The sequence below is a fragment of the Achroia grisella genome, unplaced genomic scaffold (assembly GCF_030625045.1).
Source record: "Achroia grisella isolate CSIRO2021 unplaced genomic scaffold, CSIRO_AGI_Agris_v1 utg719, whole genome shotgun sequence".
NCBI classification, from domain to species: Eukaryota; Metazoa; Arthropoda; class Insecta; order Lepidoptera; family Pyralidae; genus Achroia; species Achroia grisella.
In genome coordinates, this window is record NW_026713002.1 from 1415370 (window position 1) to 1559548 (window position 144179).

Genomic DNA, 144179 nt, shown 5'->3' on the forward strand with positions numbered 1-144179 from the left:
ATTTGAAAGTATACTCTATGAATTAAAAAAAAAGTTTTTATTCAAATAGTTTACAAAAGATGGAGTTATGAAAAAAGAAACGTTAAAAAATACGAATGTTTCTAGAACCTCCTCCTCCTTTTTTAATGTCGGTTAAAAACAATAAATAATTATATGTGTATTCGTCTCAAACGGGTTCATAATAAAGTGTAAAATGACATAAAGAAGAGGTATATATATATAAAACAATATATAAAATTACATAAAAATTTATAAAAGGAATGATGGCCTGACTGCCAACAACTTCAACTTCACGTCAAATTTCATTAAGATCCGTTCAGCGGTTTAGTTGTGAAGAGGTAACAGGTAAACAGACAAACTTATACATTTTCACATACATATATATAAATAATGAGTGCCCTGGAAACTTCACACCTCATTAAGTCCCACATTAAGCAGAGCTTGTGTTATGAGTACAATATTACTCATTATTATTAACTAGCTGTGACCGTGACTTCGCCCGTGTGAAATTTATAGGCAATGTGTTATTCTGATGTATAAGCTATATTATTGTAAAGTTTCATCAAAATCTGTTCAGTATTTAATGCGTGAAAGAGTAACAAACGTCCATACTCACAAACTTTCGCGTTTGTAATATTTTTAAGATTACAATATTTGACAACCACTGCATTTCATGTAATTTTCCAAATTCCTACTATGCATACATAAACTTATGCAAAACAAGCGATATTTCGTATCTCTATGAACAATAAAATATATTTATGCGATCTTTTGAGTTTCAGAGTTCTTTTTGGATAGATATTTCTGATCTATATTATTAATTTAAAGATTTAACAGAAGCTACTTTTTAAAAAATAAAAAACCACGTATTTTGACCTATTGAATAATGTATTAATAAATAATATTGAAGAATTTGTAAGTTTGTTTAAATGTGCTATTCTCTGAAATTAGTTTTTTTATAGATCGTTGGCGACAGGTCTCGTTTTATATTTTACATATTTTGAACTAGGTTTTTTTTTACAATTTTTAACATAATATATTCTATGTATTGTTTTTCTATTGCTGTATCAAATATTAATATTATAAACGCCAAAGTTTGTAAGTATGGATGTTTGTGTTACTTACTCATGCAGAAACTACTAAACGGATTTTGGTGAAACTTTACAGTAATATAGCTTATGCATCAGAATAATACATGGGCTATATTTTTTATTGAAATGTAACGCGGGATCAGCTAGTACTGAAATATATGGCTAAGGGTTGGTAAGTTATTTATTTATACTCTACTACACTATAGACATTCACTACCGTTGCCACATGTATTAATAGATAATAATAGAATGGTGGACCTTCCTGCGCTAACGGTATACGCTGTCGGGGCATCAGTGGAGGATGATAAGATAAGGTTTTTTTTTGTGGATGACAATGGAATGGTGCACCCGCCAGCGCTAATGGTTTACGCTGGCGGGGCACCAGTGGAGGATGATAAGATGAGCATGAGGTCAGATCAGTTAGCCCATCGTGACAAATTCACCAGTAATTTAACACGATGGTTTCCAGGGGGAACCGCGTGGAGGTCGACCTGACATGGTACATTGTTAGCAATGGGGTTATCAATCCACATTACTAACAATCCCCTTTCCCCCGATAAGATAAGGTTAGGTTAGAACAGTTAGCACATCGTGATAAATTCAGGAACTTATTAAGATGGTTTCTATGAGGTACCGCGTTGAGGTCTACCAGAAATGGTACATTGCTACGTTATTAGGCTACATTAATAATATTTCCCTTCCCCCATCTCTAAATCTAGTCACGAATTAGATTTAGTGCAATAAAAATGTACAATATTTAATCTATAGGTACTGATATTATAAAGTGAGAGTGCAAATTATGTTATGAGGAAAAGAAACTCCGAAACCACTGAATCGATTTGTGAGTTCTTTCATTGTTTTTTTTTTGTTTATTTTTTTATTGTATGATAATGGAATGGTGCACCCGCCTGCGCTAACGGTATTCGCTGGCGGGGTACTAATGGCGGACCATAGAATGATAGGTTCATTCCAGGTCAGGTCTGAAGGAAATATTCAGTGGATATACAGCAGTAAATATATTTTATTCGTGATTTCTCAATTATACTTTTTATTTCACAATCAATGTACCTAATAAAGATCGGTTAATATATACGAGGAATTAATCACAATGGTTTGATTCCAGGAGGCAGGAGGGTTCCTCCTGCCTCCTTGGCATGGAGGCCTGATTGCTAGTAATGTTACTTGTTGCTACTTCCAGGTCCAGCCAACCACTACCCCTCCATTCTTTCAAAGCTTTTTAGAAGGAACGTTCCGGAATAACACGAGCTATATGTATGTTAACATAAACAAATTCTCATACTCAGATATTTATGAGCACCCGAGTAAAGCCGGAGCGAGTGACTAGTCAAACATACATATAAAATTCATAAACTATGATTTATGAATTAACAAAAACCTCGCCAATTTTGACAGGCCAATCATAGGTTTTCCCCACACGTGGGCACGTGTATAAATTTTGAAATGTGACAATAAAATAAATGGTGAGTACGTTTTAAATGATGAATTAATTTTAATTCTACTTACTGAATACAGAATGGTTTGTGCTGGAATGAAACATAAACAGACAATCTATCAGCTTACTTTGTAACGTTTGTTACTGTAAATGAACTTAATTATATATCTATGTACATAGTTATTGTTTAGTTATTTATATCTTATGTATAAAATTATCGTGTCATAATGTTAGTTACCATACTCCTTCGACACTTCTTAACTGATTTGTATGAAATTTCATATGCATAATCAGTAGGTCTGAGAATCGGCTATCTGTTTTTCATTCACCTAAGTGGTAATGGTTGTCCACACCTAACATTTAGTTTTTATAATGTGGCATTAAAAAATACATACAACCTTAAATTTTCACCCTTCTATAATCAACCTCTATTCTTGTAACGTTCGCGAGGATAGCTAGTTATATACATAGAATTATTGCCACAGTTTTTCGCCATCACTACCCTACAACTCCTCCCAGTGCTACATACAGGTTCGCCTAGTACGGGGTCCAATGTATAATAAATTTTGTAATATTTGTACGTTATTTGAATAAAGAATAAAGAACTTTTACATAAAGGTTTTAATATTATGGCATTAAGCTCGCCTTTCGTACACTTTTTATTGTGCAATAAAGACCAAAAGGGTAGCGTGTGTATTTTTATTTGTATCACATTTTTTAGTACAGAGAATCGATCACGCAACCATCGGTAGTAAAGCGGCGTGCTAAACCGCTAGACCACTGAGGCCGTTAATAGAATAATAATGGGATTTTATATAAGTACAAGTATGTGACATGACAAACAGAAGGAAACGCAACTACACATCCGATGTGGTTGTAGCCCAATCGTGAATGAAATATCTCCTTTGGAAAGTATACACTCTATCCTGACGAGATAAAAACCATCGCTCCTAAGAATATCCTTCAATTCTTGTCCTTGACGGGTCTAGGTAGCAAACTTTTGCGAGCACAATTCTGGTCGAACTGTGACATGTTTTAGTACCTGATCATAGCCCAAATCCCCCAATAAAAGAAAATTGTCGCTAAAGACAAAAACATAGTAAGTATTACATTTCCGTACATAGTTAAAAAAATATTAGTGCAAAATTAAGTTTTATTAAGTATATAGAAGTAAATATATAGAAAAATGATTAGTAAACTTAAAATAAAATAGAAAATCTTAAAATAAAACGACCAAAATCAGTCCAATGTCCCTAGAACAGGCACTTAATATAATTTAGGCGAGTAGGTAGTAGTAGGTAGGAAGAAGATGGTGAGTATTTAAGAAAAAGGCCTAGGGAGTTGTAATCAAATTGAAAAAGTAATTTGAAACAGTTTTATTCAATCCATCCAACATCCATAGCTTACATTTTAGTTTTTTTATATATGTAATTGGAATGACAGATAGCCTGTTTGTCATTCCAGCTGATGATAAGCGGTGAGCGTCGCCTATATACATGAACAGCAGTACAGACATCACGTTATCATATACCTAACACCCGTCAAGACGCCTAAAATGCCTCTTATCCTGTAATTTCACTGTTTACTTACACCCAACAATCAAATGACAGCTTACAAAGCGCTAGGCGACTAAAATATTTATATGTATTCACGCAGACGACTTTTTACAGTCTAGCCGTGATAAAACAGTTGTGACTGTAGCGGGAACCCGAATATCTATACATATAAATAAAATTGGAGTGTCTGTTTGTAATATAACAGTTTTTTACTACTCGCATATGAATATAAATACCGTACATACACCAAAATATTTTTTGTCTGTCTGTTTGTTCCGACTAATCTCTGAAATGGTTGAACCGATTTTGTCGGGACTTTTTTTGACAGGTAGCTGATGTAATAAGGAGTAACTTAGGCTGCCTTTATTTAAATTCCACGCGGACGAAGTCGACGGTACAGCTAGTTATTAATAAAAATCTTTAATAATTGTAATGAATGTGTATATTTCCCAAAAGGGCTCACAGCGAAGAAGTAACTGTAGTCAAAAGGTGACATAAAAATAGAAATCAAAAATACAAACTTTATGAAAAGAATGGTGGACAAGTTGCCAGTAACATTGCAGAGAATAAATATATCATGTTAGACTCTTACCTGTAATTTCAGTGCTTCATTGCATCCTACAACCTAATAACAGCTTACGAGGAAAGCCGCTAGGCGACTAAAATGTATAGGTGAGATTGATGTATGAGGTATACGCAGACGAGTTTTTACAGTCTACCTGTGGTAAAACTGTTCACAACATTTAAGAAAAAGTCACCAGAAAGTTTACTATGTGTAAAAAGTAAAATGCCACCGCTTATAGTTTAGTTTTAAAAAATCTGAGAATATACACGTACCTACTTCAAATTAAAAAATCATTTATTCGTGTAGGACATGTACAATTTTTTATATTAGATATATTTCTTCCCTACCGTCCAGTTCAGTATCTAGATTCAAATGAGATAAACTGACAAGAAACCCAATTGAATTTCTTTTTTTTTGCTTTATTTACAATGTTTATTTATATAGGTGTCTAAATTTAAATGAAAATCCCGTGCATGAACAACTATTGCCATGGACACTCGTTATTCAAGTAATCGTTTAGTGAGTAATAGGCTATGCTCAGTAAATATTATTTAAATTTATTTAAGGGTAATTCCAATATAATCTTTGGTATTTTATTGTAAATTTTTATACCAGTCCCATAAAGGACCCATTGACTTTTTCTGAACGATATTTAGGAACAGCAAGACTGAGTTTATAGTAGGTACGCCAATATCAAATGACCATTTGAGTGAAGTTACGTTAAAGCGTCTAATCAAACAAAAAGGTACGGCCCTGAAATACGGAACGAGTAAAAAATACACTTTCGAATCGAAACAGTTGCGTCATCATAGTTTTTGTACGTCGACCTTTTTAGTTTTTTTCCGTACAGTGCGGCCGCAATGGAAAATTTTTGAACGGTTATATTATACCTACACCTGCGCTACTTGCGCGAACGAGAAGGGCTTACGTTTGTCTCATTTTTTATTCATTCGAGATAACGGAAAATATAATCTTTGTATACTTTATAATTTATATTTCCATTGATATTGTACAATTATCTATTTGGGAATATTAGGTGTCTATACCTACTTCTTACTACTAGTGATCGCTTCGATGATCACTTCGTGATCGCGGACTTGCTCGAAATTCGACCATAAATAATTTAATTAGTGAATTTATTATGTTCATGTTTGACATTCAGTAAGACTATAGACAAACAATATTAAAGAAAAAAAATATTAATAAATTCTCAATTTGACCACAGACTTTAACAATATATAAAAGTACATATCCATTTGTGTCAAATACATGGAATTTTGTGTAATATTTTTATTGATTCAATAAAATATAAATAATGTTAGTTCAAATAAACTTTATACAAACATTTTGTATAGTAATTTTTTTTTATTCTACCATTCTTCAGAACGCAGAGTCATCACAAGAAGAACGAGCACGAAATTACGTGTTGCTCTTTGAAATAAATATTGTTTTTTTTTCTTTTAATTTTTAAATTTATTAAGTCACCAACAAGGGTTACACCAAGACATTAGGTACATATATACCATGTTTAATATACCTACTAAGTGCAACCATAATTGTAGGTAACTACAACATTTATACCTATTAAAAAACTGTGCTTACAATTAATCAAACAATACATGATTGTTCTGAATTATATGCATTTTTAAGAATTTTGTATGCAAACCGCCAAATAGCAAAGTTGATTTATAACTGAACTTAATGTATGTTATATGCATAATTTAAAAATATTAACATTATGCACTCCTTCATATAAAGTATATCTAAGTGTGCGAAATTTCATATTCCTCCGTCCGCGTAATTTTCTTACAAAAGGGAACAAAGTTTTTGTTTCACATATTAATCTAATGATTATACTTAACGTTGTAGTAAATTTATAGGCAGTACGTACAGACTTTACTTAACTACTAGATAATGCCGTGACTTTGAACTCACTAACTTCTTTATTTGTAAGCCGATTGCAATGAAAGTCATACACTGAATTACAAGCATAGCTTACCACAGTACATTAGTGAAAATCGCTCCGCTGCCAAGCCGTAGATATTTTATGTATTTTTTTTACAATTCACACAGTTCCTTCTAGATCCAAGTTAAACTAGCTATAGCTTGTGTTATGGGTACTAGACAACTGATACAAATACATAGATACTTACATTCTTTTCTTTTCGTAAATACATACATAGAAAACGCCCAAACCGATACAAACAATAATACTCATGAATACAAATTGTTCCGGACCACCGCTTAAAGATTATATATAGTCATAGTTTGTAGAAATAAGTTCGATTAGATATAGCAAATTTATAAATAGTACAATTGTTACATAGTAACACCTTAAGATTAATAGATTTGATAGGGATAAGTTTATAGAAATTTAAGTTCTTTATGTTATTATTTACAAAAATGCTTGACAAATAAATGATTATAATGGTTGTGGTTTCAATCCCTAAAAAAATAAATAGGTCGGCAAATAGAAACAGAATAGAATATAGTATAAAAAATAGATCCCAAAATACATAGGGATCTTTTTATAGTATCATTTCATTTGTAGATATGTAATAATAATTGTAATGTGCGTTGCGCGGCAGCATTCGTTCGACTGACGCGCGACCTCGCTCTCCCGCGCTATATATATATGAGGGGGAAGGGGAGCGAGGTCATATAAAAGGCGCGATCCGCGAAATCGCGAATTATTCCTAAACCGCACGTCGCGCAGCGCACACATCATAATAGAAATGTAAATTAAAGATGGTATTGTCGTTTGATGCACAAATTGTAAACACAAAATGTAAGATTGATAAAATATAATTGTTCGCGACTATTGTACATATTTGATTATTGTTAGCTTAATAAAATTTATAATTGTAGTAGTTTCAATTCCCTACTAGATAGAATTAAATATAATTGTATTGTAAAGTTTAAATTAATAAATAAAGGAGCGAGTAGAGGTGGTCTTTTCGCGCTATCCGTCCCGCTCGCACCTATGTGCGTAACACAATCGTTACCTAGTACGTGACACGGTGCGAGCGGGCGGAGTATAAATATAGGTGCCGAACGCGGCACAATTCATTCCGCTTCCATCGCTAGTACAGACCACCGAACTCTGCTCGAGAGGATAATTACACTTGTCTTTCTTGTTTCCACCTGCACCCGCAACCTTACAAACAAGTACGGGGAATAGATACCCGTACATCTGGTCCTTCGAGCCGGATTGTTGGAAGAAGAAAGCAAGACCATCTGGTCCTTCGAGAAGCCGGATTGTTGGAAGAAGAAAGCAAGACCATCTGGTCCTTCGAGAAGCCGGATTGTTGGAAGAAGAAAGCAAGACCATCTGGTCCTTCGAGAAGCCGGATTGTTGGAAGAAGAAAGCAAGACCATCTGGTCCTTCGAGAAGCCGGATTGTTGGAAGAAGAAAGCAAGACCATCTGGTCCTTCGAGAAGCCGGATTGTTGGAGGAAGAAAGCAAGACTGCACAGAGATCAAGATCACAGATGCCAACAACAAGAAGCCAAAGAACAGCCATGGAAGCTCAATCAAACGAAGAAAACACCGCCGCCGTCACGTCGCCTGTCGCCGCTACGCCGACCGTCGCCGCCACTACGTCGCCTGCTGCCGCCACTACGTCGACCACCACGACGTACACGTCCTCGGAACCTACTGCTACCACGGAGACTTCCGCGGAGACTACCACAACAATTCCAAGGGCGCCGCGCACCACAGCTTCAAAAAAGAAGAAAGAATTGGCTAAAGCCAGAGAAGAATTGCTACGCAAGGAGGTAGAACTGGCCGCCGCACGCGTCGCAGCATTGGAAGCAGACACGGACGACGAAGAGGAGGACGAAAATGAAGAGGACGCCGCCACATTAAGAAGAGAGAGGACTACGGACTGGATTCGCCGGACGAGCACATTGGCACTCACGATGGAGCCGCACACAGAGAGGACGACCGCCGACTTGCATCAGGGGATTAATATCTCATCGATACCCGCCGGAGAGGGAACGAAAGCGCCGCAGCCGCAGCCGTGCAGCGACGCATTCCGACGGGACCATGCAAGCCACAACGGTCCGAGGGAAGACTCCATAGCACCAATGATGCCAACGAAGAAAGAAGAGGATTCACTGAAGGGGGGCATCGACTATAAGGAATTGGCGACTGCAATGACTATGGCAGCTCGCGCAATTCAGCCCTCCACAGTGCCGCGAGTCACAGAACTACCACCCTTCAACGGCGCGTCAAGCGAATGGCTGCCCTGGAAGATGGCCTACGAAGAGTCTGCGGGGCAGCTGACCGAGCAAGAAAACTTGGGTAGATTACGTCGGTGTTTAAAGGGTGCGGCCAAAGAGGCTGCACACTGTCTTTTCGTTGGGGATACGTCTGCAGCAGAAGTAATACAATTACTTGCTACGAGGTTCGGCCGTCCAGGAGCACTCGTGATGGCCGAGATGAATAAACTTCGTGCGCTGCCGCGGCTGTCAGACAACCCCAAGGACATCTGTCTATTCGCGTCCAGAATAGCCAATGTCACTGCAACAATTCAAGCCCTGAAGAAGAACCACTATTTGTACAACGAAGAAGTGACAAGATCCATCACGGAGAAAATGCCTTCTGCGCTACGATTCAAATACTACGACTTCGTAGCAGAACAGCCAGATGATCAACCGGACCTGATAACGCTCTTCAAGTTCCTGCAAATCACCGCAGCCAGGTGCGGTGACTTCGCACCCGCCGAAATAATAGTAAATGAAGACCGGCGGGAGCCAGCAACGAAGAGAAGCGTGAAAACATACATCACGCAGGAGAAACCGACTTCACCGCCGTGTCCGACGTGCAACAGGGAGGGACACGCACCACCCGATTGCATCACTGTGAAGAACGCCGAGCCACAAGCAAGATGGGAGATAGCAAAAAAACACAGGCTATGTTTCCGTTGCCTGAGGATAAAAAGATTTCGTCACAACTGCAAGACGAAGAGATGCAACGTTGGTGGGTGTACACACCTACATCACCCACTCCTGCACGTCGACACTATAGAGAAGAAGGACAGCGAGCCCTCCGATGATAAAGCAGCCGCAGTCGTCGCGTCTGCGAGAGAAGATAAGAAGATCGCATTCCTCAAGATAGTGCCGATACAAGTGATCGGTCCCAAAGGAACGTGCGATACATACGCACTCCTGGACGACGGCGCAACGTGCACCATCATCGAAGAAGCAACAGCGAAGCAAATCGGCGCCACTGGCCCTCCCGCACCCTTCTACATAGAGGCCGTGGCCGGGACACGTATAAACGCCGATGAATCGAAGCTTGTCCACTTCACAATACGGGGACGAAGATCGGAAGATCATGCCGTGTCTGCGCGAACCATGAAGAAACTACTGTTATCTCCACAAACAGTATCACGCAGCGCAATAGAAGACTGTCCACACTTGTACGATATAATAGATCAGCTGACATATGAAGAAGGTCAACCGACGGTTCTGCTGGGTCAAGACAACTGGCATTTGCTGCTCGCACATGAAGTCAGAAGAGGCAATAAGACACAACCGGTCGCATCACTCACCGACCTGGGTTGGGTGTTGCACGGCACGGGAGCGGCGAGAGCGAGACAGCAAGTGCACAGAATCAGTCACTTAGTCGACGGGCAAGAAAATGAAGAATCCATAGAGCGATTAATGAAAGAACACTTCGCTCTCGAATCACTGGGCGTCACACCGAAGCGCTCATACAATGAAGAGGAACAACGCGCGCTGAAAATATTGCAAGAAAAAACTCGCCCGTTACCGGCGGGAGGCTACGAGACCGCGTTGCTATGGAAACGCGACAACGCAACGCCGCCGGCTAACTACGACTCAGCAATGCGACGCCTCGAGTTAATTGAGAAAAAACTCGACAAGAATGAAGACATGAAGAACAGATATAAACAGCAAATTACCACGCTGTTAGAAAGGGGATATGCAGAAATCGCCCCACCGGTGAAGACTGAACGAGTATGGTACCTGCCACACTTCGCTGTCATCAACCCACAGAAACCGGACAAGCTGCGCATCGTGCACGACGCCGCCGCCAAGACAAGGGGCATTAGTCTCAACGACATGCTGCTGTCGGGACCCGACCTACTCCAATCACTACCTGGGGTCCTCATGAGGTTCCGACAGCGCCGTGTGGCGGTCACAGCGGACATCAAGGATATGTTCATGCGTGTCACAATACGAGAAGAAGACCGAGACATGCAACGGTTTCTATGGAGAGGAGATCGACGCCAGGGTCCAGCTGTCGAATATAGGATGAAGAGCGTCATCTTCGGGGCCACTTCGTCGCCATGCATGGCGATATACGTGAAGAACAAGAACGCCGAACTACATAAAGAAGAGTTCCCGGAGGCGGCTGCAGCGGTGGTTGTCAATCACTATGTTGACGACTACCTCGCTAGCTTCGACACTGAAGAGCAAGCCGTACGAGTCTCAAGCGAGGTCGCCTACATCCACAGCCGGGCGAACTACTATCTTCAGCGCTGGGCATCGAACTCGCGCCATGTACGAGAAGAGTTCTCACATAGAAATGAAGAGAACATGGTGCAACTCGACGCTGAGAAGATACTGGGAATGGTGTGGCGGCCTGAGGAAGACAGTCTCGGGTTCAACTTCAACGGGAACAAACTTCCGTTACATATCATACGAGGCGAACGCACTCCAACGAAGAGAGAAGCCCTCCGCGCCGTTATGTCGCTGTTCGACCCATTGGGCCTGGCCACACCCGTCACAATACAAGCCAAGAAGATATTACAAGAAACGTGGCGCACGGGTATCGGCTGGGACACCGAACTGCAAGAACGGGAAGCAGCAGCGTGGCGGAGCTGGATATCGCACGCACAGCAGTTACCCCACTTGGTAATACCACGGTGTTACCCCGGTGTGGCGACGGCACATACGACGGAGCTTCACACATTCGTCGACGCGAGCTCAGATGCATACGCCTGTGTCGTATACTGGCGGGCCGTATGCGTGACCGGCGAGGTGCGTGTGTCACTCATCGCAGCCAAGGGAAGAGTGGCCCCTTTGAACAAGGTCACCACTATACCACGTCTGGAGCTGCAAGCGGCCGTACTAGGGAGCCGCCTGTCACGCACGGCTGTCGAAGAACACGATCTGAAACCTGCCCGTCGTGTCTACTGGTCGGATTCGCGTACCGTACTGTCTTGGTTACGCACCGGGCCGCGTGCATTCAAGCCCTTCGTCGCTCACCGAGTCGCTGAAATTATGGAAGATACGAAAACGAACGAGTGGAGATGGGTGCCGACGGCCGACAACGTCGCGGATGATGCCACACGCGACGTACCACACCATTTCACTTCAACACACAGATGGTTCCGGGGGCCGCAGTTTCTATATCGACCAGAAGAAGAGTGGCCTCATGAAGGCGATTCCCACCATACGGAAAATACAAGCGAAGAGCGCGCCCACACAATACAAGATGCAACACGATTATCTCGAGCGTTGCCCGATCCCGCGCGATTCTCCGACTGGATGAAGATCGTCCGCAGTACGGCCCGCGTATTGCAATTTATAAATAAATTGCGACCACTCAAGCAACACTGCGCCGTCGCTACCCACAAGAGAAACAAAAAACATGAAGACGATCCCACGTGGCGAAGCAACAAGATAAGAAAACCAGAACCGTCGAAAAGAAAAAACGTACGTGCGCCTGTGTGTTATATACCCATAGATACACACTACTTAGAACGCGCCCGTCGACTATGGATCCGCTCAATACAAGAAGAGGCATTCAGCATCGATATAGCGGCGTTGCGACGCAATAAACAACTGTCGTCGAGTAGTCGACTTATACAGTTGTCCGTTTTCATCGACGAAGACAATGTGCTGCGACTCCGCTCAAGGGTGTCGGCTGCCGCCAATCTGTCCGCGGAGCAACGGGAACCACCCATAGTCGACGGTCAACATGTATGGGTACGCCTGTACATAGCATGGGTGCACAGAAAACTTCATCACGGAGGCTTCGAAACTACTGCGAACGAGGTGCGTCAACACATGTGGGTGTTGCGCCTACGACATGCCGTTCGTAGTGAATTGAAGAGATGCCAAACGTGCCGCATCAGGAAAGCAGCACCAGCACAACCATCAACGGGCAACCACCCACGCAGCAGGCTGGCACATCATCAGCGGCCGTTCACCTTCACCGGCCTAGACTACTTCGGGCCGATGACAGTGACGGTGGGTCGCACGCATCAGAAGCGGTACGGCGTGCTGTTCACATGTCTCACCACGAGGGCTGTGCACCTGGAGATCGCCGGCAGCCTCAGCACCGACTCCGCAGTAATGGCTCTGCGGCGCTTTATAAGCCGCCGCGGGTGCCCCACGGAGCTGTGGTCGGACCAAGGCACCAACCTCAAGGGTGCCGACCTCGAGATGAAGAAAGCAGCCGCTGAAGCCATGGAAGAAGAGTCGTCGGTGCGCTTTATACGCTGGCGCTACATACCACCGAGCGCTCCCTTCATGGGCGGCGCCTGGGAACGACTAGTGCGCAGCGTGAAAACCGCGCTGGCCGCAACGCTGCATGAACGAGCCCCGAAAGAAGAAGTCCTTCTCACCCTGCTGGTGGAAGTAGAACACACGCTCAACAGTCGACCTCTCACCCACGTGTCGACATCAGCAGACGACGAGGACGCACTCACCCCCAACCACTTCCTATTAGGAGGTCCGTCCCGCGTACCACTGCCGGGAGCTTTCGCTGAGGGCGATACGGCGGGCAGGAAGGAGTGGCGCGCCAGTCAGTGGCTCGCTGACTGCTTCTGGAGGCGCTGGGTAACCGAATATTTACCCCAGCTACAACACCGGCGGGAGCCCCGAGCTACACACGGAGTCATCAAGTTAGAAGACTTGGTGCTGGTGGCAGACGGCAACTTGCCTCGGAACTCCTGGCCGCGCGGCGTGGTGGTGGCTACGTATCCGGGACCGGATGGTGAAATACGGGCGGTCGACGTGCGCACTAACAAGGGGATACTTCGGCGACCTACGAAGAAATTAGTAATCCTGCCAATCGAGCAACGCGAACTCGAATTAAATACAGCTTAGCTGCGGCGGGAGATATGTTCGCGACTATTGTACATATTTGATTATTGTTAGCTTAATAAAATTTATAATTGTAGTAGTTTCAATTCCCTACTAGATAGAATTAAATATAATTGTATTGTAAAGTTTAAATTAATAAATAAAGGAGCGAGTAGAGGTGGTCTTTTCGCGCTATCCGTCCCGCTCGCACCTATGTGCGTAACACAATCGTTACCTAGTACGTGACACGTGCAAGCTGCGGCGGGCGACTGTACGGCAAATTTCAATAATAACCGCCTTTGCGTAATAGACAAACTGTGTTCCGGACCACCGCTTAAAGATTATATATAGTCATAGTTTGTAGAAATAAGTTCGATTAGATATAGCAAATTTATAAATAGTACAATTGTTACATAGTAACACCTTAAGATTAATAGATTTGATAGGGATAAGTTTATAGAAATTTAAGTTCTTTATGTTATTATTTACAAAAATGCTTGACAAATAAATGATTATAATGGTTGTGGTTTCAATCCCCTAAAAATAAATAGGTCGGCAAATAGAAACAGAATAGAATATAGTATAAAAAATAGATCCCAAAATACATAGGGATCTTTTTATAGTATCATTTCATTTATAGATATGTAATAATAATTGTAATGTGCGTTGCGCGGCAGCATTCGTTCGACTGACGCGCGACCTCGCTCTCCCGCGCTATATATATATGAGGGGGAAGGGGAGCGAGGTCATATAAAAGGCGCAATCCGCGAAATCGCGAATTATTCCTAAACCGCACGTCGCGCAGCGCACACATCATAATAAAAATGTAAATTAAAGATGGTATTGACGTTTGATGCACAAATTGTAAACACAAAATGTAAGATTGATAAAATATAATAAAAATTATATAAAGGGGTGAGGAGAATAGGGCGGCCAAGGGTCCGCTGGCTAGTAGCCAAAAATCGTATATAAGTAGCGTCCAAAAGCGCTACAAATCATAGCGAATTCAACCTCTGAATAGCGACATTGATCTTCGGATAGCGAAATCGACCTGAAAAGGAATCAACCACTGAAGAAATTCTCCTCGCCTCTGCATTCTGAACCACAAGAACCGTTTTCTCATTCACTGCCCGTCCATCATCGCCGTCGTTAAGTATAGTCATCACAATCCTCTTCACGCATCGTGTCATCGCATCGTGTCACCGTCGCATCAGCATCGTTTAAACGTCCTTCTCAGGACGAATCATCGTGGTGCCTATAAAAAGGCACCTGGTCCTTCACCCGCAACGCGCCGCGGCGTTGATTGAGGCCCTTCAGGTAGGGAGTGCTTTGAAAAGGGCACTCTCTCACCTCGAGGAGGATAGATTGACGTCCGGGCGTACCAGCGACTCGGTGCCTGCCGACGCGCCTTCCGACTCCCGGGGGCAGCGGCCAGCACATCTGCTGGTCCTTCGAGCCGGATCAAGAAGAATAGAAGATGCCCGTCACACGAAGCAGAACTGGCAAAATGCAAGAGGAGAAGACAGAAGAGCATCAAACAGATGCAGAACAGGTCCCAGACCCACCGCGGAGGGAAAACCCGTTCCCTATTCGACATAGCATACCGCCGAGGTCGCCACAAGGGACACAAGACGTCGAAGAAACCGTCGTTCTACAAACAACGGCGCGATCACAGCTCTCCGATAGAGAAAAGGAGAGACAGCAACAAATCGCTATCGCCCGAGAAGAGGTCATTCGCTATCGATTACAGTTGGCGGAGGCCAAGCTAGCCCGACTGGAAGCCTTCGGAGAAGAAGACGAAGAACCGTCGGAACCAGCATCGCAAGACGGCCACAATAGGGTCGTCGAATGGCTCGAGCAGCAGTCCGAGCCACCACCACCTCCACCAGAAGCACCACCGAATCCACCGAAGAGGCCCACACCGGCGAGAATAGAGGAGCCGCTTCGGGGTACCATAGAAACTCACCAACGATTGGCACCCACAGACACCATTCAAGTTGGTGATCTCGCAACTGCAGTGACCGAAATCGTCAGGGCGACTACATCGTCGCTAGCGGCCGTCGCGCCGCACCCACAAGCGTCAACGTCGGGTCCCCTAGCAGCACAGTATAGAGGGGAACTCACACCGTTCTACGGGGCGCATACAGATTGGCTGGCCTTCAAGGCAGCCTACGAAGAATCTGCGGGGTATCTAACGCCGTCGCAGAACATAGAAAGGCTCCGGAGAGCCTTACGAGGGGAGGCTAGGTCAGCAATGAAGAGCCTCCTAATAGCAAACACGCCGGCCGAAGAGATCATGCACGAGTTGGAGCTCACCTTCGGTCGACCGAACAACATAGCAGAAGTCGAAATAGCAAAGCTGCGGAGTCTTCCACCACCGAAGGACACACCGGGGGAGTTCTGCAGATTCGCCACAGCCGTCAAGAATAGCATCGTGTCATTGAAGACGTTGAAGAAGATCAACTTCCTATACAACCCGGAAGTGGCGAAGTTATTAATAGAAAAACTACCGCCGAACATTCGACATAGGTGGTATGTTTACTGCCAGCAGCAAGCCCACGAAGACGTACCGGATTTAGTACAGTACTACAACTTCGTGAAGATAGAAGCTGAAATTTATAGCGTAAGCGCCGAACCCATGAAGATAGCAAGCATGGACGACAAACCGAAGCCGTCGGAAAGTCGTCGTGTTCAAATCCGTCCGCAGCGAACACATACAGCGAGCAAGACGGACAGCCCACCCCGCCACAAGCCAACGTGTCCCGTGTGCAAATCAAATTCGCACACGGCGGCGCAACAGTGTGAAAAATTCAAGAAAGAAAATAGCTACGGGCGTTGGGAAATAGCGAAGGCGCAACGTCTGTGTTTCCGATGCCTACAATATCGAACACAGACACATAACTGCAAGACGAAGACTTGCGGAATAGATGACTGTCCACGTATGCATCACAAATTGTTGCACTACAGGGCAACGAGCGAGACACAGAAGACAGAGACAGCAACAGTATCGACAGGCGTCTCGCTCACACGTTCACCGCGCAGTTATCTCAAAATACTGCCGGTGAAAATAGTCGGACCGCGGGCCAGCATCGACACTTTCGCCCTCCTCGACGATGGATCTACCGTCACCCTCATAGATGAGGAAATAGCCACAAGAGTCGGCGCGGAGGGGCCGACAGAACCACTGAAAATAGAAGCACTGGCCGGCGCAACGGTTCGAACAAATAGCTCGAGACGCGTAACTCTAACGTTATGCGGTTCAGAAGAGGAGTATGAGATCTCCGCCAGGACAATGAAGGGACTCAAACTCGCCAAACAACAAATAGAAGAAAGGGATATCCGACGATGTCAACACCTGGCTGGCATCAAGAAGATACTGTGTTACCACGACGCCACACCAACGATCCTCATCGGCCAAGACAATTGGGAACTGTTACTGGCCATAGAAGTTCGCCGAGGATCTTCGTCACAACCAGTCGCATCGAAAACTCCGCTCGGATGGGTGCTGCATGGAGCGTCCACTCGCAGTCTCGGCCATCAAGTCCACCATGTATATCACATACGTGAGGGGGCCGAGGATAGAATAGAAGAAGAAACGAAAGCGAACGAATGGAAATGGGTACCTACGCGTCACAACGTGGCCGATGACGCAACTCGAGGAGTGCCCACGGATTTCGACACGGAACATCGATGGTTCACCGGACCCCAGTTCCTATACAAGCCGCAGGAAGAATGGCCCGGGCAAGATGAGTCTGGTGGCATAACAACAGACACCGGAGAAGAACGCACGCACATGGTATACACAGGCGATAGCAACACAACAGACAGCGGCGTACTCCCGGACATCACACGCTTCACGTCATGGCTGCGACTACTACGAGCCACAGCACGCGTGTTGCAGTTCATCGACCGGTTACGCGAAGCGGTCGAAAATAGAAAAAACACCGCCTCACAAAACGCTGTACATTATAGGCGCACAGCGCGCAATATAGAGAAGGACCCGGCGTGGAATAAGAAGACAGTTCGCAAAATAGTACGGACAGCGCCGAGGTTCGACAATAGTGAAGAAAGAAATTTCATCAAATTAACTGCGGAATATATACAGCGCGCGGAACAATTGTGGATACGGGCCGCGCAACAAGAATCGTTCAAGAACGAAATAGAAACACTCCGCGGTAAAGGGACAGTCGATAACAATAGCCGACTGAAACCACTAGCGGTGATCGAAGAAGACGGTTATATCAAGTTGAAATCAAGAATAGCAGCAGTCGTCGATGTTACAGACAGCATGAAGAAACCGATAGTCCTGGATGGGAATCATCGATATACCCAGTTGTACCTGGACTGGGTGCATAGAACGCATCACCACGCCGGAGTCGAGTTGGTGATGAACGAAGCTCGACAGCATTATTGGATACTTCGAGCGAGACCGACAATTCGCAGCATCGTCAAGCGATGTCAACTGTGCCGACTACGACGCGCAACAGCATCGATCCCGCCCACCGGAGACCATCCGGTCAGCCGACTCGCCCATCACCAGAGGCCGTTCACATACACAGGCGTGGACTTCTTCGGGCCTCTTAGTGTCACCGTGGGGCGACAACACCACAAACGCTACGTCGCGTTGTTCACATGCTTGACAACGCGAGCAGTACATTTAGAGTTAACCACCTCATTGTCTACAGACTCCGCAATATCCGCACTCAGGCGGATGATGGCCCGACGAGGGAAGCCAACCGAGATCTGGTCCGACAATGGGACCAACTTCCACGGCGCAGACGCAGAGCTACGTCGCGCCGCTATAGAAGCAAGTCGCGAAGACGCGGCTAATCATCGTATACGCTGGCGGTTCATCAGCCCCAGCGCACCATTCATGGGCGGAGCGTGGGAACGTCTCGTCCGCTCCGTGAAAACAGCATTAGCCGCCACACTGCATGAGCGGCACCCTTCGGAAGAAACATTAGTCACACTGCTGTGTGAGGCGGAATATACCGTGAATAGCCGTCCGCTCACACATGTGTCAACTGAACCGGACGACGAGGAAGCCCTCACGCCTAACCACTTTCTACTGGGAGGATCGGGCAAAGTGCAAACTCCGGGAAGCTTTGAAGACACCGATATCGATAGCCGGAGTCACTGGAAGAGAGCGCAGCGGCTAGCAGACCACTTCTGGAGCCGATGGCTCCGGGAGTACCTACCGGAACTTCAACACCGGCGGGAGCCCCGCGGCACGGGGCAACCTCTGCGCATCGGAGACTTAGTCCTGATCGTCGACTCCAATCTCCCGCGCAACACATGGCCGCGCGGGAGAGTAATAGCAGTGTTTCCCGGCCCAGACGGCGTCATCCGAGTGGCCGACATCCAGACCAAGAATGGCGTGCTGAGGAGGCCAACCAAACGACTCGTGGTCCTGCCAACGGGAGTTGCTGATAGTGAAGAGCGGGCTCCGGAACCAGACAAGGCTCCTGCAGCGCCCTCGACGACCGCTGCAGCGGCGGGAGAATAATGTTCCGGACCACCGCTTAAAGATTATATATAGTCATAGTTTGTAGAAATAAGTTCGATTAGATATAGCAAATTTATAAATAGTACAATTGTTACATAGTAACACCTTAAGATTAATAGATTTGATAGGGATAAGTTTATAGAAATTTAAGTTCTTTATGTTATTATTTACAAAAATGCTTGACAAATAAATGATTATAATGGTTGTGGTTTCAATCCCCTAAAAAAATAAATAGGTCGGCAAATAGAAACAGAATAGAATATAGTATAAAAAATAGATCCCAAAATACATAGGGATCTTTTTATAGTATCATTTCATTTGTAGATATGTAATAATAATTGTAATGTGCGTTGCGCGGCAGCATTCGTTCGACTGACGCGCGACCTCGTTTTTTTTTTTTTTTTTTTCGGACTACTCTAATGCTGTTGGCCGTAGCTGGCCTTTACAGCTTCACCGGACGTTATGGGGCGAGTGCAGATGGCACTCCAAACCCGCGGAAGGACTTATGGAGCGGCTGAAGGCCAACTCCTGCCCGACGGATACGACTTTAGTCTGAGGGCACCACTAGGGGTTCGAACCTCGGCTCAGGCCGTCGTAATTTCGATCCCCGTTTGAATTGGACGGGGGATCGATCGGAGGGGCGCCCGGGGGCGCCGGTGTGGAGCGCCCGGGCGCGCGCAGGCGCCCGGTTGAATGCGCGATATTGTGTGTTTGAGGTCGTCGTCTTCGCCGGCGAGGACGGTGTCGTGTGTGTGTGTAAAAGTGTGGTCGGGGTGGAACGGGTGGGCCCGTGGGGAGGTTACCTGCCGTTATGGGGTCGTCGGGGTCAATGAGAACGTGCCTCGGGCGACGTTGTCGCGTATGTCGGATATTACTCCTCGGTGCGTAGTCGACCGCACTGACTATAAGCGGATTAGGGTGGGATTGGGCAGAGTCGAAGTAGCGTCGAGACGCTTCCTTCATAAACTGCTTGATGGAGGGCAGATTAAGATCGCGGTGGAGATCTACGCTGCGAACGAACCACGGCGCACCGGTGGCTCGACGCAGAAACCTATTCTGAATGACCTGCAGTCTGTTGATTAAGCAGTAGGGTATGTGGGCGAATACGGGACTAGCGTAGGTCATGATGGGACGGATGCAAGCCTTGTATAATGTCAGCTTGTTGCGAAGCGACATTTTACTGTGCTTGTTAATAAAAGGATAGAGTCGCCCTAGTATAAAGGCGGCTCGGTCGCGGACACGCTTGATGTGAGGACGAAACGTTAGTTTCCTATCTAGGGTGACGCCGAGATATTTCGTTTTCGAAACCCACGGGATGTTTTGGCCGAATAGTTCGATCGGGTGATTCATAGAGTCGAATTCCCTGCTAAAGTACACTGCTGCACTTTTTTCGGGATTGACTTCTATGCGCCACCGGCGGAACCATTCGCCCAGTATCGTTACGGCTTTCTGAAGCCGTCTGGCTATTGTCGCACGGGACTTGGCGGATGTAAAGAGAGCCGTGTCATCGGCAAACAGCGATATTTCGACTTTTAAGTCGGAGAATTTGGGGATGTCGTTGGTGTACAACGAGTAGAGCATCGGAGAGAGGACGGCGCCCTGAGGGACGCCGGCTCGTATGGGGTGCGGGTCGGATAACGCTCCGTTTATACGGTAGCGATAAGAGCGATTCGACAGGAAATCTCGTACAATGAGTACTAGCCTGTCGGGGACACCTAACTGATGAAGCTTGTAAATCAAGCCGTTGTGCCAGACTTTATCGAAAGCCTTAGCCACATCGAAAAATAGGACGCCTGTACCGCCTTTGGGGGACTTGGTGGCGAAGTACAGAGTGTTTTTGTGAATGTGCTCCGTGATGCGGTGCACTTGATGGACGCATGAGTGTTTGGCTCGGAAGCCAAACTGCTCATTGATGAGCAGGCCTTTGGAGTATATAAACTCCTTTAGGCGGGCGAGGAGGATTCGCTCGTACAGCTTGCCTATAGCCTTGAGGAGGCTGATAGGACGATAACTGGACGGGTCGGATTTATTTTTACCGGGCTTGGGGATGCCAATGACCACGGCTTCTTTCCAGCTGTCTGGAAATATAGCGTTGGACAGCGCCGCGTTAAAAATAGCGACGAGTAATAACAAAAGTTGGGATGGCAGACTTTTGACTAATCTATTCGATATGCCGTCTGAGCCGGGTGATTTTTTGATAGGTAGTTGTTTAACTAGCGTTTTGACCTCATCAAGCGTGACTGGTGAGAGGGATTTGGTGGGCGGGGTGGACGCGATGCGTTCGACTTCGGTGTCTATCTTCTCGAGATGACCTGCCTCGACTGGGAGCGTGCTGGGGGAGCATTGGGCTTCTAAGTTGGACGCTAGACACTCAGCCTTGTCTTCGTCGAAGAAGGCTATAGTGTTGTCGAGTCGGACTAGCGGGGGCATGTCGTTTGTCTGTTGGTTGGTTTTGAGAGATTTCGCTATGCGCCAGTACGCGGTGTGGCATGGCGTTATCTCTTCTAGGAGCTTGCCCCACCGGCCGTCCCGGATCTGCGCGATGCGCTCCTTAACGCTACGCTGTAAGGCTCGCAGGCGCACCCGGTTCGGTTCGGAGGGGTAGCGATCGTACGCTCTAGTGGCTGCGTTCTTATCGCTTATTAACCTCCTTACGTCATCGGGGAGCTGCCAGCGACGGTCGTCCGTCGCCGGTACCTCCCTGGAGCAGTCCTTGACTGCCGACTGCAGGTGGTTAGTAAGCGAGTCGATCGCAATGAGAGTGTCCTCGGTGGACTCTATGACGTCGGGAATACGGTTTAGTATCGGTGTGTCGGTCGATTCGAGAGATTTCTCGAGTCGTTGCCAGTCTGTTATTGTTTTGGTTGGTAGTGGCGTGTCGGGCGGAGGGCCCAGAAGGAGGGTTACCGGTCGATGGTCCGAGTTAAGCTCGGCATGGACTTCTGGGGAGCTCACCCGTAGGGTTACGTTCCTCAGCAGTGCCATGTCCAGTATGTCGGGTCGGTGGTTCACGTTATGGGGATAATGAGTAGGGCGGAGCGGGGCGATTATCTCGAATTCGAGCGAGTCGGCTAGTCTGTCTAGTTTGTGGCCGTTTGTCGTGGACACGTGGCAGTTCCAGCGGGTGTGTTTACAATTCAAATCGCCAGCCAGAATGGTGGCGCTGTTGATATCTAGGAGGGCGCGTAGGTCGCTTTCCAGCAGTAGTTTGCCGGGAGGCTGATATACGGATGCCACGGCGAGCGGTCGGTGGCCGGTCATGCCGAGAAGACAGACGGAGGCCTCCATATGAGTGAGAGGCGGTGTTTGTAGCGGTATACAATGTAGGGACCGTTTATAGTATATGAGCGTACCGCCGCCTCTACAGGCGGTGCGGTCGTTTCTAACTAAGTTGTAATTGGCGATTCTAGGATCGCGGACTGAACGTTTCAGTAGGGTCTCCTGCACGAGGAGAATATCGACTTGGCGCGACCTCGCTCTCCCGCGCTATATATATATGAGGGGGAAGGGGAGCGAGGTCATATAAAAGGCGCGATCCGCGAAATCGCGAATTATTCCTAAACCGCACGTCGCGCAGCGCACACATCATAATAGAAATGTAAATTAAAGATGGTATTGTCGTTTGATGCACAAATTGTAAACACAAAATGTAAGATTGATAAAATATAATAAAAATTATATAAAGGGGTGAGGAGAATAGGGCGGCCAAGGGTCCGCTGGCTAGTAGCCAAAAATCGTATATAAGTAGCGTCCAAAAGCGCTACAAATCATAGCGAATTCAACCTCTGAATAGCGACATTGATCTTCGGATAGCGAAATCGACCTGAAAAGGAATCAACCACTGAAGAATTCTCCTCGCCTCTGCATTCTGAACCACAAGAACCGTTTTCTCATTCACTGCCCGTCCATCATCGCCGTCGTTAAGTATAGTCATCACAATCCTCTTCACGCATCGTGTCATCGCATCGTGTCACCGTCGCATCAGCATCGTTTAAACGTCCTTCTCAGGACGAATCATCGTGGTGCCTATAAAAAGGCACCTGGTCCTTCACCCGCAACGCGCCCGCGGCGTTGATTGAGGCCCTTCAGGTAGGGAGTGCTTTGAAAAGGGCACTCTCTCACCTCGAGGAGGATAGATTGACGTCCGGGCGTACCAGCGACTCGGTGCCTGCCGACGCGCCTTCCGACTCCCGGGGGCAGCGGCCAGCACACAAATATTCGTGCCGTACGAGGAATCAAACCCGCGACCATCGGAAGTAAGGCGGTGTGGTAAACTACTAGACCACCGAAGCCATCAAATTGTATTGACAAATAAGCTGACGGGGCTATCTAATGGTAAGTGGTAATCATCGTCTATACATATAAATACACAGCACTACATCATGTGATCATGATATCATACGTTGCCAATCCGGAGAACTAAGATGTCATGCCTCTTATCCTCTAAGTTCACTGACTAATCTGCACCCTACAATAGAAACACGGCTTTCTAATAAAGTTGCTTGACGCTTGAAATTGGTGAGACTGAGGTACCCACGTAGACAACTTTTTACAAATTCTACCTGCGAAAAATTAACCTCGTTTCTGAGATTCGCGCACAAACGCACACGACATAGAAACAAAAATTCTACGAATCATTGTCTTGGCTTCTTATACTTTAAATTTTACAGACTGTTAATACTCATAGTACACTGTTAATAACATCGCGCATACTGCCATGGCGCGCTCGTCATCCTACTGCGGCTGCGCGTCGTGCAATATTTGTGAATCTGTGGCGCGTTGCATTTGCGCGGAAAACTATCTACTTTAAAAGGACTTCTACAGACATTCTTCAACTATTGTACTTCTAATCACAAATTTTTGTAAACTGTTCTTCATTACTATATATAGCTGTACTATTACTATTATTAGAATAAACTTCTTATATACAACCAAAACTGGAAATAAAGCCCCTAATCATACCGCTAACACAGACTTACAGTCTACCTCAGAAAAAGTTGTATTAATTGTAGTTAATATACATATTTATTTTAATTTTGTTATTATATTATATTGTATTGGGCCTGTAATGATAGTTGTGCTAGCTGTTATAATAGCTGACCCGTGCAACTTCGTATGCATCACGCTTACTTAATATTTAGCCCAATTTACATATTTTTTTTTAAATTATGGCATATATGTTATTCTAATGTATAAGCTAGTTTCATCAAAATCCGTTCAGTGGTTTTTTCGTGAAAGTATAACATATAATCATAAAATCCGTCCGTACCTAATACTTTCACGTTTATATATTAGTTAGTTTTTTTTATTTTTATTAATTATACGTATATTTATTTCTAATAATCAAGCCGCAATCAAATATCTCAGCACGTCCCAATGGTATAGCATTAAGTCCACCTTTGTATCATATTTTATAGTGTTTTAAATGTGACGCGTTCATTATTTATATCTACATATAATTAGGAAAAATCACGGCATCTTACCGTACTTATTTATTTTTATTAATTAATAATATATATTTAAAACATTTTATTTACCATCTACTCGCTGCTCTTCAGAGTACCCGTGATCGTGGCGGTTCTAAACACTGGCAAAATATCTGGAACTGAATAAAAATAAATAATGCGTGGTAAGATCCCGGGATTTTACACAATCATGTTTTATTTAATAAAATAAATAAAAGTCCATTCGTTTCTGAGATTACCACGCACAAACACACATACATACAGACAAATATTCTAAGATTATTTATTTTGTTTTGTATGATGTTGATAAACCTAATAATAATAATAATATACCTTCAATGTACAAACGGCAAACCGTATCATATTTATTCTATGTAAAGATTATTGTCAATATAATTTTAAAAATTTGATGGCAATCGTAGATAACAAATCTTTACTAGAATTTGTTATCAGTCCCTGTTGATAAGGCTACTAACAATCAAGGTATAAAGTCGTCTGCGTCTCAGTCTCTATCTGTAGTGAAGCAGCTTTCGTAATAAGCTGTGCTTCGAATTCAAGTTGAGATATGATGGTGAAATTACAGTGTACCCACGGAGGCAAGACATCTTAGACCCTCGCAATTTAATACTACTTACTAAGTATTAGTGAATGATGGCAAACAAACATATGGGCCATTTGACGGTGAACGTTTACCGTAGTCTATGGATGTTGAAACATCGGAGTCAGACCACATGTGGTGCCGATCCTTAAGAAACCTTAATATACCCTTCTTGAAAATCCCTATGCTGTAATCTCGTGAGAAAACCTCGGGAAGTAGTTCATTCCACAATCTAAGTGTGCGCGGGAGGAAGCTCCTCTGAAACCGCTTAGGTTACAGCGTATGGAGTTGAATTTCCTATCGATGGCGAGCGGTGCGATGGTAAAAAGTAGCCGTAGGAATAAAAAATCACAAATACATAGATCTATTGTGCTCGCCCTTTATCAGAATTCGCTACTTAGACCCGTCAGGGTCAAGTAGACTGCATCATTACCTACTACCAAAACATTGTTTTGTTAAACCGTATTTTGTTTAAAATTACCTGTATAGATCCTGATTTCATTTCACAATCACCTCTATTTCCACCATCAAAGATCTTATTGCAATAAGTGTGGTCACATTCGCGTCGCATCGTAGTAAATTCATCACAGTTGTTAGTTAATCAAATAATATAGACCCACAAAAAAACTAATAACTGTATATTAGGGAAGTATATTGATATATAATATGTATGAAAAATATTCTATGGAATATGTGTTCAATGTGAGAACAGTAAAGATCAATGAAGGATGCGATTTTTTTTTTGGAAAGTCGAATCTTGTTTTAGTTGTAAATGGCCAGTCGTAATGGAAAGAGAGAAATATTTATATAAGGGAATTCATCCCCACACACTAGAACCTGTGTTCCCGGACAATGCGGTATCAGAGGAGCTTCCTTCCCGTACACTTAGATTATGGAATGAACTTCCAATGAAAGTTTTCTCACGAGACTACATCATGGGGTTTTTCAAGAAGGGTATATTAAGGTTTATTAAGGGTCAAAATAAAATTTAAACAGGCCGACTGCCTTTTTTGTATCAAAATTACTGAATATATTTTATAAATAATACAAACAAAAATCTTCCATTCCATTCGGAGTTGATGACAATTGTACTTTCACATTCCGTTTAATACGAGTGCATTATTAAATAAAGAGAATCACACCATTCAATCGATCTTTAAAGCTAAATAGTAAAAGTTTTCATTTCTTTGTCTTCGTGTCGAGATCAGATGTATCTTACTAGTCTGTGACAATTTACGTGAAATCGGTATTTTGTGAAGGTACCAAATAAGAAAACTCACATAAACTTTTAATGTCGATTATTTATTTATTGCACCAAACAAAAAAGTACAAAAGAAAAGATAATATTTAGAGATATGTACAAAAGGCGGTCCTATCGCTTAAGCGAACTATTCCCGACGACCTTTGGGTAGAGGAGAAAAGAAAGAAAGTAACGCTTAGTAGGGCTTTTTCGAGATAACTCGTTTAAAAATAAGTTTAATACAAACGTGTTACCTGGAAAAAGTATGGAAGTGAATAACAAGATGACTGAAACAGAGATGAATACAAAAGAAAACATTATGTTGACACCCAATAATGAAAACATTTAAAAATAAGTCCACACTAAATACATAGATAGGTACAGCATTGTCAGTTTTTATTTCCCTTTTTGACACTCCATCAAATAACTGCTACTACACCGACCACGGCAATGTACCTGTCCCGCCTACACTACGCCACTAAGGAGCAGGACATTGTCGACTACATACGGACTAAAAGTAACGTTACATTGAGGGTGATGCAGCTGGAATCGAGTCATAACGAGTTTCAAGGCGTTTGTGGCTCGAGTTCCTACCCGTCATGTTAAGCACCTTCATGAAGTAGGACTACTGGCCGTAAGGTGTGGTGTATCCGCGCTACCGTGGCAGATTGCAGTAATCAGTGCCATGACCACACAGACAATTTTATGTTAATCATGAATAATATCATATGTATGTTAGTCTGTGAGGTATTTATATGGATAATTAGTAGCATGAACAAAGTAAATAACTAAAAATTTAATCACCGTTTCGATTGCCTCTTATATTGTTATTTACCTACAAAAATACCAATAATTATGAGATTTGTTTGAAGGGGGTGTTTAGTAATGGGAATTAGTGTCCCTTGTGTACCATGTTGACTTCCGCGCGGTCCGTCTGTATACTTACTGGTGAATTCGTTACGATGGATTAACTTCTTTATTGGTAGCGTAAACCTACTGTTTGCCGAGACAGATGAAGAATAATCATACATTAGAAAAATAATATTTCAGCATCATCATCAGCACCACCTACAACGCTGCCAGCTTCTATCTCCCAGGTCGTCTGTACCTAAGTTATTTTTTTTAGAGATAATTTGTATATTTATTTTTTATTTATATTGATGTAAGAAAACGAAATAAATATATCTATTACATAGTTTTCTTTTTGTAAATATATTTCAGTACCCAATTATTTATTGTTCTTTAGATACAGGTACCTATAATAAAAATGTGGGCCAGAGAAAAATGGTCTGTGTAAGTTTCACTCACAAAGAATTAGATAATATACGATGACATTTTCACAGATAGTTGGTATGACAGCTTTAAGCTCACCTCCTGCCACGTTGTATTCAGATATAGGGATCTACTCGGAATACTGGGATCAGTCATGATAGTATCCTGTTAAGTGTGAAGTTCGATGCAAGCTAAAAAAAACTTATTAACTTCCAAAGAGGTTACTTAATTATCTTACTATTTTTAATTGCGCAGTCGACTCTTGTTAATAGATTTACAAGTTAATATAAAACTGTAACCACCGATAAAAAATAAAACAAAAGTATATTTTATCTACAGCATTTTATTGATAACTGCGTACAGTTCAGAGAGAGTCGTCTAATGTTAACATTGCGTGGTAATTATTCTAATCAGTAACATTCAACTAAAACCTTCTTTACCGACGTTTTTGTCCCAATAAAAGTAAATATAGTAGCGATATATAATTTTATAGTAGAAAATATCTGCGGCTCCAATTTTGTGGAAGTAAAAGAACATTATGAATGAATAGTATCTGTGTTGTAAATCCACATTGTAATTTTTTTCCCTCGAATTTATTTATAGACAATTCAGTCATTAGAAATATTTTCGAGCGATTTTATGTCCACAGCGAATACAGCCCTATACATTTCCATATTGAAAAAATTGCAGTGCTAATCTAGTGCCCTAACGAATGTTAGATGCTAACATTTAAGATTAGACTTTAAATTGATAATAATAGACTTAGATTGGACTGTCAGTCGGTCATCAAAGGATTAAAATATTCTTTAGCAAAAGATATATTTGTCTATACGTGATTTCTCTTTAGTTACTCGAATACACGTTGGGTGATAATTTCTCAAATTTACAATTTTACTAAAACTTATGACATGGATTTTTCTGTGACATGAATTTACAAGCATTTATATTAGATGCATACATGCGTGACAATATGTCACGTCACGGTGACAAATTGTCACGTATGTATGCATGTAATATAATTTAATGCTCGTCATACCTAGAGTTTAATGACATTGGTGCACAAGCAATGAAGATACAGATGACAACTTGTCATCATGACAATATTGTCTCAAGTTTGCAGGTATTATGGGATATAATTAAACATATATTCCCATAGAATTGAGAGTAACTTTGAAATTTGTCACGGTGACAAGTCCGTTACTCCAGCAGTAACATGTAAATTGGTTATTTAAATTGAAAAAAAATAACACGATTTGTTATATGCAATTAATTTTATAACATACAGAAAGTCCAATAACCAAACAAGACACAACGAACGTAAAAACATTGGAAGACGCATACCAAAAACGTTTAAGGCACATTGCGTTCAATTTTGTGACTTATTTGCAAATACATAAGGCTTAACAGATATCAGTTCCTTGGTTTGTCTAGGAATGCATGACCGTAGAAAAAAAATGCAAACCGAAGATATTGAAAATTAAACTTTACAATCATAAATATTGGATTCGAAATAAATAATTGCTACTTGTGAAGAGGTAAGTCGACAGAATACATATATATATATATATATATATATAGAGAATAAAGGTAACTGGAAATTTAATAAATTAAAAATAATAGACAAATATAGAAGTTTTCACCGTTGTAATATTTAAAAATATCACATAACGCACAATTGTCGACTTACCCATAAAATTGAAACAATAAATATGATAAAAAACGACCAATAGCGTGAAAACACATCGATTTGAGGGTTCCGTAGCAAATAGCAAGTAATAACATATTTTTAACACTTCAATAGAAAAGAAGTAACTATTTATAACTAGCTACCGGGTGTACATGTATTATACATATAAACGTTCCTCTTGAATTACTCTATCTATTAAATATGGATCATACATAAGGACGGACAGAGAGCGACAGCAAATTATTTTATACTATGTAATGATATCTTCCAAAAAGACAAAGATTTATGATAGATATATTTAAAATTCCATATCAATTAATACAGAAATATACGCAGATTGTCTTTTTTTTATACTACGATGGTGGCAAACAAGCATACGGCCCATCCGATGGTAAACGGTTACCGTAGCCTATGGACTACTACCGTACATAGACTGCGGTAGTCCACAGTATACTCAAGCAGGGGAGACACGAGCACGTTGCCGACTCTTAAGAAACTTTAATATAGCCTTCTTGAAAAAGATTGCTATGTTCTGTCTGTCGCATGTCTATAAGACATAAATTTAACATAAATTTTCTTATTCTTTTTTATCTGTGTACAATACAGAGTTAATACGTAAAATATTATAATTTTGTATAAAATTGAAGTATTTGCAATTCGCTACAGAACCCTGTAAATTGGCCGTTGCAACCTTTATAATTAAATTAATATAATCGTAAACTAAATACATAATAATTGTTTGCATAGTGTTAAGATATTAACATCGTATGGACCACATTGAAGACTGTGTCGCGTAACATTGAAGCTATAGTAACAAGTGCTTTATATTTAAACTAAGTGCAAACTTAATCTCTTTTCAGGATACATTAGTAACAATTGTGAATTCTGAAAAACATGTATCAATAATAATAATAATATTTTCATGTCTGTAAATCCCAGCTGACCAGCCTCAGGTAAGGGAATCGTTAGTAATTCTTCTAGCTTCTTGAAGGTTCTATTTACCTATTGAATAACCTATTGCAATAATCCAAGACATTGTAGGAACACGACATCGTCGTCTATATCCGGACCAAAAGTAACCTGGCCATAAGAGTGACGCGGAGGACTACTGGCCCAAAGGTGTGGTCTACCGTGGCAGATTTCCGTCGTCGGTGCTGTGACCATAGATCCAATTTGAATTAATATTTTATTATTATTTCCTATGCATATTAGTCTATAAGGTATTTATGATGGGCCATGTAGCCTGAATTAAATAAAATAAATTATTTATAATAACAAGAACGACAAACAGAAGAGGTTGTTTGTCTGAACGCACTAATATCAGAAACTATTGGTTCGAATTGAAAATTTCTTTGGGTTGGATAGTCCATTTATCGAGGAAGGCTTTAAGCTATATAACATTACGCTACGACCAATAGGAGCGGAGCTGCAATGAAAAGTATTGCAAAAGGTGGGGAAACGATACGCAGACGAAGTTGCGCGGGTCAACTAGTTATTTATAACGCACTTACAAGTCAGCTCCATTACCAAACATGTCTTATTCTAATCCATTCATAACAATACGACACAGAGATCAATGCAATCGTTGTGGCATTGTTTTATACCGTGACCGCTGGTGGCTGCCTTTAATATAACGCGTTCGATTTTGTATCTACACTTACAGAGGAATCCGTTCATTATGGCAAGGCGCGTATTGACAATGGAATACTTTTATTTTGGTACCCGAGTAGCAAACAATCAGGTGGACACTTGATGGTGACAACTATCACCTATCACAGATATCATGTCATCACGTCATCACCAGTTGTAATTATTGCCATGTCTGAGTAATTTACTCCCATATTTTACCATTTAACCTTGAATACAGGTTTTTTTAGGTACTTTTTTTCGGACTACTAATGCTGTTGTCGCAGCTGGCCGTCATAATTTCACTGGACGATAGGCGTATACCCTCCAATGCAGAAGACTGAGTAAAAAACACACAGCGCCATCTAGTCCCAATCTAAGCGGATCTTCTATTAAAGGTACCAGACAACTGATATTTATATTTTTTGTAAATATACACATAATATACTCGTATATAAAAAAACAACCAGACCAATACAAACACACATACAAATGATTATACCGTGCAAGGAATCGAACCCGCGACCATCGGATGTAGAGCGGTGTGCTAAACCGCTTGACCACCGATATTGAAACAAACATGTGAGCTTGTCACTTCTGAGCGATGTCATAACAAACGGATTCTCCTTAAATCCACCACATACAAATATTTAGAATTCATAAACACTCAACTTCTACAATTGAGCATATTTTTGTAACTTACGTTAACTATATACAATTTTATAATAACACGTGCAGGCGCCAACTAGACATTTATAATTTCACATTTGGAAATCGATACAAAACTATAACAATATTAATACAATTGACAACAGGATACGTCTGAAACACGTAATAGTTAGTACGATTAAACATCCTAATTGAGTTTCTTACAATATCCAATTTCTTCTAACTATTCTTAGTTTATTTTGTTATTATTCTATAAAATACATCGACTACGGATAATGTTGTACAGACACACAATCTGTTTTTTAAATTATCATACCATACAGCCAATAACCAAATATTATATAAAAAAACATTAGTTTTCTAATTTAACCTACATATCGGTTGACTACACACTGACAAATCCGCAGTCTAGTATTTCAAACAATTTTTTTTAAATTACTTAAATTTCGAGTATAGTATTAGTTTCCAAAGTTGTTTAATTAAGCAGTCTTACACGGTATAAAACGAGGCCCCTCCGACGAGCCTTAAGCTTCAACGAGGCTAGGGTCTCAATGAGGCTGAGGTCCCAACGAGGCTAGGGTCTTGATGAGGCTGAGATCCCAAAGAGGCTGGAGTCTCGACGAGGCTGTAGTCCCAGAGGTCAGAGCCCCGATGAGGCTGAGATCCCAACGAAGCCGTGGCCGCGATGAGGCTAGGGCCCCGACGGGGCTGGGGTCCCAACGAGGCCGTGGTCTCGATAAGGCTAAGGTCCCGACACGGTTGGAGTCCCAACGAGGCTCAGACGCTCAGATGGTGACGAGACTCGGCACCCGGTGAGACTCTGGACTCCGCGATCGTTTCGTCTAATAATCATCTACGTCGTATAGATTGTCGATTTCTTCATCGTCCAACTGCATCGATTGGAAGTCTACTTTGTAACGGAGAAGACCTGAAATGAAGTATAACATGTAAATTACAATTTGATCTATCAGAACTAACAGCAATCAAGTGGTCAAGATTAAAACTTGGTTAAATTTGAGTTTATTTTAATAAACATTATTTCTACAAACAAAAGAGAAATGAAACAATATTATACTCAAAACATACAATTAAACTAGTTTAGGCATGCAAATTTAGACAGAATATTTTGTCAATATGAACATATATTACACACACAATATTTTCCCAAAATGTCAATAGAATTTAAATATTTAAATATGAATATTACTGTTTATGTGAAAATTTATTTTGAAACAACTGAAATCACTCAACTAAATAACTAAACTAACACTCCCATGTGATAAAAATAAATACTACTGCCTCATGAAATAAAAAAATGTGTCGTATAAAATGCATAACCAAAACAACATAATTTAGCAAATAAAGATGTACGCTTTTTATTACTCTTCTCACAATAATGTAACATTTCGAATTCCAAAATCATAGTGGCCAGTTGGAGCACTTCCATTTTGGGATTCTGACTGTCCATACTGTTTTTCCGTTCCAATTGTATAAAAAAAAAACAAGTCTAATTAAAAAATTCTAAACACGTGCAAAATTCAATTCAAATTGTCTAACCTGTTACCTATAATTGAATTCACCGGCAATTTTATATATTCCTTTATCCACGTTAGAAGAGATTCTTTTACTATTTTATTTTCATATTTCACTTCCAGCAATGCGCACTGCTATATTAAATGTCTAAAACAGCATATCACTTTTTCTATCATTTATTATTTCGACCTCAGTGGTGTAGTGGTTTATTTAACACTTTACTTCCAATAGTCACAGGTTCGATTCCTCGCACGGTACAAACATTATTATTTATGAGAGTAATGTAAATTCTTGTTGTGGGTCTTTTCTATGTATATTAAGTATGTATTAAAAAAATGTATTTATATAGTACAGTAGTATAGTACTCATAACCAAGGTCTGCTTAGCTTGGGACTAGATGGCGTTGTGTGAATTGTTCAGGAATGTTATTATTATTGATTATGGGCCGCAATTGAGAAGTGAAGGGTACTGCCGTATGGCAGTACCCTTCACTTAATCTCCCTCAGATAATAAGTGTATACTTATTATCTGAGGGAGATTTTCAGTCAATTCACACAGACATTACTACTTAATATACTAAGTCAATCATAGTTAATAATAATAATTACCATAATCCAGAGCAAGCATAGGAAAACAACCGTATATAAAACATATTATTAGTAAGTATTCAAATAATAAAAAAATAACAAATACAAATGAGAATTTCATTATTTTGGTGGTAAATGAGAAAGTGTAGTTGTTTTATTTTTTGTTTTTATAGTTATAAATCACAGAGTAGATAACATAAAAATTGTAGTGTAGTTAGTGATGATTCTTCTAAGTTATGGAGCGACTGTAATCCACCAGCGGACTTTATTAACAAAAATCAAGAACCCGCTGTATTAGGTTGTGTTAATACATACAAAACAAAATACAAAAGATGTGTGTTGAATGTTTTATACTAGATACATAAATAATTACAATAAATTAAGTAGAATTCCAAATTGAAACTGTAACAAATATTTTGTCGAACTCAAACTACACCAGAAATCAAATAATTGGACAACTTTGAAAATGGAATTATGTTCCAAAAGTCAAATCGGTATTAAAGAATGGTATAATGTATTTTTCAACACACTTGCTCGTAAAGTGCATCCAATTTCACAGATATATAAAGCAGCTTAATAGTGAAGTTATATTCCATAATATGCTGTTTTTTTATCAAATTTTGAACTGACCGATGCGCGGGGCGGCCATTAGACAGCGCATTTTAAAAAACTAAAACGGCGGGAAAGCAGCTGCGTGCGTCACAGTTTTATGGTTGAGTTTATTTAAAATCAAATGTGTTGAAAAACGTCGTACGATAAACATGCGTATTTAACACATTCGGCTCTATTACGCCTTCGCCTTCCATACGGGCTGAAACTGAAAATCCGCCTCGTGTGTTATAACCATCATAAAGCACTTGTATCGTAATATACTTATTAAGTGTTAAAACACGTCAATGTTTTGCAGGATTTTTTATGTAATGTAAGTGTTCATGACGTTTGATATAAAACAACACACTTTCAAATGTACTCACTTGGATAAACCATCTGTCAAATATCGCAAGGCAAAAGAATCATCTGACGTAACCTTATTTCTCCGTCGAAGAATTTAATTGAATTTAATGCACAAATACAAAAAAAAAATAAAGGTGTAGATGGTGATTTGTAGATGCAGATTTAACACCATAAGGCATTTTCTCGTAGTCGACCATAGGGCAGACAGAGATTAGTGGGCGGTGATTAAGTAAATAACATGTCATATCCTCTGTCAATGTTAAGATCCGGTTAACCATATAAATAAAGTTAAAAAAAACTATTATGTTTATTGGGTCTGGAAGTTCTTTAAGTATATTATGTATGTATTTTAATGTCTCTAGCAGTGTAGTCAGTAGTGTAATCAGGGACTAGATGGCGCTTATTTGTCCAGAGTTATTTTATTAAATGTTATATTATCATAGTAAGTATAAAAGGTATATTATATTACACGGCCACATCAAAAAAGAAAATTTATGCCAAGGCGATATCAATAATATAATTAGTAAAATGACGGGTTCTCACCACGTTTTATTTTTATTGACTTCCCGATATATTTGCTAATGATTTTTACTAATTATACGTATAAATAATGACCGCGTCAAATTTAAAACGGTAGATATCAAATGACGTTTATGGTTATGATGTTGGTTTCATTTTCCAATTTTATGCAGCGATGTAATTTTAAATGATAACATTCGTTTATTTGCAAACTTTTTTTTTTCTTTTCATATAATATCAGAAAAGCATACATTTTCATTGCACCCTCATTACAAACCATTATATAACCTTAAAATTATTTCCTCTTCAAACATTGTAATTAGAATAATAATTGTTCCGTTAAAAATATCCTACCGTCTAAAAAAATTGCCCGTTTACGCACCGGCGGTGTTTACAAATAAATATTTTTTTTTTCTATTTCGTTAAAATATGTTCTAAACGTCACATCTGCGTGCAGATTAAAATATTCCAGTGACTCTCTAATAAATATAACTAAAAGTCTCTAATATCATATAATAATATCTATATGTTTTGCAAAGAATAAATATATATGAGATACGCGGCGACTCTGCATTTAAAATTATTTATAGAAACGTTGAAACGTTATTAAAAATAGGTCGTTGTCACAATGTGAAAGTCTAATTTGAGTCTAGCTCATTTCTAAAACCATATTTTTTTGTATTTCTTTTCAAAAGGAATATATTTGTCCGATGGTTACTCTCTATACAAGCCCTGATGGGTTTGAGACTAGATGGCAATCTGTGAAAAATTTTTAAAGGCATATTTGGCCCAATAATGTAACTAAATATACATGTAAATAGAAGTGGTAACGGTTTCTTCGATTGTAGAAGCATAGTTGTTTTTATCAACAAAGGAATATATAATTCATAAAGGATTCATATCAATATATACTTTCGCAAAACAATTTTAGTCACGAAAATAAAATCGACCTTAATACCTGAAACTTGACAATATATTTATATAATTTTAATAAATTTATATATATATATGCAATGCAGAGTCAAGCACTATCTCGCGCAATCTAAAACCAGAGGATTCCATTATATACAGAGTGGAAACTTTGCACCCAGTACCCATTTGGGTGTATAACCGTTGCATAGAAATATAATAAGTATGAACAAAACCTTGGCTACCTCGATGGTCTGACGGTTCTGGTAGTGCAGTTATATTTAAATATTTGTATACATATTTATTTTATTCTGTGTATATATATATTATTTTCTCTATATACTATATATTATTTATGTATAAAAAAAGTATTTATTTATGACTATTGCAGTCGTTTATATTCAGTTTTAGTAGTAACTTTTAGTTTAGTACACATTTTTAATTTTGTTTGTACATTTGTTTTTAGAAGCATAGGTCTAATGCTACTGGGGGGGGATAGAATTGTTAATAACGGGAGTTTCAGGCTCCTTTAATAACAATCCCCTATACCATGTCAGGACAAACTCCTTCAACCATCCTTCGACCGTCTGGTCTTAACCGTCATGAATAATTCTTGGTTAATCTTGACTATTTCATTTATTCAATCATTTAGCACCTACTATTAAAGCCCCGCCAGCGAATACCGTTAGGTCGGGCGTGAGCATCGTTCCTTTATCATTCATAAAAAATTCAAACTGTATCTAGTACTTTCATACTAGTTAGGTAACAACTATAATATTTTCTTGCTAAACGGCTGGACCGATTTGGTCAAATTTTGTAGGCAATTAGGCATCAGGTGCCTGGATGGTTCCAGAACATAATTGAACCCGATTGTGGCGTTGCTCTTCCGGGCATGACCATGTCTGCTAGTAATAGTATAACTATAATATAATTACTCAGTTCTCAACACAAACCATTACAATATTAACTCCGTTTACAGCTTCGTAATTAAGGACGTTAAATTACCCTCGACCATTAGTCGACACGTGGTAAATACTATATTTACCATTAAATTGTTCATGTTAAGACCCGACAAACTATATTAACAATATACTCATCAGTTGTCTAGTACCTATAGTACAAACTTCTCTCATTTTTGGACTAGATGGCGCTGTCACATGTTATTTATTTATTTGCGCAATTTACCTACTTTATATGATCAACGTTTTCATCTAATCTATTAAGTATATAAGAAAATATATATATTTTTTACTTTCTTCTAATTCTACGTTCTTTTCATTGTTTATTGCTATTGTATTAAATTTATCACTATCCACAACTACGTTTCCATTAATATAATATATATATATATAACTATAACTACTAACTATAGACGTACAGTTCCATATTACACAACAAGTACCCTTTAAATCTATGTTTTGACAAAGTTTACAATAATATTCATATATACCACGATTGTTTTTACAAATTCATAGAATCTTTTATAATATTTTTTTTTTTATATATGTTACTTTATATATTATATTTATTGTTTCTGTTACTGAAACTACTCATAATATCTTTTTTATTATAATGCTGTTCAATAACATTGGAAAAGAGTAAGAGCTGAATTTCATGTCAGTTCTTTTCGGCTCGTATATTCCGAACTGTAGGGAAATTTGAGTCATTATAGATTGCTTTATTTTTGTTTTATAGCATAGGAAGCAAGCAAGCTTGCGGCATATGCATGATAAATAATTACCCGAGTAAAGGGGACAACACCAGGGGAATTCTATGCGACTTACGTCAAAGTGTCTGTAATAGACATATATGAATAAAGATTTTGATTTGATATGCTAAAGAAATAACTCCCGTCAGACCTATTTTCTAAGCCAATGCACAAGTTTCCACTTCGTAAATAGTATTACTCTGAACTAACACAGGTCCAGCGTCATCAACCGTAATGTATGCTTCTCAAGTGTAAATATAATGGTATGACCGACCGTGTGTATATATGTCGCCGGTCCAGAAATATACATACAAATATTTAAGTACGTACTCGGGTCTTAGGAACTGTTTGCTGCCGTTAACGCCCCTTATTAAAAAGTCTAATAAACATTATCAATTAATGAAATATTTTATCTTCCTCATATGTTCTAATTTAAAAAAAATAGATTACCATAACAGTCGGGTTGCAGATGTTTTTAGTAGGAGCGTAATTTTTTTGTATTATTTTCACATTAAGCTGTTAAGCCTCTCTACTCCATGTGATCTTGCAAATATATTTCTCCTCCAATAAAGCTAGGAAGGTAAGTCCACAACCAAACGCACCACTCTCACATAAATTCTTGAATTGTTTAAATATACGCGTATACTAATAGCAAATACAAAGGTGGAATAAGATCTTTTCTTGAAGATTTCAATATCGTATCAGAGTAAGTAACTTTAGATTTGGTTTTGAGCGTACGACCGAATTTTCGGTTTCAATAATGATTCACTTCGGTGGAAAAGTTTCCGATACCAACCCTATTTTTTTCCGACTAGTTTAATGCTGCAGCTAGCCTTTACAACTTCACCGAACGATAGGGACCGAGTGTAGATAGCACTCCAAACCATTACAGAGGACTTATAGAGCGGCTGAATACCAATTCTTGGCTGACGGATACGACTTTAGTCTGAGAACACCGCTAAGGCTAAGACCCTCATGATTTCCACCCACTGATTGAATGGTACTCTCAATCAATTCCTGGCAAATTTGCCATGTTGGTTATTTGAATTCGCAGTTTGTAAGCGTTCATTAAATAAATTACATTGTCATCGGCATTATGTGATTACGAATTAGTATTTCATTCAACAGCCCGATCGTATATTTCTGGACCGGTCGTTATGTATAATGGTGTTTAGCGTGACTATTCAAACGTATCTATATGTTTATTCTAGTTACTTAAGGAGATGTCCTGAATTAAAATGTTAAAAATAATCTCTTTTTGATTAAAAAATATTAAAAATGAGGATTGCAGACGTAGTAGAAGGATCAGGACATGGATCGAGAATATATGATTAGCCAATTGTCTATACATGATATTTTTCTGCTTTATATTTTCGCAATTTTCCAAATTTGCGTGTACCCTAGAAGAAAAATGTGTAATTTGATATTTAATTTTTTATATCTAGGAATTGCGAGATCGATCGTTACCACAGATTAAAAACTGTAGCGACAAAACACACATGAAATAGACTTATAAAACTTTATAACTATTCCTTGAAGAAAAAAAAAACAAAAAATAAAACAGCTGTTTTGAACACTTTAATTCAGGACAGCCCCTTATTGTTGCTGAAGGCATTTACTGGTAGATTAGGGACACTGGCGACGTGGGCACTCAGCATGTCGCCCTATTAATAACAGAATGCAATAACTCATAAAATCTTCACGGTAAAATCAGCTTTAAAACGTAAAAAATTTAAAGTCGATTTTGCAATATTTAATTTCTGAGTTAATGCATTATTAATCGAGCGATGTGTCGAGTCACAGCGGCGTCGCACGAGCGACAAATTTTCACAGTCTTATATATATATATATTAAAATCATTTGTTTGCTTGTTATATTAAGCGCTACCATACCGTTCATGCCGTTTCTATAAAAGTTTCTCAACTTATTGCTCTCACTTGCCAGGTATTAGTCACAATATAACTTACAATAGTATTGAGTGCGGACTAACATTGACGTCACCTGTACATATATATTTATATTAAAAATGTATCTTATCGCTGTCTGTATATAGAAGATGTCCCTACATCGTCCATTAATTTGTATCATTGCAAAAAAACTACTGTGTGTTATCTCAAAAGAGAAGAGGGGAGGAAGGGCATTTCTAGTAATGTGGACTGTTTATCCCATTGCTAGCATGACAGTTCAACTTCTGAACGTGGCCCGTCCTGGAAACCATTGAGGTTAATTCAAGTTGAATTGGCCAAGATGGGTCAACTGACCATGCTCGACTGGTGTCCGCCAACAAAAACCGTTATCATTATCACGATTACAAATAAAGCTACCAGAAAGTGGACTAATCGTTTTGGACGCGTTTTTCATTTATGTATTATGATAGGATTTACTTAAAATTTAGGGTTTGATTTATTGTGTATGTTATATCAGAATTAAGAGATCAGAGATAAGAATATCGTGATATGTTGGGATTGTTAGATTGTTAGCATTGTGGCTTTCAGCCACAAATTTACACTAACAAACTTGCCTATGTCCCCTTCCTATCATTAATTGGCGGCTCCGCCTTTGATGGAGGCCGGACCATATGACGTCAATGTTTTCCCACTATTTCTTTTTATTGTAACTGAAATAGCAATCAACTGACGGCCCATCTGATAAGTGATAGCCGTCGCCTATATACACGAATGGCACGACGGATATCACGTTATCACGTGACACCCGTGGTGCCACTCATGCGTTACCATTCTGGAGTACTAAGGTATCACCGCACCTTTAATAATAACAAATGAACATGCTTTTGTTTGTCATATTTATGTGTAATTTGACAACTGGCAATATCTCTGACTCTATAAATGTATATAACTGTGAAACAAGACTATCTACTTCCGTTGTCATATTGTTTTGCTGTTTAAATGATGAGATATATCAGTGAAACTAAAAGGTAAAGGTATTATATATTATACCTTAGTCCTCGTGAATGGCTACACCTGGGATCACCAGGAGAATTGGAGATGTTGTACAGATCTATTTCCTTCATTTAACAATTTATAAAACTCTTTCCAACATATTACGTAAGTACGTACATTTCTATTATAATAAGCTTTATTGACCTTTAAGTATTACTTTAAATTGTAATATCATTCCTCAATTATAAGTTACTACACAAATAAAATCTAGCGTGCTTTTGTATCTTATATCCTTTCTTTTGTTGCTTTTTCTACCACACACGTTTACACGTAGGCAGAAATATAAAAAGGTTGCCATCTTAAAATAAAATACTACTCTAACAGAACGGTAAGGCACTAGTTGACTGATGTATGAGTGAAGGCTTCATTCATATACGAGTATGCGTAATGCCCACGTCATTTTAGTACCGTCGTCGAGGCGGCGTTTACAAAAGTATCAAGCAATCATAATAGGGGAGATAAGCGCTAAGGGATTTATCAAAAATAACTGGAAATCTAGATAACTACACAACTCCGAAATAATATAGGCAAGAAATTCATTACAGCAATGGGCTCGCGCAAACGGGGCGGGTACAACGCGGATTATTGTAAGTCTTCATTTCAACTTATAAACTATGTAATAACGACTAAAAGAATTCAGATATTTTTGTTAGAATGCCCCATTAATAGGAATGATGTTAATAATACATTTTCCATGTATATATTAGAATATCTTATATATTAGACGAGTAATTTTATTTTGAGTACATTTCATAATATATAAATTTTTCATAATAAACAAACATTTTTTTTGAAAATTAAAAATTCCTAGTTTGATAGTACATATTATGAAATATATTGTAAGTCCTTTAAATATTTATAATCATAAGTTATGTGTCTCTCGTGAATCTCAGAGAAGATAGGTGGAATATTATAGTTATTTAATAAAGAATATATTTAGAAAGCAGTTTAATATATTAAAATATTTAATTCATTATACATTATTATCTGAATATGATATGAATGAGATTAAACGTTAAATTTTACAGTAAACCATGTTAGTTTAGCATTCCAACTGCCGCGTTCAAAACGCCCGTGTGCCGCAACCGAACACAATTCAGTCTAAAAAACCATGCAAGCTCTCTTAACACTAACGAATCGTATTTTATGTTTATGTTTAATGGCGTGTTCTAAAATCTTTTAATTTCGTGTTTCGAGTTCCCTAAGTTCCATTTTTTTTTTTTTTGTTTTTTTTTTAATAGTCGTCGAGGTCCACGTCGTCGAGAGGTTCGTCGAGCTGTAGAGATTGGAAATCCACTTTGTACCGCAGTATGCCTAATTAATGTATAAAGTTACATCGTTTATTGTGCATCCAACGTTGTCCAAGCAGCAGGAAAAGAAGAGAATATACATATTAGTAAAGCACTTAGTAAAGCGACAAGTAAATATATTATTAATACATGAATAAAATAGAAAGTTCGCAATTAGTGTTGCCATCAACAAATAGGTATTATAACATCCAAGACAAGTGTTGAGGCAAGTAATTTAGTAGTGGAAGGTTTAGTTTTCATACAAACTACGTATTTACTGTACCAAGTCTACATATCAAACACAAACTTTATTATAATAATAATAATATAATAATATCTCAGAGCAATTCACACAACGTCATCTAGTCCCAAGCTAAGCAGAGCTTGTGGAATGGGTACTAGACAACTGATATAAATACATGGATACATTTTTAAAAATAAATACATATTATATATAGAAAACACCAGACCGATACAAACAATCATACTCGTGAATACAACTGTTTGTACCGTGCGAGGAATCGAACCCGCGACGATCGGATAGTAAAGCGACCACCGAGGCTGTCTATTAAAGAACTCGAAAGTTCTTGTTTGAAATGTGGATATTATTTTAAAATGTGACTAACACTTGTTATGTTTTCTTAAACCCCTTCCTAAACCTTAATGTGTTATATCATTTATTTTAATTAATGTGTTGTGTAACAATTGTTTAATTAATGCTATCATTGGCTTTCAGTTTGGTACACCATTAAAGACTAACCTGTTCTTAACAATTACACTAACAAAATAATCCTTAAAATTATTAGACCTACAATTAGACACACTGGCAGTCTTATATATTGGTTTATATATATATAAAGTAGAAGTTACATATATAACGTAACAATATATACATTTGTTTTATACACCTGTGTCATTGCACTGTGCTGTATTAAACGCCTACAAGTATACACAAGTTGTGTTTCACTAGAATTCTTGTCCCTGATAGGTCTAGATAGGGAACTCTGAAAAAGAGCGAACACAATAGATCTATGTAGGTCGGAGTGCTACAGGTTTAAGCACCTGACAAGAGCCCAAATAGCCTAATAAAAAAAAAAAAAAGAACACTTGTGTGTACTTACCGCCAATGCCACCAAACCCTCGCACGAACTGACTCCCCTCCTGGCTCTTGTCGGTGATGATCTCTAGGGTGGCGCCGAAGGACTTGTAGTTGTTTGCGAGCCACTCCAGCAGCGGCTGACATTCCACCAACTCCAGTTCTACCCCGCTCTGTAATATTTTTTTAGTTTTTAGAAGTAGCTGAGTGTCGGCCTACGACGAATTTATATAAATTAATAAAAAACTTAGAGAAGAAACACAGCGACTTCTAGTCCCACGGTAAGCAGAGCTCGTGTTATGGGTACTAGACAACTGATATAGACACTTAGATTTTTGCTGAATAGAAATACATAGAAAACACTGAATTATTTTTTTGGGCTATTGCCAGATGTTTGTAGCACCTGTAGCACTGCGACCTACATAGATCTATTGTGCTCGCCCTTTTTTCAAAGCTCGCTACCTAGACCCCTTAGGACACTTCAAACACTCAAACCGAAACAAATGATCACTCATAATACAAATGTTTGCACCATGCGAGTAATCGAACCAGCGACCGTCGGAAATAAAGCGGTCAAATATAACATGCATATTGAATGTAATTCTATGTAATTGATGTTGTTGTATGTATCATTATTAATATGTATATGTGTTTATATATATGTATGTGCATACACTACATTTAAGAGGATAATGGTATCTGAGATACACGATTGCCCTAGTTTAAACACTACTGCTTTGTGTTAAACAGTTTTTAAGAACTACTTGCATTGTATATACGTACTGGGTATAGAAGCTTAGTTAAGTGCATTTTTGCAACTGATGTTTGCACAATATACTTATTATTATTAATATACATACACATGTAAGTGTATACATTCTAAACATATAATAAATTCTTTCTGCTGCTGCATAAACAGTATAAGTATGATCATATAACATTGCGGTGCATAGCCCACCTACTGCATTTCACTGCCCCACACTTATGTAATTAATATAGTTCATGATAATGCTAACATATCTTGTAAATTGTCTATTACATTAAAGACCCCTCTATCTATAAGATCCAATGACCCCGGAGGATTTGGACGGTAAAAAAGACAATCCAATATTTGGTGCAACCATAGTGCCTACCTCTTTGTCAGTGAAGTGGGATTTGTCCTTCTCTTGCTCGGGGGTCAAATGCAAGATGGTCTCCTGGTTGGTGGCATGTGATTTCAGTACATATCTGTAATATTTAATAAAATCAGATTAAAAAAAATAACATCTCAACAGCTTTTACTGAAGATGGAATTTCTACAAGCTAGTCTGCGTGGGTACCTCCTCATCTACTTCTTCGTTATGCCATTCATTTATGGTCGTCGTAATATGATTTTTTCTTCCATTCATCCATTTCCAGTTAGTAACTCGTCCACTCAACACGGAGTCGTAACGTGGACTGACTGTACATTGAATTTAAATCTATATTGTGTGGAGACGTAAACAAATGGAAGGGCGCTGATTGCTGACAGAAATACTAGATACAAGTGTTAAAAATTAAATGGAAATTATTCTCCTCACAGAAAAAAAAACACACTATGTACAAATATATAAATATGCATAAATATACAACAATGGGCGACCTTTTTCTTCCACATGATGGTCTACATCGAGGTCGTCAAAAATAAATTAACGTAGCTGATTAAACAAAGTAATTCTAGTTCAGTAGCAATTGTATGAATGGTGATGTGCTGACAGGGGCGGTGGTGAGGGTAAACACACACAGTACGATGTAACTTGTATATTAACTGTTACATCTTGAATTTCTCTAGCTTACACTAATTACATAAACTATATTAACCGTGTTGATTTCCACGTACTATATCACAACAAGTTGCAGGACACCTGTTGTCAAGTTCCAACAGGTGTGCAGTGCAGTAGCCAATACATAGTTAGTCATATAATACAGAATGCTCATAATAACACGGTACTCTTATAAAGCATTTTCATATTACGCGGATTTCAATCCCCCATATAGCGCTAGGATTTCACACATTATCTTTCTATACAGTGAAATTTATAATTATTTGTTTTGTACAGTTCATAATTTGTTTTTTTAGTTCATGATTTATTTAGAATGTTCATAGTTCATTTTGTTAGTTATTTTAATAAAATGTACATATTTCGATCTTAATATAGTTTATTCTAAATATTAGATTTAAACCATCTTTACCCAGAAAAATAAATGTGATAATTTCGTAACGCGTTATATGAGGTCGTAAAAACGCGTTCTACGGGAATACTCCTACAACGCGTTTTCCTATAACGCGAAACCAATATATCGTGTTATAAAATAAATTCATTGTGGCGCCCATTATATCTATTGTCATGTTTAAAACTTGTTTTACGCAATATATGCACTCTTATAAGAGTGTAATTATTGTATATAAGATATTTCCATATACACAATCACAATATCTAATCTGGAGTCTAAACTCTCATCTGCCCTATCCCCTCCTAATAATAGTATTTATATGCCTTATACTTATTATGCATAAACATTAAACTCTTTTAAACCACGTTGTACCTAGATGGATCATGCCAGTTATTGGATTACATCAGAATTCTACTCTAGCATAAAATAAAGATAATAGCGTCACCTCTGAATGTCAAGGTTCTCCCAGCAGATCAGAGTCTCGACCGCGCCCAGCTCCAGCGCGCGGAGTGTGTCGTCCACGCCGAAACAATACTTGCCCGTGTCCTGTGTAAGGATTGAATTGCTTTTATTACTCTTAAACATATTTTTTATGTGACTGGAATCACTTATAAAGAGATGGTACCACTTCCTAAAGTGCTAGAGCAGAAAGCACTTCGCACCCACAAGATAACTTATAGAGCCACTCAAGTACTATGAAGCCAATTCCTGCTTGATGGATACGACTTTAGTCTGAGGGCATCACTAGCGGGTTTGAGACTCGGCTCAGACCGTCATAAACTTTATAAGAGGTAAACATATGCTTTGAGTATTTACTCTTATAAGCAAATCTTTGAAAATATAATTCATTCATTACAGAATAAAAGATTCACATATGAAAAAGACTTAATAACTTATATATAAAAAACACCAGTAAGTTCTGACCATGGCCATTTCTTTTTGACTAAATCTGCATTTCAAATGTAGCAGCTATGCCCGCGGTTTCACTCGCCTGAAATTTATAGCCTATGTGTTATTCTGATGTATAAGCTATATTACAGTAAAGATTGATTAAAAGTCATTCAGTAGTTTTTGGTTAAGAATATGAAACATATGTCATCATGTGCATCCATCCATACTCACAAACTTCCGCGTTTATAATAGTAGTAAAAAAGTGAAGTACCTGTGAAATCTCATCGAAGTATCGGCCAATCAGTTTCTTCTCTTGTATAAACTTAACATTCTGGAGTGACTCAGCCGCCAGTTCGATGGCTTGGTTGAAACCGTTCTCACCGCCGTACGACACGTCCACCAGCTTGATAATTTTCGCTTGCAGACGCTGTAATAATAATAATCAGACGATATAAAGTAATAATAAATTTACTTTATTATTGATTTGTGCCTATACCAACAATATTTCTGTCAACACTCGGCACCCTTCCATTTGTTGACAAGTCCATTGAATTTAGATTTAAGTTCTGTCGACGTTACAACTCCGCATTGAGTGTGCATTACTACTAAGCCATATAGCACACTATCAAATAAACTTACTGATTTAGTACAGTAATTTCATTTGTACTCACTACCTAGAGGGTACAGAAAAACAAATAAGTAGCGATCTCATCACATCACATATAACGCTATAGAAAGATGATAGCAATGTACACAGTCAGATAAACTGATCTCCATACAGTTGGCAACCATCGTGATAAATACATGATGAATTTATCAGGATAGCCTAACTAACCTAACCTTATGCTCATTCTATCATCCTCCACTGGTGCCCTTCCAGCTTAAACCGTTAGCGCAAACAAGTGCATTATTCTATAATCACCCATAAGAAAAATGTACAGGAGAACCAGGCAATAGTTTTATATATGCCGAAGTAAAGGTTAATAACAAGTGGCATGTACCGGATCAAACATATCTGACTGGGACAGCTCAGTCTTGAAGTCGGCAGAACCAGCCAGGATGAGACCGGCCACGTTCGGTCTGTCTGCACTGATGAACAGCTGGGTGGCCACCTCAGCCACTTTACGCACGTAGTTGTGTCTCTTCTCCATACGAAGACGAGCGAAACGCAACGCCGACTGACCACCACGACCGTGCTTCTTTGGCAGATCCACTGTGAACTTGTGAAGCACCTGGAAACATTATTGTAGACATGTTAACTTTAAAGGTACTCACGTAAATTATAAATGAATGAAGAATGAAGCAAAAAGATTTTTCTTTTTCGTAGGATAAGTTTGGCAAATAGGTTGGTAGACAAAGTTGGCAAAGCTGACGCGGAGAATTCTCAGCAGCCGAATTTACTAGCTCTAAATATATCTTAAGATTTAAATCAGCTAAATAGCAGCTAATCTTTATGTTCTCTCAGTTGAAGCGAAGGCAACAACCACTAACCATTCAGTGGGCCAATAACTTGTTTCCATTTCCATTATAAAAAAAAAAGATATGAACTCTACTAACCTCTCTAGTATTTCCTTGCAGCGTACCAAACAAGGCTCCATTACCATCCATCACAATGAACCCAAACTTGTTATCATCAGCCAACAATGCTGTCAGGGCCTCCGTGTGGAATTTGTTATCACAGAGATAGAGTGACGTGTTGATAGGCTTGAAGGGTTCGAAGTCTATGTTCACCTTCTTCTCTTTGCCTTCTTCGGTGACGATGGTACCACAGTAGATGACCAGGCCATTGGGAGGTACTATGGGGAAAGAATATTTAAGTAACTTATGTGACTTTGCAGTTTACTACCTTGAATACTAGACTAAAAGGTCATGAGTTTAAATCAAAGTGGAAAAGGATTTTTTTTTCTAAACTTCACAAATTGGAGTACAATCTGTTATATTTATATAAGGCATATTGCTGGCAACAAGGCCTGCTATAACTAACAATTGATGGAGATATTCAGTGGATGTATAGCAGCAAATATAATTTATTCTGGTTTTCACCACAGTTGCATAACTGTTACTTAGCAACAGGAATACTAATTTTAAATAGGATGAATTATACTTTTTATTCCAAAATCAATGTGCCAAATAATTAAATTTTTACTGAAACTCAGGTCTCAGACCAACCAACCTTTAGTATACAATTTCAACCGATGTTGTACAGATGTGATTGCACCGAGCACAGAGAGACGGTTCACACGGGACTTGATGTTTGATGCCGTACCAAACTCATCAGCCAACATTTTGGAGACACGTGAGATCTGATCCTTTGGCGGTATTATCAGGGATATCATTGATGTGCCATTCCTGGAATGTAAGAAAATTATTTAATTAAATATATACATATACTGTGATATAGGTACAAATGTTCATACTGTGATTGAACCTGTATTAAATATGTTAGGTATACACTATTTAAATATATATACAAAAAACTTATTAAAAAATGTTGTCTAATAACCAAGCATACATACAATTGTATGGACTTCATTAGAGAGAGCACAATAGATCTATGTAGGTTGCAGTGCTACAGGTGCTACAAACACCTGACAATAGCCCAAACAACTCAATAAAAAAAATAGACTTCATTATTACTCTTCACCATGATTATTTAGTGGGCTGTGTAGACTAGCAATTGAACCAACTGCCTTACTTATTGTTATGGGTTTAGTCCTCTTATTGTACAGACATTTGTGTTGATGAGTATAAACTGTATCCGTCAGAATGCATTATATGTATTTAAAAAAGTATCTATGTATTTATACTAGACATCTAGTACCCATAACACAAACTATGTTTAGCTTGGGACTAGATGGCACTGTGTGAATTGTCCTGACATATTATATTTGTATGAGGCTGAACTACACCACACAATGGACAGTGTAATAACCTCCTAATTTAAGTATGACTCACCATGATTCATTGGTTTTCAGGAGTAATTATTCATCGACTGCCTTATGTTATATTAGGTTTTAATCTAGACTTATAAAAGAATTCTTTTGTGCCAGAATACTGACATTTGTTTCTGCTTATCAGGTTTAGTCAGATAGGTCATTCTAAAGATAGTCATGGTATAAAGCATAGCAGACATATGCAGACCAAGGGTCTAAATAATGTTAAAAAGGCATTCTATGAAATTTTAACATTCCACAAAAATTAAAAATTAAAATTACGAATTGCCTTGATCCTCTTTTTCAAAAATGGAACATGGTAGAAATTGCCATTGCTAAATATTAACTATCTTTATTATTATAGTAAAATTATCTACAAAGTCAACATCAGAAGGTCGAAAACTGCGTGATTATTATAATTAGATACATTGTTTGTTTAATGTCCAAGAAAGGTCGACAGTGAACTACGTACGAAAATAATTATTCAATTTAGCACAGAATATCGATCTTCGTTTGTTTAGACGGGATGTTTAAATAATGTTTCGAGTATTTTATTAAATAATGAGCCTAACAAACTTGTACATTGTGTATTGCTTTGTACTGTCTGCCTGTCGCGTGTTGCAAAGGTTATACGCGCATGCAAGGCGGCGCATGTCGCACAGGACAATGACGCAGCCCCGTTGGCAACCGCATGACTTTACCACCACCTTGCAGCACGCGTCACATAAATATGTACAAAACTCACCCTCTAGCCATTTCCAAGCTTTTTATGAGCTTTTTGATCTTCCAAATTTCGACATTCCGATCTGCTGACGATTCCTCAGACATTTTGTTTGGGTTTTATTAACTAATATACCACCAAAATTGCAAATAATAACGAAATTAGAAGTAATTTTTACACACAATTAAATTCTAAATAAAAATAAACGAGGAAAAGGGAGCCCAACTCGCGGTTTGAACTGCTAAAAACCAGATCGAACCGGACGGACGAGACACCTCGCGACTATAGTTCACACACTTTCTAATTCACATTTACGTTCGCTATCACTCGAACTTTTCTTCTGGTGCGGGGATTCTTGGATTTCTTCTTAATTCGGTTACCCCTAAGCATGTGGGACACAGAAATCAGACATTACACGGATAAAAAAGATGACGTGACCAAACGATCGAACGAACGCTTGCCTCGTCGTACGTCGGGAAAATGAAAGAAAAAAAAATATAGTGAAGCGAATGTAATCTTCCGATAGTCGACAAATCATTAACTAAAATAAAATTCAATTCGATTCAAAATCAGTGAAACATTTTCGTGACTTGTATCATTAAATTGAAAAAAAAACAATTGTAATAGTCACTAATATAAGTCAACCATTATAAATACGTAATAATTGTTACGTGTTATCGAAATAAAAAATGTTAACATTACATTTATTTATTTTAGTATATCAAAATATATTTATTTTGACAATAGTAATAATGAAAAAAGAATGCTCTTGTCAATGAAAATAGTTCTAAATGATGAGCTATTGCTATATTAATAGATCTGTCTACTATATTAAAACATATGAGATTAGATACAAAGTCGCATCACTCTTTGTCACTTTCGATTTCTTACGATGATACCATTTACAAAAAACTAATTTGTTCAAAATATTAAAAATTAAATAAAATCATAAATTATTTCACTATTAGTGGACTTTCAAAAATCAACGCTGTGAAAAAACTTTCTTACACTACTGTAACTTATTCTGAGTGGGAATCACATTCAGCATTACAAATAGGTTTTAAGTTTAAAGATGAATATAGTACACATTTTTATATAATAAATTATTCAGTATGATATAATACTGAATAATTTATTTCATCATGATTATTACTCGCAGAAATAATAAATTAAATCAATATAATATTTCCAAGATTTGGTAAATTTCTATATGGCAATCTGATTTTGAAATGTCAATTTTATTTAAGGTTATTAATTTCGCAATCACGACTATAACAATCCAAACGAAATGTTATGTAGCAAATTTAAACAAATATTCTATAATAAGTCCAAGTTGAATGATAAAGTGCAATATTTTTTAATATCTTCGCGGTTATCGAAGCGATGTATGTTGTTAGATAGTTTATTGACAATATCTAAAGGTGAACGGAGTATGTCGTATTTTCGTCTCTCACTCAAAGATTTGCGTGTTACGAGACTGTGGAATGCTTGGCGGCGAAGTTGTTTTGTTAACGCTGTGGTCAAAAGATGTAGGAAGGATGTGAACGTACGGGAAATGATACAAACATTCAGGCATGCGATTCTGCGGCCGAGACGAACACTATTATTGTCGGCTACAGCTGCGTATAATAGTAATCGTTCTGAAGACAGTGAACCACAGTCTAACTGCGCAAAAAGTATTACCGACGAAGAACTAGAGGTATATATATATATATATGTTATTATTGTAAGTTGTTACCCATGACTTTGACTGGGTTTCTAGAGATAAAAGGTCGCAACTATGTCATGATACAAACAATCTTCATAGCAAATTTGTTTAATATTATAGTTAGTTGTATATAGTTAGTTGTATAAAGCTAACAAATATGTCGACAAACAGACTTTCACATTTATAACATTAGTCTGTAAATAATATAAGTATAATAGGTATACATTACACTACTATAAATCTAGAACATTTTATAAATTAGTAATTTTGAATTTTTGTAAATATTTTAACAATAATATTTACTGCACTGCTACTCTAAAATTCAAATTAATTTAGTGACTCATTTTTCTTTTGTTACATTAAATATAATAGTTTTAAAAAAGTTTATGAAGTTCCTTGATCAACTGTAATTAGTAAGTCATAAAAGATATGAACAGATCTAAAATATTACTGCAATCATAAAAACAAACTCCATCAAAACCAATGCATCCATATGTAATGGAGATATAATGTCATAGAGAAAAATAACATGGAGATTAGAAGATTAGAAATTGGAAAGCTTTTAATGGATATATATTTACATATTATATAGATAAGATAACAAAAACAAAAGCATTGACTTTATACAATATGTAAGGTTTTTATTCATTTGTAAGTATTGTTTGTTACATTAAATATATACAATAAAAAAGAGGATGCCAATTCAATTATTTTTTTTATTTACTTTTTTTTATGCTATATTTACATAATATATTATATTATATATGTATTATTTATCTATACATATAAATAAAATCGTAGTGTCTGTTTGTAATATTGAAATAACCGGTTTTTACTACATGCATATGAATATAAATACGGTACATAAACAAAAATAACATTTTTTACAATTTTTGTCTCTCTGTTTGTCTATTTGTTCCGCCTAATCTCTGAAATGGCTGGACCGGTTTTAACGGGACTTTTTCTGACAGGTAGCTGATGTAATAATAGTATAAGGACTAACTTAGGCTACTTTTATTTTAGAAAAGCAAAGTTAAATTCCATGTGGATGAAGTTGCGGGTACAGCTAGTATGATAATATGATGTATGTTGTTGTAGTTCATGTATGTAGGAAATAGTTAGTACATATTTTCAGGTTGTTTGTCACTTGTTTGTCACTCTAATTACATGAAAAAAATTCATTTCCTGATTTAAAATATTTTTTTAGGCTGTATTATCAGAGTTGGATGGTATTGTCCAACTATCCAAGAGGACCCTGTTCTGTACAAGTTGTGGGAAACGATTGGTTGTTGACAGAAAACATCCTGGTGTTCAGTATTGTGTGTGAGTATACATATATATTTCTTAAAACTCATTTTATTGAAAAAAAAAATCATGGTATAAAGGCAAAGGTAATGCTAGAAGCATTTGTCAGTCTCAATGGTCTAGTGGTTTAGTACACTGCCTTACTATACGATGGTCATGGGTTCGATTCCTCACATGGTACACACATTTGTATTCATGAGTATGATTGTATCAGTCTCGGTATTTTCTATGTATAAAATGTATTTATTTAAAAAAATGTATCCATGTATTTATATCAGTTGTCTAGTACCCATAATACAAGCTCTGCTTAGCTTGGGACTAGATGACGTTGTGTGAATTATCCTGAGATATTATTATATTATAATTATTATAGATGATTGAGTTTTTAATAATAATTAGAATGGAAGGGAATAGATATTGCTGTGTATATTATCCATCCTTATTACAGAGCCACCTTAATATTTATTTATGGCCTTTATGTCTTTAGACAAGCTGATGTAGTGAGGCAGTGAAATAGAAATGCACTGCCTCACTACATCAGCTTGTCTAATGACATAGGCCTCCTCCAATAGACTCCATGTGCCTCTGTCTAACGCTAACCTTAATGTAACAAGCCTCAATATAATGATTTAGTCTATTTAACAAGTACCTCGTAATACGTAATGAGCAATTCAAGAGCATATGGACAACATACACTATGATAAGAGTTTACATTGCGAATTTCTTTCGAACAACCTCTTTATTTATAATTATTTTTAAACTATAAAAATAAGTGAAAAAACTTCTTAGTAACAAATGTTATCAATACAAAACCATTATATAAGGTTTCCACCAATAAATGACCCTTGATCCCATAGTATGTGACTATATCACGACATGTTCTAGTTTATAATAAAAAAAAATATACTTTGATTAAATTGTTTTCATTAATGGAAGTTTTGCATACATAACAACAACACACAACTCTTAAAGGTCTCGGTGATCTAGCGCGGTGTTTCCCAATTAGTGGTACGCGTACCCCCAGGGGTACGTGGAGTTGGATCAAGGGGTACGTGCGGCTATCAGTACAACAAACATACACACACACTCACAATTTCTCACATTTATAATATTAGTGTGATTGCTACAATAAGGGGTACGCAAGGTTTGAGGTTTTTTTTGAAGTGGTAGGCAGCAAAAACTAATTGGGATCCACTGGTCTAGCGGTTTAGCACACTGATTTACTTCTATTCGTCGCGGGTACGATTCCTCACAGTGCAAACATTTGTATTCATGAGCATGATTGTTTGTATCGGTCTGGGTGTATTCTATGTATATTATGTATGTATTTACAAAAATATGTCTAAGTATTTATATCAGTTGTCTAAATACGCATAACACAAGCTCTGCATACGGCGGGACTAGATGGCGCTGTGTTAATTGTTGAGGGTTATTTATTTATTTATAAGAAGATGAGTATGTAATGTTGGAGTGAATAATAATACAGTGCAACCTTCATATAACAAATCTTAGATCAACCTAACCTCAATATAAAAACCTTAGTTTAACAAATTACTTGATATTACGAATATTTACATGTTCCCTTCTGATTTGTCATATTGAGATTGCACTGTATTAATGTATGTGTTTTTTTCGGACTACTCTAATGCTATTGACCGCAGCTGGCCTTCAACTAACGTTGCCAGCTTCATCTGACGTAAGGGCATCGGAGTGCAGATGGCACCCGCGGAAGGCCTTAGAAGCGGCTGAAGTCCAACTCCCGCCTGACGAATACGACTTTAGACTGAGGGCACTGTTAGAAGTTCGATCCTCCGCTCAGGCCGTCGTAATTTTAATCCCCGTTTGATTTAGATGAGATTAGAGGGTGCACCCTCTGATCGATCCCTCGGAAGATTGATCGGAGAGGAAACTTTAAGCAATACAATATAAATAAAGTTCATAACAATAATTTAATCACATCTTTATAGGTGTAAAGATGGTCCCCACCAGGACGTGTCGTCAGACGGATGGATGCCGTACATGGAAGCCGAGGATGTCATCATATGGCGTAAGGAGTACAAGCCAGGCCAGGGATTGTATGCGTACAAAGGTAATTCAAATATATTGACTTAAAAATTTTAACTGACACACGACACCCATTCGAAAGGGGATCGAAATTTGAACCCCCTAGAGGTGCAGTCAGGAGACAGGCAGAAGTTGGTCTTGAAGCGCTAAATAACTTCTGCGGGTTTGGACATTCCCCTCTGCACTCACTTCTTCGGCCTGCGGCCACCCTTACCTCCGATGAAGTAGTAAAGCTACGGCTACAAAACATTTGTATGAGTATGTATGTCTCATACTCACAAGTATGATAGTTTGTATTGGTCTGGGTGTTTTTTATGTATAATATATGTATGAAAAAATATCTATGTATTTGTATCAATTGTCTAGTACCCATAACACAAACTTTAGCTAGCTTAACTTGGGTCTAGATATATATATATATAGCATCAATTGTCCTGAGATTATTAATATTGTTATATACTTATATTTTCATAAAAACAATCGATTTCTATTCTCATCGCGACTATAAAGATTCCATAGTTAGAGTATGTTTGCCGTTGTAATATACATATGTACTATATATGGTCGCAAACATTGTGTTAATTCTGTTAATAATATAATTAGCCTTGAGTTGATAATTAACTTACTTAATATGTAGGAAATACCTTCAAAACGTACGCTCATGTATGCAGAGGAATGGATAAAGATATTGACTATTTTGTTTATGGTTGTTTGCACATTAATTCCGAACTTAAATTAAAGGATAATTATTTGTACCGGACATTTTTTTTATGAAAATTGTAGCATATATCTTGCTATCTTACAAATATTATAAACGTAACTATTATTTGAGTATGGATGGATATGTACCTACTTGTAATATTTCTGTCAAAACTAGGGAATTCTCCCATTAGTTTACCTCTCCAGATAACATAGATTTAAGTTCTGTGTAAAGTCCACGTTACAACTCTGCGTCGAATGTACGCGTTAGTAATGCGTACGTGTATCCATCACAAAAAGAATTACAAATATCATAAAAATAAAAGTAGACTAAGCTGTACGGTCTAAGGATCTTTGCCTGTTCCATCATTGAAAATGAGATAGACGAATAGGGAAAAAAATATCGCTATAATATAACATTTTCAACTCCGTATTTTCCTCACAAAACCTTGGATACCTCTCACTTATAAAGTACATCAGATACCTCTGCTTCAGATGTTATTTCGGTGTGTACAGTTTACGGTCGGTACAAGGAAGTTCGGGCGCAGGACTTCGCCGCTGTGCAGGTGGACGGCGCCTACCGTCGAGTCTGGGATACAGCCGTGGCTGCCCTCAGCGTGGTGGAACGCCGCGCTAACGGACTCCGAGACCAGGCTGTGCTGCATTGGGAGGTGCTGTGGCCGGTGAGTTCTTGAAATTTAAATTCAAAAATCATTTATTCATGTGGGACATTTTAGCCGCATATGAACGTAAAATTTTTTATGTTATATTTTTTTTCCTACCGTCCAGTTTAGTATATATTTAGATCCAATTGAGAAGAACTGGCAAGAAACTCAATTCAATTGCATTGCTTATATGACGTCATTTCTGCGTGTATTTTTTAATGGATGACAATGGAATTGTGCATCCACCGCATAAGCTGAGCATGAGGTTAGATCAGGTAGTCCATCATAACAAATTTATCATGATGGTTTCCAGGGGTACTGCTTGGAGGTCAGCCGGACATTTTTAAGGGATGTTAATAAATGGAGCATTCACTTGCGCTAACGATTTAAGCAGGTGGGGCACCAGTGCACTTTGATAGGATGAGCATGTGGTCAGATCAGTTGGCCCATCATGACAAATTGAAGTGGAATTAAACAAAATTGTATATACACAAATTAAATATTGTATTACTAGCTACTCACCCGGGCTTCGCACGGGTGTACATGTATATATATAAAACCTTCCTCTAGAATCACTCTATTTATGAAAAAAAAACGCAAAAAATCCGTTGCGTAATTATTAAAATTTAAGCATATATTGAGACGGACAGACAGCGACAGCGACTTTGATTTATACTATGTAATGATGATTTATTATATTTCAGAGATTATTTGCAAACAGAGACTACGTATATATCAGGCGCCACAAAGAATTCGATTCAACGACCGCATCCGATTCACACATGCAAACTATATTCGATTCACCCCCCACCACGACGTCTCATACACACATCGACACGGAACGACCCAGCGTGCACTCGAAAGCGAAACGGAAAGCTATGGAGAACTACGAGAGGGAGAGAGACGGCAGTCATACGAACAAAGTGTACGTGATAATGTCGCGGTCGTGCGAGCACGAGGAAGTGCCGGAGACGAAGCATGCTATCCGGGTGTCGGAGTACTGGAGTCATATGGTTGTGAAGACGCTTAACGGCAATGATAAGGTAAGAGAGGTTTTACCAAAGTGAATTTAATGATTAGGTAAATGATGTTTCACCAAGGTGGACTTAATGATTAGGTAAATGATGTTTCACCAAGGTGGACTTAATGATTAGGTAAATGATGTTTCACGAAGGTGGACTTAATGATTAGGTAAATGTTGTTTCACCAAGGTGGACTTAATGATTAGGTAAATGATGTTTCACGAAGGTGGACTTAATGATTAGGTAAATGTTGTTTCACCAAGGTGGACTTAATGATTAGGTAAATGATGTTTCACCAAGGTGGACGTTTTTTTAAGGTCGTCCGTGGGTGACCCTTCAAAACAGTGCACAATATTGCACTGTTTTGAAGGGTATTGTGCTGAAATTAATCAATTTAAATAATAATAATTCATACAACTCTATCTAGTCCCAAACTAAAATGTTATTTATAGTTACAATTTTGTAAATATTATTATTATTATTAATATTATAAACGCGAAAGTTTGTGAGTATGGATGGATGTTTATTTTTTTTTCAGGCGTAAACAACTGATAGGATTTTTATAAAACTTTACATTGATATACCTTATACATCAGAATAACATATAGGCTATATATCTCACGCTAGTGAAACCGCGAACAGCTAGTACATACATAATATACACAGACACTCAGAACAATACAAACAATTTTACTATATGAATTAGGTACATGAATGTTTGCATCGTACAAAGAATCGAATCACGACAATCAGAAGTACGGCCATGTGCTAAACCGCTAGACCACCGAGGCATTCCGATTGGTTCATTTGGTTGTTATGTCCCACCCTCTTCTGAGATGTACAATAAACAACCTGACGGATAAATGAGTGAAGGTGGAAGGGAATCGTTAGTATTGCAGCCTGATGACCCCATGCCAGATTGACCGCCACCTGGAAACCATCGTGATAAATTCCTGGTGAATTTATCACGATGGGCTATCTGACTTGACCTCAGCATCTCATGCTCATCTTATTATCCTCCACTGGTGCCCCGCCAGCGTATGCCGTCAGCGCAGGCGGGGGAACCATACCATTATCATCCATAAAAAAACTGGACGTATATCGGAGGCCTTATTTGGTGATCGTCAGGCGGGCATGGAGTTCGTGCTGACGTACTACGACGAGCCGGCGGTGGGCGGCCTGCCGTGCGGAGTGGCCACGTGGGCCACGGGCCGCGCCGCGCCCGCCTACCTGCTGCGCATGCGCGCCGCCGCCGCGCACTACGCCGCCTGGCGCGCCGCGCGCACCCACCAGGTACACTCGGACACGTGACACGTGACACGTGACACGTGACACGTGACACGGACACGTGGGCCACGGGCCGCGCCGCGCCCGCCTACCTGCTGCGCATGCGCGCCGCCGCCGCGCACTACGCCGCCTGGCGCGCCGCGCGCACCCACCAGGTACACTCGGACACGTGACACGTGACACGTGACACGGACACGTGGGCCACGGGCCGCGCCGCGCCCGCCTACCTGCTGCGCATGCGCGCCGCCGCCGCGCACTACGCCGCCTGGCGCGCCGCGCGCACCCACCAGGTACACTCGGACACGTGACACGTGACACGTGACACGGACACGTGGGCCACGGGCCGCGCCGCGCCCGCCTACCTGCTGCGCATTTTATTATTATGGGGTCGTCCGCTGATCCTTTATATGGACCGCTGGGTACGGGCCCCGAGCTTACGCTCTTTACCCGAGCATACTGCTGGGGTATACCACCCCAGCGTCGTTCGTTTACCGGCCGGCCTGCCGGCCGACCGGAAGCCGGCTGCTTCCCAGCAGCCGGCTGAGGGAGTCGTGTGAGTGGGACTCTATAAGTCGCTCGCCGAGCCGGCTTAACGCCGCCACGTCACGTAAATGACGTGATCACTCGGTGGAGAGTAAGTCGCGCGGGAGCGCGCGAGTGGCGTCCGGTGGGCGCGCGTGGAGAGGGGCGAGGTCGCGCAGGTGCGCTTCGCGCCCGCTGTCCGCGCGCGAGAACATCGCGCGCGTCAACCGGACGACGAACTGCTCCACCGATGGGACCTTGAGATCGCGGGCGATCACGTCATTACGGACGTACCGTCCGGCATTTGTGCACAGACGGAGGGCGGCGTTCTGTTGGACCTGCAGTCTCCGCCGCTGTGAGGCCGAGCACAGTGCGTACCATGCGGGGGCGGCATATGTGAGCCGCGAACGAATGTAGGTCTTATAAATGCCTACTTTCGTCCGCAGCTGCAGCCTGGATTGCAAGACCGGTCGCAGCATAGCGCGCGCGGCCTTGGCTTGGGTGACAGCCCGGTCCACCTGCGGCGTCATACGCAGCGACCGGTCGATTTCCACCCCTAGGTAACGCACTGTGCGCTCCCACTGGATGGGCTGGCCTCTCAGTAAGAGGGGCGGCGGGCATTTGCACCCGGGGCGGGTAAGCAGCGCCACCGTTTTACCCACGTTAACGGTGGTACGCCACTTATCCAGCCACTCGGGGAGCAGGTCCAACAGCCGCTGCATTTTGCGAGCGGCTGCGTAGGCTCGGCGAGACGACGTAAGAAAGGCACTGTCGTCGGCGAAAAGAGCGAGGACGACATCCCTCTCTCCCTCTCGGAGCTCATCCCTCAAGGTGGGGATGTCGTCTGTGTACGTCGCGTAGAGCGCTGGCGAAATGCAGCTGCCCTGCGGGACTCCGGCGGCAATTGGGCGTGTGGTAGAGTCACAGTTCTCGACCGAAACATAGAAGCTCCGGCCCGAGAGGAACGAGTCCACTACTCGCACGTATGCTGACGGCGTGTTGGTGTCGAGCAACTTCGACACCAAACCGTCGTGCCACACACGGTCGAACGCCTTCTCTATATCGAGAAATACGCCGACCGTGTAGTGGCCGCGGTTGTGCTCGACAGCCATATGGTGGAGCACGCGCGTCAGCTGCAAAGTCGTCGAGTGTCCGCCTCTGAAACCGAACTGCTCGTCGCGAGGCGACAGAGTCGGTCTCAGGCGGCGGAGCAGGAGGCGCTCGAACGACTTTGCTACGTGCGAGAGCAGAGTGATGGGCCGGTAGCTTGCCGGCAGGCGCTTGTCCTTGCCGGGTTTCGGGAGGACTATGACTCTACCCAACTTCCAGTTGGTAGGGAAGTGGCCGGTCCGGAGTATGCCGTTGTAGAGCCTCGCTAGACACGCTAGGGCTCTACGGGGCAGCTGTGCGAGCGCTGCGGTGCTGATCCCGTCCGCTCCGGGCGCTTTGCGCTTCGGCAGGCGGCTGACGAGCCGCCTTACCTCGCCGGGCGAAACGAAGCTCACTTCGTTTACGTCCGGCGACGGAGCGGTACGGAAATCGCATACGCGACGTACGACTCGCTCGTGGTGCTCGACGACAGTGCTGGGTGCGTCGGCGGCTGTTGGATTGGCCGTGAATTGCCCCTCCAAGTGCTGTGCCAGGATTTCTGCCCGGTCTTGGGCTGCGTAACGACGTCTGCCCGTCTCGTCAAGCAACGGGCAGAAGGGGGGTCGTGCATTGGTGAGCTGTCGATTGAGTTTGTGCAGGTCGGTATCGTGTTCGCCGGCCCGGGATATGACACCCTCCCAGGCGGCTCCACGCCAATCCCGCACTCCCTCCGACAGCTCTGCAGCCAAGCAGTTGAGCTCACGCTTGACCCGCGGGCAACGGGTTCGGGCCCATAGGCGACGGAGATTCTTTTTCCGGGCGAGTTTTTCGCGCAGATGGTGTGGCAATTCCTCTCGACGGCGAGAAGCCACGTTTATTGTGGTAGTTGCCGCCTCCACTGCGGTGCGGATTCGCTCCGTTATGAGTGTGGAGGCGGCTTCGACACCCGCTGGCGATGATAGTTCGCCGTCGAGGTGTAGATGCTCCAATTCTGCGCGAAAAACACGCCAATCCATCCGCCGCCTCGACGGTCTCGTCGGTGTGGTGGTGGTGGAGAGGTCAAGCGTGGCTAGAACTGGGAGGTGCTGCGTGTCAAGGTCGTACAGCACCTCCAGTAAGACCGGGCAAGGCACAGCCTGCACTAGGGCAATGTCCAGAACGTCTGGGCTATGTGTGGGATTTGAGGGTACGTGGGTTGGGTGCGCTGGGCCCAACACCTCGTACCCGTGGATCTGCGAATCCTGGAGGAGTCTTCGACCTATCGGCGAGCACAGACGGGAACCCCAAGCCGTGTGCTTCGCGTTTAGGTCGCCCATAAGTAGGGTGGGACTCCTCCCATCCAGAACGTTCCGGACATCGGAGGGGCTGAAATCCAGTCCCGGGGGACGGTAAGCTGCCAGGACCTTCAGTTCCGCGCCGTCGACGTTGATGCTGACTCCTATGGAGCGCATGACGCGGAACTCGGGGCGCTCTAACTCCACGTGGACTACGTCCCGACGGACTAGTACCGCCGTACCGCGGTACGCAATGCCCGCCGGTGACGTTTCGTCGCGTCTATACACGTGGTAGTTAGGCACCCTCAACGTCTCCTTTTCTGTGAGCTTCGTTTCACCCAGGAGTATGATGTGCACATCCTGGGTGCGAGCTAGGAGACGGAGGTCCTGGACTTTATCCTTTATTCCCCCGGGGTTCCAGTACACAATGCGCAGGCTAGTACCCGCCATTTGTGTACTGTTGGATTTTGGCCAATCCATTTAATGCCGCCGACTTTGTGTCCGCGCCGGCCGCGAGCGTTGTTTGCAGCTCCGTCAACAGGCTAATAAGCATGTTCAGTGCTCTGTCGACGGGCGCTTGTGTGAAGGGAGCGGGTGCGGTGTATATCGTTCGCGCCTCTGGGTGTGCGGTCCGTGTGGGGGGCGCGGGAGGTGCGCGTCTTGCGTCCGCCTGTGGCGGTTCGAATGCCACTCTCGGCACGCTATGTGCCGGTGGCGCCGCCCGGCGGCGACGTGGCGCAACTCGTGGACCCTGTGTTGGGACGGCATGCGTGGGAAGGCCCCACCCTTCCGGTGCGATGTGCGCATAGCTTGTAGGGGTGGGATCCGGTAAGAAGGGGATTGGAGTTGAGGCCGTAACTGGCCCATCACCGCGCCTCTTCTTGCCGCGTCTTCGGCGGCGGCGTCTTTTATTTTCACCGGTGTCGGTGCCGCGATGCTTCGGCTCGTTGGCCGGCGCCATTAGGTTGGCGCCGGCTGTTTCCTCGACCGTTATTACGGGAGGAGGGGCCTGGGCGACGTAGGTACGCGGCGCCGCGGTGGGTTTATTACGACGCTGTGTTTGCGCCACGGGCGTTTTTGTCGTCGCGGTAGGGACGGGGGGGCGGGGTTTGATGCCCCTCTGCCGTGCCTCCCTCTTATACACCGGGCATTTTCTGTCGTTGGCCGTATGTGCCTTGGCGCAGTTGGCGCATGTCGGTTTTTGGTCCCTCGGCCTGTCGCAGTTCGCCGCCGGGTGCTCCCCACCGCAGCGAACGCATTTCACAGGCCGGTGACAATTGGCCGATGCATGGCCGAATGCCTGGCATCTGTGGCATTGTGGCAGCACCGATGCCGGCTTCCACGCCTCAACGACGACGCCCCGCATGTACAGGAGCTCATCAGTCGCGTACAAGCGTGTGAGCTCGTCCCTGTCCATGGGGTCGAGTTGGGCGTGGAAAATGCAGCCGGGGCGGCCGCGACGCGCGGGTATGCCCCGCACTAGCCGCACTCCGAACCCCTTCTCCTGCAGTGCCTCCGCAATCTTGTCATTGGGCGTGTCGGCTGGGAGTCCTCTTATCGCCACCTTAGTGGGCAGTTCGGAGGCCAGACTATAAAAGTACCAACTTATTGTTGGGTCCTTTTCGCTGGCCTCTACCAAATACCTTTGGACGGCACGGAATTCTTCGTCCGTCCTAGGTAGGAATCTGACCCCCGTGCCGTAGGGTCTTGCGTTGGGTGCCTCCCCCAGTACGCGCCTGAGCTGGTCGAAGTGGCGCGTCCAGTTAGGGAGGCGTTCTGCCACTATGGGGAGGTATTTTCCTCGCCCTGTGGCGGGTTCAGCGCCTGCGTCGGCGTTCCTCGTCTGAGAGGGGAGGGGCGGAGCGAGGGCCGGGGCAATTGAGGTGGCAGGGGCTGGGGTGGCGGGGGCCGCGGTGGCGGGACCCGCCGCTACTGCCGCGAATGACGGCGGGGTTCGTCGTCGCGGCGAGGGGACGGGGGGGAGCATCGGCTCGGGCGGTTGTGAAACCGCCTCGAGTGCCACATAAGAAGTGGCGTCATATCCACCCCTATCCAATGTGTAGGAACGGGGTAGTGGCGAGGGTGCTCGCGATGTCTCGGGCGACGACGCTGGTGACGGCGACGAGCATGCGTCACCGTAAAAACGCCTGTCTTCCCCTCCCTCCTCGCTCCCGCTATCCGGCGGGGGGGAGGGTGAGCGCGGAGGGGGTGAAGGCTTTCGCCGCACGGTACCCGACTGGGACGGTAGGGGTTGGTAGCCCTTGTCCACAAGCCGGATTCTCGGCGTCGGCGGCGCCTTCACTAGGTCCAGGTCGCGGGGGGGGACTCCTCTACGTCCCTCCGTTTGTCGCCTCTAGCGGGCGAGGTCGGCGACGGCGGTGCGCGTCTCTTAGATGGGCCGGGTTGTGCGCATCTTTCCCCTCTGCCTGGTTCCCGGTCGGCGGCATCATTGCCGCTTCCCGCGAGGGCAGAGGGGGTGCCCTTGGATGCCGGGCGAGCGTGGAAGGTCCCCAGCTCAGTGGCGGGGACCAGCTTGGTCGGGTTCCTCAGATCCCGACGCACGACAGTTCGGGGAGTTCCCCTGTCAGGAGGTTTCCTGGGGGCTTTGCCCCTTTGCGACATCACGACACGAAAGGGGACTGGAGGGGTGGAAGAGGGTGATGTGGGGGCTGGAACCCCACGACGAACCTACCGAAAGGTAGGGAATTCCGCCCTGAAAGGGCAGGTGATCACGCTGTAAGACAGTCGCAAGTGGATTGCAGCAACGAATTTGCGTCAACAAATTCGGTCTGCAATCCTAGCGCGTTCTCTGACTAAACAAAGTACACTTTGTGTAGCTGGATTACGCACTGTATCGCTCTCAACAATTTGCGCAAGTGGGCACCAGTTGCGGGGCTCACTCTGGAGACTCGACGGCGAACCGGAGTCTCACAGAGGATCACACGACCAACGGTAAACTCAACAAGCAACAAATTGGAAAGCGACTGCTGCGCATGCGCGCCGCCGCCGCGCACTACGCCGCCTGGCGCGCCGCGCGCACCCACCAGGTACACTCGGACACGTGACACGTGACACGTGACACGGACACGTGGGCCACGGGCCGCGCCGCGCCCGCCTACCTGCTGCGCATGCGCGCCGCCGCCGCGCACTACGCCGCCTGGCGCGCCGCGCGCACCCACCAGGTACACTCGGACACGTGACACGTGACACGTGACACGGACACGTGGGCCACGGGCCGCGCCGCGCCCGCCTACCTGCTGCGCATGCGCGCCGCGCGCACCCACCAGGTACACTCGGACACGTGCAAAGCACACTCCAGGTTTATATTCGTGTGTTGCACCGAGTGGCGCGTGACCTACCGTCCTTCCATAATATCTACACACGACACCGTCCTCGTCAGCGAACACGACGACCTCATTCAAACTATACCGCGCAATATGACTACCCCGGTCGCCCTTCCGATCGATCCCCCTCCAATTCAAACGAGAATCGAAATTACGACGACCCGAGCCGGGGTTCGAACCCCTAGCGGTGCTCTCATGCCAAAGTCCTATCCGTCAGACGGAAGTTGAACTTCAGCCGTTTACTACGGATAATAATCAGAATTAAATATTATTATTATGATCTGTACACTAAATTCCTATTTAAATATACAAATAAATATACAAACTAAACTAAATATACAAGATCTCTTCTGAAGCTTTAATAATGTAAATCAAGGTATAAAAAAGTAGGATGTTGTAAAATGTCTTTCATCGCATAAGCTGACGAATGCCCACCCGTGCGAAGCAGGTACGGCCAGCAAGTACATAAATATTTAGAAATTGTTTACTTATGTTTCAAACTGTACTAATAGTCAAAGTTTCTTCAGTCATGAACTATTGAATTTATTGTATTGTTTATCAACGCAGGACCTCCCGGATTATATACCGTTCAGTCCAGAGAACACGACACAAGATGGCGACAAGTTGACTGAGAGAATTAAAGAGGAAGATATGGAGGTTAGAGTGCATTACTTTTAAATCTAACATTAGTCGACTTAAGTCGCGTTTTGTTTTCATGCAGGAATGAGTGTATGTAAAGATAAACTAAGAGAAAGATATCGAACGCACCACGCCTACCGCTACGCCTACCGGTCCATCCATTTCAGAAATTAGGCGGAACAAACAGATCGACAGACAAACAGACAAAAATTTTAAAAAGTGTTTTTTTGGTGTATGTACTGTATTTATATTCATATGCATGTGGTAAAAAGCGGTTATTTCAATATTACAAACAGACACTCCAATTTTATTTAGATGTGAACTAAACGCAATAAATAAAACTGTTCAAAATATACTATTTGAAGAAGTGACCGTTTTGATAGAGTTCATGTACTTTATAAAACTATTAATTTCAGTCATCCAGACAAGGCCCAGAACTTGAGAATGGAGATGACTCGACGAGAGACCAGTGTACACAGACCGATGAGGTGCAGCCCCCGCCTGCGACCCTCCGTCGAAGGGAGGTTAAGGTTATGGCTCAGTCATCCACATCCAAGTCCAATGTGAAGTCAGGAGAGACACATGTAAGTTTGTCTTCTGTTATATGAAATAAACTATCTGTACGCGCGACTTCGTCCGCGTGGAATTTAACTTTATTTTTCTAAAATAAAAGTAAGTCCTAAGTTACTCCTTATAACATCAGCTACCTGCCAATAAAAGTCCAGTCATTTCAGAGATTAGCCGGAATAAACAGACAGACAGACAAAAATTGTAAAAAATGTTAATCCACATTACTAACAAACCAATATTAAAAATCATTTACAATATGCACCCTTATACCCTTTCCCCAAAGGAAATATTAAAAATCATTACAAAGTGACTAATATATCTGTGTTTTTGTTTGATAGGGAGCGGTGCAAGAGGGAGACAGCGATAAACCAGAAGAAGACACCAACAAGAGCAACAGTAGCTGGTGGCGGTATCTCTACCCATTCTATTATTTTGTATGAACCAAAGAGTTGATATATATTGTGACCTCATTGTTGTAGTTTTCTGCAACTACACTAGTGTTCTGCCATATTAGTTAAGTGATTCTAAGTACGAGACGAGAATAATACAATATTTTAAAAAAATCGAAAAAAAAAACCACTAAACTCCTAACCGCCATTATACGAGACGACATTATTACAATATTTAAAAAAACTCAAGAAAAAAACATATTACATAGACAGCACTGTACAGCTGTAGACAGGAGTGTATATCGTTGGACAGAACTTTTTTTTTTTGAGGGTTGATAATGGATTGATGAACCCTCCTGCTCTAACGATTTACGCTGGCGGGGCACCAGTGGAGGATGATAAGATGAGCCTGAGGTCAGGTCAGTTAGCTCATTGTGGCAAATTCACCAGGAATTTAACACAATGGTTTCCAGGGGACACCACGTGGAGGTCGACCTGACATGATACATTGCTAGCAATGGGGTTATCAATCCACATTACCAACAATCCCCTTTCCCCCAGGTAGACAGGACTGTACAAAGCTAGACAGCACTGTCCAGGCAAATCAGCTTAAATACATTTTTGCGTTTGTAGTAAATTCAGAAAAAAACAGTTTTGCACTAGCTAACACGAGTACTCGCTCCCGCAATAGTCGGGTGTAGTTGCGGAAGAGATGTAACGATATTATATAAATTTAATTTTGTGAATTACGTGATTAAGAAATTCACTATTAAAATTACATTTAATAGTGCAAGAAATAGAAAAAGAAATTCATTTATCTACTACAAATGCAAAAATGTCTTTAAATTGATTTACCTGTTCATAGGGTTGCCAACTCTCGAAAGGATCACCCTGCGAGAATTTTATCGAGATTATTAAAAGAAAATCATTAATTCTAATTCGATTTTCTTAACGAGATGTGGTTGCATCTCTCGCAAAAGTACAACCTCGTACAATTTGTCACTATCTAAGTCCATATTTGATAATTCCTGAAGTTTAGTAATTGGTTCTTTTTAGGATAAACGAGAATGTATTTTTCTTTTTGAGAAAATCCGGAGAAATTATTGCTCTCCAGGAGGTCGGGAGATTAACTATTATTACCGTATTCTCTCGTAATAATGGCATTTTATTATATGAGAGTTGGCAACCCTATCTGTGTTGCTATCTTTACCTATATAATATGATTCAAACTATTATATACAATGAACTATCACACAGTACTGTTTATTAACAATAGACAAGTCTAGAATTTTGTCACTAATTTCCTTCGCGATTCTGTGGAACGTTAGTTTCATATTCTGTGGAAATAACTTTATTAGTTATTTTTAAACTTTCGTGTTTAATATATATTAATTATGTTATTAACTGGGTCTTAACATGAATATTTTATGGCAAATAAAGATATTTATCTCTGTTGTCACCTATGTACATTGATATCGCTGTTACTCCAATCAGCTCGTGACCACGTCTAGTGCAACCTAGTCGAAACGTCGAGAGAGGTAAATACCTTTATGTGCCATAAAATTATTCGTGTTAAGACCCGGTTAATAATTTAAATAACTTTATTGTTTAGTTTTGATGCTTAAAGGGGTAAAAGTACACTGGATGACTTTTGTTATCGTACGGAAATAAAAGATTATTTTGAAGAGATGTTATACATACAGAACGAATTTGTCCGACATGTTTAGCCTAATTTAGATGGCATATAAAACAATTAACTACAAAAATAATAATAGTTAAATGTATTTTTTAATAATAATAAATAAGAACGACGTCGTAATAAAATAAAAGTAACACTATAGATATATTAAATAGAAATAATAAGAAATATTAAATTTCGTCAACTATTTTTTTTATTGTATATAAGTATAGTTTTTCATAATAAAACCTTAGTAAGGTTCAAACTTATATTTTAAATCAATTATGGTCGAATTTCGACCACTGATCGCTAACCACTGGTACTATATACATATACATACCAATATTTATTTATTTATTTTATTTCCACGCTTACATCTATTTTACTTATATAAAAGAATTATAGTATTTAAAATTGTAATAAAAACAAGTAGTCTAGTTCTATATATGTATATATATATGTTGTTATTTTTAACTATACAACCGTTTTGTAGTGTTTTCTCTGACCGATATAAAAAGTCATCCGGTGGAGTTTTTTAGGATATTAGTAATAAGAGTCTGAATACAAAGTATCAATAAGCACATATATAATGTCCGAGTTGTCATGTTGGTAAATATAAGATCAGTTAAGTCTGTATTTAACAATATGTATAACAAAACATGCATGCTAATGTGGATCTAAACTGTTAGAACATTATGTTATTGGGTTTTCCCTAGAGATTATAGCATGGGGTTTTTTAATATATATTTATGCATGATAATGGAATGGCGCACCCGCCTCCGCTTATGGTTTACGCTGGCGGGCCACAGTGGAAGATAATAAGATGAGCATGATGTCAGGTCAGTAAGCCCATCGTGACAGATCCGCCAAGAATTTATAACGATGGTTTCCAGGGAGAACCGTGTGTAGGTCAACCTGATATGGTACATTGCTAGCAATAAGATTATCAGTCCACATTACTAACAATCCAGTTTCCCCCTATATATAAGTAAATAAATATATATATTGTGGATGAGAATTTAATAGTACACCCGCCTGTGCGTAATGCTTTAGCGCTGGCGGGGCACGAGTTGAGGATGATAAGGTTTCCAGGAAAAACTGAGTGGAGTCAAACTGATATGGCACAATCGATGGGGTTTTTAGTCCAGATTACTGATGGTGAATTTAACACTATGGGTCAACTGACCTGACTTCAGGCTTATCTTATCATCCTCCATTGGTGCCCCGCCAGCGTAAACCGTTAGTGCAGGCGCGAGCACCATTCCATTATAAGTAAAAAATGGCATCCTGGTGAGCATCTGATGGCCGTAATCATCCTCCTCCATAGGGTCAAAGTTGGATTTGATGCCCACGCTAATCAGACGTAAGTGTCCATCGAATCTCAACTATACTACACTACATTTGGTACACTATTCTTGTTCTAAGTGTATAATGGTGTAGGTAATAAATTCGTTCACACAGTTTAAATCCACATTACCAATTACATCTCAATCATTTGAACTTTGTCATAAAAGATACAATGCAATGAAATGATCTTCTTACATTGATAAAAAAAATAATGTATTTAATTTTTAATGGTATATATGATTTGAATATTTATGAATGCAGTACTATTTTAGAGTATCTATAATGTATGAGTTGTTGAGTGGACACCGCGAATTAGCAAATATAAAACGTAGGACCTCCCGTTACCTGAAGCTACGACGTAGAGTTGCGGGTAATACAAAATGGGAAGGGCTCGAGATCATGCCTTGTGAGAGACCTATGTCCAACAGTGGACTGCAGTGGGCTGATGAAGATACTCGATAGTGTATTTTTCATCTTTTTGGAATACCAAACAAGCTGTACCTCACATGCGTTGGCATTTCTGAGGACTGAGTTATGCCTACAGGGTAAAGCCCTGTAATTTTATTGTCTTATCTCACACTTAATTTGAAACATATACTACAAATCAAGTTGCTTAGAAACTAAAATATGTGAGTTTCCGTTTTTCTACTCATACTAGAAAAACGGAAAAGACTATATAAAATTCTGTAACTCGCTCTCTTAAAAATTATAAATTTTAATCAGATCTGCCCAAAGCCAAAAGAGAATTTGTGTGAAATAGATAAAAAAAATATCAATTATCCATTTCCACAATATGTATAAACCTTAAAATTTTCCAACGAAGTAATCTTTAGGGAATTTGTTAAGGTTTAACACACTCTCACTGCCTTTCGGCTTGGTATTACAACTAAGTAAGCCTGTACATCTGCAGATTCTGCCAAACTGAAGGGGATACGCCTCTACACATCCTATGTGGTTGTAGCCCACTCATGCATAAACGATATATCTCCTTTGGAAAGTTTACACTCTTTCCCGAGGAGATAAAAACCATTGCTCCTAAGAATATCTCTCAATTCTTGTCCCTGACGGGTCTAGGTAGCGAACTCTGAAAAAGGGCGAGCACTATAGATCTATGTGGGTCGCCGTGCTACAGGTGCTACAAACACCTGACAATAGCCCAAACAACCCAATACAAAAAGCCTGTACATTATAGATGCTCTAAATTAAAAACTATAAAGATCTTAAGAAATGAGTTAGTGTGAATCAAAATATAACAAAGTCTGAACTCAACACAATGCAAACTATACCGTATTATTATTATAATAATGTTTACTTTTACATTTCATCGTACAATGCAATTTTTAAACAAATACTAATCTACTTTGTATTAATATAGAATAATTAATATTAACATGGTGTTTACAGTGTCAATTGCAAAGAGATTTTGAAATAAATATTGTTTTTTCTATTGAGTAGGTAACATAACAGTAGGTGGTGATACTGTTATGATGTACTAACTTCTAGATATATAAGTGAAGGTGTTAAGTTCATTATATATTTTGACTGTTTCTCCAGTGATGAAAACACCGATAACAAACTAATGGGCCGTAAGCCAGTTACAGGTCAATGTGACAAATTTTCTCCCGTTTGAAAACTTCTATCATATAATAATAAATATAGTAATATGTATTTCATTTTTGTTGATTGTACACAAAAAAAATTTAGTTTATGAGGTTCCTGTTCCTCAACCTACCCTCGGATCTGGAGCTGATTATGGATGATTGTGGAATGGTACACCTCCATTTCACCTCATAAACTTTTTTTTTGTGAAAAATCTAACGTTAACTGCCTGCGCTAACGATTTATGCTGGCGGGGCACCAGTGGAGATTGATAAGATGAGCACAAGGTCACATCAGTTAGCATATCGTGACAAAATGACCAGTAATTTATCACGTTAGTTTCCAGGAGGAACCGCATGGAGGTCCACCTGACTTAGTACATTACATACAAGTTAGTATGTTCACATTACTAACGATGCCTTCTTCCCCTCTGATATATATTAGACTTCATAATACAACCTCAATTAATATAGAAGTTTTTAAATAAGAGGAAATGCTTGAAGAAATTATACCCTGGTTTGAGGTCTATAAATTAACGAATGAGGTGGCTGGTTCATTTGTGCGACCTCAAGAATACCTATGATTTAATTTGTCAATTCGAATACCTACCTAAGTAAACTAGTAATATAATATACATATAAAACTACGCAATGCAACTAGTATGTAATTAGAATAGGTGTTATAGAATTTTATAGCTATTTGCTATTTTGTACTAATCACGAAGTTAAGTCATATATTGTAATATATATAATGTTAAGTGTTGTAACTAAGAGGATATGAACGACAGAAAAATAATTTAGACAATAATATATGCGTTGGCTTTATTCTAACATAGACCAGTGCAGGAGCCTATGAAAATGTGACAGTAGTAAGAAGTAAAAAGTGAAAAAAATTCACATAAATTTGGAGGTTATGTGACAACTGTTTAAATAGAAAAATTGTAGATCTTTTTATTACCTACAAGTTTGCTATTTAACTGTTTTCCATAGGACTTGTAGTTTTGCCGCAAAACGAGATAAATCGTTTTTTATCTTTAACATCTTCTTACCTTTAACTTTTTCCTTATTTTTCCTTTTTTGTTATTTCTCGACTTTAGATCCATTTTTTCCTTTGATTTTTGTTTGTTCTTCATCCCACTATCATTTTTTGATTTCAAAATTTATCGACACTGGTTTAACAATGATGTGTGTTAAAAAAAACAAAAACAGTTGTAAAAATGGCTGATCGAAGTGTTTTTATCCTGTTTCGCCCCGGAATTTAATAATATATAAAATGCAAATGAAGCTAAGAAATATATATATACTATTATTAATATAAACAACTGGACACCATTAATTTAGCATGCCAGATTGTAGAAAAGAGTGTGGATTCATAAATTATAAATTGAAATTGAATCTGAAAATTGGTTTACAAGATAGAATATCTTGCAAAATTTTCAGACAAAATAAAGATATGTATGCGTATTTGTGGAACGCGTTTTAAATAAGAAAACGCAAAAATTAAATTGAAATACATATGTAATACTGGCTGTATCATACAAATTTTCAGGTCTAAATTTCGATATTAAGTAACAATATATTGTTCATGCATTTTCATTACTGTATGTTACAAATGAATTATATTCTATCTATCTATATTAATACAGGTTTGACTGTATGCTTTTTTTTATTTTTGTAGTTCTAATGTGTACACATATTTTCAATTTACTTGGACTATGTAAAATCTATGGTAGCTAATTATACTTATATTTACGAAGTTCCTTTAATATATTATTTACTAGTATTGTTTTAATATGTATTTAAATGTCGCACACAATATTATAAGGAAACGTAACGTTATTTTTCATGTAAAACAGAAATATTATATATGTATATTTTGCTGAAATTACACAGTCTTGGATCTTATCTATGTTAGAATATTCTGAGATAGATATCAACTAGATTGAATAATTAATATTAAAATCACAAATAATTTAAATCAGCTTACAATTACATACCACTCTAATGATGGTCACAGTCATCCGGATGACTTATATGGTCTCCATCATTAGAGTCATTCTGACATCATTCTGTCCTATTTGTTATGGATGATAATGATACAAGCAGCCTGTGGAGGATGATAAGATGAGCATGAAGTGAGGTCCCATCTTACCAAATGGCAACTTACCACGACGGTTTCTAGGGTGAATCGCGTGGAGAAAACCGGACATGGCACATTGCTAGCTACGAGGTTATTACTCCACATTACTAACAATCCTCGTCCCATGTTTCTGTCATTGTAAATCCAAAATTTTGCAATATACGTCCTATTAGAAATTACATTTAGCTTAGTTTAGGTGTAGAGGTAGGATCAGTATTTTTGATTAACCGATTGCTAATAATATTTCTGTGCATAATTTAATAATTTTAGTAGAGTTTGTATGGTCTCAACACGAACTTAATTATATTATGCTTGCTTATTTAAGTGTAAATATATGTATTACTTAATACCTCTATAACATTTACCTAATGTATCAGGATAGATAATATTGTAGGGTTACTATTTATCCGGAACTTTGGCGGAAATATTTTCACATAAAAATTTATTCATTAATTACATCAGTCATTCTTGATTTTGATAAAGTTTTGTGGCTATAATCATGAGTAGCCACAGTAGGACAGGGTGGCAGGGGCTTTCGCCAACAGGCTCTGACGAGTAAAGTACCTAACCTAACCTAAAAAATAAATTATCTAAGTACTAACTATAATACCTAATATTCTTAAGAGGCCTATTACAAAATGATGCCGCTCAACTTTAGGTTTAATCGCATGGATTTACGCACACATACAGTAATACACGCACACAGACGCAAATAACCGTGTAGCTCAATCGGTGTGGATTTAGTATGAACCATTTTGATCCTTGTAATATTTTAATTAATAATGTGATATGTTTCTACTTAACTGAGTAACATAAACTACTTATTGGATTTTTTTAAATAACGTGATTTATCTTAATTATCAAAGTGCTAATAATGGCCATATTTTTTTATTATATTATTTCTAGAGGGTTGATGTCAGGATGCTGGCCGATTGTACAACTAAAAGCCAAAACCTTAAGTAATATGAGTAACAAATAATTGGGATAAGGACAGGAAGATGAAATTACTATAACATAAATTTACTAATTAATTCTTCTTACATATTAATTCAGTTTATTTATTAATAGATACAATATAATTTATTATAAGAGTCGGATACATTATTGCCATATTCACTTGTTCTAAATATTATACTTAGCAAATAATTATTTTATTTATATATAATAGTTGTGTTTTCAAGGCTTTGTTTTGATTTAAAGGTCCCATCCTTATATGTATATTAGGTGTGTCCGCGACTTCGTCAGCGTGGTATAATGAAATTGACCAAATAAAGGAAATATATTTAGATTATAACCTAAAAATGTTTCTTTGTTTCACTTAAACAATGACGATACTTTTATACAACCTTTCATCTCCGCTTTTAATCCCTTACAATACTTTTTTCGCACTATAAAGTAGTCTATGACCTTTCTCAGGGTATACTATCTGTGTATATGTATATCTATCTATATAGACTACCTGTGTATATATATGGTAGTGAATTTACAAGGTACAGGGGAATAACACCCGAGTTTTCAGGAATGGCAAGGCATGAGGGAAACAATATGCTGGTATGAACATGTCAGGTACTGCTCAAGTATATAGGCGACGGTTACCCCTTTCCATCAGGAGAGCCGTCAGCTTGTTTGCCATTCTAAGTTGTAAAAAAAAAGCTTCAACTGCTATCATTGCTGTTCCTGCATCATTGACGTCGCTGCATGATATTGGCTGATATTGCAGCTTCTCGTTCTTGGTTGGCCGATTCTTGATTCTTGATAAATAATTAATTGTTAATGTCAAACCTTTTTATAAATTATTATAAGACGCCTCATTGATTATATGTAATGAAATCACCATGAGCTATAGAGATTTTGGACAGAACCTTAAAAGACCTTAGGCTCTCATTGGCGGGATTACTTTTATACTTTTGCTGGAGATTTCTGAAAGACTCTCTGTGTCATTAACATCGTCTCCCTTATGGACTTTAATTGAAAGTTTAAAACTACTGACAAATTTGAAAGCTCATTTTTATGGAAGCACAGATAGTGATTTCCCACATTAACTGCTCAAACTTGAGGAAGGAATTTCTCAAAAGCATGATCCAGTCATGAAATTTAAGCCCGCCGAACATGTGCAATGGCGTCCCATTGGATATATTGCTTACTAAAGAATTGAAAGACAATTTAATTGTAGACCATTATAACCGGTACGTTAGCTGGGCAACCAGTTTATATACCAAGAATACCGATGATTCCAACTGATCTGCCAATACCATTTAAACGGCTTCAATTTCCGATTAAAATATCATCTACACATGTAATAGATCTATGTATGTTTTGATCTTAAAAAACTACGCAGATTTTGATTCGTTGTTATTTAATAAACAGAATAGATAGACTCAAGAGGAAGGTTTATATATAACATCCCAATACTGTACACGGATCTTTAAACGCGCGATAACCTATATATCTCATTTTCACGCGGGCGAATCCGCGAGCTAAAAGCTAGTCTCTAAATAAAAACATTTATAATGTTGTTGACTTTTCACCCAAACACGCATAATTATTTGACATAACTGTACAGTAATGAAAGTCCAACGAGTATAATAACAGAATAGCTGCAATTTAGAAATATCTGTATTGTGTAAAGTAAAATAAAATTGGATAAAATATGTCTAAACATTAAGGAATATAATTTATATATAATTTGGTAATTTATTTACAATCCACATTGCATACTAGATGATATAACACAAGACAAATGTACGTAAAAATAATAATGGTATTTTTATAAACAATAACCCTATTTTAATTTAGAAAAAAACTACAAAATAAACATAAAGTAAAATTGGTTTACATTTTCTTACATTTTTCTCTCAGATAAGCGTTATTTTTAAAAATACTAAAATGTTCTCTTTTTTAATTTTAACAATTAATTGCCATTAGTGTGACGAAATACCATGCTCTTGTGCTTTTCATAGTCCAGCAGGGTAGGTAGGTTTTATTTGTAACATAACTGTACTTTTGTTTTGGCATGCTAAAATAAATATTATATATATATTTAACAACAACTTTAAATTAATATTCGTAGAAATAAGTATATATTAGCAAAATTAATTAAATATTACTTAAATTATCAAAATTGTTTAGTCGCTCTATACTAATGTTCACTGACGAATGTCTTATCTAGCGGTGTTGTAAAAAATGGCATAGGTCCTACCTCGACGAGCGCTAGCGCAGCACTGAGAACTTACTTTTGGCGAAACGGAATTTATACAACTTTAAATTATTATTATTGTTTATTTTTTTCTTAGAAACTTATATTTTTTTTTCATATTCCTAATTTACAAGTATATTAACTTTATTATTATGTTTTTTTTATGCAAAAATTTCGTTGTATTTATGAGAAAATTAGAAATGATTATGGCAAAGTTTTGTTGAAATTTCGGGTTTAATTATGATCAATTTTTTAGATATTTAAGTTGAAAATGAAAAAAAGGACGATGCTGTCTCAATTTATAAAGTAATTATCAAGTTTTAGTAAAGATATCATATCAATTTATGTTTGTTTATTAATGAACGACGACCCCAAACTTCTGTCATTTAGCGTTTTTGAATAAACTATTTTAGAAATTAGAAAGACTAACAAAGAGAAAATTAACATTTCAAAGATGTTGTTTTTAAGATTAGATATCTATCTATATAATTCAGGAATCAAAATGTATATCCGACTCTTAATTTCTTAGAACCAGAACCCCAAAGACCCTGCTTTTAGGCCAAAAAATGTGAAAGGCCTCTTAAGAAAGTTCATACTCGATAGTCGACACAACAAATAACACAGATACCGGGTGCTATAGAGTGTAACCGTTTTGTTTGAAAAAAATAATTTGGGTAAGACAGCGGGTGTGAGCCTGAGCACATGGTTGGCTACACTCATGACTATATCCTATTTTTTTTAAAGGAGGTCCAGTTTTTTTATTAATATTTTTAAAATGGTAACCCCATAATAATGTTGTCTTTCAGTATTTGCTTCTATATTTTACAGGCATAACAATTGTATTCCTTTGTAGTTATTAGTGTAATTTGAGTATTATTTACAGCGTTGTAAACGTAACCTTATCATTTAACCGCTATTTCTATTCCTGCTATTTCGTATTCTTGTATACTTGTAGGTATACTTTGTACTTGTTATACGCCATCTATAGAATAGAAAATCTGTATTCAAAATAACTTAAAATTAAACACTTTTTAATAGTCATATTACTTTTTTTTAGCTACCGCTCATTCGGAAACTGTTTCATCACAAGAAACTTGCGTGTTGCTCCTTTAAATAATTGTTAAGTCTTATTTTTTTTTTCAACAATCTTTAGCACTTTTTAACAATCTTTTATATACATTAATCGGTTAAGAAATTTATATTTTAAAAGGTTGTCTACTGTTTACAAGATGGTGTTGTACAAAATACAAAGTACACATACATTTTTGCAAAATAGCAATAAAACTACCAAAATCTTCCATGTAAAGTCCACAAATTTATATCCCATATTTTGTACAAAATATTGACGTGTGATGACAATTCTGTAATGTATAAAATCTAAATTAATTAACAAGTAAATATATAAAAATGTTCAGCATACAGTCTAAGGATAAATAAAAAAACATGTGCCAGAGAATCCTACAAACTGTCGTGTTCAGTCCAAATCTTTGAATTGTTAATATATTTTAATAATTATTTTGTATGTATTTATTTAAAACTGTGCAATGCAAGAACAAAGCATTTAGAATATGAATATGTAGTTAAGGTTGTTATATCGTAAAGTATTGTAAATGCAATTTTATTATTGTTAATAAATAATATTTTAAAATATTGTTCTTTTATTTCTCTAATTTGCCTTTATTAGAAAATATATATAAATATACTACTTGAACTACTAAGTATATGCAGTTAATAATTACAGTTTGCTGTTTGGTTGAATTTGAGATTTATTATTGGAACAAAAACTAGATTATGTTATTCGCCAAGGTTCAATTTACATTTAGCCCAAATTTCAAGAAATTTTCATTCATCGTGTGGTGTCTGTTATGACTAGACGTGTACATAATTTTTGCAATCATTCAATCAATGTATGCATAGAATATTGAGCCGTAATACATTAGAAATATAGCCTAAAGTGGTGTTGAGTGAAGTGTTTGTGTGTGAAAAGCCGGTTGTTTACGAGTGCATAGTCTGTGCTCTTCGAAACTACTTACAATACGTTTATTAGAAAGAGATAGATTAATTATGCAGCGCACACCGCCGACTACGCTGAACATGAAGTGTTCATCTAATCCCGATATCTCGGCGGTAGCTACTCAAGACAATGACCGACAAATTAAATTACGAAAACGTAAACAACCAGAATCCGAAATTCTTGGATCTGTTGTGGACATGGTCGAAAATAAAATAAAAGAGGAGTTGAATGCCTGGAAAAGCCGGTTAGATGAATCCATAGCCGAGTCAATTAAGAATGCAGTAAATACTACGATTGACACCCAAGTGGCTAAATTGACATCCTCTATAACTGAATCTCTCCAAAATATATCTTCAAGATTAAGTGACATTGAAAAGTCCTTGAACCATGTCAGTGAAGGACATGACAGTCTTGAAAGTCGTGTGAAATCGTTAGAGGAATGTATATTACATGAGGACAGCACGCAACATCAAATGGCAGCCCTTGAAAACAAAATAGATCAGATGGAGCAACAAGCCCGGCAATGTAATATTGAAATCGCAAATATACCTGAGCGTCGAGATGAAAACATCATATTTCTATTAGATAAGATTGGTGCTGTCATTAAACACCCTATCAAACCTGTGGATGTAATTTCAGCCCATCGTGTGCCTCATATGGATAAAAAAAATGCTCACCCAAAGAATCTAGTTGTCAAATTTGTATCTAAAATACTGCGTGATAATATAATAATTGCCGCGCGTGCCATGAAAGGAATTAAGTCGGACCAATTATCGATAACAGGGACTCCTCGTAATATTTATATAAACGAGCATCTAACTCCAAAAAATAAGTACATATTTCGTGCGAGTCGTGAAGCTGGCAAAAAACATGGTTTTAAACATATTTGGGTCAAACATGGCACAAACATGGTCCTTGCTCGACAAACTGACTCGTCGCCTATTTTCGCCATTCGTAATGAAAGTGACATTAACAAGATCAAATCCTGAACTGTATGTGTTTTGTTTTTATATTTATATACTTATACTTATATTATTGCAAAATTGTGCAGAAATAATGATCAATTGTCAAAAGTTATATGACTTCGTATATCTTGTCTTACACAAATGTAGTGTGTATTACAAAAAAATACATTCCTTATTATGTATCTATCGCAAAAAATATATACTGAACATAAGCTATATACTTGGATTATTTCATATATATATAAATAAAAATTGTATACTTGTTTTGCATAAATGTAGTATGTGTATCAAATATGTATATCAGTTATTATATATATACTTAGTCAAAAAAATACGGCGATTATAAACTACATTCTTAAAGTATTTTATGTGTGTGCTGATAAATACTTTTTACTTGTTCTGCTCAAATATATTAGAAAAATACATTACTTATTGTTCATATTTAGTAAGGAATATGTAGTGAATGTAAGCTATGTACTCGGGATATTTTATGTACGTACAAATAAATATTGCATACTTGTTTTGCATGGTTATAGAATGTATATAATAAAAAAATTATATACATTTGGTAAAGAATGCATGGTGAGTTTAGGCTGTATATTTAAGTTATTTTATGTGTATACTTATGATTGTTTTGTATTTGTTCTGCATAAGCGTATCAGAAAAATATATTACTTACTAGTAATATTTAGTAACAAACATATAGTGAATGTAAGCTATATACTTAGGTTATATTATGTATGTACAAATAAATATTGCGAAAGAATCTCCAATTTTCTAAATAATACTGTATCATGGCATATCAGGTTTATTAAATATCTATCGGTAGTTTTCATAAGTTCCCACAAAAATGAATATTTAAAATATAATAGATTTTTAAATACAATTCTTAACCCTTAATAATTTATCGGTTTATTATCAGAACTGCCGAGGGATAAGAACAAAATTGCATACATTGTACATGAACATTCTATCACAAAATTATGAAGTTATAGTGTTAACCGAAACTTGGTTACATAGTGGAATATCGGATAATGAATTTATTGATTGTAGGTATCAAGTTTTTAGATGTGACCGTAATCGAGAGGTTAGCGGCCGGCGTGATGGTGGCGGCGTACTGATAGCGGTGTTGCGTTCCTTATGCACAAATGTGTTTCTGCCCCCCGCCGCTGACTTAACGTCCCTTCCCCCGCTTGTAGATTATTTAATGGTTCAGATAAATATTGCAAACTTCAAGTATATTATTAGTACTGTTTACATTCCACCGGGACAAAGTAGTGATACGTACAAAGCGTACTTTAATCTTCTTGAGAATGCACTATGTAATTATGATTCCGAATTTCTTATCACAGGAGACTTTAACTTACCGAAACTTCAATGGAAATGTAAAGAATCGTATCAGCAACCAATAATTGATGACATGAATCAATCGCATATAGTTTTATCCAACTTCTTGTCAATGTTGAACTGATTTTCGCAAGGCGTTTGACAGAATCGATCACAGAATGTTACTAGAAAAAATAGCCTTTTGTGGTATAAGAGGAAACCTCTGGAGATGGTTCAAGTCTTATATTTCTAATAGAACTCAAAAAGTTGTTATTAAGGGATTTGAATCTCAATGTGTACAAGTTACCTCAGGAGTTCCTCAAGGATCCATTCTTGGCCCCCTTTTATTTATACTATTTATAAATGACATTAATACATGTTTTAAGCATTGCAATTTTCTTTTATATGCTGATGACTTAAAATTATATTATACTATTAACAATATAGAAGACCATGTTAAATTTCAAGAAGATTTAAATCGTTTTACAATTTACTGCAATAATAACAAACTTGAACTTAGTGTGAATAAATGTAAAGCCATCACATTTACAAAGAAAATAAAAATTAGCAACTACCCATATTCACTCTGTAATACAATACTAACTAAAGTTAACGTCATCAAGGATCTTGGAATAATTCTTGATTCTAAACTACATCTTGATTTACACATAGAGAGTATAATTAATAAGGCTTATAAAATGTACGGGTTCATAATGAGATCAGGTACTAGGTTTAGAAACTGTTCTACATATATTCATCTGTTTCAGTCATTAGTAAGATCACAGTTAGAATACGCAGTGACCGTATGGAATCCTCATTATGATAAATATAAGAATAAACTAGAAATGGTTCAAAAGAAGTTCCTCAGACGTATACATTTTATGTTTTTTCGTAGAAGACTATCCTATAATGATCTACTTAAACATTATAAATTGCTGAGCTTGAGCTTAAGACGCTCTCAATTACAATGTATGCTGCTTTATGATATCTGTAATAACAAATATGATTGTTTAGATATGTCATCAAGTATATATTACAACATACCCCCCAGAGTTGAAATGAGAACATCACGCACCCATAGACTCTTTTCGATTAAAGCAAGTCGAACTAATGCAGGTATTAGTAAACCTATTACTCGCATTTTGCAGTCGTACAATGATAACTTTAATGAATTGGATATATTTAAATTGTCATATATAGGTTTTAGAAGGTCAGTAATTAATAAACTTAAAGCCTTACGTATACTATAATCACATAGAATCATAATATAATTCCTTCTTTTTACCTAGTCATACTGATGTACACACATACATACGCGCGCACCAACACACACACACACCCACAACACTCATATGTACAAACACACATTCGCACATACAAATGATTTTTCCTCGTATCTTTAGTAAAACCTGTAACACACATATCTCATATCTCTTTTCCTCATTCAACCAACTACATATACACCATCATAATTATAAGTAGAAAATATATTAGCTTGTATGCGTTTAGTATGTATGCGACCCACATATCTTAATACTTTAATATAATTTGTGATCATGCATGTTGGGTTTACAATAACATAGTACGTAGAAAATGTAAAATAATTATAAGTTTCCTAATTGTGAACCTGTTTTTGATCCTAAATAAATAAATAAAAAAAAATAAAAAAATTTAGTTCAGTGCTTTAGGCGTCCAAATGTTTCGGATATACCGAAATACTTTATTATACTGTCTTTATTTCAATCTCACATAATTTAGGCGTCAAGCAGCTTACTTCGATTCATCGTGTTTCGATTGTGCGGTGCAGATTAGGCAGTCAAATTATACCCTGTAATGGCAACATACATGTATGTATATATATATATATATATATATATATTATTAGTACCCTGGAATGGCAACTCTTGAGTATCATGGGTCTCACATGATAACGTGATGTCCGTAGTAGGTGACAGTTACCATTTACCATCAGGTGAACAGCTTGTTTGCTATTATAGTTGAATGAAAAACAACATGTGTAATATTTCAGATATTTTTTATTAACAAATAATCAGTTGACAAAGAACTCGTTCCCGCGCTGGTTCTGATTGTGGCGCCATTTGCAGGCCCAGTTCCAGCAGGACATGCCCGCCCACGGCTCGTCTGTGTAGAACACCTGCCCGTTTTGGTACATCTGCCAATCATAACGGGGAAAGAAAATTGTTAAAAGTGATGTAAATTGTAAATAAAACTAGTAAAAAGCCTGGAAATTAATATTCCAGGGGATGTGTGATATTGGTGACTACCCCCTCTTGACGTCATTGTTGCGTTAGAGCGAGTTCGGTACTTAGAGCGGTTGAAGACCAACTCCAGCCTGACGGTTACGACATTAGACAGATTGAATTAAGTATTAAAAGAGATTATTACTTCTTAAAAAGGCGACAGCGAACTTGCAATATCCCTTGTCTTGCCTGGGTGCCCACGGGCGGCGATAATTTTATTTATTACTTTATTTGCTTTATTGACCATTAAAATAGATAGAACAGGTGGACTTAATGCTATAGCATTCCCTCCCAGTCAACCTTTGGGATGTGTAGTAATACTTGATTGCGGTTAAAAGAATAAAGAATTACTTATAATACAATAAGTGATCACTTACTATCAGGTAAGTACCAAGTTCATTTGTCTCTATACAATAAAACACATGGCAAGTTCATCGTCAGATGAAGCTATAAAGGACAGCTGCGGACAACAGCATTACTATTACTAGTTTACTGCCGGACCGTATAGGGGACTATAGTAAATTGGTTTAGAGAAAATATACTTACAAATGACAAATCCGAACTCTTATATGTAACACCGTCGTATCCAAAACGGAACACGAAGTTCATGGAGAAAATGGAGAATATACATCTGACGTCGGTGGTGGCTGGTATGAAGTAACGGTAGGGACCACACCAGTAGGACACCTTTGGCTCATATTCCACCGACTCTGGGAACTCCTCGCGGGGGTTTATTCTGAAAATAATTATGTACAATCAAATGAGACCGCATTGGTTTACTTTTAGTTTTACAACTGTACTACCTACTATACTCGCGTGCAAAAGCATGGAATCATTTATTTGGAATTGATTCTGTTAAGGTTGAATAGCGCTAGTATAAAGTCTACGACTAGAGTGGCTACTAGGGCTACAATAAACAAGGAGGGTCTTGGTTATTGTCACTCTAAAAAAACTGTGAAAGTGTGTGTCATATATGTGTTCTATAAATTGTAAATAATAGTGTTAAAGTGTTCGTGTCGTGTCGTGTACCCATTCGCCCGATCCCTTCCTTCCCGATCCTTTTGTAATACCCGTAGATGTCTGCTTCCATCTCCACCGCTAACAATATTTGGTAAGCCACTCTAGTTATATTAGATTCCGTATTTAATAACTAGTTCAGAACTATAAAATTGGTATCATTGAAAAGTTAAACTGTCAACTTTAAATTGATTGATACCAAAGTTCGTTCGTTCGGGAGGGTTCGTTCAAGAAATCCTGCTCCTTCAAGTGTGAATGAGCTGAAATCGGCTTTGATGGAGGAGTGGGAAGGTATCCCCGCAAGAATCGATTCAGAAACTGATTAGGCTTAAGCTAACTATGAAAAACCGTCTTCTAGCAATTAGGGCCAGGTGAGGGAACATAAAATATTGAATCGTAATTTTAAGGCCGAATATTTATTTTTACTTTCTTCATTCATTCTTTTTCCATTATCTTTACATTTCCTAACTCCTTCACTCGTTATAAAAACAATTAGCTGTTGTTGTTTTAAGAGCCATGATACTGTCAAAGATATTGTTGAATAAACATAGAACTGCATAAAGTTGTGTCAATATGAAAAAATATTTTGAAATATTTTTTTTTAACGTAATGTCGTGTGTAGCTTATTAATAAATGTATTAGAACGAGGTTTGTAATCGATATCTAGACTGGCTGGTATGGCAGATGAAGTATATATGTATATTTGAAAAGAGAGTGTGTTTTGTCATCTTGTCTGCCGTCATATTAGTGTATCTGTAGGTACTATCTATATTGTTGTAATAAATATTTTTTTTATAATTTTATCTTGTTCAGAAATATAATTTTGTTTATCTGTTCGTCTACGTTATTTACTTGTACACCACTAGTTACTCTGTAAAAGTGATAAGTTCAGAGGTAACTTTCCTCACAAAAATATAATACCTAAAATAAAATGGCGAGATTTGGGGAAAAAACGACAAAACGAGTAAATAATTAGTCATATAACATCTGGAAGTTTGGGATCAAACCAATACTAAAAACTAAAAGGACTGCTCTTTAGAATACTTCTATGCAATAATGATAAGATAAAAGATGACAATTGGAAAAAAAGACACTCAAGCATAGACCATTATCATTTCATACATTTATAAAAAACATGTACCTACGACGACATTTACTAACTTATGAAAGATATGTTCGTCTCACAAGTTTGTACGTTGGTTCAGGGCGTAATAAATGTCAAATTTTACAAGACTTTCTGTTGGCGACAGACCTCCTTTTATAGATATTTCTATTTTTAAACCTTATATTTTTTATATACAATTTTTGACATATATTTTTTATTATATTGTTTTGCTTCATTGTGTCATATATTCTACGACTAAATAGGTACATCACTCAAGTTTAGTAAGTAATTTTATTTATTTTACCCTACTTCACTGCCCAGAATATTAATAAATACCTAGCAGAAATAGAAAATCTTTGTTTTAAACTGAAAAAACCTGGTCAAGAACTGGATTACAAAGTTGTAATTTTAAAAATATGAAGTTTACTACCATTTGTAGACGAAGACAATTATACCTACCTATTTTATATTACTGCATGGGAATCGACAGAATCAGATGAGAAGACACAAAAACTTAAAAAGTCGCCCTTTAACCGAAGAAAATAGGCTGAATAAAAATAAAGGTAATTTTACCTTTATCTGACTAATATTATAAACACGGGCAAAATTGGTTTACCATAAAATTATTCATGTTAAGACCCGGTTAACAATAAAAATAATGTATATTAAAAACTAAAATTTAAATTTAACTGAATTCACTTACTTGTAGACGCACTGCGCGTCGCTCCAGTTGTCGTCCGAGTGGCAGTAGAGACCTTGGCTGGGGTCCTTGGCCTGGAATTGTTCTGCGTGTGGTCCCACGTACGTTGCCTCCGAATGCCGGTGGTAGAATCCGGTGAAAGCGAAGGCACCTAACGTAGATTTTTTTTAATGTGGACTGATGATCTTTTTTCTAACAATGTACCAAGTTAGGTTGACCTCCACGCGGTTACCCTGGAAACCATTGTGATAAATTCTTGGTGAATTTGTCACGATGACTGACCTGACCTCATGCTCATCATCCTCCACTGGCCAGCCAGCCAGCCATCGTAAACCGTTATCGCAGGCGGGTGCAGCATTCTATTATCATACATAAAAAAAACTAATAAAATAAACCGTTTAGAAGTGATTTTTGACATTCATCTGACTTCAAAAAGGAGGTGAGGATACTTAATACAACAAATTTTTTTTTTACCTCGGACTTTATTGCTATATAAACCTACTTTAAAAATATTTTTTATTAGGAAACTGGTGATTCTTTTGGTCTCATTAAAATGTTTAAGTTATACAAAATATTGCATTTATTGATTAAGTACGTGAAGTAAAAACTTTGTACCCGTGTTTCCGAAAATTGCGCGGACGGAAGTGTATGAAATTTCATACTCGCGAATTAAATAAAAAGATAAAATAGATTAAATTCAGTGATTCGTCTGCAGAAAATAGAAAAACAAGTAATCTGCATCATCCATTGTTAGAACAAAGAAAAAAAAATGGAGGACAGTTTTATGGGCTTGAAACCCCCAGAAACTCTTCAGAAATTAGAGGCGGAGGAATTTACGAAATGGAAAACAAGATTTGAAATTTATCGGAAAGCGACTGGTATGGATAAACCGAAACCAAATAGCAATTATGTTACATTACATGGGTGATTTAGGAATTGACATCCATAGTACTTTTGATTTAAATGAGGAACAAATGAATGATTATGGTTATGAGAAAAATTGTAGACCATTTTATACTCTTGAGAAATGAAAGTGTGTACTGTCATGTATTCATGAATAGAAATCAAAATGAAAATGAGTCCTTCGACTGCTACGTAACTGAGTTAAGAAAACTAGCTCAGCAATGTAACTTCGGTGAATTAAGAGATAGAATGATTAATGATAGAATAATAGCCGGAATAAGAAATACTAAATTAAGAAATAGATTATTAAGCGAAGGGGACATTGATCTAAATAAAGCATTGAAAATTTGTAGAGTAGTGAAATTACAAATAAACAGATAAGACAAATGGAGAATCAGGCAGGAAACAGCCAAGAAATAAATTTAGTCAAGAAAAATATAAGAAGTAATAATCAGGAAACTCATCATTTTACAAACAAGTATATACCTAATAATCAATATAAAAATTACCACAGAGGAAATAATAATTATCAAAATCAGAAAAACAGTAATATGTCATAAAATAATCAAGAAAATTACAATAACAGGCGTAAGATTAATCATAATTTCATATGTCAGTGGTGTGGATACAACCATGAAAGAACAATTGTCCAGCATTTGAGAAAACATGCTCAAATTGCAACAAAACAGAGCATTTTAAGAAGATGTGCTATTTCAGAGGAAGAATCAAAACCGTAATGGCAAGTCAAGAAGAAAAGAGTGATAGTGAAAAAAGTGTTAAATTGTTTTCAGTTGGTGTTCGCAGTGATGAGGCAAGCTGGTTTGAAATGGTACATTTTGTGCAACAAGGACAAAGTATAATATTTAAATTGGACACTAGTGCACAATGTAATTTCATTGAAAGTTTGTAATAATAGGAAACTCTTTAAGTTTGAAAAAAGTAGTCTAACATTAACTAATTTTAATGGAGGAAAAATTCCTACTATTAGACAAATTGATTTAAAATGTAGACTGGAAAGAGGTAGAATGGAAGGGAACAGATTGTTAATTTTCAGGTATGCTATGATAATTATACACCAATTTTAGGGTTGCCAACTATTCAAAAATTTAATTTACTAAATAGAAATATTAGTATGGACAAAATTAATGTTGTAATGTGTAAAGGGAGATATGAATGGGAGTTATACAATAAATACAAAGTTATATTTCAGGGTATAGGAGAAATTAAAGATTTCAAATACAAAATTGATTTGAAAGAAAGAGTGCAAGGTAAAATTGAACCATGTAGACATGTTCCATTTAAATTAATGCAAAAGTTAGGTAGGTAGGTAGGAAAGTAAAAATATTATTTCAAAGATACAAAAACCTACTACATTTGTTAGTCATTTCATTAGTTATTACTACAAAACCTAATGGTACATTAAGAATTTGTTTAGATCCTCAATATCTAAACCCTCAAATAAAACGTCAATAAATATTAATTCCTATATTAGATGAAATTGCTTCAAAGTTAAAGGGTAGTCGCATATTTAGTACATTAGATGCAAATTCAGTTTTTTTATGATTAAGCTTTCTGAGGACTCCAAGGAGCTCACTACATTCAGTACACCCTATGGGTGATATTTTTATAACAGATTACCGTTTGGTTGGTCATCTAGTCCAGAAGTATTTCATGGTGTTTTCAGTAAAATATTTGAGGATATACAAGGAATAGAGATTTATATTGATGATTTACTTATTCATACCATAACAGAAAAAGAGCATGATTCAATTTTAGAAAAAGTACTTAAGAGGGCTCAGGAATTTGGTATTAAATTTAATATTAATAAATGTAATTTTAAAAAAGTCTCATGTGAAATATTTAGGACATATTTCTACAGAAAAAGGTATAAAGGTAGATAAGGATAGAGTTAAGTTAATAGAAGAAATGGAAGTGCCAAAATCACAAACAGAATTATTAACATTTTTAGGTGTAATCAATTATGTGTCAAGATTCATTCCGAATATGTCAAACTTAACAGCTCCATTGCGTAAATTAATTAAAAAACAAGTTCCATTTATATGGTCCGTTGATCAGCAAACTGCATATGATAAATTGGAAAAAATGTTAGTTGAACCCCCAATATTGTTTTATTTTGATAATAATAAAAAGATTGTTTTAAGTGTGGATGCTTCTAAAGATGGTTTAGGTGCAGTAATCTTCCAGAATAGGAAACCAATAGGATATAGTTCAAGGTATATGACAGAAACTGAAAAGTCATATAGTCAAATTGAGAAAGAAAGTCTTGCTATTTTAAATGATTGTAAAAAAATTCATCAGTATTTATTTGGGCAACAATTTGTAGTAGAATCTGACCTTTAGTTTCTATTTTTTCAAAACCGTTAAATAAATGTCCTGCTCGATTGCATTGCAGATTACCGTCTTCAGTGCCGTGATCACACAGACAATATCATTGTATTAGTTTTTAAATATTATATTATATGTATGTCAGTCTATAAGGTATTTATAATATGGGCCTAGTTGCCTGAAATAAATGAATAAATAAATAAAATAAAAATAGTAATCGTATGGAACCAATGATATGTAAAGAGATACCTAACAATCCATGTCAGATATATTTTTTCTTTATAATAAACCATAATAATTATTTGCTTATAACAAATTTACTATAAGTATCTACACTTATAGTAAATTTGTTGAGATTCAGCAGTTATCAAATTTATCAACAGAAAGTGTAATTCTGTGTATTAAAGAAATATTTTCTAGATATGGGGTACCTAATATAGTATATTCTGATTCAGGTAGTCAGTTTACAAGTGAAGACTTTAAAATATTTAATAAAAAATGGAATTTTGATCACAAGATCATAAGCCCAAAACCTCACCAAGGAAATGGTCTTGCTGAAAGATACGAGTACAAACTATTAAAAACATATTGCAAAAATAATTTATGAGAAAAAAGATATACATTTAATTGGTGTATTCCGAATACACCAGTATCTCAAGATGTTACAACTCCAGCAGAAATGTTATTCAATAGAAGTATTAGGAATATATTACCATATATACATAATGATAATTTTGTTAAGAAAGATTTTACTAAGGAATTGATAGAAAGACAGAGTAAACAGAAAATGTATCAATATTATATACAATAAAGTATAATTTCTAAATAAAATATAAATGATTTGAATGAATAAGTAAGAACTTCATAACAAGTATACCTAAGATGTTCGCTACAGTGATTAAGATGACCACCGCGCTACAGTATATTTAAGTAGTATAGTTAGGTTTCCGCATTGAATATTTGTGATCTCACAAATGTTAATAGTAGCGGAATTAAACAAAACAATACAAATTACCATTAAGTACTTACTACTTCAGATTGACACAGTAATTTTCCTTTAGAAGAATTAATTACCTCTGAAAGTGTAACAGTGTGGTTTCCGCTCGCTGGCCAGGATCATCTGCGCGTCTTCTTGGTTGTGTGCCGACACCACGTAGTAAGATGTACCCAGACATTTGAATTCTAAAACGTACACATTGGACAATAGCTTGTGCCTACACTTGTAATATATATGTCAACAATCGGCACTCTTCCAGTTGTTGACGTCTCCATATAAGTTGGGTACATTTATCTTGTGTAAAGTCAGTCAGCAATACGACTCCGCGTTGAGTGTTCGCGTTACTCGTACTTATAAGCCATGTAGCACACTATCAAATAGTTACTAATTTAGCACAATTATTACACCCGTACACTCACTATCTAGATCAATATTTTCCATAAGAATTTTAGAAAAGCTAATGTGATGTGATGATCTAGATAGTACAGGAAACAAATTAAGTAGCGACACCTCATCCCATCATAGATAATGTTACAGTTGTGTTGCAGATTGACAGTTACTGACAGCCTACATAAATTTAATATATAAAAAATAAATATATGTTTAAAATTTTATACAATAAAATATGTTGAAAACTGAAAATGTAGCAGCACTATTATCTTACTCGCCGTCAATATATGTACAATTAAACGACCGCACAACAACGATTTTCCACAAGTAGCGAGGTACATCGACCCACAGCCCACAAGTAAGCGAGAATAATAATAATAATTATAATTCAAGACAATTCACAAGACACACTTGCTAGCAATGTACCATGTCGGCCAGGTTGAGTTCCACACGGTTTCACCTAGAAACCATCAAATTTCTGGTACATTCTACCTCAAAGGGAGTACCTTACTCTCAGTTCGTCTCTGCCTTACTGGGCGATAGAGGTAGGGCGGAGTTGGGTACGGCGCTGCCTCTAGGACGTATAACTAACCTGGACTAGTGTAGAGTCCAAAAGGTATCTTCGCCTGCGTTGACCTAATCTTCGCTTCCGAAGTGTCCATTTTCTTATTCAGTTTTAGCTGCACCATGGACATGAGGGCCGTGTCTGTAGCGAACAGCAATCGTTTCAAATCCTTGATGTGCGCGTCTATGAAAGCGAATAGCTTCTTTTGTCCTTTCTCCAGGATCTCGCGGCGTTCCGTCTGTTTTAGGTCAAGAATTAATATTTTAATTATATTCATTATTTATGTTATTTTGTTGTATTTTAGTATTGCACCTATCCCAAATGATGGGGTCGGTACTTTAATGACTATGTTCTTAATAATAATAATTTATTTATTTGCTTGCTACGTGGTAGTTTCGGATCTTACTAACTAATAAAAGTACATGACATGCAGCACCCATTAGAGGTATGCAAATACTGAAATTAACTCATATTCAATTTAATATAAAGTTATGTCATTACATTACTTAATGGTGGAGTTATGGTTACGGCTTACCATGAGGTGGACCGTGAGGTTATTCGCCATTCCAATAAAATAAAAACAACAGTCGTAAATTATACATTACCGGGTTGTGTGGCTCTTTCATACGTCCATTCATGTAACTGTAATATTCCTGAAGTTTTTCGAATTTCTCATCCGCGTAGCTGTGCCGCGGGTCGATGATATCACTACTCGGCATGTTATAAGGTTTCTGTAAATAATGATGATTTATGTCAAAAGAAAGTCGTATGCGCTCTGTGTGTTTCTTGCTATTGTTTGGAATGAAACCGGCAACAAACATTTAGTTCATTTTTATACGGCTTGGTGTCGCTCTCATTGATCTTCCTAAAATATGGTCGAGCGCAGTGATGGCTGGCTTATACGAACGAAGACTCACGAATGCTGCTTGTAGGGCCTGGTCTTCTCTTATCACTACGACCGATTTAATCTTATTGTGTATTTATATTTGATCCTAATAAATTAGTGGTAGTTCGTAGTTTGTATTCACAAGTTTCGACTTGAAAGATATGAATTTACAAGGATTATTTAACAGAGCAACACACAAGTTTCTTGCTCGTTCTTCTTGTTATGAGAATGAGTGGTAGATTAAAAATATTGTTATGACTATATTAAGTTTATTTGAATAAAGCATTTTCTATTCTAGTCTATTCTGTTCTGTGTCTGCCATGTTAAGTAAAAAACATTATTCATACAACTGTTTTTTATCTAATCCAATTGTTTGCAATTTCTTTGATTGATTTAGTGATAAATGGGTTACATGACGGATGTCACTTTACGGTAGTGTTATGATAATCGATAGTCTAGCTATAAGACGTCACTAGTTGTAAAAGGATGTAGATACAACACTAGTCGTGTGAGACGCAATAGATAGATTCACATTTGTAACCACGTCATTGTACTGTAAGAACTTATTAATTATATCGTATCAAACATACCAGTCTATTATTTGGCCAAACCAATACATGGTGCCAGGTGTAAAAATTAAAATATGTCGTCAGAAAAGAAGATTACAAGTCAAACAAGAAAATTAAATACCAATATGGCAGGTTGTAGTACAATGTGCTTAGTAGGAAACATGGCCGAGAATTGGAGAAAATAGTACCAATCGTTCAAATTATACTTAAAGGCAGCGTCATTAGATGAAGAATCCGATCCACGTAAGGTTGCATTATTTTTACATTTGATTGGAGACAGAGGAATAGAAAATTTTTAATGCTTTTCAAAAAGACGAAGAGAGCATAACCTATAAAATATGTTAAAAGTTATTTATTTTGTTGTTGTTAAAAAGTTGAACTAACTCATTGAATTAGTTCATCATTTCGTTCCGAAAACAAATATAACATTTGAGTGTCACGATTTCTTCACATAGAAACAATCGGAAGATGAAACAATGGAAGAATTTGTCACCAATCTAAGGACAAAAAGTCAAACATGTGCTTTTGGTAATTTAAAAGAACAATTAATTAAAGTCATGTATATATGTAATATGCATTCTAATTACAGCTTTATTCGAAAAAGATTATTAATGCACGACGAACTAAATCTTGAAGGACCCATAGAATTGTCAAAAACCATGCTTGTTTCCAGTTTGTGTGTCCCTTGAAAATGAATCATCATCCGTTTTGTATGTTAATCGCAGTCAAGTCTCAAAGCCAAATATCCAGTCTAAAATATAATAACAGTCACAAGTCAAGGTCTAAAACAAATAAAAATTTGTGTGGCAAATGTGGACTATTCCATAAATATAAATGTCCTGCGCTTAATGCTAGATGCAACAAATGCCACAAAATTGGTCATTATGAAAAACAATGTGGAACAGAGAAGATTTTGTATGGAGGCTGGTAATAGTGAATTCTTTATTGGTTATGTCAAGTCAAGTGTGTCGTCACAGTCGGAACGGTTAATAAATGTGATTATAAATAATGTCAATGTGAAGTGTATGATTGATACGGGTTGTAATGCCAATGTAATGTCACATAATACATTTAAAAGTCTAAATGTACAGAAGAAAATGTGTCTCTTGTCAGGCAAAAATTAGATCATACAGTGGTGATAATATTGAGGTCATTGGTGAACGACAATTGCAATGTAACTTGTATGTTAATAATTCGTATTTGTGTAAAACTATATCATTTATTATAGTGTCAAATGTATCTTCACCAACAGTCCTAGAGAAAGATACATGTACAGAATTGGGTTTAGTAAAAAGAGTGTTTACAATTGATGAGTCAAGTCAGTTGGGTAAATGTCATTATAAATTAGTCAGTCAGTCCTGTCAAGAACACGTAAATAAAAATGTCTTTACCTAATTTGTCAAATATGTCTAAGTAATTTAGATGTGTCACAGTCATGTCATAACTTAAATTTTATGTCACAGGTACAAAGTCAAAGTTAATAAGTCAGATTTAACTAATAAATTAAATATTACACTTAACAAATATAATCAGGTGTTCTTAGGTTTAGGATATCTGCCTGGTGATACAGTATAAAGGTGAATCCAGAAGTAACACCAAAAATAGATGCTCCAAGAAAAGTACTCTTTGTATTGTACCCTAGATTGCAAGAATTAGAAAAAATGGAACATATGGATGTCATCACAAAGGTCACTGAACCTACTAATTGGGCAAGTTCACTTTTAATGGTAAAAAATAAAATGGACAATTGAGGGTGTGTCTTGACCCCAGAAACTTAAATCGAGCCATCTGTCGCAGTCACTATCCAATACCCACAGTGGATATGGTTCGTTCAAAGGTAGCTGGTGCTAAGTACTACTCTACATTAGAGGCCACTAGTGGATTTTGGATGTGTTGCTTGGATAAAAAGAGCCCACACCTAACTACATTCAACATACCGTTTGGCCGCTATAGATTTAAGCGCCTACCATATGGTGTCAGCGCACCTGAGTATTTTCATAGAATAATGATAGAGTTATTTGGAGATATTCCAGGAGTTACTGTTTTCAGTGATGATTTATTAGTGTCTGGATCAACTATAGAAGAACACAATGAACGCCTCAAAATTATAAATAGCTTTACAATTTAATGTTAAATTTAACAAAGATAAGTGTATATTTGCAAATACACATGTAAAGTACCTTGGTCATATCTTTTCAGGAGAGGGTATAACCCCTGATCATGAAAAAGTCACAGCAAATGTACCAACAGCTCTACAAAGAGTGATGTTAAAAATTCAAGCTTATAGTCTTAATGTAATATATAAAAAAAGGTACACAGATGTACATAGCAGACACCTTGTCCAGAGCGGCATTATCTGAAACTGAAATGGATGAACTGGATGGTGATGTTGTTGTTCATGTCAATTTATTATTGAAGTCTTTTCCTGTGTCACCTGAACGTCTGAATGTTTCAAATTTTAAAAAATTATTATTATCAAGGATGGTCTAAGACTAAAAAACAGGTTGTACCTCAAGTTAATTCAAGACTTAGGTGTTCAAGAATATTGGGCGTATAAAAATCATTTATATGCAGAGAATGATCTACTATTTAGCGGACACAGTATTCTCATTCAAATATACTAAAAATAATACATAGTGGTCATTTGGGAATAGAACGCTCATTTGCTCGAGGGAATGTTTTTGGCGTTTATGTCAAGTTATATCAAAAATATGGTTGAATCTTGTCTTGTATGTCTATCACACAGCAATAATATACCTCTAGAACCTTTATTATCGCATAAGTTGTCACGACTGCCATGGGAAAAACTTGGAATAGATTTCATGTCATATAAAAATAATACATATGTTGTGGTGGAAAACTATTACTCAAACTACATTGAAGTTACTCATGTGAGTACTACTAGTGCTAAAGTTCTCATAAAAGCATTAAAAACTATATTCAGTCGCCATGGTATTCCAGTTGAAATTATCAGTGATAATGGACCGCCATTTAATTCTGTTGAATTTAAACTATTTACTACAGAATGGGGTTTTAAACATACTACATCAAGTCCATACTTATTAAGGTCCAATGGATTAGTAGAATCTGGTGTGAAAGTATGTAAAAGAATTTTTAGCAAGTGTGAGGAGTCCGGTTCAGATCCACAGCTTGCACTATTTCAATACAGGAATAGTCCAAGAGAAACTCTAGCATCTCCAGCACAACTGTTAATGTCACGTAATTTGAGAACTCAGTTACCTACTGTTGCAGAAAAGGTTCATCCAAAAATAGTAAAAGTTGAGAAACATTTAAAATCATAAAATAAAAATCAATTAAAGTCAGAGAAATATTTTAATAAGAATGCAAGATCATTACCAGATTTGAAGGAAGGAGAAAAAGTATATTATAAGAAATGTCCAGAAAGTAAATGGCTGCCAGGAGAAATAAAGGATATATGTTCAGAGCCAAGATCCTATATTGTAGGTGGAGAAGATGGATTTGTTGGTAGGAGAAATCGACAGTACATCATGTTGCCAGCTTCTGGGATGGTCTCACAGTCATCAAGTACAGACATACAACCTGAGGTGGAGCAGTCTACATCCCCAGAACTAGTACCAAGTAAGTGTCCTCCGCTTGATGTAGCATATAAGTTTTCTAGAGCGGGCAGATTGATTAAGCCGCCGCAAATATATAATTTATAATATATCTGATCTGGGACATTTGACTTTGTCTGTGTAATGATTTTATTGTAACTTTGCTCATATAGGAATTACTTCTGTTAACTTGTATACATACATATATATATATATATATATATATATATATATATATATATATATATATATATATATTAATTATATCGTATCAAATATACCAGTCTATTATTTGGCCAAATCAGTACAGTTAAATGGCCCAGAAGTTTATCATTTCAGTTACATATAAAACACTTTCCTTCTCAGGAAATGGGTTTTACAACGTTGTATAATGTTGGCTTTTAAGTAAGATTATTTACCGTTTCCACTGTGGGGAAAGACAGTCGGGCGAGCTGGAATGCAGGAAAAATATTATTTGTTTAAAACATAGTAAAACCCAAAGTTTTCACTCACATATTTTAAGGCGTCAGAAAAATTTTGCAATCAATTCAATTTTCAATATTCAAAATTCAAGATTTTCAATATCATGCTAAGTTTATTTGTCTACCCCCATATAGTTATTTATATTAATTAACATGTAAATACTATTTTTTTCTAATTGTCATCTAGACTGGCATAGGTTCCAAGACCATATAGCGTTTTCGAAGTAGTTTAAAAAATATATTATATATTTACCCACACAATTTTTTTCTTTATTGTAGCATTTTCTTTTAATTTTTCGATGGATCGATTTTGATATTGACATTACAAAGGTAGATATTACTTTAAACTAAATAAAAAATACAGACCAGTTGAAATGAGGATACATCGTTACTTGATCTCGCCTGATGAACTGACAGTACTAACTGCAAATGGAACATTCTAAATATATATATACACAGAAGACATCTAGACTACTAGAATAGTACTCATGCATACAAATGTTTGTATCGTGTGAAAATCGAAAATAGAAACATCAAAAATGGTGCGGTAAATCATTCAATCACTGAGGTAGATAATGGAGGAGCGCTGCCGGAATAAGTCAGCGTGGAGCTTGAATCATATACTAAAGAGATGAAACAGAGACGATTTTACACAAAGATTTTACACTTCTCTCTGAACATAATACGACAATAATATTAGACTTTTTAAACTATTCTACTTCTTATAGATAATATTATTGTCCATATTTCTTATAATATTACTGTATATTATTATATTATAAACCGCGAGCACAGCTAGTGCAGCTGTGCTCGCGGTTTCACCCGCGTGAAATTTATAATCTCTGATGTATAAGCTAAATTATTGTAAAGTTTCATCAAAATCCGTTCAGTAATTTTTGCGTGAGAGTAAGAAATATCCATCCATACGCACAAACTTTCGCGTTTATAATATTTGTAAGATACAAGATAAATATTAAAATGTAACTCACAAAACTTAATATGAAGCCAATTTTTAAATAGCTCATGATTAAAAGTTTGTCCACGAGATCGTAGTAATTTGTCCGACGGTCCAATTTACAGTGCAGTTACAAACCAATTTGAACTAATTGGTTAGTTACTTAATTGGGCTCGTAAAATCTAGCATAAATAATTAAAAGTTGTTATATAAAATGGATTGAAAACTTAATATAAAATAAATTTAAAAACATTGTAACTTACACAAAGACTATAAACAACAATTGAAATGTCGAATAAGCAAAGCCGGGTTGCGTCAGCTTTGGAGCTGACTGCTCCTGAGCTAGCCATAATCCATTACAGCCTTGGCCTGCAGACGGAAGCTGAACAGGCAGTTGGAACCCTGGTTCTAACTGAAGATCAGTGGAGTTCCAGTTCCATACCAGGAATTTGATCTCATGAGGATTAACCAAACCTGCCTGCTGGTGCAGAGGATAAGCCCTCTGTCATTAACTGTTCCGGACCACCGCCTAAGGATTGTAAATAGTTCATAGTTTGTAGAAATAAGTTCGATTAGACATAGCAAATTTATAAATAGAACAATTGTTACATAGTAACAGCTTAAGAATGGTCGATTTAATAGGGACAAATTTATAGAAATTTAATTACTTTTATAGTTTGTTATTTGTATGATTGATTGGACACTATAGGATAAGATGGCAAATAAATGATTATCATTGTTGTAGTTTCACTCCCCGAAAATAAATAGGTCAGAAAATAGAGATAGAATAATATATAGTAGAGAAAATAGATCCCAGAATCAATACATAGGCATAAACCATAAAAGGGATCTTTTATGTAATCATGTACATTTATGTGTAATAGTAGACATTGTAATGTGCGTTGCGCGGCAGCATTCTTACGACTGACGCACGACCTCGCTCTCCCGCGCTATATATATACGATGGGGAAGTTTTTTTTTTCGGACTACTCTAATGCTGTTGGCCGTAGCTGGCCTTTACAGCTTCACCGGACGTTATGGGGTGAGTGCAGATGGCACTCCAAACCCGCGGAAGGACTTATGGAGCGGCTGAAGGCCAACTCCTGCCTGGCGGATACGACTTTAGTCTGAGGGCACCACTAGGGGTTCGAACCTCGGCTCAGGCCGTCGTAATTTCGATCCCCGTTTGAATTGGACGGGAGATCGATCGGAGGGGTCGAGGGGGAAGGGGAGCGAGGTCATATAAAAGGTGCGATCCGCAAAATCGCGGATCATTTCCGCTGACCGACGCGCTAGCGAACGCACGTATGTGCTCGCTAGTCCCGCCGCCGTCTCGCTGTTCTGTGCTCCCTCGAGCAACACACCGCGCGCGCGCACGTAGCGCAGTTACGTTCGCGCGTTCTTATTCTTATACTTCGCCGCGTGTTAGGTGCACTCGGTGCACCCAGCGTGGCCCGGGGCCTCCGTGTCCCGCGCCGACCGCGGCCGACCGCGCTCTCGGCATCCGTTCCGACACAGTGCTACCGGACTTTCCGCGTGTGTAGTGTTGTGTTGTGAGGACTGAAGGAGGACTCTCTTCGTTCAAGTGAAGTGAAGTGTTGTGTGTGGACGTTCAGTGGCACGGACTGTCGTGAGTTAGGGAGGTGCGTCACGCCTATTGCGCGACGCGCCGATCCGAGCCGCCGCCGCTGCCACCAACACCCGCCGACGCCTGCTGCCTGCCGCCCGCCGCCGACGCCACCAAGTAGGTTCGCTTAGGTACACATTTTTCACTCAATAAGATTAGTGATCTTACATATTAGGGTCACATATCAATAGGCACTCACCCCCCTGCCTCGCCCGGCAGGGAGGCCCCCGCTGACACCGTCGGCTGCACCCGCCGACGACCGTCCTTATCTTAAGTACTGACTTACCCTATTGTTTTATTGTATTGTTGTATTGTTATTGTATTGTTTATATTATATTATTATTCTATTCTTTTGAACAGTGGTAATTAACATTACCACTGTTAAAAAAAAATGTCCTTATCAGAGGCCGATATGCCTCTGTTCTTCCAGTTCCTGGAAAAAAAGTGTCCCGGCATCTTAAATGCTTTTATAGCATTCAAAGCCGCCAAGCCCGTCCACTTAGTGTACAGCTCGCCCCCCGCGTCCCCAATGATGACTCACACTGACGAACCGAACACTGACACTGACGAATTCGAGGACGACTCCCAACGGCTCCCGCCGCTTCCCCCGACCCAAGCCGACCAGGCCGAACCCGCCTCGCCCGCCATGGAGCAGGACGACTCCGTCGCGGAGCTTGACGCTCCTAGTATGAAGCTCGACGCCATCCGCGACGGCGACGTCCCCTCTCCCATCCCCCCGGTCTCCTCAGACGAGGACGATTTTATTCTTGTTGGCAACAAGCGTGCCAAGAAGACCCAGGGCTCCCAGCCAGCCAAAACAAAGCGTGCCCATGACGGCACCGCTAAAACCGCCCCCGGTCCGAGTGCACGCAAGTCGCACCCCGAGACCAAAGCCCCGCCCCCCGTCATCATCCAGGACAAAAGTGCCTGGAACACAGTATCCAATATGCTTAAAAACAAGCATATCAATTTCAGCCATGCTAAGGCTACCTCACTAGGGATCAAAGTATCAGTCCCATCATCTGACGACCATCGTCGTCTCACCACCTCCTTCCGGACCACCGCTTAAAGATTATATATAGTCATAGGAGAAAAACATAGGTTATCACACCTATGCTCTCGAGGAATGATTATAAGTTTCACTCCCAAAAAATAAAAGCTCCGCGTTGTAATACGCGGCTTACCCAAGGAGCTCTCAACAGACTCCATCCTCGAGGACCTTCAGTCCCAGAATTACCCAGCCGTCGTTTGATGTACATGTTATAAGAGTAAAATGTAAGCGATAAAATATAATAAAAATTGTATGGGTAATTAGCCATCGTATGTAGCGTCCAAAAGCGCTACAGTGATCGCGAAATTGATCTCCGAATAGTGAAATCGACCTGAAAAGTAATCAACCACTGAAGAAATTCTCCTCGCCTCTGCATTCTGAACCACAAGAACCGTTTTTTCATTTACTACCCGTCCACCACGCAACAAGGCCGCTATCGACCTTGTTCTAGTTGTATTAGACTTATCCCCAGAAGGCAAATCGATCTTTGATATAAAGAGCGTTTGCCAACTATCCTCACTCTCCGTAGAGGCGCCTCGCAAGCGTACCTACCCCGGACAATGCCACCGTTGTCAGAACTACGGGCACTCTGCCCGTAATTGCTTCGCTCGCCCACGGTGCGTTAAGTGCCTAGGCGATCACGCCACCGCAGATTGCGGCCGTAGGCCCAACACCCCCACGCCCCCCAGTTGCACCCTCTGCCTCACAGAGGGTCACACCGCGAATTACCGCGGTTGTTCACGCGCCCCACGTCCCGCCAAAAAGAAGGCCAACCACACCCAGGGCAACCGTGCTCCGGCACGTGCCCCCGCCAAGGCTCAAACACAACCCGAGCCACTCGTACCCGCCCCTTTGCCTGCTAACAATGCCTGGATTAAACCCCCGGCAATTGTAAGCAAGGTAGCACCCAACCTGCCCGCCCAGAAAGCCCCGCCCGCCCAGTCGGCCCCGCCCGCCCAATCGGCCCCGCCCATGCCCATACACAAACCCGTCCCCAAAACACTGCCCGCGGCCCCCAAGGCCAACGGCAGCTCCCTCGCGCAGGACTTCGCATTGGTCGCTCGCTTAGCCAGCACCATCGACCCTAACGAGATTGCCCTTCTGGCCTCCAAGCTCCGCCTGTATAAGGAGTCGCCCCAAAATAGGCTCCGTCTGCGAGCACATCCGCGTACTTACCGCCATCCTCAATTTTAACCTGTAATTATGGGTACTCGAGCTCAGAGAGAAAAGCCTCGGTCCGTTCGAATAGCGTTTTTCAACGCGTTCGGATTAAAAAAACAAAAGGAGGAAATAGCCTCCTTTCTCACTGACCACCAAGTCGATATTCTTCTCGTGCAGGAGACCCTACTGAAACGTTCAGTCCGCGATCCTAGAATCGCCAATTACAACATAGTTAGGAACGACCGCACCGCCTGTAGAGGCGGCGGTACGCTCATATACTATAAACGGTCCCTACATTGTATACCGCTACAAACACCGCCTCTCACTCATATGGAGGCCTCCGTCTGTCTTCTTGGCATGACCGGCCACCGACCGCTCGCCGTAGCATCCGTATATCAGCCTCCCGGCAAACTACTGCTGGAAAGCGACCTACGCGCCCTCCTAGATATCAACAGCGCCACCATTCTGGCTGGCGATTTGAATTGTAAACACACCCGCTGGAACTGCCACGTGTCCACGACAAACGGCCACAAACTAGACAGACTAGCCGACTCGCTCGAATTCGAGATAATCGCCCCGCTCCGACTCATTATCCCCATAACGTGAACCACCGACCCGACATACTGGACATGGCACTGCTGAGGAACGTAACCCTACGGGTGAGCTCCCCAGAAGTCCATGCCGAGCTTAACTCGGACCATCGACCGGTAACCCTCCTTCTGGGCCCTCCGCCCGACACGCCACTACCAACCAAAACAATAACAGACTGGCAACGACTCGAGAAATCTCTCGAATCGACCGACACACCGATACTCAACCGTATTCCCGACGTCATAGAGTCCACCGAGGACACTTTCATTGCGATCGACTCGCTTACTAACCACCTGCAGTCGGCAGTCAAGGACTGCTCCAGGGAGGTACCGGCGACGGACGACCGTCGCTGGCAGCTCCCCGATGACGTAAGGAGGTTAATAAGCGATAAGAACGCTGCCACTAGAGCGTACGATCGCTACCCTCCGAACCGAACCGGGTGCGCCTGCGAGCCTTACAGCGTAGCGTTAAGGAGCGCATCGCGCAGATCCGGGACGGCCGGTGGGGCAAGCTCCTAGAAGAGATAACGCCATACCACACCGCGTACTGGCGCATAGCGAAATCTCTCAAAACCGACCAATAGACAAACGACATGCCCCCGCTAGTCCGACCCGACAACACTATAGCCTTCTTCGACGAAGACAAGGCTGAGTGTCTAGCGTCCAACTTAGAAGCCCAATGCTCCCCCAGCACGCTACCAGTCGAGGCAGGTCATCTCGAGAAGATAGACACCGAAGTCGAACGCATCGCGTCCACCCCGCCCACCGAATCCCTCTCACCAGTCACGCTTGATGAGGTCAAAACGCTAGTTAAACAACTACCTATCAAAAAATCACCCGGCTCAGACGGCATATCGAATAGATTAGTCAAAAGTCTGCCATCCCAACTTTTGTTATTACTCGTCGCTATTTTTAACGCGGCGCTGTCCAACGCTATATTTCCAGACAGCTGGAAAGAAGCCGTGGTCATTGGCATCCCCAAGCCCGGTAAAAATAAATCCGACCCGTCCAGTTATCGTCCTATCAGCCTCCTCAAGGCTATAGGCAAGCTGTACGAGCGAATCCTCCTCGCCCGCCTAAAGGAGTTTATATACTCCAAAGGCCTGCTCATCAATGAGCAGTTTGGCTTCCGAGCCAAACACTCATGCGTCCATCAAGTACACCGCATCACGGAGCACATTCACAAAAACACTCTGTACTTCGCCACCAAGTCCCCCAAAGGCGGTACAGGCGTCCTATTTTTCGATGTGGCTAAGGCTTTCGATAAAGTCTGGCACAACGGCTTGATTTACAAGCTTCATCAGTTAGGTGTCCCCGACAGGCTAGTACTCATTGTACGAGATTTCCTGTCGAATCGCTCTTATCGCTACCGTATAAACGGAGCGTTATCCGACCCGCACCCCATACGAGCCGGCGTCCCTTAGGGCGCCGTCCTCTCTCCGATGCTCTACTCGTTGTACACCAACGACATCCCCAAATTCTCCGACTTAAAAGTCGAAATGTCGCTGTTTGCCGATGACACGGCTCTCTTTACATCCGCCAAGTCCCGTGCGACAATAGCCAGACGGCTTCAGAAAGCCGTAACGATACTGGGCGAATGGTTCCGTCGGTGGCGCATAGAAGTCAATCCCGAAAAAAGTGCAGCAGTGTACTTTAGGGAATTCAAATCTATGAATCACCCGATCGAACTATTCAGCCAAAACATCCCGTGGGTTTCGAAAATGAAATATCTCGGTGGCACCCTAGATAGGAAACTAACGTTTCGTCCTCACATCAAGCGTGTCCGCGACCGAGCCGCCTTTATACTAGGGCGACTCTATCCTTTTATTAACAAGCACAGTAAAATGTCGCTTCACAACAAGCTGACATTATACAAGGCTTGCATCCGTCCCATCATGACTTACGCTAGTCCCGTATTCGCCCACATACCCTGTTTAATCAACAGACTACAGATCATACAGAATAGGTTTCTGCGTCGAGCCACCGGTGCGCAGTGGTTCGTTCGCAGCGTAGATCTCCACCGCGATCTTAATTTGCCCTCCATCAAATCTCCAAAAAATTGACACCTAAAGATTCTCCTTACCGATAATTTTTTTTTTATTATTCTTTTTCAGTTAAATATCGACTATTATACCTTTTTAGATAGCTTATTAGATGAGAAAGTAATTTGTACGCTTGGTGTCAAAATGTTTTTAAGCTACATAGCACTTAAACTCAAGTAACGTTTAATTTATAAAAAAAAAAACCGTTTGTAGTCACAGCAATTACTCTAAAATACTCCTGGGTATTTTGTGAGATATTATGTTTTGTTACCAAGTCCTCTACACATAAAAATTTGGTTTAAATAAGACATTCAAAATGTTGACTTTCTTCTCTTTCATAAAAAAAAATAATAATGTTGGAAAGACTAGTAGTAATTTATAGACATGGCAGAACAGGACATGACGAAATTGGTCTCAGCTAAAGGTCAGTGCGAAGCTACTATTGCACGTTTAGAAAAGTTTTTTGCGGATGAAAGTAAAATATTTATGACAGACAGCTTGTGAGAAAAAAGAGCTTGATTGAAACTTATTCTAAATATCAAGAACTGTCACTGAACTTACAATTATTATATTCAATTAGTACAATTAGTATAGTATAGTATTATAGACGAGGAGGGGGAAGCTGAGGAGCGTTATTATAATTTGATGGCAATCATCGAGCGTAAACTTAAGTCCCCTCCCCAAGGAGAGCACTCTCATTCATATAATGCGTCTATGCTGCCGTCCTTGGATATACCAGTCTTCGACGGCTCTATCTTTATTGTTGTTACCTGAAAATGTTTAGTGATCTAGATCAGTCTCGATCATAAAGGCTATTACAAAAACCGACAAGACGACCAGATTCGGAGGACGCTTTACAGTTTGCTGCTTGTAGTGCTAACCGTTGGTCGTGTGATCCTCTGCGAAATTCCTGTCCCAGAGTGAGCCCCGCAACGGTGCCCTTGCACAAACTGTTGAGAGTGTCTCGATGCTATCCCACGCTGCTCAATATATTCGTCAGATTATATTGTTCAGCGAGAGATGGCGCTAGGATTGCAGAACGAATTTGTTGTCGCAAATTTGCTTCAAAGAATTATGGTCGGATTTTTAAGCGGGACATAAAAAAATAACACTTGCAGCAGATTCTGGAAAGTGTAATTACATTACTAAAGGTGTTTATGATTGTACAGAGGAAATATATTCAACATACGTAATACTTTTAATTAATTTAATTAATCACAAATATATTTGCCAAAGTTGATTATATTTCCTTTCTCAGGATCTTATTCCGATTGGGCTGATTTATTTATACCTTTAATTCATCAAAATAATAGCTACCCAAACTGTGCGTCTCAGTGTTGACTCAGGGGAGTTGCGTGTCGATTGCGACCGAGTCGAGAGAGTGCCGGGGGACCATTCTGACTAGGGATGGTGATCTGAGATCATTTTTTTCTGTTTTGGTATAAATAAACCATACAATTAGTATATCATATAGACTCTACTCTAGATATACAGAAACTGCACTACTTAAAAGGCTGCTTAACGGGGGGAGCATAGTTTTTAAAACTTGTCCCTAGAGTAGGCAGTAGCTACCAATGGTGCTGAAGGAGAGGTATAATAATAAAAAATATATAAGTCATCAAGTATTGAAACGTTTCTTAATTCAGAAAAATTTAAGATCAGAAACTGCTAGTGGCATAAAAGAATTAATTGATACTACCAATGATTGTTTGGCAACATTGACTGATCTAGGTATCAATATCAAAAGTTTAGGACATATTAACACCCTCACTGCATTATGAGGTCGAACAAACCACATGCGTGGGTTCTCGCAGGTGCGGTAGTCTCGCGGACTCTTCTCGCGTCTCGCGGACTCTCGCGTGGGAGGAAAATCGCGTTCTCTCACTCTATGCGGGGAGCGACCGCTCGGCCGACCGGCGCGCTGGTATTCTTACGATTTATTAGTATACCTAAACTAGCTAGTTTTGTATTATGGATCTACCAAGCCGTAAACGTTGCAAAAAGAAGCTCGTGTTAAGTGATTCAGATTCGTCAAGTGGAGCGGATGAAAGGAAACGAAAAGTTAATATATAGAAAAGTGCTACAGAGAATTAGTCCAACCAGAAATTCTTCTGTGAATAAGGTAAACATTTTGAAAAATGTTCAAATTTGCCCGCCCTCTACTGCAAAGTCAGAAAATGAGATCGACAGTGATTTTTATTCATCTTCTAAAAAATAAGGAAATTACAACAAAAGAACGAATTCTTCGTTAGTCGCAAGTACTAGTAAATAATATAGTGTCCTCAAAAGTATAGAAATACAAAGTTCAGAAGTAAACCCAATTTTACTTACACCAACTCAAAAATTTAAACGTTAGAGTAACTACAACCAGAGCCGGCCGCCGTCCCCTGATTCTTTATATATAATTGGTGAAACAATGTTATTAATATTATTAACATCTCTCATACAGCACGGTCGTTATCCTACTGGGTCTGTGCGCCATGCAATATTCTGCATCTGTGGGGCATTACTTTTGCGCGGGAAAATAAAAAAACAACAAAATGACTTCTCCTCAATACTGAAAAATCTGCAATTTACTTTTATTTCAATATACTACTTTTATATACAAGAAACCGACTATAAATAGCCCGCCCTAGTACCATACCTGACACTATGTAATACAGAATTAAAACCCCGAGAGTTTAATGAATAAAAACATTTTAAAATGTCTAATTACTTTTATACAGTGACGGTAAATGTTTGAAATTCACATTACGTTTGCTTATTAGCGTACCCGGTCGAAATGCAGCGTGTAATGCTTTCTTTGATATAGTAAAGGAGCGGCGTCCATGTAAGACGTTTTGCGTTGCATAGCGCATCATGTCTGGTGCATTCTCGGATGAAGAAATGGCTAAAAACAGATACAAATGATTAAGTACAAGATTTTCCAACATAAAAATGTATAATAAAATAAAAATATAACGAACACGATTCTCGTTCTAAGGATTTAATTTTTCGTGACATGTGCACCTTTTTAGGTAAATTGTTTGTTTCTTATTGTCTATTCTTTTTATATAGAAAAATAGTACATAGTCATTTTTATTCTTCTGTTATCTGTTTTACTTTTAGATATGGACAATTGTATAATTCCTTCTCTATTTTCATAATTATACTATTTAAATATTTCCTCTGTTTTTTTATACTCCTTGTACTAATTGCAAATTAAATGTTGAAAGAAAAAAGTAGTTATTCTAGAAACAAGAAAATAATTCTTGTTCAAAAAATGTCGTTTTATGTTGTATATAAATTGACTCTCTCGAAAAATCTCGTTATTAATATACACAATTACATAACCCACCGTGAAAATAAATAATAAAACTGAAACTAACAATCAGTTGGTAGCAAATGTGCATGTTATTGAATAAATCAAAATTTAAATTGATTAAACATTTCTAATAACAAGTTTCGATTATTTAATGAATACATAGGTAGTAGTTACAAGGATTTCCTCTCATTTATATTTTCTTTAACAATTTTAATGTATGTAATATGATCCACCGGTTCTGGTAATTATATTTTGAATCAGTTTTTTTTTATTTTAATATCAAATTCTATACTAGTTTTACGGTTGGTTTTTGTTGCGAGCTAGTTACTCAAATTAGTTGCATGATTTAACACCCTGGGCTAATAACCTCACCAACAATATTGCTGCGGACCACGAGCCTGTAATTATGTATATTTAATATGTACATGTAAATAAGTAGTTAGATGTTAGTTAGACTATTGTTTGCGAATACTATTTGTAGCGGCATAGATACTGTGAAATCTATGTCCGTCGATTGTAAACTCATAGAGATTCCAGCTTTAGTTTAGCATGTACATAATGAGAATTTAAATATAAATATATTATTAAATGCGTGCGTATTCGCTGTCTCGCTCTAATGGTCTTATTATCTTGTGTACAATGTTCTTGTCCGCGGCCGACATCCCGCTTTTTTTCGAGTTTCTCGAAAAGAAATGCCTTGGCATCTTAGAATCGTTTATGGCCTATAAGGCTACTCCTGCACAACTAGTGCACAGCTCGCCCCTCGCTTCCATCCCATTAACGCAGGATAAAATCGCCTCCTTTCTTAATGACCTCAAAGTTGTCCTCGTGTAGGCGGCCCTACTGAAACGTTCAGTCCGTGATCCTAGAATCGCAAATTATAACATAGTTAGAAACGCCAGCATCGCCTCTAGAGGCGGCGGTACACTAATATATTTCAAAAGGTCTCTACACTATACCGCTACAATAGCCTCTCACTCATATGGAGGCCTCCGTCTGTCTTCTTGGTATGACCGGCTACCCGGTCGGTGACCGTGGTATCCGTTTATTAGCCTGGCAAACTATAGCTGGATAGCGACCTACGCACCCTCCTAGATATCAACAGCGCCACCATGCTGGCAGGTGATTTGAATTATAAACACACCCGCTGGAACTGCCACGTGTCCACGACAAACGGCCACAAACTAGACAGACTATCTGACTCCCTAGATTTCGAGATAATCGCTTCGCTCCGCCCTACTCAATATCACTATAACGTTAACCACCGACTCCACATACTGGAGGGCAAGGCCATGGCACTGCTGAGGATCATAACCCTACGGATGAGCTCCCCAGAAGTCCATGCTGAGCTTAACTGGGCCCATCGACCGGTAACCCTCCTCTTGGACCCTCCGCCCACCACTACACACCACTACCAACCAAAACAATTACAGACTGGTAACGGCTCGGAAAATTTCTCGAGTCGACCGACTCACCGATACTCAACCGTATTCCCGACGTCATAGAGTTCGTCGAGGACACTCATTGCTATCGACTCATTTACTAACCACCTGCGGTCGGCAGTCGAGAACTGCTCCGGGGAAGTATCGGCGACGGACTACCGTCGCTGGAAGCTCCCTGATGATGTAAGGATAAGATTTAAGAAGGTTAATAAGCTATAAGAACGCAGCCACTAGGTACGATCGCTATACCTCTGAACCGAACCGGGCGCGCCTGCGAGACTTACTGCGTAGTGTTAAGGAGCACTTCGAGCAGATCCGGGACCGCCGGTGGGGTAAGCTCCTAGAAGCCATGTCACTGATACAGTATAAAACAGCTACCCATAAAAAAATCGTCCGGCTCAGACGGCATATATACATGTATAGACATGTCAAAGGCCTGCCCTCTCAACTCTTACTATTACTCGTCGCTATTTTTAACGCGGCGCTGTCCAACGATATATTTCCAGACAGCTGGAAAGAAGCTGTGGTCATTGGCATCCCCAAGCCCGGCAAAAATAAATCCGACCCGTCCAGTTGTCGCACCCTATCAGTCTCCTCAAGGCTATAGCAATGGTGTATATAAGACAGCAATGCTGCTACTGTTCCCAGAGAAGTGCAAGAATCGACAAACTACATTAAACGTCGAACATTTGATAAGGGCAGAAATTTTATGGCACCAGAAGGCACAAAGAAACAGCTTCCACACTGAAATAGAATTAATGAAGATGGGGAAAGTGATTCCTAAAGCAAGTTCATTATATCGACTTCATCTCATCTATAAAGATCAACTATTACGTCTCGATGGAAGGATTAAAGCTGCACAGGTGTCCGCAGACATGAATAATCCCGTAGTGATGGACGGTCGCCATCCCTTCACAAAATTAATAATAGCAAAAGAGCACAAAAGAGCGGGACAAGCAAGCCGAGAAAGAGTAGTAAGTGATCTGTCAGAAATACTGGATCTTGAAATTAAAACCAACGGTTCGAAGTTTGACAAAGGACTGATCTTTCTGTCGTATAAGAAGAGCAAATCTCAAGAAGCTGCCTATGGGAACCTACCAGAAGAACGTCTGGGCGCTTTCCACAGACCCCTTTCTTACTGTGGATTAGATTATTTCGGTCCCATGATAGTTACCATCGGAAGACGTCATGAAAAAAGATGGGGAGCTTTGTTCACATGCTTAACGACACGAGTTGTTCACCCCGAGATTGTAGCGTCACTATTTACTGATTCAGTAATAATGGCGATCAGAAGAATGGCGGCTCGACGCGGATGGCCCACGACTATGTACAGCGACAATGGTACAAAATTCAAACGCTGAGCACCGACAAGCATATGCAGAGTGGACTCCAGCCATGCAGGAGCTAGGACTGCAGCAACGGATGCAATGGAAATACATCACTCCAGGAGCTCCAAGCCAAGGTGGAGCATGGGAGCGAATGGTGCGAGCGAAAGACTGCTCTAATCGCCACACTGAACGAAAAGTCACCTAAAGAAGAGGTACTTCAAACATTGATAACAGAAGCTGAATACTCCATCAACGCGAGACCCCTCACACATGTCTCGGTGGACCCTAACGAACCCGAAGCACTGACACCGAACCACTTCTTGATCGGGTCATCAACAGGCTAGCCGTTTGTGGGACCCTGTGAACTTGCAGACAAGCGTACATGGAGAGCAGCTCAAGCCCTAACAGATGAATTTTGGAGAAGGTGGCTACGTGAATATCTGCCGGCGCTCGTACCACGACGAGGAACCCCACAAAACCCTCGTAATCGCTGAAGGGGACCTGGTCATCGTGGTCGATTCATCGTTACCTCGCAACACATGGCCGCGAAGGATCGTTGAACGAGTATATCCGGGCCCAGATGGTCAAGTACAAGTACAGACGTCCGAACGCGGAGCGGAATATTTCGTCGACCAACTTCAAAGCTAGCAGTGCTGCAGGAAATGATCCGAATCCAGAACCAACCTCGCTGTCACCTGAAGAGACTACATCTTCACTACGCCAGGGGGAGAATATAAAGGACAGCGTTTAGTAGTTTAGAAATTCAAATAATATGTTAATATGATTATAACTAAATAGACATAAGTAATTTAAATAGTATAGTAGTTGTTTTACACTAGTTGTAAATGTGGAAACATGTGTAAGTTAGATATATTTGAATAAAATGCAAGTTCGACCAAGACTGAATTTATTATCAATGCACCCACAAATACATGATAAATCATTTACCCTCATAAATATTACAACATCTTCCCTATCAAAAATATGTGTACGAGTATGTATTATTCTAACACAGAACAATAATTTAATTCATGTAAATTAACTAGTCGTATATATTTTAAACATAACATTCTAGACTATTGTCCAGCAAATAGGCAATTACTATTATAATGTTTTAATAAAATGAAAACTATAGACCGTTGTATTGTATACTTGTTGAGATAGTAAATAACTATAATCAATAAGTAGGTACTACTCGTTTACTACAGTATTAAAATTTAAATTCTTATATATGTATATATAACTTACATTCTACTAACTGTTATCCCCGAGCCCAGTACAAAGAAAATGCTGAGCCTGAATAATTCCCGATTTACATCGTTATATAAAAACAGTTGAGACAGTTAGTCAAACCAGTCCGCGTCGATAACTCATTGCACTTGCACCTACATAGTTTGGGATAAGTTTGTTAATATAATAACTTGTGAAACCACATTTTCGAAATAAACTATCTGAAATCAAGTGACTTTTGTGTTGTGTTTTAAAAAGGTTTTTTTAAAAAACCAAACGGGGTCAGCCGCCTAACATTGGTGTCAGAAGTGGGATGCTGTGAAAAGATCTCAGGCAGAGATTCACAGCATCAATCGGACTGATACCCCGTAACGAATTTGGCCGACTGTTAGTCTCCACCCCTCGTATGTGAGCCAGCGCCCCGCAACCACGTCACCCGGGTCGACAGTAAGCCTCAGATCATAAAATCTGAGCCTGCACCTCAACGCTTCAGAAGTTCAGCATTACACCCTGTTTACCAAAACCTGGGACCACATCGATCACCGGCTGCCAGGTCCATTGCAACATCGTGTTCGTGTACCCAGAGCCATACAAAACCACGTGTGACGGACTCCACGTGTCACCAGATCAGAAGATATGATAATCATCATAACCCTCCTGTAAGTGCTTTGTGATACTACTATTTCTATATCAGTGAAGTGCCAGTTTAGTGATAATCACGTAATTCAAACCGAACATTACAATTATTAATACTAGATTCTATATAACTGAAACATTTATCTAATATAACCTTATAAAATGGCCACTAAATCGGAGGCCAGTGAGAAAGCAGAGAGGGTGACACTGAGCGTATTAACGAAATTCATAAAGGCCTACAGCGGCGATCGTGAGTCCCTCCTTCTTTCCTCACAAATTGTGAGAGTGCAATTTCTTTAGCTGCCCCTGAGCAACAGAATATATTATGCAAATATATAATATCACAATTAGAAAGCAAAGCCCAAACGGCTTGTAGTCTTAAGACATTTAAAAACTGGTTAGAATTGAAAGATTTCTTAAGGGTCACGTTCGGCGAGAAAAAGCACTCCACACATTTACTAATCCAACTCCAGGGTTGTAAACAATTACCATCTGAGACCGTAACTCAGTACTCTCTCCGAATCGAAGCCTGTTTAACAAAAATTCAATCGGACATATACTATTCCTGTACTAACAACGACGAGTTACCTGGTAGAGTGGCTGCTATGGAAGAATTAACCATAAATACATTTATGCTAGGTCTTAATCCTAACTTTAGTTACATTGTGCGGTGTAGGAATCCCAAAACTCTAGGTGAGGCGATTATGCAAGCTACGGAGGAAGAGAAATTATATAATTTAACAAGAGCATCCAGCAAAATGCCTAAATATTGCTCTCATTGTAAAAAACAAGGTCATGTAGTTTCAGAGTGCTATTTCAAAAATAGGGATACCAGGATATCCCCATCTTACAAAACTCATCACGTTAATAATTCAAATATCTATAATTTACCTAAACCTTTTTTATGTGCATATTGTAAACATATAGGCCACAGCATTAATGAATGTCGCAAGAGACAGTACAATATGCAGCGTCGCCAGAATGAAGGCCAAACGCAACGCGATACGGATTCCCAGGCAGGTGTCAGGCACTATCCCGGAACCGCGCGTGGGAATGTGTCCGGTAACACAAATGCAGTTAATTATTGCGAAATCGATAACGAAAATATTTCAAGTGAAAATTTAAACTAAAATGGACTTCGGTTCCGTGCCGATTCCTATCATAGCAAGGGCACTACTAAATCTTATACTATATCTCAAAAACCACTGAATCTTACAAATACTAAATCTTTTACTACATCTCAAAAACCACTGAATCTTACAAATACTAAATCTTTTACTACATCTCAAAAACCACTGAATCTTACAAATACTAAATCTTTTACTACATCTCAAAAACCACTGAATCTTACAAATACTAAATCTTTTACTACATCTCAAAAACCACTGAATCTTACAAATACTAAATATTTTACTACATCTCAAAAACCACTGAATCTTACAAATACTAAATCTTTTACTACACCTCAAAAACCACAGAATCCTATCAATACTAAATTTTTTACTACACAAATCTCATTACAAATCTGAAAAACCACTGAATCCTACGAATTCTAAACTTTGTAAAAATTCATATACTACGCGTCGCTCTGAATCTTATACTAATCCCCCAATTATCATCGAATCGTGCACGAACCTACGCTGAAATCTGTGCCAATTCACACTCATTAAAATTACCAAATCCTCTGACTAATACATCTTACACAAAACCTTCTATCATATCTGAATCTTATTTAAATAAAGAAAGCACCAAATCTTGCATTGACCTCACCAATAGACTGAGTAAAACTCAAAATCTAATAAATAAAAAAACCTATTACTATTTCCGAGATTACAAGGCCACAAAACTTAACTAATATGGACTCGCTTAAACAAATTTGTAATACTAAATCTCACGAATATTCCGATGAAACTAAACCAATACCCATGTACGAAATAATTATTAATAAAATAACCTTGCCTCATACTTATTTACAATCAACTTACTCTGATAAACCTTTATGTTTCCTCATCGACACCGGTGCGAGTGTCAGTATTATCAAACAATCAAGCCTAAATAAGCAACCTGAACTTTCACGCGAAATTATAAAATTAAAAACCACCCGCCACGCACTACGCACCCTTGCTCCAGTATCCTAATTTTAATGAGCCATTTATATTGACGACTGATGCATCCAACTATGCCGTAGGAGCGGTTCTATCCCAAGGGATCGTAGGTCAGGATAAACCCATTGCTTACGCTTCCCGTACTTTAAACAAAGCGGAAGGAAACTACTCCACCACGGAGAAAGAACTTCTTGCCATTATATTCGGTGTGAAGACATTCCGCCCCTATCTATATGGACACAAGTTCAAGGTCATTACAGACCACTAGTGTGGTTATTTAATGTTAAAGACCCTGGCAGTAGACTAATTCGCTGGCGTCTCAAATTAAAAGAATACGATTACGAAATTATATATAAACAGGGCCGCCTAAATTCCAATGCCGATGCACTGTCTCGAATTCCTATGCACGCGCTGAATTCTACAAATAAATTACACAAAGATACTTACGAAAAATATTTTAAACTACAATTTACAAATTCTACTTCCAATAATACTAAAATCGAAGAACACTCCGAAAGTCTACATTCTTCTAAACTTAATTTAATTGCATGTCCCACATCTTTAGATTTTGATAATTCGATGCCATACTGTCGACAAATATTGTCCCAAATAGAGAACAGCGCTGACGTGTTAGCAGCTGAACGCGAAGTTCACACGGTGAACTCGATTAAATATAATAATAAAACGTACTATTTCTTATATACAAAAGTTCATCATTATGAGGAAACTCCTTATCGCATTATTTATAATTTGAAGTTGGGGCGAGTCATAGTTCTCCCGAAACCCGGCAAGGACAAACGCCTGCCGGCATGCTACCGGCCAATCACTCTACTCTCGCACGTAGCAAAGTCGTTCGAGCGCCTCCTGCTCTGTCGCTTGAGGCCGACACTGACGCCTCGCGATGAGCAGTTTGGCTTCAGAGGCGGTCACTCGACGACTTTGCAGCTGACGCGCGTGCTCCACCACCTAGGTGTCGAGCACAATCGTGGCCACTTCACGGTCGGCGTCTTTCTCGACATAGAGAAGGCGTTCGACCGTGTCTGGCACGATGGCCTCGTGTCGAAGTTGCTCGACACGAGCACGCCGCGCGCATACGTGCGGGTAGTAGACGCCTTCCTCTCTGGCCGGAGCTTCTACGTTTCGGTCGAGAACTGTGACTCTACCACGCGCCCAGTCGCCGCCGGAGTCCCGCAGGGCAGCTGCATATCGCCAGCGCTCTACGCGACGTACACAGACGACATCCTCACCTTGAGGGAAAGGCTCCGAAAGGGAGAGAGAGATGTCGTCCTCGCTCTATTCGCCGACGACAGTGCATTTCTCGCATCGTCTCGCCGAGCCCATGCTGCCGCTCGCAAAATGCAGCGGTTGTTGGATCTGCTCCCCGAGTGGCTGGATAAGTGGCGCACCGCCGTCAACGTGGGCAAGACGGTAGCGCTACTTACCCGCAGCCGGTGCCACTATCCGCCGCCCCTTACACTCAGAGGCCAACCCATTAAATGGGAACGCACAGTGCGTTACCTAGGGGTTGAAATAGACCGGTCGCTGCGCATGACGGCGCAGGTGGACCGGGCCACCACCCAAGCCAAGGCCGCACGCGCAATGCTGCGACCGGTCCTACAATCCAGGCTGCAGCTGCGAACGAAGGTAGGGATCTACAAAACCTACATTCGTTCGCGGCTCACATACGCCGCCCCCGCATGGTACGCACTGTGCTCGGCCTCACAGCGGCGGAGACTGCAGGTCCAACAAAACGCCGCCCTCCGTCTGTGCACTAATGCCGGACGGTACGTCCGCAACGACGTGATCGCCCGCGACCTCAAGGTCCAATCGGTGGAGCAGTTCGTCGTCCGGTTGACGCGCGCGATTCTCGCGCGCGGACAGCGGGCGCGAAATGCACCTACGCGACCTAGCCCCGCTACACGCGCGCCCACCGGACGCCACTCGCGCGCTCCCGCGCGACCTACTCTCCACCGAGTGATCACGTCACTTGCGTGACGTGGCGGCGTTAAGCCGGCTCGGCGAGCAAAATATGCCTCCCACCACATCACGCCTACAGGCGCCTGCCGAAAAGCAGGCGCCGGCCGGGTTGCCAGCCGGCCGGTAAACGAACGACGCTGGGGTGGCTCACCCCAGCAGTACGCCCGGGCAAAGAGCCCTGCTCGAGGCCCGTACTCTGCGGTCCGCAAGGACCAGCGGACGACCCAGTCAGTCAGTGGAAAATTATTCCTGTTCAGTACAGTATTCCTAATCAGTATTCAGTATTCAGTATTCGTCTAATAGCTCAGTACGGGTCAGCAAGACTGTTGTAACAATCAAGAAAATTAAACCAGTGAAGTAAACCTGGGATTTTATTTACCGGCCATAACAGGTAATAACCAGCGTAGCTTCAACCAGGGTCGTGGAGCCCACAACCCGCATCAAAATTATGGACATCGCGAACAAGATGACCATTTTCAATATCAAGAAAGATCTTATATCCAGAGTCGCGGTGGCAACTCTTGGAATAACAACAGACGTGGAATAACAACAGATCTGGAAGTTCAAGCCCGTCTCAAAGTAAAAGAAATAAAGATAGAATGGAACAACATCGAATCAAGAAAGGGAATGAAGTTGTCGAAGCGAATAGACAACGTATTAAAGAATCAATGTTTGCTGGAGTAGACATGGATGAGTACATATAACCGTCTAGCTGAGCAACAAGTATTACAATCTAAAATGTTTTCAGTTACCAGCCGAGGAATAGGCGTTGGAACAACACATTTAACATATGTCTCAAAACAGTATGATGAACGTATTCGTGTACCTAGTATTTACTCACAATATCGAGCGTATCTTGCATTATTAGAGGCAACACTAATGAACGTCGTCGAGCACTATCCTTTAGTGCTACGCTTTTCTGAACACATCAATAAACATATCGGCTTGAATGCCGAATTTATTAGAATTATCAAAACGTTCAGCTTTGTACCCACACCGATTAAAAGATTTGTAGATGCAATAGGAATATTGAAGCATGAAGACAAAGTGTATCTACCTGTCATGGCTGCGTCGCCTGTTGACGCCCACGAAATAATCAAGCCAAGACCTGAAACTACATGTTTTTCCAATCTAAGAGAGACAGTCGTTGCATTAGCTAATCCGCAAACTAGTGTCAATGTGCGTAGACGCTATCATGAAAATTGTGCCATTCCTGGCGCCATATGGGACCGCGGGCCAGCATCGACACTTTCGCCCTCCTCGACGATGGATCCACCATCACACTCATAGATGAAGAAATAGCTACAAGAGTCGGCGCGGAGGGGCCGACAGAACCACTGAAAATAGAAGCACTGGCCGGCGCAACGGTTCGAACAAATAGTTTTAGACACGTAACTTTGACGTTATGCGGACCAGAAGAAGAGTACGAGATCTCTGCCAGGACAATGAAGGGACTCAAACTCGCCAAACAGCAAATAGAAGAAATGGATATCCGACGATGCCAACACCTGACTGGCATCAAGAGGCTACTATGTTACCACGACGCCACACCAACGATCCTCATCGGCCAAGACAATTGGGAACTGTTTCTGGCTATAGAAGTTCGCCGAGGGTCTTCATCACAACCGGTCGCGTCGAAAACTCCGCTCGGGTGGGTCCTGCATGGAGCGTCCACTCGCAGTCTCGGCCACCAAGTCCACCACGTATATCATCTACGTGAGGGGGCCGAGGATAGAATAGAAGAGGAATTAAGAAGATATAATCTCTATAGAATCGCGCACATTCAAACCATTCGTGGCGCATAGAGTCGCGGAAATAGAAGAAGAAACGAAGGCGAACGAATGGAAATGGGTGCCTACGCGTCACAACGTGGGCGATGACGCGACTCGAGGAGTGCCCACGGATTTCAAGACGGAACACCGATGGTTCACCGGGCCCCAGTTCCTATATAAGCCGCATGAAGAATGGCCCGGGCAAGATGAGCCTGATGGAATAGCAACAGACACCGGAGAAGAACACACGCACATAGTATACACAGGCGACAGCAGCACAGCAGACAGCGGCGCGCTCCCGGACATCGCACGCTTCACGTCATGGCTGCGACTGCTACGAGCCACCGCACACGTATTACAGTTCGTCGACCGGCTACGCGAGGCGGGCGAAAAAAAGAAAAACACCGCTTCACATAACGCGGTGCATTATAGGCGCACAGCGCGGAATATAGAAAAGGACCCGGCGTGGAATAAGAAGACAGCTCGCAAAATAGTACGGACAGCGCCGAGGTTCAACAATAGTGAAGAAAGAAATTTCATCGAATTAACTGCGGAATATATACAGCGTTCGGAACGATTGTGGATACGTGCCGCGCAACAAGAACGAAATAAAAACACTCCGCGGTAAAGGGACAGTCGACAACAATAGCCGACTGAAACAACTAGCAGTGATCGAATCGGTTATATCAAGTTAAAGTCGAGAATAGCAGCAGCCGTCGATGTTACAGACAGCATGAAGAAACCGCTAGTCCTGGATGGGAATCATCGATACACCCAGTTATACCTGGACTGGGTGCATAGAACACATCACCACGTCGGAGTCGAGTTGGTGATGAATGAAGCTCGACAGCAAGAAAGTGAACCTTAACATCATAAACATTTGGTCTAAATCAAGCCGGATAGAACACTGAGACGGCTTGCAAACGCGGTCGCACGCATTTCCGAGAATTTGTTTACCTGCATCTAAAGCGCAGTTCTTTGTAACGGTTACGAGTTAAGTGAATAACAATAACATATTAGTGACTCAGTGTGTGGAGTTCAAAACAATATTTAAGTATTTCAAGATGACGACGCCAACTGTGGAACAAAATGAATATTTATCAAATCTAGAAGATGTAGCAAGTATGATGATCAAAACAAAAACCGCAAACAAACATTACAAAGTGTCCAAAGGCGAGATTGACGGAAGGTTATGTGAAAGCGAGATTGAAGTCTATTGAAGAATATTGGATTACATTTAAACAAGCACATTATAATTTTACCAAGTGCACACCACGAGAACAACGAGGTGCTTTGCCGTACTTTCTGAATGAAGAGTATTATAAATATGAAGACATGTATTTGTGTTTACAAGCAGATTTGACCGATCTGTTATTAAAGTTTGAGTCACAACCAAAAGTGACTGAAGAGACAAATACATCAACATCACAAGATACTCAACATTCACTTGCTAGATTACCTAGAATACTCCTTCCGACGTTCTCATCAAAGTATGAAGATTGGCCCACATATCAGGATTTATTTATGGCTCTTGTCCACAACACATCCTTAAGTGATGTACAAAAGCTACATTATTTAAAGACTAGTGTCTCAGGTGAGAATTACACACAAAATTATAAAGAATTACACACAGGCATGGGAGTTACTTAAAGGGCGCTTTGGTAATAAGAGAATGAAAGTTACTTCCCTACTAAAAAGATTAACAGGTCAGAAGAAAATAGCTTACCAGTCAGCAAGTCAAATTAAATCATTTCTTGATACTACAACCGAGTGCATCAATAGTATGAATAATTTGAATATATGTACCGACTCGTGGGATCCTATAATAATGTTTTTAATATCCCAAAAACTGGATACAGAATCATTAAAGGACTGGGAAGAACATTCACACAAAGTAAATTGTGATGAATTACCTACATGGGAAGAATTAAAAAAGTTTCTCGAATCAAAGTTCCGAACACTTGAATTAATTGCACCAGTCGCTACTACATCACGAGAAAGGTGAGATCTATTAGGCACATTGATTGAAGTAGAAAAAGTATAATCCATCACATTTAAAATAAGTATTGTTGCTAAGTAACAGTTTGTGTGTAACGTGCAACTGCAATCGGAACGAAGTAAATTATATTTACAACTGTATACGTAATCCACTGAATATCTCTATAAGGTTATGGACTAGCACTAAAGTGAATATAATTTAGTGAATTCTAGAATATAGTGGTGAAAACAAATCAAAATTCTGAAAATGGCAGATGACGATACGTCGAGTCATGGAATGTACGGTATCATGAAACTCAAGGGTGCTTCGGACTTTCCCAACTGGAAATTTCAAGTACGTAATTATCTTGAAAATAAGGATTTATGGAAGATAATAGAGTTGGAACACTTTGATGACAAATTCAAAGATGACGACCGTAAAGCCCGTACTACGATTTGTTTATTATTAGATTCCTCATGTTTTACTTATGTATATAATGCGAAGACTGCTAGAGAAGTATGGTTGAGACTCTGCAGAGCATTTGAGGATAAAGGTTGGGGAAGACGCATCACGTTACAGCGACAGCTTTGGCAATGCAAACTTGAAAATTTCGACTCTATGAATAAGTATATATCACAAATAATATACTTATCACAGCAGTTAGCTGATATTGATGCAGAAATATCAGATGATTGGATTATTTCCATCATGTTAAGTGGTTTGACTGCGGAATATAACCCGCTCATAATGGCTGTGGATAATTGTGGCAAAACAATTACTCTTGAGCAAATAAAAACCAAACTGCTACAGGAATCGAATAGACAGTCGGAAGGAAACTCAAGTGAAGTACAAGCTCTATCTGTAAATAAAGCACGAAAATCTGCGGGATCATATAAAAAACCAACCGATCGTAAGCAGATGACTTTTAAGTGTTTCAAGTGTCACAAACCAGGACACAAGGCATCAGAATGCAAAGAGACAAAGCAATATACTAAGAATGTCTCTGGGTTAGTTTGTCTGAACATGGGAGAAACTAATTCGAAAAATTGGTATCTGGACAGTGGCTGTTCTAATCATATGACGCACGATAAAAATAAGATATCGAATTACAAAAGTCAAAAAAGTGACTTAAAAGTGAAAGTAGCGAATGGTCAAGAATTACCAGTACAAGGAAAAGGAAATGTCGAACTATATACAAATGGAACATCTAAATTGAATTTAGAAGATGTTTTACGCGTTCCCGATTTGTCCATGAACTTAGTCTCGGCAAGCAAACTCATAAAAAATAATTTTGAAATTAATTTAAACCAAGAAGGTTGCAGCATTAAGAAAGAAAATAAAATTATTGCGGTTTGTCAAGAAGTTGGCGGAATATATGAAATAAAAGAAAAACCGATAGTCAACTTGACATTGTCAAATAAATTAATTTCAAATCTTTGGCATAAACGTTTGGCTCACCTAAGTAGAAAAAATATGTACAAATTGAATGGATTAGTAACTGGTATAAATTTAAAATCGACAAATTTAAGTGAACCATGTGTACCTTGTATTAATGGAAAGTCATGCAAAAGTCCCTTTAAAAATCAAGGTACGAGAGCTACGGATATCTTGGAAATAGTGCACACTGATCTCTGTGGCCCAATTGAAGCAAATTCTCTAAGCGGATTCAGGTACATGTTATTATTTATTGACGATTTTTCAAGAAAGACACATGTATATTTTTTGAGAAATAAAAATCAAACATTTGCTAAATTTCGCGAATACAAGGCAGAAGTAGAGAAACAAACAAACAAATCTATTAAATGTCTAAGGTCTGACAATGGTTCAGAGTATTGTAATCGTGTTTTTGACAAATTTTTGAAGTCCTCAGGTATACAACATCAGACCACCGTACCATATACACCTGAACAAAATGGTGTAGCTGAAAGAGCAAACAGATCCATCATGGAGAAGGTGAGAACATTGCTTTATGAAGCAAATCTCAGTAAGAAATTTTGGGCAGAGGCAGTGAACACCGTAACATATTTAAAGAACAGAAGTCCTACAAAAGCTATTACCAATGCTGTACCAGAGGAATTATGGACAGGAAGAAAAATTGATGTAAGTCATTTAAAAGTTTTTGGTTGTTTGGCTTACGCTCTAAAACCCAAACAAAAGAGACAAAAACTTGATACAAAGACGGAAGCTTTGATCTTTGTTGGTTATTCCACAACAACAAAAGGATACCGACTAATCGATCCAAAGACAGGCAATGTAAAAATTGCGAGAGACGTCAAATTTTTAGAAAATAATTTTCCTGGCGATAACGTTTCTGATGAAATGAAAAGCACAGTGGTTCCTATAAATTTGGAGGAGGTTCAAAAAGAATCTGTGACAAGAACATGCCCTGAACGGAACATAAATCATGACATTAACTCTTTAGAAGCTGATTCAAGCACACTTAATGAACCTGTCAACAGTGAGATTTTGGAGACTTCAGAAGCTGAAATCGAAGCTGATCCTGTGGAACCCGAGAGGAGATACCCTCTTCGAGAACGTAGACCTGTAAATTATTACCATTGTAATGCTATTGCAGGAATTGATGGCGATCCATTAACAATAAAGCAAGCATTAGCGAGATCTGATCGTGATTTATGGCAGAAAGCAATTGATGATGAATTGCGATCACTAGAAGAAAATCAGACGTGGAAACTAGTAGACCTTCCACCTGATAAGAAGGCTATTCAATGCAAATGGGTATTCAAAATCAAGAGAGATAGTGATGGTAAAATAAGTAAATATAAGGCTAGATTAGTTGTCAAGGGCTACACACAGGTACGTGGCATAGATTATAATGAAACCTATTCACCAGTAGTAAGAAGTTCAACTTTAAGGTTACTATTCTCATTAGCTGCTGAATACGATTGGTTTACTGATCAATGGGACGTTACTACTGCATTTCTATATGGGAAATTAAAAGAAAATATTTACATGCATCAGCCCGAGGGGGCGTTTGTTAAAGGTCAAGAATCAAAAGTATGTAAGTTGCAAAGATCACTTTATGGTCTGAAACAAGCTTCGAATGCTTGGTTTAATGAGTTAGATAGGGAAATGTTGAATTTAGGTTTCGAACAATCTAAAATAGAGCCATGTTTATATCAAAAACTGTTAGATGGTGATAAAAAGTTAATTGTTGTAATTTATGTGGACGATATTTTTGTTTTTGGTAATTGTGAAAACGAAAAACAGAAACTGAAAGAGGGGCTACTGAATAAATTTAAAATTAAAGATTTAGGTCCTGCTAGGCATATTTTAGGTATGCGGCTGAGGAGAGAAAATGGTGTCTTATATCTCGATCAAGAACAATATATAACAAATGTCTTGAACGACTTCGGGATGACTGACTGTAAACCAGTTAAAACCCCAATGGAGCTAGGTCTTAAATTAGAAAAAGCATCAAATTCGGAATGCGACTTGCCATATCAAAATTTAATAGGATGTCTTAATTATTTAGCTGTAAATACTAGACCAGACATAGCACATGTTGTTAGTTTATTATCTCAATTTAATTCCTGTTATAATGAATTACATTTCAATTGTGCTAAACGTGTTTTACGCTATTTAAAGGGGACATTGAATCATTGTCTTTCTTTTAGAAAATCGAAAGATGCTAATTTTTATGGCTATGCAGATGCGGATTGGGGTGGGTCTTATGACAGAAAATCTTTTACAGGTTTTATTTTCAAATTAGGCACAAATATTATATCGTGGGAAAGCCGAAAACAACAATGCGTATCACTCTCCTCAACCGAAGCAGAATACGTAGCTCTGTGTCAAGCCTCAAAGGAGGCTGTATATTTAAATAATATACTTAACAGTTTACTTAAGAGAAGTAGTAAGCCAGTTTTGATTTATAATGATAATCAATCTGCGCATAAAATAGCTGCAAATAAAATGAATCACAATAGGACTAAACACATAGATATAAAATATCATTTCGTTAGAGAGGCAGTGGCTAATAATAACATTATAATTAAATACTTACCGACCGAAAAAATGATAGCAGATATCTTGACGAAATGTGTATCAGGTCCGAAGTTAAAGGTAGTTGTGACTCAAATATTACAAAATTATTCTGTTAAGGGGGCGGTATAGATCCAACAGAAATTGTTAGTATTTTAACAGATTTAATTTTGGATATGTTTTTTGCTAGTAGTTCTATTGTTTACTCTTCTGTATATTGTTTTATATTATGTATGTTATTTAAATGTAGAGATGTAGAATGTCTTAAATGTAATGGATTAAGGGACCGTATTAGGCACATTGATTGAAGTAGAAAAAGTATAATCCATCACATTTAAAATAAGTATTGTTGCTAAGTAACAGTTTGTGTGTAACGTGCAACTGCAATCGGAACGAAGTAAATTATATTTACAACTGTATACGTAATCCACTGAATATCTCTATCAAGATCCCGCGACTGGAATTGCAAGCCGCACTGATCGGTGCGAGACTAGGAAGCAATATTGTGAAAGATCATCGATGGATAGCCGACGCTGTTTTCTTCTGGACTGACGCTCAAGTGGTTCTACAGTGGATTCAGAACGGGAATCTGCGATATACACCCTATGTATCGCATCGACTGGGAGAGAGCGCCGAGTTGACGTCAGTACACCAGTGGAAATGGATAACAAGCAAAGAGAACGTCGCCGACATAGCAACCAGACCAGGATACGTGCCGAGGAACCCCGAAGACCCATGGTTCCGCGGTCCGGAATTCCTATCGAGACCAATGAACGAATGGCCTCAACAACACTCGATCAACGAAGAACAAGATGACGAGCAGATCATCCTACACGCAGTAGAAGACGACTGCATGTTAGATTGCTTACCTGATGTAAAACGCTTCTCTAACTACGAGCGTCTTATTATCAGGGCGACAGCAATAGCGCTACTGTTCCCGGAGAAGTGCCGGAATCGACGGGCTACTCTAGACGTCGACCACTTAAGAAGGGCAGAATTTTTATGGCACCAGAAGGCACAGAATGACAGCTTCCACGCCGAAATAGAGTTGATGAAGACGGGGAAGACACTTCCTAGAACAAGTCCACTATACCGACTTCATCTAATTTACAAAGAAAAGTTATTACGGCTAGATGGAAGAATTGAAGCTGCACAAGTGTCCGCGGATATGAAGAATCCCATTGTATTGGACGGTCGCCATCCCTTCACCAGACTATTGATAATGAAGGAGCACAGGAAAGCGGGACACGGAAGCCGAGAGAGAGTGGTGAATGACCTGCGTCAAAGATATTGGATCCTGAAGCTAAGACCGACAGTCAGAAGTTTAACGAAGGATTGCGCCTTTTGTCACGTGAGAAGAGCTAATCCCAAGAAGCCGCCTGTGGGAAACCTACCCGAAGAACGTCTGGGAGCCTTCCACAGACCCTTTTCTCATTGCGGGATGGATTACTTCGGTCCCATGACGGTGACGATCGGTAGACGTCATGAGAAGAGATGGGGAGCTTTATTCACGTGCCTGACTACGCGAGCGGTTCACCTAGAGATTGTAGCATCCTTATCTACGGATTCCGCAATAATGGCAATACGAAGAATGGCAGCTCGACGCGGATTGCCCATAACGATGTACAGTGATAATGGGACGAACTTCAAAGGAGCAGATGCTGAGCTCCGACAGGCCTACGCGGATTGGACTCCAGCCATGCAGGAATTAGGACTCCATTATCGGATGCAGTGGAAGTACATCCCTCCTGGAGCTCCCAGCCAAGGTGGAGCATGGGAGAGAATGGTGCGGTCAGTAAAAACCGCTTTGATCGCCACTTTGAACGAGAAGGCACCGAAAGAGGAGGTGCTTCAGACCGTCATGACAGAGGCGGAATATTCCATTAACGCAAGACCTCTCACACACGTATCGGTGGATCCTGACGACCCTGAAGCGTTAACCCCTAACCACTTTTTGATCGGGTCATCAACAGGCCAGCCGTACGTGGGACCCTGCGAATTGGCGGACAGACGAACCTGGAGAGCAGCTCAAGCCCTAGCAGACGAATTCTGGAGAAGGCGGCTCCACGAATATCTGCCGACGCTCGTGCCACGACGAGGAACTCCACAGAACCCCCGAGTGATCGCTGAAGGGGACGTGGTCATCGTGGTCGACTCGTCGCTACCTCGCAACACATGGCCGCGAGGGATTGTGGAACGTGTGTATCCGGGCCCAGATGGTCAGGTGCGCAGTGCGGACGTCCGAACACGGAGCGGAGTGTTCCGGCGACCAACCTCCAAGCTAGCGGTGCTGCAGGAGACAATCCAGGATGCAAGACTGACCTCGCTGTCACCAGAAGAGGCTACGTCGTCACTACGCCGGGGGGAGAATGTAGAAGACAGCGTGGAATAACATAAACCTGGGATTTTATTTACCGGCCATAACAAGAACGGAGACATTAAAAATATTTTAGCAGCAGCAAAGGCTAAAGTAGCTCCGCTGAAAAGCCAGACAATCCCACGATTAGAATTACAAGCCGCATTGATCGGTGCGAGACTAGGAAACCATGTCACGAAAGATCACCGATGGGTAACCGACGCTGTTTTCTTCTGGACTGACGCTCAAGTGGTTCTACAGTGGATTCAGAACGGGAATCTGCGATATACACCATATGTATCGCATCGACTGGGAGAAATCGCCGAGCTAACGTCAGTACACCAGTGGAAATGGATAACAAATAACAGAACGTCGCCGACATAGCAACCAGACCAAGACCAGGATACGTGCCGAAGAACTCTGAAGACCCATGGTTCCGCGGTCCGGAATTCCTAACGAGACCTATGAACGAATGGCCTCAACAACACTCAAACAATGAAGAACAAGATGACGAGCAGATCATCCTACACGCAGTAGAAGACGACTGCATGCTAAACTGCTTACCTGATATAAAACGCTTCTCTAATTACGAGCGTCTTATCAGAGCGACAGCAATAGTGCTACTGTTCCCGGAGAAGTGCAGCAATCGACGGGCTACTTTAAATGTCGAACACTTAAGAAGGGCAGAGTTTTTATGGCACCAGAAGGCACAGAGTGACAGCTTCTACATCGAAATAGAGTTGATGAAGATGGGGAAGGTAATTCCCAAAACAAGTCCACTATACCGACTTCATCCAATCTACAAAGAACACCTATTACGTCTAGATGGGAGAATTGAAGCTGCACAAGTGTCCGCGGACATGAAGAATCCCATTGTATTAGACGGTCGCCATCCCTTCACCAGATTACTAATAACAAAGAAGCGCAGAAAAGTGGGACACGGAAGCCGAGAGAGAGTGGTGAATGACCTACGTCAAAGATATTGGATCCTGAAGTTAAGACCGACGGTCCGAAACTTAACAAAGGATTGCGTTTTCTGTCACATGAGGAGAGCAAATCCCAAGAGGCCGCCTGTGGGAAACCTACCCGAGGAGCGTCTGGGAGCCTTCCATAGACCCTTTTCTCACTGCGGACTAGACTATTTCGGTCCCATGACAGTGACTATCGGTAGGCGTCATGAGAAAAGATGGGGAGCCTTGTTCACGTGCCTGACGACACAAGCTATTCACCTGGAAATTGCAGCGTCCTTAACCAAGGATTCAGCCATAATGGCAAATCCGAATGGCAGCTCGACGCGGATGGCCCATAACAATGTATAGTGACAACGGAACAAACTTCAAAGGAGCAGACGCTAAGCTCCGACAAGCGTATACAGAATGGACTCCAGCTATGCGCGAGTTAGGACTACAATATAGAATGCAATGGAAGTACATCCCTCCTGGAGCTCCAAGCCAAGGTGGAGCATGGGAGCGAATGGTGCGATCGGTAAAAACTGCTTTAATCGCCACTTTAAACGAGAAGGCACCGAAAGAAGAGGTGCTTCAAACCTTAATAACAGAAGCGGAATACTCTATTAACGCAAGACCTCTCACACATGTATCGGTGGATCCTAACGACCCTGAAGCGTTAACCCCAAATCACTTCTTGATCGGGTCATCAACAGGCCAGCCGCATGTAAGACCCTGCGAATTGGCGGACAGACGAACCTGGAGAGCAGCTCAAGCCCTAGCAGACGAATTCTGGAGAAGGTGGCTCCACGAATATCTGCCGACGCTCGTGCCACGACGAGGAACTCCACAGAACCCCCGAGTGATCGCTGAAGGGGACGTGGTCATCGTGGTCGACTCGTCGCTACCTCGCAACACATGGCCGCGAGGGATTGTGGAACGTGTGTATCCGGGCCCAGATGGTCAGGTGCGCAGTGCGGACGTCCGAACACGGAGCGGAGTGTTCCGGCGACCAACCTCCAAGCTAGCGGTGCTGCAGGAGACAATCCAGGATGCAAGACTGACCTCGCTGTCACCAGAAGAGGCTACGTCGTCACTACGCCGGGGGGAGAATGTAGAAGACAGCGTGGAATAACATAAACCTGGGATTTTATTTACCGGCCATAACAAGAACGGAGACATTAAAAATATTTTAGCAGCAGCAAAGGCTAAAGTAGCTCCGCTGAAAAGCCAGACAATCCCACGATTAGAATTACAAGCCGCATTGATCGGTGCGAGACTAGGAAACCATGTCACGAAAGATCACCGATGGGTAACCGACGCTGTTTTCTTCTGGACTGACGCTCAAGTGGTTCTACAGTGGATTCAGAACGGGAATCTGCGATATACACCATATGTATCGCATCGACTGGGAGAAATCGCCGAGCTAACGTCAGTACACCAGTGGAAATGGATAACAAATAACAGAACGTCGCCGACATAGCAACCAGACCAAGACCAGGATACGTGCCGAAGAACTCTGAAGACCCATGGTTCCGCGGTCCGGAATTCCTAACGAGACCTATGAACGAATGGCCTCAACAACACTCAAACAATGAAGAACAAGATGACGAGCAGATCATCCTACACGCAGTAGAAGACGACTGCATGCTAAACTGCTTACCTGATATAAAACGCTTCTCTAATTACGAGCGTCTTATCAGAGCGACAGCAATAGTGCTACTGTTCCCGGAGAAGTGCAGCAATCGACGGGCTACTTTAAATGTCGAACACTTAAGAAGGGCAGAGTTTTTATGGCACCAGAAGGCACAGAGTGACAGCTTCTACACCGAAATAGAGTTGATGAAGATGGGGAAGGTAATTCCCAAAACAAGTCCACTATACCGACTTCATCCAATCTACAAAGAACACCTATTACGTCTAGATGGGAGAATTGAAGCTGCACAAGTGTCCGCGGACATGAAGAATCCCATTGTATTAGACGGTCGCCATCCCTTCACCAGATTACTAATAACAAAGAAGCGCAGAAAAGTGGGACACGGAAGCCGAGAGAGAGTGGTGAATGACCTACGTCAAAGATATTGGATCCTGAAGTTAAGACCGACGGTCCGAAACTTAACAAAGGATTGCGTTTTCTGTCACATGAGGAGAGCAAATCCCAAGAGGCCGCCTGTGGGAAACCTACCCGAGGAGCGTCTGGGAGCCTTCCATAGACCCTTTTCTCACTGCGGACTAGACTATTTCGGTCCCATGACAGTGACTATCGGTAGGCGTCATGAGAAAAGATGGGGAGCCTTGTTCACGTGCCTGACGACACAAGCTATTCACCTGGAAATTGCAGCGTCCTTAACCAAGGATTCAGCCATAATGGCAAATCCGAATGGCAGCTCGACGTGGATGGCCCATAACAATGTATAGTGACAACGGAACAAACTTCAAAGGAGCAGACGCTAAGCTCCGACAAGCGTATACAGAATGGACTCCAGCTATGCGCGAGTTAGGACTACAATATAGAATGCAATGGAAGTACATCCCTCCTGGAGCTCCAAGCCAAGGTGGAGCATGGGAGCGAATGGTGCGATCGGTAAAAACTGCTTTAATCGCCACTTTAAACGAGAAGGCACCGAAAGAAGAGGTGCTTCAAACCTTAATAACAGAAGCGGAATACTCTATTAACGCAAGACCTCTCACGCATGTATCGGTGGATCCTAACGACCCTGAAGCGTTAACCCCAAATCACTTCTTGATCGGGTCATCAACAGGCCAGCCGCATGTAAGACCCTGCGAATTGGCGGACAGACGAACCTGGAGAGCAGCTCAAGCCCTAGCAGACGAATTCTGGAGAAGGTGGCTCCACGAATATCTGCCGACGCTCGTGCCACGACGAGGAACTCCACAGAACCCCCGAGTGATCGCTGAAGGGGACGTGGTCATCGTGGTCGACTCGTCGCTACCTCGCAACACATGGCCGCGAGGGATTGTGGAACGTGTGTATCCGGGCCCAGATGGTCAGGTGCGCAGTGCGGACGTCCGAACACGGAGCGGAGTGTTCCGGCGACCAACCTCCAAGCTAGCGGTGCTGCAGGAGACAATCCAGGATGCAAGACTGACCTCGCTGTCACCAGAAGAGGCTACGTCGTCACTACGCCGGGGGGAGAATGTAGAAGACAGCGTGGAATAACATAAACCTGGGATTTTATTTACCGGCCATAACAAGAACGGAGACATTAAAAATATTTTAGCAGCAGCAAAGGCTAAAGTAGCTCCGCTGAAAAGCCAGACAATCCCACGATTAGAATTACAAGCCGCATTGATCGGTGCGAGACTAGGAAACCATGTCACGAAAGATCACCGATGGGTAACCGACGCTGTTTTCTTCTGGACTGACGCTCAAGTGGTTCTACAGTGGATTCAGAACGGGAATCTGCGATATACACCATATGTATCGCATCGACTGGGAGAAATCGCCGAGCTAACGTCAGTACACCAGTGGAAATGGATAACAAATAACAGAACGTCGCCGACATAGCAACCAGACCAAGACCAGGATACGTGCCGAAGAACTCTGAAGACCCATGGTTCCGCGGTCCGGAATTCCTAACGAGACCTATGAACGAATGGCCTCAACAACACTCAAACAATGAAGAACAAGATGACGAGCAGATCATCCTACACGCAGTAGAAGACGACTGCATGCTAAACTGCTTACCTGATATAAAACGCTTCTCTAATTACGAGCGTCTTATCAGAGCGACAGCAATAGTGCTACTGTTCCCGGAGAAGTGCAGCAATCGACGGGCTACTTTAAATGTCGAACACTTAAGAAGGGCAGAGTTTTTATGGCACCAGAAGGCACAGAGTGACAGCTTCTACACCGAAATAGAGTTGATGAAGATGGGGAAGGTAATTCCCAAAACAAGTCCACTATACCGACTTCATCCAATCTACAAAGAACACCTATTACGTCTAGATGGGAGAATTGAAGCTGCACAAGTGTCCGCGGACATGAAGAATCCCATTGTATTAGACGGTCGCCATCCCTTCACTAGATTACTAATAACAAAGAAGCGCAGAAAAGTGGGACACGGAAGCCGAGAGAGAGTGGTGAATGACCTACGTCAAAGATATTGGATCCTGAAGTTAAGACCGACGGTCCGAAACTTAACAAAGGATTGCGTTTTCTGTCACATGAGGAGAGCAAATCCCAAGAGGCCGCCTGTGGGAAACCTACCCGAGGAGCGTCTGGGAGCCTTCCATAGACCCTTTTCTCACTGCGGACTAGACTATTTCGGTCCCATGACAGTGACTATCGGTAGGCGTCATGAGAAAAGATGGGGAGCCTTGTTCACGTGCCTGACGACACAAGCTATTCACCTGGAAATTGCAGCGTCCTTAACCAAGGATTCAGCCATAATGGCAAATCCGAATGGCAGCTCGACGCGGATGGCCCATAACAATGTATAGTGACAACGGAACAAACTTCAAAGGAGCAGACGCTAAGCTCCGACAAGCGTATACAGAATGGACTCCAGCTATGCGCGAGTTAGGACTACAATATAGAATGCAATGGAAGTACATCCCTCCTGGAGCTCCAAGCCAAGGTGGAGCATGGGAGCGAATGGTGCGATCGGTAAAAACTGCTTTAATCGCCACTTTAAACGAGAAGGCACCGAAAGAAGAGGTGCTTCAAACCTTAATAACAGAAGCGGAATACTCTATTAACGCAAGACCTCTCACACATGTATCGGTGGATCCTAACGACCCTGAAGCGTTAACCCCAAATCACTTCTTGATCGGGTCATCAACAGGCCAGCCGCATGTAAGACCCTGCGAATTGGCGGACAGACGAACCTGGAGAGCAGCTCAAGCCCTAGCAGACGAATTCTGGAGAAGGTGGCTCCACGAATATCTGCCGACGCTCGTGCCACGACGAGGAACTCCACAGAACCCCCGAGTGATCGCTGAAGGGGACGTGGTCATCGTGGTCGACTCGTCGCTACCTCGCAACACATGGCCGCGAGGGATTGTGGAACGTGTGTATCCGGGCCCAGATGGTCAGGTGCGCAGTGCGGACGTCCGAACACGGAGCGGAGTGTTCCGGCGACCAACCTCCAAGCTAGCGGTGCTGCAGGAGACAATCCAGGATGCAAGACTGACCTCGCTGTCACCAGAAGAGGCTACGTCGTCACTACGCCGGGGGGAGAATGTAGAAGACAGCGTGGAATAACATAAACCTGGGATTTTATTTACCGGCCATAACAAGAACGGAGACATTAAAAATATTTTAGCAGCAGCAAAGGCTAAAGTAGCTCCGCTGAAAAGCCAGACAATCCCACGATTAGAATTACAAGCCGCATTGATCGGTGCGAGACTAGGAAACCATGTCACGAAAGATCACCGATGGGTAACCGACGCTGTTTTCTTCTGGACTGACGCTCAAGTGGTTCTACAGTGGATTCAGAACGGGAATCTGCGATATACACCATATGTATCGCATCGACTGGGAGAAATCGCCGAGCTAACGTCAGTACACCAGTGGAAATGGATAACAAATAACAGAACGTCGCCGACATAGCAACCAGACCAAGACCAGGATACGTGCCGAAGAACTCTGAAGACCCATGGTTCCGCGGTCCGGAATTCCTAACGAGACCTATGAACGAATGGCCTCAACAACACTCAAACAATGAAGAACAAGATGACGAGCAGATCATCCTACACGCAGTAGAAGACGACTGCATGCTAAACTGCTTACCTGATATAAAACGCTTCTCTAATTACGAGCGTCTTATCAGAGCGACAGCAATAGTGCTACTGTTCCCGGAGAAGTGCAGCAATCGACGGGCTACTTTAAATGTCGAACACTTAAGAAGGGCAGAGTTTTTATGGCACCAGAAGGCACAGAGTGACAGCTTCTACACCGAAATAGAGTTGATGAAGATGGGGAAGGTAATTCCCAAAACAAGTCCACTATACCGACTTCATCCAATCTACAAAGAACACCTATTACGTCTAGATGGGAGAATTGAAGCTGCACAAGTGTCCGCGGACATGAAGAATCCCATTGTATTAGACGGTCGCCATCCCTTCACTAGATTACTAATAACAAAGAAGCGCAGAAAAGTGGGACACGGAAGCCGAGAGAGAGTGGTGAATGACCTACGTCAAAGATATTGGATCCTGAAGTTAAGACCGACGGTCCGAAACTTAACAAAGGATTGCGTTTTCTGTCACATGAGGAGAGCAAATCCCAAGAGGCCGCCTGTGGGAAACCTACCCGAGGAGCGTCTGGGAGCCTTCCATAGACCCTTTTCTCACTGCGGACTAGACTATTTCGGTCCCATGACAGTGACTATCGGTAGGCGTCATGAGAAAAGATGGGGAGCCTTGTTCACGTGCCTGACGACACAAGCTATTCACCTGGAAATTGCAGCGTCCTTAACCAAGGATTCAGCCATAATGGCAAATCCGAATGGCAGCTCGACGCGGATGGCCCATAACAATGTATAGTGACAACGGAACAAACTTCAAAGGAGCAGACGCTAAGCTCCGACAAGCGTATACAGAATGGACTCCAGCTATGCGCGAGTTAGGACTACAATATAGAATGCAATGGAAGTACATCCCTCCTGGAGCTCCAAGCCAAGGTGGAGCATGGGAGCGAATGGTGCGATCGGTAAAAACTGCTTTAATCGCCACTTTAAACGAGAAGGCACCGAAAGAAGAGGTGCTTCAAACCTTAATAACAGAAGCGGAATACTCTATTAACGCAAGACCTCTCACACATGTATCGGTGGATCCTAACGACCCTGAAGCGTTAACCCCAAATCACTTCTTGATCGGGTCATCAACAGGCCAGCCGCATGTAAGACCCTGCGAATTGGCGGACAGACGAACCTGGAGAGCAGCTCAAAGCCCTAGCAGACGAATTCTGGAGAAGGTGGCTCCACGAATATCTGCCGACGCTCGTGCCACGACGAGGAACTCCACAGAACCCCCGAGTGATCGCTGAAGGGGACGTGGTCATCGTGGTCGACTCGTCGCTACCTCGCAACACATGGCCGCGAGGGATTGTGGAACGTGTGTATCCGGGCCCAGATGGTCAGGTGCGCAGTGCGGACGTCCGAACACGGAGCGGAGTGTTCCGGCGACCAACCTCCAAGCTAGCGGTGCTGCAGGAGACAATCCAGGATGCAAGACTGACCTCGCTGTCACCAGAAGAGGCTACGTCGTCACTACGCCGGGGAGAATGTAGAAGACAGCGTGGAATAACATAAACCTGGGATTTTATTTACCGGCCATAACAAGAACGGAGACATTAAAAATATTTTAGCAGCAGCAAAGGCTAAAGTAGCTCCGCTGAAAAGCCAGACAATCCCACGATTAGAATTACAAGCCGCATTGATCGGTGCGAGACTAGGAAACCATGTCACGAAAGATCACCGATGGGTAACCGACGCTGTTTTCTTCTGGACTGACGCTCAAGTGGTTCTACAGTGGATTCAGAACGGGAATCTGCGATATACACCATATGTATCGCATCGACTGGGAGAAATCGCCGAGCTAACGTCAGTACACCAGTGGAAATGGATAACAAATAACAGAACGTCGCCGACATAGCAACCAGACCAAGACCAGGATACGTGCCGAAGAACTCTGAAGACCCATGGTTCCGCGGTCCGGAATTCCTAACGAGACCTATGAACGAATGGCCTCAACAACACTCAAACAATGAAGAACAAGATGACGAGCAGATCATCCTACACGCAGTAGAAGACGCCTGCATGCTAAACTGCTTACCTGATATAAAACGCTTCTCTAATTACGAGCGTCTTATCAGAGCGACAGCAATAGTGCTACTGTTCCCGGAGAAGTGCAGCAATCGACGGGCTACTTTAAATGTCGAACACTTAAGAAGGGCAGAGTTTTTATGGCACCAGAAGGCACAGAGTGACAGCTTCTACACCGAAATAGAGTTGATGAAGATGGGGAAGGTAATTCCCAAAACAAGTCCACTATACCGACTTCATCCAATCTACAAAGAACACCTATTACGTCTAGATGGGAGAATTGAAGCTGCACAAGTGTCCGCGGACATGAAGAATCCCATTGTATTAGACGGTCGCCATCCCTTCACCAGATTACTAATAACAAAGAAGCGCAGAAAAGTGGGACACGGAAGCCGAGAGAGAGTGGTGAATGACCTACGTCAAAGATATTGGATCCTGAAGTTAAGACCGACGGTCCGAAACTTAACAAAGGATTGCGTTTTCTGTCACATGAGGAGAGCAAATCCCAAGAGGCCGCCTGTGGGAAACCTACCCGAGGAGCGTCTGGGAGCCTTCCATAGACCCTTTTCTCACTGCGGACTAGACTATTTCGGTCCCATGACAGTGACTATCGGTAGGCGTCATGAGAAAAGATGGGGAGCCTTGTTCACGTGCCTGACGACACAAGCTATTCACCTGGAAATTGCAGCGTCCTTATCCAAGGATTCAGCCATAATGGCAAATCCGAATGGCAGCTCGACGCGGATGGCCCATAACAATGTATAGTGACAACGGAACAAACTTCAAAGGAGCAGACGCTAAGCTCCGACAAGCGTATACAGAATGGACTCCAGCTATGCGGGAGTTAGGACTACACTATAGAATGCAATGGAAGTACATCCCTCCTGGAGCTCCAAGCCAAGGTGGAGCATGGGAGCGAATGGTGCGATCGGTAAAAACTGCTTTAATCGCCACTTTAAACGAGAAGGCACCGAAAGAAGAGGTGCTTCAAACCTTAATAACAGAAGCGGAATACTCTATTAACGCAAGACCTCTCACACATGTATCGGTGGATCCTAACGACCCTGAAGCGTTAACCCCAAATCACTTCTTGATCGGGTCATCAACAGGCCAGCCGCATATAAGACCCTGCGAATTGGCGGACAGACGAACCTGGAAAGCAGCTCAAGCCCTAGCAGACGAATTTTGGAGAAGGTGGCTCCGCGAATATCTGCCGACGCTCGTACCACGACGAGAAACTCCACAGAACCCTCTAGTGATCGCTGAAGGGGACGTGGTCATCGTGGTCGACTCGTCGTTGCCTCGCAACACATGGCCGCGAGGGACAATTGAACGCGTGTATCCGGGCCCAGATAGTCAGGTTCGCAGTGCGGACGTCCGAACACGGAGCGGAGTGTTCCGGCGGCCAACTTCCAAGCTAGCGGTGCTGCAGGAAGTGATCCAGAATTCAAAACTAACCTCGCTGTCACCGAAAAAGGCTACGTCGTCACTACGCCGGGGGGAGAATGTAGAGGACAGCGTGTAATAACATAGAAAAACGAATAATAATATGAAAAGGACAGCGTTTAGTTATGTAAACTATGAGCTATACGTTGATATGATTATAACAAAATAGATATAAGTAATATAAATGTTATAGTTTTCGTTTTCCACTCGTGTTAAATGTGGAAACCGACGCAAGTCAGAAATGATTTGTCTTATATTTATGTGAAATACTATTGTGATACTTGTATATATGTACTTTCTAGATAAGAAATTATGTAAAGTTCATGTATGAATAACAATTATGAGGATGAAAACGTATTTCAGAGGCAATAATATTAAAAAACACCAAAACTCATAGTGAAAATTACTTTCAGAATCGAGCTAAAAACGAAGCCGACTATAAGGTATTGCCTCCGGCATACTTAACCATCGAAGATTGTATGGAAAAGGCTGGCGAGAAGCAGCCGCCCTCCGGCCGGCCGGCAGGTCGGCCGGTAAAAGAACGACGCTGGGGTGGTTCACCCCAGCAGAATGCCCGGGCAAGGAGCGCAAGCTCGGGGCCCGTACCCAGCAGTCCATTTAGGACCAGCGGATGACCCGGATGATGATGGAAAAAGTCGGATGCGGAATTCCGTGCTATACAAAAGTACCTGGTGGAGGCTAGCGAGAGGGACCCCACCATAAGCTGGTACTACTACAGCCTGGCCTCGGAGCTACCGACCAAGGTAGCCATAAGGGGCCTCCCAGCGGACACCCCAATTGATAGCATAGTGGAGGCCCTGGAGCACAGGGGGTTCGGCGTGCGTTTGGTGCGCGGCATTCGCGCCGCGGCCGCCCCGGATGCATATTCCACGCACAGCTGGACCCCATGGCGAAAGACGAGCTCGCTCGGCTATATGCCGTCACAGAGCTCCTCTGCATGCGAGGTGTGGTCATCGAGGCGTGGAAGCCAGCATCGGTGCTCGCGCAATGCCACCGATGCCAGGCGTTCGGGCACGCCTCGACAAATTGTCACCGTCCACTGAAATGCGTCCGCTGCGCGGGTGACCTCCTGGCAGCGGACTGCGACCGCCCGCGGGACCACAAACCGACCTGCGCCAACTGTGCCAAGCCGCACACTGCCAATGACCGCAAGTGTGCGGTCTACAAAAGAGAGGCCAGGCAGAGGGGTATCAAACCCCGCCCCCCTCTCCCCCAGACGAACACAATAGTGCCTAGGGCGCAAGAGCGGCGCGGCAAGCCCTCCGCGAAACCGCGCACATTTGTCGCCCAGGCCCCCTCTCCCGTTATTACGGTCGAGGAAGCCACAGATGCCAACCTAATGGCGCCGGCAAATGAACCGACGCAACGCGGCGTCGGAGCCGGCCCCAAGAAGCGTCGCCGCCGTAGGCGTGGTAAGAAGAGGACCGGGGATGAGCCCGTCTTGGCATCGACGCCGGTCCCTTCCCACCGCATCCCGGAGGCGGACAAAGCGCCTTCCGCCCCACCCGCACCCACGGTTCAAACAAGGGGCCCGCGGGCTGTGCCGCGCCGCCGCCAGGCGGCGCTACCGGCACAAACAGTGCCGACAGTAGCCGCCGATTCGCAAACGGTGGACGCGCGAAATGCGCCCCCCGCACCCTCCGTGACGCGACCGGCACGTAGAGTGCCTGCGCCCGCGCCCAACACACAAGCGCCCGTCAACAGTGCATTAGATATGCTGATTAGCCTGTTGACAGAGCTGCTGCTCGCGCTCGCGGCCGGCGTGGACATAGAGTCGGCGGCGACAAAAGGATTGGCCAAAATAAACCAATACACGAATGGCCAGTAGCGAGCTACGCATCGTGTATTGGAACCCCGGGCGAGTGAGAGACAAGATCCAGGACCTCCGTCTCCTAGCTCACACCCAGGACGTACACATTATACTCCTGGGTGAAACGAAGCTGACAGAAAAGGAGACGTTGAGGGTGCCTAATTATCACGTGTACAGACGCGACGAAAGGTCACCGGCGGGCAAGGGGTACCGCGGCACAGCGGTACTAGTCCGCCGCGACGTAGTACACGTGGAATTAGAGCGCCGCGAGTTCCGCGTCATGTGCACCATAGGCGTGCGCATCAATGTCGACGGCGCGGAACTGAAGGTCCTGGCAGCGTATCGCCCCCCGGCGCCTGAATTTTGCCCCTCCGATATCCGGAACGTACTGGATGGGAGGAGCCCTACCCTGCTAATGGACGACCTCAACGCGAAACACACGGCTTGGGGTTCCCGTCTTGTTTCGCGGGTAGGTCGAAGGCTCCTCCAGGATTCCCAAATCCACGGGTACGAGGTGTTGGGCCCTGCTATGCCCAACGTGCTACCATTTAATGTACAAATTGTAATCATAACATGTAAGATTGTTAAACTATAATAAAGATTGCACAAAGGGGTGAGGAAAATAGATAGCCAAAGGTCCGCTAGCCAGCGGCTTAATAAACGTATAAAAGTAGCGTCCGATGGAGTTACGATCGTAGTGTAATCGACCTCTTCATAGAGCAATCAACCTCCGGAATAGAAGATCAAGAAAAAAATCTCCTCGCCCCTGCATCCTGAAAATCAATAATTTATAATCGTTTCATTCACAACCCGTCCACAATCGCCGTCTTCATACATCGTGTCGCCATCGCATGGGGAAAGTGATTCCTAAAGCAAGTTCATTATATCGACTTCATCCCATCTATAAAGATCAACTATTACGTCTCGATGGAAGGATTAAAGCTGCACAGGTGTCCGCAGACATGAAATTCCCGTATTATTGAACGGTCGCCATCCCTTCACAAAATTAATAATAGCAAAAGAGCACAAAAGAGCGGGACAAGCAAGCCGAGAAAGAGTAGTAAGTGATCTTCATTCTCAATCAACGTCAGAAATACTGGATCTTGAAATTAAGACCAACGGTTCGAAGTTTGACAAAGAACTGATCTTTCTGTCGTATAAGAAGAGCAAATCTCAAGAAGCTGCCTATGGGAAACCTACCAGAAGAACGTCTGGGCGCTTTCCACAGACCCCTTTCTTACTGTGGATTATCTAATCCGAAATAATCTTATTTCGGTCCCATAATAGTTACCATCGGAAAACGTCATGAAAAAAGATGGGGAGCTTTGTTCACAATACGATTAGTTCGCTTAACGACTCGAGCTGTTCACCCCGAGATTGCAGCGTCACTATTTACTGATTCAGTAATAATGACGATCAGAAGAATGGCGGCTCGACGCGGATAGCCCACGACTATGTACAGCAACAATGGTACAAATTTCAAACGCTGATCTCGGACAAGCATATGCAGAGTGGACTCCAGCCATGCAGGAGCTAGGACTGCAGCAACGGATGCAATGGAAATACATCCTTCCAGGAGCTCGAAGCCAAGGTGGAGCATGGGAGCGAATGGTGCGAGCGAAAGACTGCTCTAATCGCCACACTGAACGAAAAGTCACCTAAAGAAGAGGTACTTCAAACATTGATAACAGAAGCTGAATACTCCATCAACGCGAGACCCCTCACACATGTCTCGGTGGACCCTAACGAACCCGAAGCACTGACACCGAACCACTTCTTGATCGGGTCATCAACAGGCCAGCCGTATGTGGGACCCTTGAGAACTTGCAGACAAGCGTACATGGAGAGCCGCTCAAAACCTAGCAGATGAATTTTGGAGAAGGTGGCTACGTAAATAAATACAGAAACCTCAGAATATGTAGTATTTTACTACATATTCTGAGGTTTCTGTACATGCAACTGAACCAAGCAAGCAAATTACGAGAAAATGAATAAAATGAGCGCAGACCCTAGTGATTGTGATAAAATACTAGAATATTTAAGCCAGAAAGGATTGAGTCCAACATTATTTTTTTAAGTTATGCGCAAACGTTTAAGATATTTCCACCTAGAATGCAAAGTAAGCTAAAGCAAGAAATACCTTCGATTCGCCACCACCAACAACCAAGATACATATATTAGACCTCCTAAATTGTAACGAATCTTTTAGTAGTTTAGCAAATGAATACGGCGTAGGCCGATCTACAATTTATGACATTAGAAAAAACCATGAGAAGCTAAAACAGTTTGTGTCTGTTGGGTAGTCTATTTGACACAATGTACACTGTGGCATAATGCTCCTATGGTAGTATTTTCTTTGTCATTGTCAAAGTCATGTTATATATAAAACTAGTCTGTGCAAAAAGTGATTCCAATAAAAAATATATTCTTAAGTGTCAACTACTTAATGTGGGTCAGGCAAGAGACAAACACTCAAGAAAGCTGAACATCCAGAAGTGGAAGATCCTGTATACATGTGGTTTCTTCAAGGCCCATTTTGAAAGTCGTTAATCCGTTAATTAAAGTTAATATTTTTATTGACGGATTAACTTTTAAAAAAGTTAACGGACTCGTTAACTTCCTTTAATATGTAGAAGTCCGTTAATCGTTAATACCATACCTACTATTTATCGCACGGCACCGCGGTGCGATAAATATGCGCGAAAAACAGATTCAAACAAGTATGAAATGACAAGTATCGGGCGGAGCGAGGCACAACGCAGTAGGTAGGATACTCGAGACGTATCGAGAATAGAAATAGGGTATATCTCACATCGATTACCGTGTCGTCTATGATCGCTATCGTCGTCGCGAGCGATTCGCGTCCACGAGTATCCAGAAAGAAGAACCTGAAGTTTCCTGGCTGGAAGAGAAATCAAGACATCGATCCTAGAACTACCAATATGCAGCGCATGAAAGTACACTATACATTTTTCCTGTAAAGTTGCTCTCAATGTGTGAAGTTTAGTGAATAGTTATATAGTTCAGTTGCAAACATTTTCCACCCTAAGAAAATCACCCCTAGAGAGCCTGCGCGCGATAGACTATCCCGTAGGCTCAATTTAGATAGATAAATGTATAAAATAATAATAATAATAATTTAGATAAATGTAAAAAACATAACACTTTAGCACCATAGGTTAAGATGGGAAAATAAATAATACTCATTACTGTAGTTTTACTTCCCCTAAATTACAGTAAAAATAAATAGGTTAGGTAGTAAATTAGAAACAGAACTGTAAACAAACCAAGAATGGCATGGGAAATAAATAGGTCCCAAAGTCAGGCCATAAATCCCTTCAGACGGGAAATAGGACATAGATAGGACATAAGTGAACCATTCTCTGAACTGAACTGAACCACTCTATATGAGAGGCCTGATTAAGACTTTTGAATTTGTTGCTTTTGGAAGTTTCTTGCATTCAATCATGGCATTGGCTGGTTATGGTCAAGCTCTTCCCAGCACATCGGCTCCTGTTCAAGGGGAGGAAAGAAATGTTGATATACATAACATATCAGGGGCGGTCGAGGAAGCTGTTCTCAATATGGGACGTCAAGCTGAAGAAAATAGGTTCCTAGCTCCGGAAATCAACTTCCGCTGGAGTAAAACCTGAGACTATAGAGATCGTTTTATCAGAAATTGCAAGTGAAAGTGAGGAACAAAGCGGCCATAGGCGCCATCCTTGGTCATTCTGGTTTTTCTAGGAAACGTTTAGCAGTAAAATCCTCGAAGAGCAGACCAGGGCTTGTAGGATACAGACAAGTTCCCTATAAACCTACGAAGCTGATATATGTTGTGTCAATCTCGACTCAATACGCCCAAATAGCTGTCGCTTCTAGGTTAGTAAACTTCATATCTACTAGAGGGAAAAGTGGTGGTAGATATGGAGAAAGGATCGATCCGTCTCATTGTTCGACTGGGAGCAGTTCAACAACAGGGGTGCTAATATTTGACAATTATGATAGCATTGCCGCTAGTGGAAATCCACGTTTGCTGACAATTGGGACTGATCTTAGTTCATACGATACGAACTTGCGTTATTGGAACTTTCGTAAGGCGTTCATATCCGCCTTGAAAAAATTAAATTCAAACAAAACCTTCGGTCCGGAGGCTATCCCCGGACCAGATGATTAGTTTATGATGTTTGACTAATGCTTATGGCGAAGGACGTGTCTATAAATCATATTGGGACAATGGTAGGACTCCTATCATTATTATTGATGAACGTGTTAAGGACGCTGACATAGCTTTACAGTATAATAGGTATATTACAAGTATGAAAGTTGATGCGGACATCGACACGATAAAACCGCTCTCTGGAGCACGCTTTTTGACTCCGGGAGTTTACAGGAAATTCGACATAGATTCATGTCTTGAAGAAAAAATACTGATACCTTGGAATATCCTGCGCATTGCCGCTGTACGTGATGGCAGTGATTTAACTTTTTTAACTAGCGAAGCCTCCGGAGAATTAACTACTCTGGCTGCGAATACTATTGTCAATCTTACGATGCAAAAGAAAGCTATAGCGTGGCTACATAAATCATCAATGGGAAAATATCTAGAGGTAAAATATATAAAAGGCGTCGGTGATGACGCTGAATGGATATGTACCCTACCGAGAGTAGCCAAATGAATCGAAATTGACGACATGTTGGAAGGGCTGGCAAAATTATACTCTGAGATGGGACACACTTTTTCGCCAGCTAAAACGTTGCTTTTTCGCCAGCTGAGTACGTTCAGACGTTCTCGCGATATGGTCTCTATATACCACGAGATCAGATAATGATAGTGAGCAGTGAGAAGCCAAGGAGCATTAGACCCTAAAGAATTCACAGAATCGTTTAAGCAAGTATTGCTAGCGAAGTGTGCCAGAGGGTTCAATGTTGACTACGCGAATACTTTATTTCTACGGCACGCGCGAGAGATCGGACGAATGACCTTGAAGCGTTACATTCCACAAATTTCCGACACTAGATCAGGAATTATTAAGCTTATAGCTAGCGGAGAGAAGACGTGCTCAATTACTGTTTCAAAACAGACGTACAAACGTGCGAGCGAAAAATTCTATGATAAAGAAATACCCCTGCGACATTTTTATTATTCTGTCGCGCGATTCATGCTCCCAACTCCGGCTGGCGGACATGGGTGGAATCCCTTGATGATTAATATTGTGAATACTCCAGCGATGTTCTTACGTTTCATCGCAGCATATCCCGATAACTTCAAAACAAACATGTATCGGATCCTAGTTCTTTTCCCCCGTCTTCCGGTGGATAAGGGAGTCCAAAGTGGAAATGATAATGTTTTAGGTCGCATCTCTTTACCACCCGACCTAAAGAGTATAACCGCTGCGGAGATGTTTTCACCAGCTGTTCAACATAATTTGCAGGCTCTTAAAGGAATTAGTATTGGCTATTCAGACGGAGATAAAATACCGAAACGAATTCTGCGTGCTGGATTAGAGCTAGAGTTTTATGCAGAACGAGAGCAATTTTCCGATGGAAGAATACTTTGAACGCTACCTGCGAGCTTTGACCCTGCCAATGCGAAGGCTAAAACATGATATGCATAGTGGAGATAAGTGAAACGTACACGGGTTCGTATCGCACTGGTTTAATATATGAAAACATGATGGTGGGCGCAGCCACACAGGTGTACCAACATACATAACATCCCTCCCCCTATTACAAAACCGATAAAAAAACAAAAACAATAATCAGAAAATCTAAAATTAAAGCCTGACCAATAAAATAAAAACCCTCGACATATTGCGGAAAACTATTGGAACTAATTTCTTCAACTGGCAACCATCTATAAGAGATGTCATTATTGTCATCTGTCAAAGT

At 40.6% G+C, this 144179-nt stretch overlaps 6 protein-coding genes across 7 annotated transcripts; 4 read left to right on the forward strand and 2 right to left on the reverse strand.

Annotated features, from left to right (window-relative positions):
• The first annotated feature begins 4764 nt into the window (after positions 1-4764).
• LOC131850239 (uncharacterized) lies at positions 4765-13751 on the forward strand. The gene is made up of 2 exons (XM_059200408.1): positions 4765-4772; positions 7847-13751. Exons 1-2 carry the CDS (start codon positions 4765-4767, stop codon positions 13749-13751), a joined length of 5913 nt encoding a protein of 1970 aa, XP_059056391.1.
• Positions 13752-31237: 17486 nt separating this feature from the next.
• On the reverse strand, positions 31238-50545 carry LOC131850248 (eukaryotic peptide chain release factor subunit 1-like). Its single transcript, XM_059200417.1, has 9 exons — positions 50108-50545; positions 48603-48778; positions 47987-48225; positions 47431-47661; positions 46701-46856; positions 45984-46084; positions 44479-44572; positions 43371-43518; positions 31238-32718 (listed from the first exon to the last, which is right to left on the reverse strand). Exons 1-9 carry the CDS (start codon positions 50188-50190, stop codon positions 32633-32635), a joined length of 1314 nt encoding a protein of 437 aa, XP_059056400.1. The 5' UTR covers positions 50191-50545; the 3' UTR covers positions 31238-32632.
• Positions 50546-51356: 811 nt separating this feature from the next.
• On the forward strand, positions 51357-66711 carry LOC131850250 (uncharacterized). The gene is made up of 9 exons (XM_059200420.1): positions 51357-51782; positions 52999-53114; positions 55064-55185; positions 56376-56542; positions 57229-57567; positions 58675-58839; positions 65630-65719; positions 66118-66285; positions 66610-66711. Exons 1-9 carry the CDS (start codon positions 51372-51374, stop codon positions 66709-66711), a joined length of 1680 nt encoding a protein of 559 aa, XP_059056403.1. The 5' UTR covers positions 51357-51371.
• Positions 66712-78683: 11972 nt separating this feature from the next.
• LOC131850240 (uncharacterized) lies at positions 78684-79622 on the forward strand. Its single transcript, XM_059200409.1, has one exon. It carries the CDS (start codon positions 78684-78686, stop codon positions 79620-79622), a length of 939 nt encoding a protein of 312 aa, XP_059056392.1.
• Positions 79623-82881: 3259 nt separating this feature from the next.
• LOC131850249 (uncharacterized) lies at positions 82882-98121 on the reverse strand. 2 transcript variants are annotated; one of them, XM_059200418.1, is made up of 9 exons: positions 97939-98121; positions 97087-97143; positions 96658-96690; positions 91814-91939; positions 91236-91446; positions 90331-90438; positions 86011-86158; positions 83732-83921; positions 82882-83097 (listed from the first exon to the last, which is right to left on the reverse strand). In XM_059200418.1, the coding sequence occupies exons 1-9, from the start codon at positions 98023-98025 to the stop codon at positions 82975-82977; spliced, it is 1083 nt and encodes a 360-aa protein (XP_059056401.1). In that variant the 5' UTR covers positions 98026-98121; the 3' UTR covers positions 82882-82974. The 2 variants fall into 2 exon arrangements, with proteins under 2 accessions (XP_059056401.1, XP_059056402.1); XM_059200419.1 differs by lacking the exon at positions 97939-98121 and adding an exon at positions 97710-97823.
• A 1713-nt stretch (positions 98122-99834) lies between these two features.
• Positions 99835-101547, forward strand: LOC131850241 (protein piccolo-like). Its single transcript, XM_059200410.1, has 2 exons — positions 99835-100225; positions 100826-101547. The coding sequence occupies exons 1-2, from the start codon at positions 99835-99837 to the stop codon at positions 101545-101547; spliced, it is 1113 nt and encodes a 370-aa protein (XP_059056393.1).
• Positions 101548-144179: the final 42632 nt, after the last annotated feature.

Excerpts from the sequence above, each read along its gene's own strand:
- LOC131850249 (XM_059200418.1), bottom strand. The coding sequence starts at position 98,025 with ATGGCTAGCTCAGGAGCAGTCAGCTCCAAAGCTGACGCAACCCGGCTT. Across the intron at positions 91,447-91,813 it reads TGAAAGAGCCACACAACCCG|ACGGAACGCCGCGAGATCCT; the intron begins GTAATGTATAAT and ends GACCTAAAACAG. Across the intron at positions 86,159-90,330 it reads ACACTGTTACACTTTCAGAG|GTGCCTTCGCTTTCACCGGA; the intron begins GTAATTAATTCT and ends AATCTACGTTAG.
- LOC131850250 (XM_059200420.1), top strand. The coding sequence starts at position 51,372 with ATGTTATGTAGCAAATTTAAACAAATATTCTATAATAAGTCCAAGTTG. Across the intron at positions 53,115-55,063 it reads CCTGGTGTTCAGTATTGTGT|GTGTAAAGATGGTCCCCACC; the intron begins GTGAGTATACAT and ends ACATCTTTATAG. Across the intron at positions 56,543-57,228 it reads ATTGGGAGGTGCTGTGGCCG|AGATTATTTGCAAACAGAGA; the intron begins GTGAGTTCTTGA and ends ATTATATTTCAG.
- LOC131850240 (XM_059200409.1), top strand. The coding sequence starts at position 78,684 with ATGCAGCGCACACCGCCGACTACGCTGAACATGAAGTGTTCATCTAAT.
- LOC131850241 (XM_059200410.1), top strand. The coding sequence starts at position 99,835 with ATGACTCACACTGACGAACCGAACACTGACACTGACGAATTCGAGGAC. Across the intron at positions 100,226-100,825 it reads CGTCATCATCCAGGACAAAA|AAGGCAAATCGATCTTTGAT; the intron begins GTGCCTGGAACA and ends ACTTATCCCCAG.
- LOC131850248 (XM_059200417.1), bottom strand. The coding sequence starts at position 50,190 with ATGTCTGAGGAATCGTCAGCAGATCGGAATGTCGAAATTTGGAAGATC. Across the intron at positions 43,519-44,478 it reads CCCACTTCACTGACAAAGAG|AGCGGGGTAGAACTGGAGTT; the intron begins GTAGGCACTATG and ends AAAATATTACAG. Across the intron at positions 32,719-43,370 it reads AGGGTTTGGTGGCATTGGCG|GTCTTCTCCGTTACAAAGTA; the intron begins GTAAGTACACAC and ends ACTTCATTTCAG.